General features: G+C 44.4%; 5 protein-coding genes and 1 non-coding gene across 9 annotated transcripts; 2 read left to right on the plus strand and 4 right to left on the minus strand.

The window, feature by feature from the left end:
- Nucleotides 1–2,044: 2,044 nt before the first annotated feature.
- Acyp1 (acylphosphatase 1) lies at nt 2,045–16,898 on the minus strand. 2 transcript variants are annotated; one of them, XM_051149442.1, is made up of 3 exons: nt 16,635–16,898; nt 11,191–11,282; nt 2,045–2,301 (listed from the first exon to the last, which is right to left on the minus strand). In XM_051149442.1, the coding sequence occupies exons 1-3, from the start codon at nt 16,798–16,800 to the stop codon at nt 2,086–2,088; spliced, it is 474 nt and encodes a 157-aa protein (XP_051005399.1). In that variant the 5' UTR covers nt 16,801–16,898; the 3' UTR covers nt 2,045–2,085. The 2 variants fall into 2 exon arrangements, with proteins under 2 accessions (XP_051005399.1, XP_051005401.1); XM_051149444.1 differs by lacking the exon at nt 16,635–16,898 and adding an exon at nt 11,510–11,650.
- Nucleotides 4,610–5,085, plus strand: LOC127192120 (60S ribosomal protein L27-like). Its single transcript, XM_051149452.1, has one exon. The coding sequence runs from the start codon at nt 4,610–4,612 to the stop codon at nt 5,027–5,029; it is 420 nt and encodes a 139-aa protein (XP_051005409.1). The 3' UTR covers nt 5,030–5,085.
- A 154-nt stretch (nt 16,899–17,052) lies between the features above and the next one.
- Nucleotides 17,053–26,427, plus strand: Zc2hc1c (zinc finger C2HC-type containing 1C). 3 transcript variants are annotated; one of them, XM_051149433.1, is made up of 3 exons: nt 17,053–17,177; nt 18,012–19,344; nt 25,953–26,427. In XM_051149433.1, the coding sequence occupies exons 2-3, from the start codon at nt 18,031–18,033 to the stop codon at nt 26,214–26,216; spliced, it is 1,578 nt and encodes a 525-aa protein (XP_051005390.1). In that variant the 5' UTR covers nt 17,053–17,177; nt 18,012–18,030; the 3' UTR covers nt 26,217–26,427. The 3 variants fall into 3 exon arrangements, with proteins under 3 accessions (XP_051005390.1, XP_051005376.1, XP_051005382.1); XM_051149419.1 differs by having other exon boundaries at nt 17,067–17,237; XM_051149425.1 differs by lacking the exon at nt 17,053–17,177 and adding an exon at nt 17,731–17,919.
- A 2,460-nt stretch (nt 26,428–28,887) lies between these two features.
- Nek9 (NIMA related kinase 9) lies at nt 28,888–70,601 on the minus strand. Its single transcript, XM_051149407.1, has 22 exons — nt 70,228–70,601; nt 67,316–67,493; nt 65,563–65,618; nt 64,970–65,040; nt 63,669–63,774; nt 62,495–62,626; nt 59,191–59,301; nt 57,346–57,410; nt 54,201–54,251; nt 53,037–53,229; nt 49,756–49,900; nt 48,674–48,874; nt 48,311–48,357; nt 46,459–46,614; nt 44,912–45,020; nt 43,737–43,898; nt 41,853–42,023; nt 40,420–40,479; nt 38,846–39,060; nt 35,117–35,278; nt 32,725–32,931; nt 28,888–31,305 (listed from the first exon to the last, which is right to left on the minus strand). Exons 1-22 carry the CDS (start codon nt 70,441–70,443, stop codon nt 31,183–31,185), a joined length of 2,937 nt encoding a protein of 978 aa, XP_051005364.1. The 5' UTR covers nt 70,444–70,601; the 3' UTR covers nt 28,888–31,182.
- LOC127197699 (U6 spliceosomal RNA) lies at nt 51,446–51,552 on the minus strand. The gene has a single exon (XR_007831723.1). It is a non-coding gene; the product is annotated as a U6 spliceosomal RNA (small nuclear RNA).
- A 4,807-nt stretch (nt 70,602–75,408) lies between the features above and the next one.
- Nucleotides 75,409–111,965, minus strand: Tmed10 (transmembrane p24 trafficking protein 10). The gene is made up of 5 exons (XM_051149466.1): nt 111,684–111,965; nt 92,418–92,529; nt 87,140–87,213; nt 76,788–76,914; nt 75,409–76,182 (listed from the first exon to the last, which is right to left on the minus strand). The coding sequence occupies exons 1-5, from the start codon at nt 111,906–111,908 to the stop codon at nt 76,061–76,063; spliced, it is 660 nt and encodes a 219-aa protein (XP_051005423.1). The 5' UTR covers nt 111,909–111,965; the 3' UTR covers nt 75,409–76,060.
- Between the last annotated feature and the right edge of the window lie 31,322 nt (nt 111,966–143,287).

The raw sequence follows: 143,287 nt of genomic DNA on the forward strand, positions 1-143,287 counted from the left end.
TATGTAGAGGGTTTGGTTTTGTTTACCGCAGTGTCCAGGTGGCAAGTGGATATTCAGAGAATGAATGCAGAGCGATCTTAAAATTAATGCTTTAGGGCGCCGGAAAAAGCTGAAAATCCAACCTAACACACACATACTGTTTTTAAATTATCAGTATGTCTGGCTAGCAATCAATTAAGACGCTGACACTTGTTATATTTTAAAATAGCCTTAGTTAACCTGGGGCAGGGCAGATATTAATTGTCTAACTACTTCCCAAATTGCAACTACTTCCCACGCTATCTATTTCTAATAACTTCTATTAAACTACCTCCCATCCATAATCCCAAATACTTGCTAATGTTCTTCATCTGGGCCGGATTCTCCACCCACGCCAGCCATGTGCTTCTCCTCCATCCAACCCATGGCGGCCTTCCTCTCTTCCCTTTAGGTCTCTCCTTCTTCCTCGCGTTGGTCTCTCTTCTCCTTCCCAGAATTCCTCTCTCCTTCTTGGGACCCTTAGCCACACCTCTATCTCCTCTGCCCTGCCCAGGTGGCATGATTTTTTATTAATCAAAAGGTGGGTCACAGAGACAGCAAGCAGTAGTTAGCATCAAAATCTCTCCCCGCCCCCCTCCCTCTCTCTCTCTCTCTCTCTCTCACACACACAGTCTCATTTTTTCAAGACATGATTCAACTACTGCGTTTTCCTAACTGAAGGAGAGCAGAGCTCTTCACAGCATAATGTGATTTGGGAATTTTTAGGCAATCCTCAGTTTTTGCCTTCTGTCTCAGTGTCAGTGTCATTGAAACCCCCTCCCCTGGGCCTTGAAAACTTTTTTTTTTTTTTAAAGATTTCTGTATATGTCTGCATGTACATCTGCACATTAGAAGAGAGCATCGGATCCCAGGGGCCTACAGTCAGAGGGTGTGAGCCATGTGGGTGCTGGGAATTGAATTCAGGAGCTCTGGAAGAGCAACCAGTGCTCTTAACTGCTGAGCCATCCCTCCAGGCCACTCCTCCTCCCTTTAATGGAACTTATGACAAATTTTTAAAAATAACTGTATATTTGTTTAATTACTAACCAAACCAGACTTCTGGGGCTGATGAAGCAAAATTCTGATTATCACTCAGTTTGCCAGGGCTTCATGACAAAAGACCACAGGCTGGGTGGCTTAAGTAGCAGGGATTTTGTTTTTGTTTTTTTGGTTTTTTTTTTTTTTTTTTCCAGTTCTGGGACAAGTCTGAGATTAAGGCTTCCGCCAGGACTCCATCTTGGGTGTGGCTGGCTGTCTTCACATGATATTTTATAAACACACACACACACATACACACACACACACACACACACACACACACACACACACACACACGTCAGCAGTTGGATAGGACTCATAGTAGGGTTAGGGTTTCAGCATACAAATGAAAGGAGTGCATAACTACTTTATGTGAATTTTTAACCCTTGGAAAAGGAATGTTCCAAAAGATTGAAAGCAACAGTACTTAGTATGCCACATAATCTGAACACTTAACAACCTGGCCTGGGGACATTTGTTCTTTTTTTGTTTTTTCTTTTTTGTTTTTGAGACAGGGTTTCTCTGTGTATCCTTAGCTGTCCTAGACTTGCTGTGTAGACCAGGCTGGCCTCAAACCCACAGCAATCCACCTGCCTCTGCCTCCGAGTGCTGGGATTAAAGGCGTGTGCCAGCATGTCTGGCTGGGAACATTTGTTCTTACTGCACATGGGATCTCCTGAAGAAACTGTGTAAACAATGTAAAGAAATGCTTCAAAGTCACCTCTTCCCTTTCAAACCTCTTTAAACTACTTCAAAATCTTCCTCTCACAATACTGAATAATCATGTTGCCTACAAGTTCACTAATGATTTTTTAAAAAAGCACTGTAGGCATAAGGTTCTAATGTGTTTTTATTGGTTAGACTTGTATACAATTGTACTCCATCTTACACGTAATACACAGTACCTTTCAAATACACAACCAAAATAACTTATTGACAAATTCTAATACTCAGCACAGAGTAGTTCTATATTGATTTTTTTAAAAAAAAAAAGGAGTGAGATTATTTTGAAAAAATTAATCCAGGCCATTACTTTACAATTTGGAAGTCTGAATAATCCAAGTTTAAGATGACTTTCTCGTTGTTGAAGTTTGCTCTGTCGATGTGTGACTTAGGGCTGCCTCTTCTCTGCAGCCATTCCTGCATGTGACGCACCTTGGAGATGGGGCCTTGCAGTTGTCCCTGCACTGTGCCCCGATCTGTATTCTGGACCCAGCCTACCAAACCCAGCTTTTTACCTTCAGCCTGAGGGGGAGAAAGGAGAGAAAGAGAGCTACAGTGAGATTGTACAAAACAAAATGAACCTAGGATCTGTGCGTATTCTTGGCCTAGAATCAAACCACCAAAACTAATTTGACATTGTCCAGAAAAATCAAAACAGACACCAATGAGGATGTCAGGGCTGAATTTAGCCACTTGATTCCATCTCTCTTTTTTATTCTACAAAAGTCAGCATTTGAATTCTTTAGATTTTCCATTATGTAGTAAATGTGGTTAAGTACTAAAGAGTAAGCCCAAAAAAGATGCCTTCAAACTGACTTCCTAAGGCTATTTATGGTACTGGTACAGCTGTTCATTTCTTTTTCTTTTCTCTCTCTCTCTCTCTCTCTCTCTCTCTCTCTCTCTCTCTCTCTCTCTCTCTCTCTTTTTAAGCAGTCTCATTATGTAGCCTTGGCTGGCCTAGATAGAACTATTATGTAGATCAGGCTAGCCTTGATCTTCCAGTTCTTGTCCTGCTCCTGCCTTCTGAGTGCTGGGATTACAAGTGTGCACCATCATGATTAGCCACATAACTTGAGGGGAGAGAGACCCTGAGTTTGAGTTTGTTTTTGCAGTACTGAGGATTTACCTAGGGCCCCTTATATGCTACCTAGGCAAGCACTCTAGCTCTAGGCTATACCCACAACCTTCATTTTCTCTTCTCCTAGTCAGCAATCTACTGGGTGTGTGGAGTACAAGAGGCTTGAAGTTATTTGATCCTTCTCTTTGCCTGCAGCCAGGACCACACCTAAACAAATCCAGATGAAGTGACCCATTGTATCTTTAAAGATCATTACACAGTATTTCACAATTTCCTGGGCAGCACAACCATTGTTTTTACTGTGGAGGAACCCTCTAACCCAACATGTTTACGTTGCAACCAAAGCCCACTTTCTGTCATACTTGGTGGCGAGGGGAAGCAGCTGTGCGCAGCCTCTGAGCACGGAGAGTTCATGAGGCTCTGCAGCTATCAGGTTTCCACTTGCCTTGCTTGATACATCATGGGCCTGCCTACTGAAGATGCTGGCTGCTCTAAAGACACCAGAATGGCAGCCTGGAGAAGTGAGGCCATGTCCCTGCTGCAGCTTTCTCTGGACCAAGAGTTAAGAGCATGCTGGTGGGGGCTGGAGAGATGACTCAGAGGTTAAGAGCACTGTCTGCTCTTCCAGAGGTCCTGAGTTCAATTCCTAGCAACCATATGGTGGCTCACACCCATCGATGAGATCTGGTGCCCTCTTCTGGCAGGCAGGCACACATGCAGGCAGAACATTGTATACATAGTAAATAAATCTTAAAAAAAAAAAAGAGAGAGAGAGGGAGGGAGGAATAGGATACAAGGGATGGGATAACAATTGAGATGTAATATGAATAAATTAATAAAATATATTTAGAAAAAAAAAGAAGCCATGCTGGGCCAGGTATAGTGGTGCACACCTTTAAATCCCAGCACTTGAGAGGCAGAGGCAAGCACATCTCTGTGAATTCAAGGCCAGCCTGGTCTACAAAGTGACTCCAGGACAGCCAGGGCTACACAGAGAAACCCTGTCTCCAAAAAACCAACCAACCAACCAAACAAACAAACAAAAAGCTATGCTGTGTTGTAGCCTTATAGCTCATGTCTCCTAGTATATGGTCCTGTGCTGTATCCTGTAGGTTATCCTAAACAAAATCACTAAAAATAACTTACTGACGAATTCGAATATTCACATGAAAGTCAGATCTTTTCCTTTGTTTGAGAATTTCACAGAAGGCTTCATCTCCTGTGGGCCCTCCCTCTACCCCTATCATCCCTGTGGTAGGTACCTACCTTTAACTTTTCTTTTAAAAAGATAGTTTAACTCTGTCTATAGAAAGGGAATATGGTATGGGCACGTGTGAGTGCTGGTGCTCATGGAGTCCACGTGCCCTGGGGCTACAATAGAGTTGGTTATGAGCCAATCGTTTTGGTGTTCTGGGCCTTAACTCGGGTCCTTTGGAAGAAGAGTAGCGGCTGCTGAGCCACCTGCCCAGGCCTCCAAGTTATCCTTTTTTTTCTTTTAAAAAATTTTTCTTTTCTTTCTTTTTTGGTTTTTCAAGACAAGGTTTCTATGCGTAAACCTGGTTGTCCTGGACTCACTTTGTAGACCAGGCTGGCCTTGAACTCACAGAGATCTGCCTGCCTCTGCCTCCTGAGATTAAAGGTGTGTGCCACTGAACCTGGCTTCAAGTTGTCTTTCTTACTGATGCTCCTCCTTTTTAAAATTGTGTTTACTTGGCTTGGTGCCAGCTGCTTGCTGCCGAACTAGGCAAGTTCATGAAACCTGGGAAAGTGGTGCTGGTCCTGGCTGGAAGTTTATTCCAACGCAAAGCCGTCATCGTGAAGAGCATCGATGACGGCACCTCAGACCGCCCTCACAGCCATGCCCTGGTGGCTGACGGCACCTCAGACCGCCCTGACAGCCATGCCCTGGTGGCTGGAATTGACCGCTATCCCCGAAAAGTGACAGCTGCCATGGGCAAGAAGAAAACCATCACCAAGAGGCCAAAGATCAAGTCCTTCGTGAAAGTTTGTAACTACAGTCACCTCATGGCTACCAGGTACTATGTACATAGCCCCTTGGACAAGACTGTTATTAACAAGGATGTCTTTAGAGACCCAGCCCTGAAATGCAAGGCCAGGAGGGAGGCCAAGATCAAGTTTGAGGAACAATACAAGACAGGGAAGAACAAATAGTTTTTCCAGAAGCTTCACTTTTAGGTATATTTTTGTTTCCATCATTAAAAATTTAAAGGGGGGGGGGCTGGAGAGATGGCTCAGAGGTTAAGAGCACCATCTGCTCTTCCAAAGGTCCAGAGTTCGAATCCCAGCAACCACATGGTGGCTCACGACCATCTGTAATGAGATCCAGTGCCTTCTTGTGGTGGGCAGGCTCACATGTGGGCAGAATACTGTATAAATAATAAATAAACCTTTAAAAATTTTAAAATATTGTTTACTTATTTATGGGGGGCAGGGCATGCATAAAATACAAAAGTGAGGAGTCAGAAGACTGCTTGCAGAAGTCTTTTCCTTCTTTCCACTGTGTGAATCTTGGGCACCGAGTTCAGTCTAGTCTTGGTGGCAAGCGCCTTTACCCACCGAGCCAGCCTTTAAGCCTGCCAAGTTGCCTGATCTGATCTATTGAGCTCCTACGTCAAGGCCTGCCCATAGACCCCATGGCCATCAAGCTCTTCCAATAAAACTCATTTCTGAAGGGGAATCCCCTGCCGCCACCTTTCCAAACTGATGCTCCTTTTCCTACTGGTTCTTTTCTCTTGTCTAGGAAATAATCACTGTCTTTAAAGTTGAACATGCGGGGGCTGAAACGATGGCTCAGAGGGCAAGAGCACTGGTTACTCTTCTAGAGCACCTAGATTCAATTCCCAGTACTACATGACAGCTCACAACCATTTGTAACTCCAGTTCCAGGGGATCTGACACCCTCACACAGACATACAGGTGGGCAAAACACCAGTATATAAAAAAAATTTTTTAATTACTTAATTAAAAAAAATCAAGTTGAACATACTAAGTGTTCATTACTAAGTTGTAGCAGAAATGACCATCTAGGAAAGCCAGTGATGTACTGGAGCTAGTTTTATTGCTACATAAATATATAGTTAGGATATTATGTTATTGTTGATCTATAATAGAAGGGGTTGGATTACAAAAGATTATGGGAGCTAATATGATTACATGTGCAAATGCCAGTGTAACCCGGTAAACGTGGGAAATCACTGGGGTAGGCCAAGGAAAGCATTATGCATAGCAAAATAATGTTTTGCGGAGGAACTGGATGGAGCATCCACCAAGCCAGCTATGTTCAAAGCAGACGTGTTTGCATAATGAACAAGAATACTTCCCTCAAATAATAGTCTCAGAGATGGAGGAAACTAAGGCATGAAGAAGAGCAGGGGCCACACACAGTGGGTATTGTTGAGTGCCAAAGGCGAGACATACAAGAGGAATGCTGAGGACGGGTTGTGAGGAAGACAGCACATTCAGCCAACTATGGAGAACGGCACCCTTGTTCTTGTTCAGCAAGCAGGAGGAGCTGGAGACCGCCAGATGTTCCAGTCTCCACAGGTGGTGGACAGCTCTTCGCAGGATGGTGCAGTTTTGAGCAGGAGGTTCAGTCAGTCAAATAAATCTTTAATTTGAAATGCGATTGACCTGAATTCTTGTGAACAAGACACTCCAAATTTTGACTGGTTGAAGGATGGGAATTTCCAACAGGCATTTTTGTGTGTTAAATTCTACTCCTTTTAAATGATAGCATAATACTGCTGATTCACATTCATATTTGAACACCTAAGTGCTGCGGAAACTGGTCCTCTGGGCTTAAAAGCATAGCAGCTGTGATTAATGGGCAAGCCCCTCCTCACGTTAGGGCCAGTAACAGCCCATCCTCAAGGAGGGAGGGTCACAAAGCAGCGCATAAGGGGCTCACAGCACAGCGGTGGAAACTACCCTCCAACCCTCCCTGACATTATATAAGGAGTTAAGGATGGGGGTGGGTGGGAATTGCATGGTGTTGCTGCCTGTAAGTTGCCCATGCTCCTTAGGGAATCAAAATTAAATGCAGTGGTTCACCAAGCTACCCTTGGGTGGAATCATTCATTTGGTCTGTTCTTGGTACCCTATCTGGGGCATTTATTCATGTCTCCCCGAGAAAAGTCAACCAGACAATGAAGAAAGTAAGACTCCAATAAGCTTCTTTGAAAGGAAATTCCAATACGCTAACACCATCTCATAAACTATTTCCCAGGGCTGGCAAGATCGCACAGGAAGAGCCACTTGCCACCTAGCCTGATGACCAGAGTTTGATCCCCAGGACTCATACAGTGGAAGAAGAGAGAAGTGACTCCCACATTTGTCCTCTGACCTCCACATGCATGCCATGGCACGTGTGTACACACATGCACACAATTTTTTTTCATTTTTTTTTCTCTTGAGGTAGGGTCTTCCTCTTGTAGCCCAGGCTGGTCTTGGGCTTCTTTACGAGCCCATGTCCTCCTACTTTAGCCTGTGAGCACGCCTAAAAACCAAACCACCGTGCCAAACCTAAGAACAAGTTAAGGAATATAGTGACTAGTTCTTGTTTTCAATCTCAAAAGAAAGTCCCTCAATTAGTAATCCAGAACTCAGCTATAGCTGATTAGAGAAGGAACCAGGCTGCCAGGAAAGCTCAAGCGTGCCTGCAGGCTGATGACCTGAGTATCACCGCCAAATCCATGACAGAGAACTGACCAGGAGAGAAGGTACACCAGACGGAAGCGTGGGCGCGAGCTGCGGGGCAGCTGAGGGAACAAAGCCTGCAGAGGTTGGCATTGCTCAGGCATCTGGAGGCTTCTTGTTCTCTAGGGAATGCACAGCCACCAGAATAGCAGTGGCCCTTAGAGCTGAGGAGAGGTGCCTGGCAGAGCCCCCCATGCTTTTCTTTTTCTGTCCCCAAATACTAAACAAACATACAACGCCTGCTCCGCTCTCCCCTCCCCACCCCCCCACCCCCACCCGGCAAAACAGCCCAAAGTTTAAGGGATTAAGACAGGAAAAACCTTAGAAAATATAGGCATGACTCCTCATGGCCTAAAAGTTCAAGTGATAGCACTACAAAGTCCCCCTCCCACCAAAAAATAAAAATAAAATAAAGCAAACTTAAGAGTTTAAAAGTAACTCCTTCTGCTGGGCATGGTGGCTCACGCCTGTAATCCTGGCATTGGGGAGGAATACTAGGAGTTTGAAGCCAGCCTGAGCTACAGAGTGAAACTTTCTCCAAACAAACAAAATTAAACCTTTGATGCTTGAAAGAACCCTACCAAGAAAAATAAGCTCTCCAAAGTGGAAGAAACGTTGGCATCAGACATTTGCTAGGCTAGTATCCAGGCAGGGGCTGGAGAGATGGCTCAGCAGTTAAGAGCACTGACTGCTCTTCCAGAGGACCTGGGTTCAATTCCCAGCACCCATAGAGCAGCTCACAACTGTCTGTAACTCCAAGATTGGACACCCTCACACAGACATACAGGGAGAACACCAACACACATAAAATAAAAATAAATTATGAAAGAGAGAGGGGGTGGGGGGAGGGCGGGGGGAGGGAAGATGGGCACGGTGGCGCACACCTCAGCACTCAGGAGAAAAAAGCATGTGGATCTCTTAGTTACAGGCCAGCCAGGGCTACAGAGTGAGACCTTATCTCAAACTCAAAAGAAGAAAAGGTCAGAGGCAGAGGAAGACAGATGGCCGTGAGTTCAAGGCTAGCCTGGTCTACAAAGCAAGTCCAGGACATCCAAGGCTACACAGAAAAACCCTGTCTCAAAAAAACAAAAAACAAAAACAAAAAACAAACAACAAAAAGAAAAGAAAAAGGTCAGAGAAAGACTTAGTATCTGGAATAGATAAAAAAAATGTTATACCAAGAAGAGACTTGATATCCTATGAGCATATACAGGGGGAGAAGATCCCCTTCAGTCACAGTCATAGGGGAGGGGGAAAGCGGGAGGGAGGGAGGAATGGGAAGATACAAGGGATGGGATAACAATTGAGATGTAATATGAATAAATTAATTATATATATGTATATATACATAAAGTTATATACACATATACACAAAGAAAAATAACTCAATTTAAAAATGGGCCAAGGATTGGAATAGAAAGTTCTCCAAATATGTTATATAATATCTTCTTTTACATGTCAATAAACACATAGATACTCAACATCATTACTCATTAGGAAAAGGCACAAGCAAATCCACCCTGAAAATATACAGCATATGTTTCTGCCTTGAAAGTGAAGGAAGTTCTGACTCAAGACATGTGGGAGAATCTTGAGGACATGATAACAAATACTCTATGATTCTACTTATGAGCTACAGTGCTCAAATTTATAGAGAGCCAGCAAGGCGGCTTGTGGTTTAGGGCGACTGCCACCAAGCCTGAGGACCTGAGTTTGATCCCAGGAGTCTCCATGATAGTTGTCCTCTCACCTGCACATCCATGGAAAGCGGGACCATGTTTGCTAGGGGCTGGTGGAAGGGAAAACAGGCCGGTGAGTAGAGAGCTTCAGTCTTTTGAAATAAAAGGAAAATAAGGGTTCTCTGTGTAGCCCTGGCTTGTCCTAGATTTGCTCTGTAGAGCAGGCTGTCCTCAAACTCACAGAGATCCTCTGCCTCTATGTGTTTTCAAATGGTTAAAATGGTAAGGTTTTTAGTACATATGTCCTATGTACTGAAAGAAAAAAGCAAAAAGTGTTATTCTGGATAATTTGGAATATTCAGTTATCTGTTATTGATTTGTACTTTACTTCTACTGTAATTGAAGAGCATTCCTTGTGTGATTAAGTTGTTTTAAATACATTAGTACCTGAACGAAAACAATGGACATTCCCAAGGAGATGCTATGCCACACCCATCAAGATGGCTACAATGAGCCAGATAGATAATCCTGCTGGAGGCGGAAGGGAAGTTGAGATGGCCCTTGTGCTCTGATGAGAGTAGTGATGGGGAGCAGCGGTAGAGGCTGCCTCGTCTGTTCATCCCTCAAATGCTCCTATAAGGGGACACCAGACTCCACCACCTTTCGTGTTAACGCCTGCTCAGGAATGGATGAAGGTTTTTGTTTGTTTGTTCAATTTTGTTTTGTTTTTTAAAGGTTTGTTATTATTCATATAGTATTCTGCCTGAATATGCACCTGCCCACCACAAGAAGGCACCAGATCTCATTACAGATGGTCATGAGTCACCATGTGGTTGCTGGGAATTGAAATCGGGATCTTTGGAAGAGCAGTCAGTGCTCTTAACCCCTGAGCCATCTCTCCAGCCCCTCGTTTTTTGTTTTGTTTTGTTTTGTTTTGAGATATTGTTTTCTGTGTAGTACTTGATGTCCTGGAACTTTCTCTGTAGACCAGGCTGGTCTCAAACTCACAGCGATCCACCTGCCTCTGCCTCCTGAGTGCTGGAATTAAAGGCGTGCGCCACCATGCCTAGTCTGATAAGGTATTTTAATCAGGAAAACTTAAATTAGAAAAGGTGAGCGTTCTTTCAAGAAGGAAAAGAACAAAAAATACTCAGTGAGGGGCTGGGGAAGCAGCTTGGCTGGTAGCGTTGCTGAGCATGCAAAAGTCCCTGGGTTCGAATCCTGTGGTGGAAGTTGGAGGAATAGACTTGGAGTAGCCGTGTGGATGATTACATGTCTTATACCAGTGTGATCTGCCCACCTAACATCACCTCTGGCTTGGTTTGTTTTCAAGACAGGGTTTTTTATTTTCTTTTTCTTTTTCTTTTTCTTTTTTTTTTCGAGACAGGGTTTCTCTGTGTAGCCTTGGCTGTCCTGGACTCACTGTGTAGACCAGGCTGGCCTCGAACTCACAGCGATCCACCCGCCTCTGCCTCCCGAGTGCTGGGATTAAAGGCGTACGCCACCACGCCCGGCTAAGACAGGGTTTTTCTTTGGAGCTTTGGCTGTCCTGGACTCTCTCTAGAGCAGGCTGGTCACAAATTCACAGCCATCTGCCTGTCCGTGTGCTAGGGTTACAGGCATGCACAACCACGCCCGGCTCACCTCTCTAGCTTGACGGTAGCTTTCCTATAAAAGTGGCTTGACTTGGTGACATAACAACAGGGTGCACTAAGGGTATTCTCATTCAAAAGGGTGTCTAGATGGTCCCTTACCACTCCTAAAAAAGCCAGTCAGGAGCCCCTTGCATTTGCATCATGTTTTATAGACTGCTGTGAAACAGTCTCAACTCATCGCTCATCGGCAACTAGCCCCACCTCCCCAAGTTACCAAAAAGCCAGCCAGCCTCTCCCAGCTCCCATTGGTCAGAACCAGGCCTCACGCCTATGGGCCACATACCTGAGTGTACTTGCGGAAAAACACCCCTTGAACCTTCCCAAAAATTTCGTAATCCACTGAGACCAAGGTGTCACCTTCTGCCATGCTTAAACCTGTCAGAGACCAGGAAAGCAACAGTATGAGACATCATTCTAAGAAAGGGCTGTGCCCGCACTCCATCTCTACGGAGACCTCTCTGGAACCCCAGGGTCCCGGAACTGCAAGGACTAACTGGGTGGGCTTGTGGTCGGGGGCCTTCACCTGCTCACCCCGCTACCCTCGCAGCTCTATGGCCACCAACCATCCTCTCCCCACGCAGCCCGCAATCCCCTCCACTGACACTTGGACGATCCGAGTGGCGGACACTCGGGTTTTCGGGGCTTCCTCACTAGCCGCCGATCTGACCCGGGGACCTCCAGATCAACCGCCCCCGCCGCGCTAACCGCCGCTCCCGGAAGCTTAGAGTGCGACTCCTCCAAGGCTGCCCTGCACGCCCATCACCGCGGTCTAACCAATCATAGGTGGCATCTAGGCCAAGAGCCCGCCTAGGGGCGGGGCTTTAAGGGGGGGGGGAATCAGGCGGTGGAGGGAGCCTGGGATTGACATAAGCAAAGATCAGACTTTGCATACACTGACCTAGTCTATACCCAACTTCTGTAAGAACCTCCACTTCTCATTTTCCAGCTGGTATAGAAAGGCATAGACAAAACACTTAGAATACGTCCACTCATAAATTAAGCAGGTGTGCCAAGGGCTATTGGCATAAATCAGTGACTGTAATTGCAGAATCCTGCTCTGGAGGAGCTCGAGGTGGGAGAAAGACATTAAGCATCAAAAATAAATCAATTGAATAGGATCCATACCCACCTTTCTGGCCTCCTCTCTCTCTCTCTCTCTCTCTCTCTCTCTCTCTCTCTCTCTCTCTCTCTCTCTCTCTTTCAATTTTGGGTCATGCATGTTGTTGTTGTTTGTTTGTTTTTGTTTGTAGCCCTGGCTGTCCTGGACTCTCTTTGTGTACCAGGCTGGCCTCGAACTCACAGAGATCCACCTGCCTCTGCCTCCCAAGTGCTGGGATTAAAGGGGTGTGCCACCACCACCCGGCTTGGTGAAGTTATTTTATCTGGGCTTTTGGAAGCTGCTACCCAGAATCTGTCTTACTAAGATTGTGCGTAAATATAATAAAGAAACAAATCATGCGCAAGTAATTCTTGTCTCCAGAATCTCAATTGAATCAATTAATCTAAGCAAAATAACCACATTGCATGCCTTTACTTTTGGAAAAAGAGAATCACTAAGGGTTTTGTAGGTGAAGATTGCTAAAATGAGAATTGGCTTTCGTGCATTGGAATTCAGCTACCCTTAGGATCAAGAATGTGTATGAAGCAAATTGTGTGTGATGCTCATTGTTCCTTCTTGGACTCCTTGTATATATTATTATTGTTTCATAACCCTGGGCTCCATGTGTTAGCGTGTCGGGCTGGCAGATTTGGCAGGATGAGAAAGTTTGCAGTGGTAGCTATGGAAATCCATTACACTAGTTCCCCACTTACAGAGCCATAAAGTCCTCCTGCTGGGAGGCGAAGGAGCCGGGGCGAACGGTGTCCTTGGCAATATTTGAAAACAACACTAAACACTGTATTTGACTGATGTAATTTCTCTAAAATTCATTTAAAGTAAGTTTCCCTATAGATTCCAAACCTACTGAGCATTTAAACGGATGGAACATGTGGTGGACAGAGATAAATGATGTATAATCTTTGCCCTCAAAGAGTTCTTTATCATAGATAAATGTACACGCAAAGAATTACAAGATGATGTGCAACGCGCTAATTCATTTCATAAGTGTTCTCCGAGAGGTCATCATGAACCAGCCCAGCATTATAACAGAGACAGAAAGTTATGAAGAACTTAACAGACTGATTCTGACTGGGAGGACGGAGAAAGGGTTTGTTCAGGAGACAGCACCTTTCCAAAGTTACGGAATCACAATGAGAAAGTGATGGAGCCAGGATTTAGCCTCAGGCAGCCAGTCCACAGTCCACTCCCAAGACTACTGCCTTCCATCACTCCCTAGTTGTGGGTGAGGCAGTGCCAATAGGCAAGCAGGTAAAAGGAGGGAGTTGCGATAGCCGGGGACTCTCACTGCCATCTGCACATCAGGGCGTTTGGGGAACCTTTTGGATGCACGCCCACAGTTTATCCCTAAGATATTGCTTCCCACTACACAGCTGTGGTTGAGACCTGCTGAGATTGACTCGATTTATTACAGGAAGGCAGAACTATAGATACTACACCTAATGTGGAAGATAGAAAATGACTAAGTCATATATCTCAATTGTTCAAGAAGGGACGAGGAAAAAGGAACTATAAGATCAAAAGGATTCAGTACTTAGCTCAACTTAATCATTTTACAAAGTGTACTTGGTCAAGAGTTCACATTTTACCCCACCCCCCCCACACACGTATGTATGCATGTATTTTGTGTATCTTTTTGTTTATATGTGTATGTGGACACACATGTGGAGGCCAGAGGATAACCTAGAGTGTCATTCTCCAGGTACAATCCGTGTTTTTTTCTTGAGACAGGCTCTCTCCCTGTCCTGGAACTTGCTCAGTAGGCTAGCCTGATTGGTCAGGGTCCCTAGGGAGTCACCTGTCTTTGCATTTGCAGAAGCAGGATTGTAAATCTGTGCCACCAAGCCAGACTTTTAAAAATTGGATCCTGATGCCTAATTTAGGTCCTTGTGCTTGTATGACTGAGCTTGTCCCCAACCCTAATAAATACATTTTTTTCAAAAGACACACTTTGTGCATTCGTGTTTCGTTCCTGAGCAGCAGCTGTGCTAAGCTCAGTACCAACCCAGTTTTAGTATATGTGTTGCCAAAATGCTATATACACTTTTTTCTTTGTGATCTTTGTTCCCTCCCACTACCCGACCCGTAGTGTGTGTGTGTGTGTGTGTGTGTGTGTGTGTGTGTGTGTTTTGCTTGGCAATGGAACCTAGGTCTGTATGCATTCTTTTTGGGTGTTTTGTTTTGTTTTGTTTTGTTTGAGACAGGGTGTCCCTATGTAGTCCTGGACCAGGCTGGTCTCGAACTCACAGAGATCTGCCTGCCTCTGCCTCTTGAGTGCTAGGATTAAAGGTGTGCGCCACCATGCCTGGTGGTCTGTGTGCATTCTAAGTATACATCCTACCACTGATTGATAAGTCCTGCTAATATCTCAACAAAGCTGGGAAAGAAGGTTTTAGCAGCAGCATCTGGACACCAGCAGGAAGGATGTATTGGGGGAACAGATGCTGAAGGCGAGAGGATGTACAACATGGGAAACAGCAGAGAATGGGGATAAGATCAGTGGTCTGTCACACTGACCTGGGCCTCCTGGTGGGTAGCTGGAGAGAGACTATGGCTAAGCAGGCCATAGTTTAGACATAGGTGAGACCCTACATGGTAGGTCTGATAGAAGTCATAAGGAAGAGCCTGCCTGGGGTGGAACACGAGCGGGAGAACAGCTAAACTTAGAAGGCAAGGAAGGGAAAAGGCACAAATGGCAAAAGCCTTAAACAGGTGGAAGAAGGCTGAGAAAGAAGAAACCAAGAGGACACAGGCGTAGTGAGAAGTGAGTCTTGGCCGGGTGTGGGGGCGCACGCCTTTAATCCCAGCACTCGGGAGGCAGAGGCAGGTGCATCTCTGTGAGTTTGAGGCCAGCCTGGTCTACAAAGTGAGTCCAGGACAGCCAAGGCTACACAGAGAAACCCTGTCTTGAAAAAAAAAAGTGAGTCTTAAGGGAGAGAATGCTCAATATTGTCAAATGCCTGGGATGCAGAAACAGAAGCTTGCCTTCTTGTCCTTGCTCATGGGAAGGACAGTAGTTAGCTGTATAGTTAACAAGAGGGGCCAGAACCCAGACCACAGGGGCCTGGACATGGAGGAGAGACAGGAAAAAGCGTGTGTGTGTGTGTGTGTGTGTGTGTGTGTGTGTGTGTGTATGTGTGTGTGTGTGTGTGTGTGTGTGTTGTGTAGGGCTTGTGGTCAAGAAACCGAGGGTGTCCTGAACATGATGCACGTCTTTAATTACAGCTCTTGGGAGGCAGAAGCAAGTGGCTCTCTATGAGTTTAAGGCTAACCTGGAACACAAAGCAAGTTCCTGGCCAATCATGGCTACATTGTGAGACCTTGTCTCAAAAACAAACAAAAAAGCCAACCATAACTAAAGAAAGAATGAAAATAAGAAAAAGAAAGAAATTGAGGTGTTCTCAATGAGCAATGGTTCACGATTGCTATAACTTCAGGTCCAGGGAGTCCAGTGCCATCTTCTGGCCTTCCCAGGAACTGCACACACAGGGCTTACACTCACAGAGCTGTGTCTCTCTGTGTCTGTCTGTCTCTGTCTCTGTCTCTCTCTGTGTGTGCCCCTCTCTGTCTCTCTGTTTCTGTCTCTGTCTCTCCCTCTCTCTGCCTAGGGGAATCTGAGGCCGGACGATTAAATCGGCAGGAGGCCTATCCAGTGCTAAGCTGTGAACTACAGCAAACAAAACTAAGCAGAAGAGAAGTGACTGGGATCCTAACATAGAGGAGACAGATACAGGAAAGTGAACTATCTTTCATGACGTTATGCATATTTTAAAACCAGAGAAAAAGATGGAGAGTACTATCCTGGTTGTGATGGTCCATGCCTATAATCCCAGCACTCGGGGAGGCAGATCTCTGTAAGTTTGAAGCCAGCCTGGTCTACAAAGCAAGTCCAGGACAGCCAAGGCTACACCCTGACTCGAAATGAAAGGGGGTGGGGAAAGCTGGAGAGTATTGAAACTAGTTAAAAAGGGTGCATAAGGGAGAGCCATAGTGTTGACTGAGGCAGAGGGAAGCTGAGCATTATGGGCAGGAGTCAGTGGGAAATAAATGCAACGTGGAGAAGGCAGAAGAGACAACTGAGCATGAAAGCTTGAACTGACAATCGGCCTTAGGGAGCCCGCCAAGGAATTTCTTTGTAGCACATAATAGCTGACGTCTGATATGGTGAAGTATTAACGGGACTGCTGTCTACTTTTCTTTTCCCACGTGCACGAATCTTCTGTGTAGTTACAAGAAAAACTGAGCTATCTGTTCCAACCAGCTCATCCAAATGAACTGAAGGACGAAGAAGACAAATAAACTCTCTTCTGAAGTCAAAAAGTCACAGAGGATCTTTTAATGTTGAAATCAAGTTATGTTCAGTATTGTTGATCTGGTAGTTAACTTTATTATCTTTACATTTGGCTGAGTCATTCCTGGGCCTTAAGGAGAAACGGTCACGTGAGAGTAAGACATAATGTTTAGCGTAATAGCATAATGATTACATTGGCTTTAGAAACTACCCTGGGACGGTAACACGTAGCGAAATAAAAGTAAATCTAATAGCAAGAGCCAAAGGAACGCGAGGGAAAACAGCCCGGGAGCGTGTAGCTTGTAGCTTGTAGCCCTACCTGGGGCCTGAGCGCTGCAGCCGAGCGCACTCAGAAGGCCTATCAGCAGTCCCACTCCAGCTAGCCAGGCAGACCCCGGAATTCTGGGGCCGGATGACTCCGCAGCCCATCGAGGGGCTCCACCCTTCTCCAGACAAGGGCACACCCTAAGGTTTGGGAGCATCATTCTAGGAGAAATCCAAGCTCTTCTTTGATGTAGCCCCAGAAAAGCCTCTCCAACCCCTCCCTTCTCCCCAAGGGCATCGCTGATCTGAGCAGCAAAGTTGGCTGCACCCGGCGTCAACTGACCCGACTGCACCCCCATCCCATCCCACCCCACCTCCTTCCCTCCCGCCCCGCCCCACCCCACCCCATCCCACCCCCACCTCCCTCCCTCCCTCCACCCCATTCCGGCCGCCGCAGCTTCTCACCATTTGTGGACTGCGATTGCGCACATCTGTAGCTGAAAGTTCGCAACTAGAGGCGGCGCTCTGGTCTCCAGGCAACAGGGATAACAGAGGTGGACAGAGCGCGCCTGCGCGGACGGCGGTTGGGTTTAGTCAGGTGTGGAAAACTAAGTCTTGGGGATTTTCTCTGAGCAGGAGCGGCCCATAAGCGCCTCAGGTACGCGGAAAGAAGGGGAGACACCGCGACCTCCACCTTCAGAGGGGCTGGAGAGTGAGATTTTATCTCTAGAAGCCGGGTCTCAATCAGAGTTCCCGTTTGACCCTCTGGGACAGAACATGGCTTCTGAGTCTAAAACCGGCTCGGAGTGTCAGGTGTCACCTCCCCACCCTCACCCTCCCACCTCTCTCTCCCTACCCCCACCTCCCCACTCCGCGCGCGCACACACACACTATTTCTTAACAAGCCTGGTGCGGTTTGTTCCTTGAAACGGGGTTTGACAGCCAGGCACCTGCTTCTGGCCGGGGCAGCCCCGTGCTCTTTGTAGTTTTCCAGGCGCAGGGATGGGGGTGGGGGTGGCGAAGGGCGAAGGGGTGAGCCCAAGGAGAGCTTTGTGCCAGGCCCTGTCGCTAGGTCACTGTTCTCACCCCGTAAAAAAAACGTGAGACTGGATTCAGAGCTTCAATCTAAGGCTGTTTCCACCTATTCTATAATGGAGTGCCGCAGATCAGATACGGGCGAGGAGGAAAGCCAGTGGCAGAACACCTGTGTCACGTTCATGTTTCTGTCTTCAGGGCTTAGCAATGTCTGGCACCTAGTCAGCATTCACTAAATGCTTATTGAAAGAACGTCCTGGCAGATCCAGCACCGCAGTCCCGAGAAACGTTTAAAGGGAATGTGGGTAGGGCAAAATGTACTAAACAGTTTACTCTAGCAGCCGGGAGTGAACCTCAGACAAATTCTTCACATGTATCTGGTTTAAATCTCTCCTAGGCTTTCGTCCAGGCCCTGAATGGCTAGTCTCCAGTTGGCTCCACATCTGCCTGTGGGCGTTATGTTCCCACATAATAAAACAGAAGCTCCAGGGCTCCACTCAGCCAAGCGCGACCCTTTTGAACAAAGCGACTCTTCCCAGCGGTCCTCCATGGGACATTTGAGGAACAGTTTCCAGAAGAAGCCTTGGAGGAACACAGAGCTGGAGCAGGAGGAGGACGTCTCCACTCACCCCAAAAGAGACATCTGCACAAAAGCCCGGAGGCACTCCTGTCCCCACAGTGGGAGAATCAGCCAGCAAGGCTCAGCAAACAGTCCCCGGGACGAAGGAAACGGTTTGTTTTACTTGTCAAGCCCTCAGCCACGGTATCCCAAAGCAAATGCCCAAGACTTCATTCCCTTTAGGAAGAAACGTGTTGGAGTGGATCGGGCATACCCACTGAAACCTATGGTCCACCGGAAGTCACACAGCACAGGCGAGGCAGGCACCGATGGCAACCAGAATGGCTACCCAAGACTCCCTGAGGCCAGAGAGTTTTCAGACAGCAGCCTAGGTTTGAGGAGCTGGGTGAGTTCGTCTATGCTTGCCTCTGTGCAGGTAGAAAAGGCGGTGGCAGATCTCCATAGGACCAAGTGGACACAGATCCAAAGACTAGAAGCCGCAGGCGAGAGCTTACAGAAGGAAATCCGAAGAAAGGAGACACTCCTACGGGAGAAGCTGAAGAAGACAGAGGAGGGTCTTCGAAGGATCCAGGAGGAAAAGAAACAGGCCAGGGAAAACGGAGGCAGAGAGCTACACAGAATGACAGGACCTGGGGGCAGAGTTAGAGATAGCAACAGCAGTGCCACGTACAATCCCTGTTTATCCCCAGGGTTCAGGTCTGAGGCGTTGAGACAGAACAGAGGAGAGGATCACCCTTGTGAAGAAGCTCTGGAAAACGCTAGTCCACTCCAGCTCCCCGATTCCGAAATCCAGAGGCTCAAAAGAGAAAGGCTGGTGGCAAGCAACAAGAAAATCCGAGAGCAAGACTCAGGGCTCCCCCCAGCAGACAAATTCTCTCAACAGGCAGAGGAGCTGGGCAGTGCACGGCAGGCATCAAGCTTGCCCGGATTGCCAGGCTCCTCCGGGTCTAGCTCCTCCACGGAAGAGCCAGAGCTGGGCAAGTGCAGCCACTGTGGACGCATGTTTCTCTCACTCAGGCTGCAGAGACACTCCACCGTCTGTGGCAGAAGGCAGGGGACCAAGAGGAAAGTGTTTGACTCCTCCAGGGCCCGGGCTAAGGGCACAGAACTAGAGCAGTACTTGAATTGGAAGGGGCCAGCCACAGATAAGGTAACAAAAGCCCTCCAGATTTGACGTTGTACAGGGGTGTGTGCAGTGGCCTGCTCTGTCCTTACCAGTTTGCTTTGGGAACTGGGGTCATGTAGGATGAAGGGAGCAATCACAGTTTCTGTCTGCCAGCCTCTGTGATCAGAGCTCTGCGTGGGAATCTCACCATTCTGGGAGAATTCCCACAGTCTTTCTGGGGATGTCAATGTATCCATTCAAAAACCAAGGCTCAGACCGCCCCTAAACACACATATATGTGTACACACACACACACTTTTAGTCTTTTAGTGCTGTCTTCAGAGACCTGTAGGTACTAGATCAATAGTCTACTGCTAATCAATAGCCCTTGCTCTTAACTTAGTCACTATCTTAACACCTTTATGAGGTAGGGTCAATCTATAAATCTTACTTGAGTTGACTCCAAAATCTACACTTCAAAATATATGTTTTTTTGATTATTATAAAACAAATTCATGTTTGCTGCAGAAAAAAAAAAAAAAACCATAGAAACTAAATGTAAAACCATGCATTTTATCCAGGTGTGGTGGCGCACACCTCTAATCCCAGTACTTGGGAGGCAGAGGCAGGTGGGTCGCTGTGAGTTCGAGGCCAGCCTGGTTTACAAAGCAAGTCCAGGACAGCCGAGGCTACACAGAGAAACCCTGTCTTGAAAAAACAAGGAAAAAAACCAACCAAACAAAAAAACACTTTTATTTTAAGACAAATATAAAATGCTTGTTTTCTTGATTTGTTGTGAGAATCCCTTGCTTTTTCCCATCTGTCACCAAGCTCCATTGTACCTACTCTTTCAAAATTAGTTCTGCTTTGATGCATTTTTTTAGTAAATTAAAAAAAACACACCTAAGTTTGTCCCTTTATCCCCCCCCCCCACTATCCCAGTTACAGTATTAACAGCATAGGGATAAAGTACTTTTATTTTTCTATATCTCAAAAATATCCCTTACATTTAAAAAAAAAAAAAAAACCGGGTGGTCACCATAAAGGCTTCATGAAATTTAGCTGATCCGGCTCAGGATTTTAGGGGTTAATTAGACCCACCTGGAGCCCATTGCCTCACAGCCAGCTTTCATGGGAATGCTACCTGGTTTATAAAATAAGAGTTTATGAACATTGCTAATTTTAGAATGTATTAGAAAATCTTATTAAAAGCTGGGCACAGGGGTGCACACCTTTAATCCCAGCACTTGGGAGGCAGAGGAAGGTGGATCGCTGTGAGTTGGAGGCCAGCCTTGTCTACAAAGTGAGTCCAGGATAGATAGGACTACACAGTGAAACCCTGTCTCGAAAAACAAAATGAAAAATGTAATAAGTCTGTAATTTTTGTGGGGTCATGAATTTAAAGAAAAATATTAACGAATAAGATGATCAGGGTTGGGAAAAACCCATGTTAGACAATCTCAAAGGCCCCCATGTAAATCTAACACTCTGGGAAAAATAGAACATATTTCTGTTTTCATTTCTCCCCCAAGCATGTGTGCCCTCGTGGGCCCTCTCTTTCTCCACCCCCTTCCGTCTGTCTCCTCTCTCCCCTCCTGGACACCTGGCCTGGAACTCACTGTGTAGACTACATTGGCCTCAAACTCAGATATCCAATTGCTTCTACTTTCCAAGCGCTAGGATTAGAGAGGCATGGTCACCACACGCAGCTCCCAATTCTCCCTTATCAAGACTTTACAGTCCCCTTGCTAGGGCCTTTAAAAAGGCGCGTGGATGGGGCTGGAGGGATGGCTCAGTAGTTACGAGCACTGGCTGCTCTTCTAGAGGACCTGAGTTCAATTCCCAGCACCCACATGGCAACTCACAACTGTCTGTAATCCAGTGCCAAGTGATTCTACACCCTCACACAGACATACATGCAGGCAAAAACACCGATGCATATAAAAATCAAAATAAATCATTATAGAAAAAAAAACATTGATGGGATGGCTGTTCACTATCGTTAGTGTTTTCTCTCAGTACAGTTTGAGAGCTCCTCACAAGAGTGCCTCTCCCACATTCTTCAGAGAGAATCTCTGTAAAGTCCAGCTTTTAACACCAAGTCAGCGTTTTGCTCTGACAGATAATGACAGGATGGGCAGTTACTATTCTGTCCCCTTTGGTCAACCCGGTAATTCACTGGGGATTCCCCATGGCTTGTCATAGTGATTTATTTGAGGCCGTCATGGAAAAAGAACTCTGTGCTTCTTAAGTTCCTAAACATAGGAGCACCGAGGCTGCAGAACACACCCCAGCTCTAGCACCCTAGTTTGAGGCCATGGCTACTCTGGGGACACAAGGCAGGAAGGACGTGTGGGGCTGAGCTTCACTACTTCCTGGGAGTGCCTCAAGTCTCACTGCGGAGCCCTGTGCCTCTGAGAGCTGAGCAGCTGCTGCTCCTTGCCATTCTTCCCGCGTACTCTGAGAGCAGGACTTCCTTCAAGTCATTTAATAGTCAGATAGCATCAGCAGACATAGACCGCGCCTACTGCTCTGTCAGCATATGAGGCATATGAAGCGCCCACGTTTTTGTGCTTGATGTAGGAAGGAATATTTGAGCGTGGCACAGAACGGAAACACAGCGACTGACTGTACCTCTCAAGTTCTTTCTGGCTGAATTCTCTTAAAGTTCCTGGTGTCCTCTCTAGCATCAGGTTCTTCTGTCTCCTGTCTCAGTAAGATACTCCTGGTCCAGCCTGCTTTTTCCTTCGATAGTATTCCTTGTTATTACCTATTACCTTTAATTAGTATTTATTTTGTGACCATCGGTGTGTGTGCACACATTGACATCAGAGGGCAACTTGTTAGAGTTGGTTCTCTTCTTCTGGCTTGGGATAAACTCACTGGTTTGAGGCCACCCACAGAGCCATCTTGCTGGCTCTAATTTTTTTTTCTTTTTCTTTTTTAAAAGATTTATTTATTATATATACAGTGCTCTGCCTACTTGTACCCCTGCAGGCCAGAAGAGGGCATCAGATCATATTATAGATGGCTGTGAGCCACCATGTGGTTGCTGGGAATTGAACTCAGGACCTCTGGAAGAGCACTCAGTGCTCTTAACTGCTGAGCCATCTCTCCAGCCCAGCTCTAATTTTCTTTTAAGTAGTTCATCATACACATCTTAAAAACCATGTGGTGAGCTGGGCATGGTGGTGCATGACTGTAATCCTAGCACTCGGGAGGCAGAGGCAAGGCAGATTGCTGTGAGTTGGAGGCCAGCCTGGTCTACTAAGCGAGTCCAGGATAGCCAGGGTTACACAAAGAAACCCTGCCTCGAACGAACAAACAAAAGACCATGTGGTACTAAGCGATGTTTAATGCAGTCTTACTTCATCCTTCTCGGGTCCCTACTTTGAGTCTGCAGTTGTATGAGATGTCTTCTGGCATGCATTTCCATGTTTCTAAATAATATGCTAATTTTCTTGACTTGCCAGCCTTCCATGGTCTCCAGTGCCTGCTTGTGGAGCCTCAGAGGCAGAGCTCTGTTTCAAGTCCCTCTTCCCTTTGTCTTCTCCGTTGTTAGTTTCCCTATTGACTCTAGTTGATCACAGCAGTGATGTAAAACAGTGAGATTTTACAGGACCATTATACCATTATCCATATTCATTGGTTACCAGATTCTGCTTCTGCCTACGTGTACTTGGAGTTTTAATTATTGACTTAGTTTTTATCTCCTTTGTTTTCCATGAATCTATACCTAAAAATTTCCCTAACTCATCAACTAGATGTTAGGCATTTGTTAATTTTTTTTTTTTTTTTTTTTTTTTTTTTTTTGGTAAGTGTCCGGATACAGTTTATAACAATCAGTTTGAAGTGTTTTTCTTTTCTCTCAAGTTCTGGAAACGTCTCTTACTCCTCCTGCTCTTTCTGGAGTAGTCATCCCTGGGCTTTGGAATGTCCATCTGTTTCTATTCTGTGTTGGATCCTGTCTTTTTCCTGTTTCCCTGCTTGTTTTGCTGAGGCTTCCCAAGAGATATGCATAGGTCTTATATTTTTATTCACAGAATTAAAGGAAAATATCTACACAAATGCTTCCTATTTGATGATTTGGCTGGGTATAGAAATTTCAGCAGAAATTATTTCATTAGAACTTTGTTTTTAAAATACAGCCTCTCTACTCACCACTATGTAGCTTTGGCTGGCAGAGATCAGCCTCTGCCTTCTATGCCTGGCCCTTTATTAGAAATCTCTCTCTTCTCTCTCTCTCTCTCTCTCTCTCTCTCTCTCTCTCTCTCTCTCTCTAAGATTAAATTGAATAAAAGTTATAAAGAGAGGGAAAAACATTTCATGACTCCTTACTTTATTAGAACTTTTAAAATGTTAATTTTTTTCTAACTTTTAGCATCCCGTGTTTAGTGTTGAGAAATCTAAAGTTGTTTTGATTACTACTTCATTTTATGAAACCTATTTTTTTTTTTTTCATTTCCAAAGGCTAGTAGGATTTTCTTTACTCTGAAACTGTAAGAATTTACAGTGATCAATTTGAAGTCTTGGCAAATCATTTCAGTTTCAAGGCTTGTGATCTTTAATTGTACAAATAAATGTGTTGTTTCTTTAATTACTTCTTGGGCTTTCTGGCCTTCTTGGAACACAATTGCCCACATGTTGAACTTTCTGAATGATTTTCTGCTCATTTCTACTTCCCATCTGATGGCTTTTCCCAATTCTGAGATTTTTTTTTTTTTTTTTTTTTTTTTTTTTTTGCAATACTTCTGAGTTTTGACTACCAAGCTTTTAATTTATAGTTGTTTTGTTTCTCTGGTTGTTCATCTTTCATAATATGCTCCTTTTATGGACAACATCTTCTTAAAATGATTTATTTTTATGTATATGGGTGTTTTGCTTGCATATGTGCACTGCACAAGGAGGCCAGAAGAAGGCATGGGATCCCCTGGGACTGGAGTTAGAGACTAATGTGAGCTGCCATGTGGGTGCTGGGAATCAAACCTGGGTCTTCTGCAAAAGCAGTCAGTGCTCTTAACTGCTGAGCCATTTCTATATCCAGGATATGTGTGTATATAATACACACACACACACACACACACACACACACACACACACACACACACACGGTTTTTTGAGACAGGGTTTCTCTTTGTAGCCTTGGCTGTCCTAGAATCGCTTTGTAGACCAGGCTGGCCTCGAACTTACAGCAATCCACCTGCCTCTGCCTCCTGAGTGCTGGGATTAAAGGCCTGCGCCACCACTGCCCAGCTTGATATTATATTTTTCTGTTAAAACGTTCGGTGTGTGTGTGTGTGTGTGTGTGTGTGTAGTTCCTGAAGTTTTTGTTTTTGTATTTTGAGTCCCTTTCTCTTTAGATAAGTTTTCATAAAGTATCTGATAGTCCCTGTCTGTTCATTTGGTTTTTTGGTTTTGACTTTTATTTGAGACAGGGTACCACTCTTTAGTCCCGGCTGGCTTTGAACTCACAGAGATCCTCCTGTCTCTGCCTCCCGAGTGCTGGGATTAACCTCCACATCTTGCTGTTTGTTTGTACTTAAGCCTTAGTGGATTTAGTCACTAAAGGAAATTATCAAACAGGGAGCCCTGTCTCTGTGGTCCCTCCCTAGAGGTTGCCAGAGGATGGTACTCTGGGAGCTGATCTGGAAAGGGAGTCTGACAGGCCTGTGCTTGTAGGTATCCTTACTCGGGCTTTCCCACCACCAGTGTGGAGATTAACCCTGGTCCTTATCCTGTCTGGATTTTCTGAGCTAAAATCCATCTAGGGGTTGGACAGTCATCTCAGTGGTTAAGAGTGCTTTTCCAGAGGACCTGAGTTCAGGTGGCTTACCTACCTGTAACCCCAAGAGATCTATCTCCATGCCTGCACATGCCCATGACACATACACACAGAGAGATAAAAATTGAAGTTAAAAAAAATCTTTAAAGTTAAAATATCTTTAAAGGACTGGAGACACGCCTGAGTGGTTAAGAGCACTGTCTGCTTTTCCAAAGGTTCTGAGTTCAGTTCCCAGCAACTACATGGTGGCTCACAACCATCTACACCCTCTACTGCCCTCTTCTGGTATGCAGGTGTGCATGCAGATAGAGCATTCATATACATAAAATAAATAAAATCTTTAAAAAATATCTTTAAAATCTATCTAGTTCAGCTGGGCAATGGTGGCGCATGCCTTTAATCCTGGTACTCGGAGGCAGAGGTAGGGGGATCTCTGAGTTGGAGGCCAGCCTGGTCTACAGAGTGAGTTCCTGGACAGCTAGGGCCACACAGAAAACCCAACCAACAAAACAAAACAAAACAAAAAACTGGCTGGCTCAGTTTCTTTATTGAGAAACCTCTCTCCTCATGGGGCCAGAGGGTACTGGGAGACCTGGGCACCTGGATATGCAGGGTGGGAGAGGAGCCCTAAGTTCAGCGGGTTTCCATCCCCACGGCCCCCTCCTTTCTGCCTGACCCCACCTGCTCAGGTCACCTTGCCTCTGGAGAGGATCCCTCCTTGCAGGCTCCTGGGCTGTGCTTCAGTGCATGAAAGTTAGTCATCACTCTTAGACCTTTTCTTTGTTCCTTGAGCTTAAGGAACTTTCCACAAGCTCCCATGGAGCCCCAGAAAGGGGAAAGTGGAAAGCTCAGCGTTCCTTTCACATTACAGGCGGAACCTCTCCGGAAGAGCACCTGGAGACAGAAGCATGAGTCTTTCATCCGTACCCTCCGCCATGCTCGCGAGGTCCAGCAGGTTATCGCCAGAGGTGGAGATCCCTCAGACTTGCCTCCCATCCTGCCTGCAGAAAACCCAGACTACGTCCAGTGTCCTCACTGCAGCCGACACTTTGCTCCCAAGGTGGCGGAACGACACATACCTAAGTGTAAGACCATCAAGAACCGGCCTCCACCCCCAAGGAGGCATGACAGCTGAGTAGACAGAGGCAGACCTTCTGCTTCCGGGTCAGCAGGAAACCATAGACCACGTGATGTGGTGCAGGGAGAAAACAGAACTTTTCCAGAGCTCAGGATCTGCCTACAGAGCCGAACAATCCCTGAGGAGAGCCCACTGCTGCATGGCAGGCGACCAACGCAAGCACTAGCATCTCACGGAATCGTAGCCTTGGCTGCGCGCCTGCGTAGGTTCTTGCTAAAGGATTGGTAGGCGAGGCCTCTGGGTGGTGAGGCTGCATTAAAGGCGTCTTCTCCTGAGCCTGACCGTGTCTGTGCAGGTGAAGTGCTTGTGTTTAGCGTTTTCCTGCCATGGCACGTGTCCAGGGTCTCTGTTGGCCCTTCTTGCTCCTGAAAGTTGGGGTATAAAGATGAGTGAGCCGGGGGTCAGAGGGTCATTGTCATACAGATGGCAACTCTTTAGTGAAGTTTATCCTTGGCCTCCGTGGCCCATGGTCCTGGCTGGAAGCCAACAAAAGTATATAACATCAGGGGGCCAGCGTACCCTAAGCCTTCCCTGTGGTCTGCTGTATAATGAAACATCTTCATGCACTTTCCAGGGTAGGGTGGGTAGAAAACAATTTTACTTCTCTGTGCTTGTTCTCTTTAAATGTGCTTCATATGTTAAAGGAAGAAGCTGCTGGTACATTTTCAAATAAGGCCGCCTGGCTGCCTCGAGGCCGCAGATCCTGTCTAAGCAAGTGTGGACAATGCTCAGTGTTTCATGACCCTGTGATCAGAGCATAGTCACACTTCTATTTTAAACTCTGAAAGGGATCAGGTCTCCTTAACCGTGAGAACAGTGCCTAATTCAAGTTAGACCCTCAACTAATGGGTTCTGGGGGCTTAAGAAGATGAACACGTAAGCTCCTAGAACCACTGGATATGTAACCTGACACGCCCTCTCCCCCAGGCAAGTTCACTGAGGAGCATACCAAGTTCCTTTCTCCATGTTAAAAGCACCAGATAATAAGTCACATCCCCAAAGATGTTCAAAAAATTTTTAAAGATTTATGAGTGTTTTGACTGCATGTATGTATGTGCACCATATGCACACAGGAAATCAGGAGTGTTGGATCCCCTGGGGCTGAAATTACAGATGGTTGTAGGCCACCATATGTGTGCTGGGAACCCAGGTCATCTACAAGAGCAACAAGTGTTCTTAACCTCAGAGCCATCTCTCCAGCCCCTTGCCCCACCCCCACCCCAGATGCCTTATTGTTAAGAAACATTTAAAAATGTTCTTTTAAAACTTGGGATAGGAGCAGGTCTTGACAAACTGGAAACACTGGGCAGCAACCTACACAGCACACGCTGGAAGGGGTTCAAAACCTTCCACTCCTTCAGTTGGGTAAGCAGAGCCAGGTTCCTTGCTTCCTCTGCTGGGCCTCCTAGGCCGTGGTTTGGGCTCCCGCAATGATGTTGTTATTAGGGTCACAGGTTAGAGCCCTCAAGAGAGGACAACTGTGTAGGGCTTTCTAAAGACACAAGCTGCTATTCATTCTTATGCTGCCAAAGAAAGAAAACCAGAACCCTTCTCTAGGCATTCCCTTTGACCTCAGTTTTTGTTAGTCTTCTGAATTTAGCTAGCTCTGGCTCTGGGGGAAAGGGCTGTTCCATAACCTCGAATCTTCCTGGATAGAGGCCACATAGATGCTGCTTGTAAACGTCCACATTGTTACTTTAAGAACATGTCATAAACACCATACATTTTTAAGTTCAAAAGCTATGGGAAGTTCACATGGCGAAACACGGGAGGTGCGCAGACGTGCGGAGCTACGACTTCCTAGTTCACACAGCACAGTGCCTCTTGTCAACATTTGCTTTCAGTCGGTCATTCTGCACAGCTACCCAGATGGCAAGCAGAGCGGTGATGTCGAGGTCCCTCCTCAAAGCCCACGACCTGTGAGGTTTAAGGATGAGCACATTTATGTGGCAGTTAATCACTGAGGCAAGAAATGACTTCTGGCTTTGCAGGGAACCTCACAGTCCTGACTGGAGTCCTGACCCCGCCCTCCTGCTCTCGTGCCCTCCTTTGAGGCCTGGAGATCTCATGTGAAGGACTTTCTCTAAAATCCGTATTTTTCTCTGGGCTGTTCTTCCTACGCTGAATGTTTCTGAATAGATAACAGACCAAATGAAACTTGAGCACTGGGAGCCTTTCGCTTTAAACTTTAGTGCTATGCTCAGCCAAGGAAAGTAACAGCTGCTAGGCCAAGGAGTCCAAATACAGCTCAGCATTCCTGAGGACGTTTTCTAGACAAACTGGCATGGTCACTTGGAAGTTTCCCACTCAGGACAAGGAGGTGTGCAGGCATGCACGCCAGTGTGTGCCACCAGAGATAGGTTTGTGGATGCTGCAGGCTAACTTGGGCCACCAGAAGCCCAGCAACCACGCTGGCCTGCTGTGCCGGCTTGCTGGCCCAGCGTCCTTCCTTTAATGGCTTTGTTCCCCCTCTGCACTTTCTGAATTTTTATAAACTTTTGGGGAAAAAAAGCTGTAGCAGCAAAAGTGATTTTTTTTTCTGGGAAAAAAAGAGGTTGGAAAACAGCAGAAGTTATTTCTGTGTAACATCTGTGTAACAACTATTTATTTATAGAAGATTCACAGAATCAGAGACTTCCCAAGGCCTAGAACTGTGGGTGTTTCATCTCTGGTGACTGAGGTGGTGTACAGGTTTACAGAAGCACAACATTAGCTCAGTTTAAACGTTTATTTAAAACAGAAACGCCACACCACTCCACCCTCATCCTTTAGCGTCTGGCTAACAATAAGCTGGCTCTTGAGCAAAGTGTTGGCACAGAGGATTAACACAGGCTATACTGTAACTCAAGGCAACACTACTGGAGAGCTTCAAACACTAGCACTACAGAGAAGATAAGCCAGGACCATTGACAAGAGTTAGCCATAGAAAACCATTTGAAGATATTTCTGCTGTCTTGCCTTTTACTCAACCCAGTACATGGCCGTGACTTTGGAACTGGTTTCTGTTTGCATAGCTGTGTGGTGGCGGGGGTAATCTTATTTATGGCTGTCCTAGGCACAATACTGGGAAGTGCAAATTGTCTCTAAGGCACAGAACTTAGATTCTCAGCTGGATTAATAGCAAACCTAGATTTCTCAAGGGAATATACTAGAGAAAACGACCAACATGCTCCATATAGACTTGACTCCCCAGGGCCCCTGACCCTCAACACTCACTGTCACTCCACAGTCAGCTGTAACATGCTCATGGCCCTCAGCTCCGAGCAAAGCAGTGCTCTTAATGAACACCTTAAGCCCCGCCTCTCAGGCCTGCTGAGATGGTATGCAGGATACAGGACCTTGAAAGGCCAGCCAGTCCTGAAGAAAACCAAAGTTACATCGACATGATGAACCAAAACCTCTGACAGGATTTACAGGCAACAGCCAGACCCCTGAACTCGTAATCTTACGTCGGGATTGGGCCCTTCCCATGTTCTGGGAGAAGGCTTCTGTGATTATATTAGTACTATTGTACAGTGGGACACCAATGATCCCATCAGACAGAGCTGCCCATCCTCAGAGATGGGGTCTCCTCCCAGCACCAGCCTTTACACTACCAGTTTAAGGAAATGGCAAAATTCCTCCTGCAATATTAAAATAGATAGCAAGCCTTTTTGGTTTGGTTAAGTGAGACAATATTAATTTAGCTGTGTACAGCACAGAGGATGTGGTACTTATCAAAGCAGCTGCTGTGGCCCCAAACACAAGCAGTTCATTAGACCCGGGGGAAGCAGAAGGCTCACATTTAAGGGAAACCGTCAATGCTTGCCCAGAAGGTTGGCTCTTCTAGGACATATACTGTCTGTGGAAAAGGTAGCTTGCTCCTCTCAACAAGAACCCAGCAGAAGGGAGCTTGCCGCCAATTTCCTCTCATTTGGCAGGTTCTACCTGTCAAGCTCTTGGGACCCCTAGGATTTGGTACTGGCTTTGGGCCACTCAAGTACAAAAGATACCGATTTGTTGGGTATGACATGGCTTCAAAACACACCAAAGGGGAAAAAATACTGACTAGACATAGAAAGGGAGTGCCTGGGGCTGTTTATCCCAATCGGCCCCCTAAGGGCCTTGGCACTAGAGGTACAAAGAAGCCTTCACAGGGGCCAAGACCTCAGTGCCACTGCGGCCCTCTCTGATACCAACGCAAGGCACTAAAAGGAGTGTGACCTCCCTCTTGATTCTCTTAGATACCTCCTAACTTGGAGGAGTCCCCAGAGCTGGGAAATCCCACCTTGTGCTAACCGTTGCCTCCAAGTTTGGCTATTGTGATGAGGGACCTGCCCTTTCTCAGCTCCTCACTGATGATGTTTCAAACAGCTTCGTGAAAGCAATGTACACTTTCCTCAAAAATCACTCAGCTGCACTAAGCACCTGAACTTCCTGAAAATAAGCCCTAGACTGACTCTACCAGTAAAATTTCCTGGACTCCAGGCTTCTGAGAAGGCATGATACCTTACCTCCCTCTGGAGGACCCTGGGCAGCCTATTCCATCTTTACATGTTTCCTTCCTCCATCCAGATGTGCAATGCCTGGTGCTAAAATCCCAAGGCAGCTTCCAATTCATGATGAAAATAATAAACAGAATATGAGCTGCTACCAGTGCAATTAAGGTGAGTACTGTGTCTCCTCTTCAAAGGTGGGATCAAAAGATGAGGTACAGAGCTGCTGTTGCTGTAGCAGTCACTGATGACAAAGCCAGGGCCACAGGACCCTTCCATTCTCCAAAACAGTAAAATCACGCCTAGATCCTATCTAAAAGGCAATGCCACTCTCCAAGTGCACAAGGAAAGTGCTTTAGAGCCTCCCTCTGCCCTGCGCTCCGTGTCTGCAAGTGAACAAAGCCAGGAAAGCTGCTCTCTGCACTTGATAAGTGTGTGGTGAAGTTCTTTGGGTCCCAGTTTCCTGAGGGCCATGTGGGCTCAGGAGACTAGAGGCTGGGTCGACAAGAGTCTGTTCCGAGGAGGCACCAGGATTCTGAATCCAAGTCAGGCTTCGGATCCATTTCCACTTCTTCCTTTGCTGTCTGAGTTCCTTTGGAATGCATCCCCACCTGTGCAGACAAACAGCCCCACATTAGTAACAGTGCTGCTGGCTGTGGCACTCAGGACTGTGTTTTCAACACAGTCCAGTCCAGCCTCTTGTGGAAGGCTCAGGCAGTGGCCCTGCCTTGGAAGCAATCTCCATCTTTACACTTACACAGTAGACTAACAAGTTTTGGTTTGCCCAGGCCTACAGGATTTGGGGGTGTCGTATGAAAAGTGAAATGGCTGGCGTCTTAGTGCACACCTTTAGTCCTAGCACTCAGGATGCAGAAGCAAGAGAATTTGTCTCCATGAGTTTGAAGCCACCCTGGTCTACATAGTGAGTTCCAGACAAGCTATGGCTACATAGATCCTGTCTCAAAAAACAACAATCAAGAGCCGGGCAGTGGTGGCGCACGCCTTTAATCCCAGCACTTGGGAGGCAGAGGCAGGTGGATTGCTGTGAGTTCGAGGCCAGCCTAGTCCAGGACACACAGAGAAACCCCGTCTTGGAAAAAAACAAAAAACAAAAACAAAACAAAACAAAAAAACCCAAAACAACAACAACAACAAGCAAACAAACGCACCAGTCCTGGGTAAAACAATATTGGTGCTTGCTGTAGCTGCCAATCTTATCCCAGGAATGTTTCATGAACATTCTTTCCCTTTATCTTTAATTCAAAACAACCATATAGAGCAGGTTGTATTCACATTAGGGGTAAATGGCAAAGCCAAGGAGTGATGCTTCCCTCACTCATAGCAGAGTCGAGATGGAGTGATACCAAATGCGTCTTGTGCAAATGTTTTTCCCAAACTTTTTAACCTGAACCCACCGAAATCGTAACTCTGCCTTCTAGTTTCCAGAAAAGAGCATGTGTGCGCTCAAGCCACTGAATCTGCAGATAAGAAGGTAACTCAAAGTGGATTTTTTCTCCACCACTGTGGGTTCTGGGGCAAGTGCTCTTCTCAGCTGAGCCGTTTTCCAGCCTTAAATCATTTTTAGACTCTACTTTTAAATGGTTCAGCAAGGGCTATGGATGTAGCTCAGTGATAGAGCATTTGCCTACCATGTAAGACACCGGGTTCAATCCCCACTATTGCACAAATAAATAAAATGGTTAAAATAAGAATGCAGCAGGTGTGGTGGCGCACGCCTTTATCCCCAGCACTTGGGAGGCAGAGGCAGTCTGCTCTCTGTGAGGCCAGCAGAGTGAGTTCAGGAAGCAAAGGCAGTCTGCTCTCTGTGAGGCCAGCAGAGTGAGTTCAGGACAGCCAAAGGCCTCACAGAGAAACTGTACCTCAAAAAGCCAAAACCAGCATGGCCCCCCCCAAACAAACAAACAAACCAAACCCAAAGGGCTAAGTCCACTTAATACCTCGCATCTGGTCTCTGTGAACTTTCAAAGCAGATTTAGAAATTCAATTACTCTTTTAATGAATGCCCTCACCTGCTGGCCTCCTTCCAATCTCTTGTTCAGCTTTTGTAGTTGGGTAAAAATCTGGAGGTTTTCTTGCTGTAGTTTCTGCTGTTCATCCAGACACTTTAACACCAGACCCTGCAGCCTCTCAACCTCCACCTGCAGAGTGCTGCATGCACAAGCGGGAGAGGTCAGTGCTTTCCCAGCACACGGTCCTGCAGGACTCAGCCGCGGGGGCTAGGGACAGAAAGGAGATAATGCAGGAGGATCTGCCAGGGCTCCCCAGCACAGACAACACAAGAACAGGTGCACGTCAAGGAGGAGGCCTGCTTTCCAACTGCCTTCGTACTAACTGCACAAGGGAACTCTCAGTGCTTAAGCCTCATTGCGCTGCAATAATCTAATTTGGGAGGGTTTTGCAAAAATCTTTTATTTTTTTTATGTTTTTTAAAACGCTGAAGTGAGGAAAAAGCATGAATTTGTTTTGAACAAGCCCTGATCACAGCGAGGAACATAAAATGTAGTTGGTTACACTGTAGACGAGCTTGGTGAAGAAAACTGACGACACAATTTAAGAAGGCCAAAACAGGAGGAAATGTTCACACTCAAGTTTTAAAGGTTTTGTTACCATTCTCCTGGGAAGGCTTTCAATTATTCTAGTCTGGCCTTTTCTCCTTTATATGCTTTTTAAAAATAGTAGATCAGAGCCAGGTGTGGTGGCACATATCTTTAATCCTAGCCCTTGAGAGGCAGAACCAGGTGGATCTCTGAGTTTGAGGCCAGCCTCATCTATACAGTGAGTTCAGGGCAGCCAGGGTTACACAGAGAAACCCTGCCTCAAACAACCAACCAACTAACCCACCCCCTGGCCCAATAATAAAATAAAAATATAATAAATAGCAGGTCAGCAGATAACAGCCTACATGCCAATTCTGACTTGCTTTGTAAATAACTTTATTACAAGTCACTCATCACATATTACAGGTTGAGCATCACAACATGAAAGCCCTAAATGCTCCTCAATCCAAAACTGTTCGAGCACTGACATGACACCATGAGTGCAGAATGTCACACTTAAGCCTATGAGATGACTGCAGTTCAGAATAGATACATTAAAATGTGGCACAAAATGGCCTCCAAGCTATGTTTAAAAGGGCTCTATGAAACACAAATTTATGTTTAGACTTGGGTCCTAACCCTAAGATATCTCATTATATATATATGCAAGTATTCTGAAATCCAGCAAAATGTGAGATGTAAAAGACTTCTGGGTCCCAGTCATTTGGATAAGGGATACTCAAATTTATATTTGTGATTGCTTTTGTGCCATGATGTCGGAGTTGTAGATGCAAAGTGGATCATACAGTCCACAAATCACTGCGTGGCTTCTCTAGAAGTGTGATGTCCTCTGAGTTGGAGCTGATTTGCGCTTTCGTATCTCACAGGTTGGCTGTGTATGTACTGTTCCTTTAGTGCACTACAGGCATTACTTCTTACACATAGCTCAATCCACTGTCATGGTGTCATGAAAACTGAGTTTGTGGGGTAGGAACTTGGCTATTTGTGGAGTATTTGCTTAGCATGTACAAAGCTCTGGGTTAGACCCCAGTACTGCATAACTGGATGTGTGGCATGCCTGTAATATCATCATTTGGGGGGCTGGAGCTCTGAGGCTGGGAGCAAAGGTACTGCGGCACTTCCAAAGGTCCTGAGTTCAATTCCCAGCTACCACATAGTGGCTCACAACCATCTATAATGTGATCTGACGCCCTCTTCTGGCATGTAGATATACGTACATGTAAATAGAGCACTCATATTTTTTAAATTTTTGTTTTATTTTTTGTTTTTTTTGAGACAGGGTCTGTGTAACCTTGGCTGTCCTAGACTCACTTTGTAGACCAGGCTGGCCTTGAACTCACAGAGATCCACCTGCCTCTGCCTCCGGAGTGCTGGGATTAAAGGCGTGTGCCACCACGCCTGGCTAGAGCAATCATATACATTAAATAAATAAATAAATAAATCTTAAAAAAAAAAAAATCAGCCAGTAGTGGTGGTGCACACCTTTGATCCCAGCACTCGGGAAGCAAAGGCAGGTGGATCTCTGTGAGTTCAAGGCCAGCCTCATTTGGGAGGTGGAGGCAGGAATAGCAAATAAGTTAAAGGTCATCCTCCACCCTTTGCTGGGCTACAGAAAACCATCACAACGAAAAGACTAATTTGTAAATTTTACCGTTCAGTTTTTGTACTTCTGAGGAAGAGGGGAAAATAACTTTCTGGTGCTGAAAGGAAGAGTGGCTTTTAGATTGACCAAGAGAGTGTAGCACTGGCCCAGGGAGCTGGAGGACATGGTGAAACCAGGGGACCCTAAGAACTCACAGACACTGTCTACCTAGCTGAGGTTAAGGACACAAAACTCAGTTACCCAGGCTCCTACTGGGGGCTGGTGTTGTGGAGGAACTTCAGATGCGACTTTGAGTCCTTGCAGCTCTTCATAGGGTAGGGTGTCCTTCTCAGATTCTGAAAATGCCGCACTTAGGGGAGTTGGGCTGTCAGGCATGGGGATGAACTCTGCATTTTCCAGCTCCTAGGTCCACAAGAAAGAATCATATCAGTTTGTTTGCAGCAATTTACTTTCTCCCAAGTTTCCCTGTAGCTTTTGCTTTCATTCTGTTGTGACATCAGCACCCTCTAGTGGGACAGAAGAGTGGCGGTTAACAATATGCTGTCCAACCTGCAAACTGCCATCTTTCATCAGTGATTCAAATTCAGACTCAAGTTCAAGAACAGTTGTATGTGGTTCATTCCCCAACACAATTGTACACACACTGTCTGCTGGTCAGGAGGATGGAGGTGTGCGGTTTCCTCCGCTCTCTATCTTTAGTTAACCTCTTCGTGGATCACTACCATCTCTTTTTACAAAAACTTAAAAATTCCACCACGTGTAGGGGCAACGCCTTTAATTGAAGCACTCTGGAGGCAGAGGCTGTGAGTCTGAAGCCAGCCTGGTCTACACTGTGAGTTCCAGGCCACCCCTAGGGAGGGGGGGTGGAATCCGCAAACTAAGTATCTGCTGCATGCTGCACATACTAGTGACTGAGTCAAGAAGAATAAAGCAAGAGGTGGGTTGAGAGCACCAATAAAACTCAGCAATTTCATCACCCTAAGAAATAACCACTATTACAGTGGTACCTAGTATGGTCCACATTTTTCTGTGCAATGTATTTTCTGCAAGAATAAGGTCTGGCTGATAGAAATTCCATCTTTTCATATAAAATAAGTTTACATTTATCTTTCTGTAGCTTACCTTTAATAAACTGTATTTCTATTGTAAGGCATTTCAACTGCCTGATATTTCAGTTCTGTGAACAGTGGTATATAATCAGTGAACTTGATTTTTGCACAGGCACACTGCAAAAATACCTTCAACTCCATTTAAACTTTTTAAAAGATTTATTTATTTGTTATGTATTCAGTGCTCTGCCTGCTTGTACACCTGCAGGCCCAGAAGAGGCCATCAGATCACAGATCACATTAGAGATGGCTGTGAGCCACCATGTGGTTGCTGGGAATTGAACTCTGGACCTCTGGAAAAGCAGTCAGTGCTCTTAACCGCTGAGCCATCTCTCCAGCCCATATGTTTGTCTTTTAGGAAGCTTCTACAGTAGTATGCTTCCTCAGGACTTTCTAGAAATGCCTTTCTAGTGTCTTCCCTCCTAGTAGACGGTTACCCTATAATGGGGCAATGACGCCCTCTAGATACCACAGCTAACAAATAGAAGGTTCAGTGCTATGAATGGGTGACCTTTTTTGGAGTTGTTGGCAAGTGAAGGTCCAGAGACCCCTAAACTTTACAGACTATGGCCAGTGTTCTTGGCTGCCCTCCAGAACTTGACAGTAAGACCCTATTGCTCACTCAGGAGACAGAGGGAGGAGGGTCTGGGGGTTCAAGGCCAGCCTAACCTACATAGTTCTAGGACATTGAGGACAGTGAGACCTTGTATTTAAAAACAAACAAACAAACAAACAAACCCTGTTGCTGAAGACATCACATAGTTGAGTCACAGAACATAGAAAAACCAAGCTGGTACTCCCTGGAAATCACTACTGGCAAGCATTCATATTGCTGAAAGTTACTATACACCACCAGAGAGAAAAAGTAATCACCACAGGGAATGATGGTGCATGACTTTAATCCCAGCGCTGTGAGCAAAGGCAGGCAGATCTCTGTGCGTTCAAGGCCAGCCTGGCTTACAAAGGGAGTCCAGGAGAGCCAGGGCTCTGTGTAACAGAGAAAGCCTGTGTTGAAAAACAAAAAAACAAAAACAAAAAGCAGTCACCTAGCTGTGAGCCCTTTCAAACTATAAAGACAACTGGCCTGGCAAGACATGCTCATTGATGCATAGGGGCATGAATTTCACTGGAGTAACCAACTCCTTTCTAATTAAATTCAAGGCCTACTCCACAAGCTGAATCTCCTATCTGGCACTGTTACTGGGGCCAAAAACATAGCATAGATACGTCATAGGCCCCAGGAAAAAATCTACTACTACTACTGCTTTGTTAAGTGGGCATAGTATTAAGCTGACTCCTAATGACTTACTGCTATATTCATAGATCAGCATGTCTCACAACCTTCATCAGAGAAGTTTCTTTCAGCAGTAGACAGTGATTTAACACAGAGACACACACAGCTAGTAACGGTGAGAGAATGAGACCCAAGAGTTCTCACTCTAGACAGGACATCTGTATCATACGCTTTCCTCCCAAGGCTTAGGGGTCATTGTGGAAGAAGAGGATGTAGGTGACTTTAAGAAAACATGTCCTGGACATAGCAGGACAGGTGCATATGTAAGTTCACAGCAGTTGTGACAGCATGCCTAAGACTAAATCCCAGCTGAGGCATGAAGAGAGGAGGTGGGAATGCAATCCCACTCCTAGCTAAAGACCTATGGGTAATTGCTAGCTGCTGGGAGAGGAAGAGCCAGTCTTCTTAAAGGTGTGGCTCCTAGTAGGTCAATTCTACTCCAGTGCAAGGACGTACATCAAGTCTAGAGGCCAGGCAGGGTGTGGTGGGGCAGGTAGGGTGTGGTGGGGCAGGCAGGGTGTGGTGGCGCATGCCTTTACTCCCAGCATTGAGGAGGCAGAAGCAGGCAGACAGCTGTAAATTAGTTCAAGGCTTAAAATATAAAGCAGGGACAAAGTTGGGTTCATAGGAAGAGTGGAAATGGGAAGAGTTGGGGGAGAGGGGTGAATTAAATATGATCAAAATAAATGCACAACATTTTCAAAGAACTAATGAAAAAATTATCTTTAAGATATGTTGCAAAAACCAAAAAAGACAAAAGAATTTACATTCACTTTAATGATGCAGGCATAAAGGATCTGGACCCACTGGAGGCCCATGCCTTTAATCCCAGCATTTGGGAAGCAGAGGCAGGTAGAACTTTGTGAGTTCTAGGACAGCCAGGGCTACAAACTGTCTTAAACCAAAATATAAATGTGAAAGTGTGCTACATCCTCTCTTCTTAGAAATGAAAACAGAGGCGGGTGTAGTGGCACACGACTTTAATCCCAACATACAGGAGGAAGAGGCAGAGGCAGGTGATCACTATGAATTCAAGGCTAGCCTGGTCTACGGGGTGAGCCCAGGACAGCCAACGCTACACATAGAAACCCTATCTTGAAAAACCAAAACCAACCAACCAACAAAAAAACAAAACAACAATAATAACAACAACAAACCCCCCCCAAAAAATCAAAAACAAACAAACAAAACAAAACAAAAACAAAAAGAAAGAAAGAAAAAAGAAAAAGTGAAAGCCAGGCGTGGTGGCGCATGCCTTTAATCCCAGCACTCGGGAGGCAGAGGCAGGAGAATCACTGTGAGTTCAAGGCCAGCCTGATCTACAAAAGCGAGTCCAGGACAGCCAGGACTGTTACACAGAGAACCCCTATCTTGAAAAGAGAAAACTGAAAAAAGGAAAAAAAGAAAAAGTGAAAACAGGATTAGCTTTGTGGTGCGTTCTTTCCAGGTGGAATCTGAAGTCTAGACTCCTGTCTAAATTAGTAGGGCACAAGAAACTGAGACCTTGGCAATCCTTACTAGTTCCTGCTATGGACTTATCTGAAGAATCTGTTCCAAGAGAATTACCTTCCGAAGCCAGCCAGGACAGGAGCTGCTAGCCCCACAACTGTTCCCCATGGCCTCTGTGGGACTGATTAAACCTTCCATTCCACGGTCTGCTTCCAGTGTTCCTCGGAAGCCTCCACTTTGATCTGGAGTTTCAGATTCCTGTTGACTGTCTTCCTCTTCACCGCCGCCACCACCACCACTGCCGCCGCCTCCTGGGCTGGAGCTCTGGAGCACTGGTACATTTGTGGCACAGATGGAGAGAGCTTTGCTATGTTGCTGAGATTAGCGATCTGATTATCTGATGACCCCACTCATTCATTCCCACAAAAGTTCCTAGAGCAGCTTGCGTGCTCTCTCTCTCTCTCTCTCTGTCTCTCTGCCTCTCTCTCATTATAGATGGTTGTGAGCCACCATGTGGATGCTGGGACTTGAACTCAGGACCTTTGGAAGAGCAGACAGTGCTCTTACCCCTGGAGTCATCTCTCCGGCCCCCTCCATGAGACATTTTATGGGTCCAAATTTTTATTCTATCTGTCTGTCTGTCTATATGTTTATTTAGATTTTTTTAAGGTAGGGTTTCTTTGTGTAGCCTTGACTAACCTGGACTCGCTTTGTAGACCAGGCTGGTCTTGAACTCACAGAGATCCACCTGCCTCTGTCTCCCGAGTGCTGGGATTAAAGATGTGCAGCACCAACACCTGTCTTACATTTTTTTTTTTATTGAGACAGAATCCTATGTTACCCAGGCTAGCCTTGAACTTGGCAAGTTGCTGAGGATGGCCTTGAACTTCTGATCTTACTGCTACCACATCTTCCCAGTGCTAGGATTTTAAGTATGTGCCACCATGCCAGGCTTACATAAAGGTATTATGCTATGATCACCATAATTCATGTGCATTTTCCAAATCCTAGTGTGTCTCTGGCAGGTAATTTACACTGCAGTCTCCACTAGTATTTGTTTTATATAAAAATGTGTTCAACAGTGAGCCAAGCACCTCTTAAGTTTCCACAAAATAACAAGATGTATTCTGAAACATGGGCATATACATGACTTCTCACAGGTGGAAAGGAGAAACAGTTTTACTTTCCTGGCATGGACCCAAGTCACAGAGAACCATGAAGAAAACTATAGTTGGAAAGCTATCAGAGGCTTAGGCTGATGTTCCCAAGTTGAAAGTTTATCTGACTTTTCTTTCTAAGGGCCTATTTTGAAGGTAAATTTTGCTTGGTTTTTGAAGGCAGGGTCTCACTACGTAGCTCTGGGTGACCTGGAGCTTGCTATATATACCAGTCTGACCTCAAACTCACAGAAATCCATCTGCCTCTGCCTCCCAAGTGCTATAGATTTTTAAAGACTAGACTAGCTGAATACCATGGAAGTAAGAGGCTCTTGGGATGGTAAGGAATACAAGTGTCCCATTATAATGTGGAGTGAGTCTGTTAATTGCCCCCACAACAACGCAGGTAAAGAAGATGTACAGTCATCCTGAGAACAAAGCCACAGCCTCAACACTCACAAAATACAGCCTTCTCTCTTCACCACAATTCCTCATCCCAAAGACCAAACTGGCACCTGCGGCACCACCACTTACCAGTTCCAATGGACAGGCCGCTGCTATTAGAACGGATGGTCTTAGAATTCAATACTTTCTCTGAGGAAAAAGACGTAGTAGATAAGCACTGTGTACAGACACTGGGAGGAAGAGTGAAGGAAGGGAGACAGGACAGAGAGGAAACTGTCACGGCCATCTCTGATGCTTTCCTATCTTTCTTCACTGGAAGCACCCAGAAGCTTTGCAAAGTAACAACACCTAAATCCAACCCCAGAGATCCTGAATAAATTGGTCAAGGGTGGGACAGGACTAAGATTTATAAAGGCCAAGGCTTTTATCACGTATTTCAAAGTAATCTATCTATCTATCTATCTATCTATCTATCTATCTATCTATCTATCTATCTATCTTTTTAAAAAAAGATTTAATTATGTATGCAGTGCTTTGCCTGCATGTACACATGCAGGCCAGAAGAGGCCACCAGATGACATTAGAGAAGAGCAAGGTTATGAGCCACCATGTGGTTGCTGAAATTGAACTCAGGACCTCTGGAAGAGCAGTCAGTACTCTTAATCTCTGAGCCATCTCTCTAGCCCTCTTTTTTCTTTCTTTCTTTCTTTCTTCCTCTTTTTCATTTTTTGAGACAGGGTTTCTCTGTGTAGCCCTGGCTGCCCTGGACTTACTTTGTAGACCAGGTTGGCTTCAAACTCACAGAGATCTACCTGCCTCTGCCTCCCTGAGTAATGGGATTAAAGGCGTGCGCCACCATGTCCAGCTTCAAAGTAATCTTTATGCAAACAGCATTTGGAAATTTTCTTTTCTTTCTTTTTTTAAAAAAAGATTTGTTATTTATACAGTACTCTGCCTGCATGTGTGCCTGCATGCCAGAGGAGGGCATCAGATACATTATAGACGGTTGTGAGCCACCACATGGTTGCTGGGAATTGAACTCAGGACCTTTGGAAGAACAGCCAGTGCTCTAACCTCTGAGCTATCTCTCCAGACCCTTGGAAATTTTCTTTTAAAAAAATTACTAAATGTTTCTCGAGGAAACACAAATGCAGACAACACATTATTAGTTAAATGGAAGTAATAAATTCTACGATGTGGAAGAGTTCAAAATTCCAACACTAAAAAAGACCCAAACTGATGGTGGTGGAACAGGCATGTAATCCTGTACTCAGGAAGTAGAGGTTAAGGAGCAGGAACTTAAGGTTATTCCTGGCTCCTAAGAGCTGGGTACAGGCTCGCCTGAGTTACAAGACTATGTCACAAAACAGTCCAACAGAGAAGAAATGGCTGATGACTAACTTGTTCCTGCCACTCTGCATAACATCTTTATCCAGGACAGGATTTGAAGCAGCAGCCTCTGCTTTAGGGTACTTGCGTTTCCAACAGCGTCACCATTACGGCCTTAGGAGTGAGTCAATCCTGTCTAAGCCACACCAACTCCACACATAAGAAGCCCTTACCAACAATAAGAATGGTGTGCCAGCCGCGGCAAGAAAGGTCTGGGACATGATGCAGAGATCCAAAAATAGGCCGAGGCCATGAGGTACAGATATCAGAGCCATGTGGTCTCTCTGTGGGAGTCATTGCCAGGCGGCCATTGCCACCATTACCCCAGGCAAAGATGTGATTATCTAGAAAAGAGTTAAACAACAGATTAATGGGATACTATTTTCCCAATTCTGTGGGTATCCCACTGTTACACCCTGTAACTAGAAAGATGTCCTAGTAAGATCTAAATGAGGGAAAAGCCAATTATTCCTCTGTACAGAGCCGAAAGCTTTTCCTGGTCCCACCCAGGTGAAAATGACTACTGCTCCTATGCCATTCATTCATTCATTCACTCCTCATTCATCCAAACAAGTACGGCAATCTACTTCATGGCTAGTGTTCCTCAAGGTGTCTGAGTCAAGATACAAGCCAAGTCCTTGTTCTGGTGAATTTCAATCAGGAAAATAACAACACAAGACCAATAGCTATCTCATGTTTCATACACTGGTCAGTGCTATGAAGGAAGGGGAATGGGAGTGAATAGGAAGGAGATGAGGAACAGCAGGATGGCATTTCATCATTTTAGAGAGAGTGGTCAGAGAAGTACTCTTTGACACTTGAGCAGAGATTTAGATGAACTGATGGGAGTTTTCAAGCAAGAGCAAGGTTGCACAGGTGCAGCTTTGCATAAAGGGAACAAGGAGAAACATATGAGAGGGGCAGGGGGTAGGGGAGGTCCTGGTCATATGGGGCCATGCAGACCTGACTGATGTACCAAACCACAAGAGGCTCTGGGAAGGAGGAACTCAAGAGGTCCTCCGAGGCTATGCTGAGAACCTACTGCAAAAGAGCAAAGGTGGAAGCAGAGAGCAGCTGATGTACTGATGAAGGAAAGAAGCTGTTGGTGTATTCTGAAGAGAGTCAATAGGACTTGCTGATGGGCAGGATGGAGGGTGCAGGACGGGGCTGGCAGAGGGAAGAAGTCTACAAAGGAACAGGCCAACACTAGAAATCTGACTCTTATCCAACTTGGGCTGGCGCACTCTCTTCTCAATGACAGGGCATGTAAGTAATGGTCGGGACAGGACAACAGACATGAGTCAGAGCGCATCTAAAGTGCGTGGGCTATCTTGGCACTTTAGCTTCTGCCATCCACAGTGAGGGGCTGTTGGCTAAATGTCTGAAGGTCAGAGATGACAGTACAAGCTGCAAGGCACACAGGGGAACTTAAAGGAACGAGCTCCTGGGGGAGAAGAGGTGAGCATTTCTATCACAGCATTTGGAAGACTATCTGTGCGTCTTTCCACACACCCAGCCAGTACTGATCAGTATGTGGATGGATGCTGGTAATGAACCAGATAGAAGCACTTACTAGTTCCAGAAATATCTTATCAAAAATGTTAAAATGAAAATAAAACCGGGACGGGGAGGCCTGGCGGCACTCAGAGGAAGGATAGCAAGTTACCAAGAAGAGACTCGATATTCTAAGAGCATATATAGGGGGAGGAGGTCTCCCTCAATCACAGACATAGGGGAGGGGAGAAGGGGGGAAGTGGGAGGGAGGGAAGAATGAGAGGAAACAAGGGAAGGGCTAACAATCAAGATGTAATATGAATAAATTAATAAAAAAAGGTAAAAAAAAAAAGGTTAAAAAAAAAAAAAAAAAAAAAAAAAAAAAAAAGAAAAGAAAAGAAAACCGGGTAAACGTAGAATAGTATTAACTTGCCATTATCTAGAAATCTGGCCTTTAAAAAATTACTACAGTGGACATAAAAACATATGCCAGTTAGACAGAAAGAACTCTTCTAATCAAGAATTAAAACCTGTCTGGGAGGCTTGAGAAACAGCAGACTCACCATCGGTGGCAGCGATGGTGAACTCATCGCCACAGGAGACCCGGATTACTTGCTTCCCACCAAGGGGTCCCCCCAACAAGTTGATTCCCAGGCGCTTCTTATAATTCCCAACACCCAGCTGCCCACACTTATTACAGCCAAAAGTCAGCAACCGGCCTCGTTCTGAGAGAGAAGCAAAAACAAACAGTCAATCCTAAGTAGGTGATGGAACAGAGAAGACATTGCAATGCCAACTCCAGGCACTAGAAGATATAAATATGAAGCTACCCACATGACCTTGAGGTGAGAATATCTAAGAAATATGACCAATTAGAACCTTAATTTAGGATACTTAGAGTGGGTGCCAATTAGAGACCATCGAAGCCAGATGTTATAAATATGGTGAGTTTTGTTTTGTTTTTTAAAGAATATTTATAGCTGGGTGTGGTGGCGCACACATTTAATCCAGCATTGAGGAGGCAGAAGCAGGCAGATCTCTGTGAGTTCAAGGCCAGCCTGTCTACAAAATGAGTTTAAAGACAGCCAGGACTACACAGAAAAACCCTGTCCTGAAAAACAAAATGAAGATTATTGATTGACTTTATGTATATGTGTCTCTCTATGTATATGCCGTATGGGTGGGTGCCCTTAAAGGGGTGGGTGCCCTTAAAGGTCAGAAGAAGGCACTGGATCCCCTGAAGCTGAAGTTATGCTCAGTTATGAGCAGCCCAAGGTGGGTGCTGGAAACACAACTTGGGTCCTCTGGAAGACCAGTTAACACTATTAACCACTGAGTCACCTCTCTTCTTATTAAACATTTATCTTGGATTTATAAACATAATTTTTAAACATCTGTGCTTGAATGCCTAATTTGTTACTGAGGTAACACTGAGTATTAGGGAAAAGTCAGAAGCATGCATGTATCATTAAGGAAGCTAATATTGACCCCAGGTATGGTGATGCACACCTTTAATCCCAGCACTTGGGAGGCAGAGACAGGCAGATTTCTATGAGTTTGAGGCCAGCCTGGTCTACAAAGTGAGTCCAGGACAGCTATGACTATAAGAAAAAGAAACTCTATCTCAACCACGCCCCCACCCCAACCCCTACCCCCCAAAAAAGGAAAGTTAATATTGCCCAGCACAGCACAGCACAACCTGAGCAAAGTCATGCAGTGCAGCTGAAAGCCAACTTACCATCAATAGCAGCTGTGTGAGTCTTGCCTGGGGCAATGGTACGAATTTTGTAAAAGGACAATTGTTTGGCCAAGGTAAAGGAGGTCGTGTAGGGAACTTCATGGTATGCCTGAGACAAGTAAAACACAGAGCAACAGACTCATGAAGCAAACAGTGGTGGTGGTGGTAGTGGTGGTGGTGGTGGTGGGAGGAACAGGCTGAAGATGGAAAAGCTCTTACTAACAAATTCTGCTACTAAGACTGGGTGCCACATAGCTCCCATCTTCAAAAGGGCATAAGAAACAAGCTCAGCACAGACTCAGAGAGTTTGGTGTAAGAAGCAGGATTTTTCTGATTATAAAATCTACATTCCAAATTAAATCACACAAGAATTCTTCATCTAGGAGTATAAGTGATATAAAGATTGAATAATTGACATCTGTTTTGCTTATATACTCTATCTAACAAGGGCAGGGCAAAATCTCTCCAGCTTACAAAGAAACCAGTTATTGTAATCTAATTTCACCTACAAAGTAGTGTATCACAGAAATTCACTACACATAGTCCTCTGAAGTTGTATAAAAGCACCACATAATTTCACAACAAACCTGCATCTTAGCAAACCACAGAATCACATAGTAATTTTGAAGATGCCCTTCAAACAATGCACTCTTCAGCCTTTACCCTGAGTCTGTGCTCTCCTGAGACTGGACTTTAGGTACCACATACAAATTAGCTCAACTTTTCGTTGAGTTAGGAAACTGTAGATTTACTTGATCTATCTTCCTTTGGTTCTTTCTGCATTTGAAGGCAAGGGGCAGAAAACAGACTTAATCTTTAAAAATGACGAAAACTCATGATACTAACACACCTGAAGATATAGAATAATGGTAATTACCATTGATAAATTTATGTGGGACCAGTGTTTTGGAAGCAGTAAGTCAGGAATCTACACAGACACAGGAAATGCTTCTTTTCTATGGCACAACATTCTTGTCCCTGTTTCGAGGGTGACAAGTTGAAACATAAGCTCTCTCTTTACCCTTTGCAGTCCACTTTGGTGAACTGTAACTGTAAAATCCATTGCATAGCTTGACCCGCTTCTGCACATCTACATTTGTGGGATTTTTGCCCTTGGCTTTTAAAGGGGTCTTGCTACATATCACAGGCTAACCTCAAACTAAAGCTCCTCCTGCCTCAGCTTCCTGAGTGCTAAAATTAAAGGCATGTGTCATCACCCTTAGCCTGTCTACCAATACATTTATAAAACTACCTGTCCCCCAGCAAAGAAAAATAAATATAATAAAATAGGAAAAACCCCACAAAGCCCTGTACCTCTCCTCCCTGAGGCAGCCTCTGACTATTGCTATCATGCTCACTTAGCCTGTCCCTGAACATCACATAACACAATCATATATTGTGAACTCTTTTGTGGCTGGCTGTTTTTGCTGAACATAATGTTTGTCACTTTATTCTTAAGTTAAATTCCATGGTCACTAACCTATAATAACAAGGAAATGCCAACCCAGAATTCTGGCAATGAGGTTAAAATCTCAAGGGCTACTCACTTCATGGTTGATGATTCCAGACATGCACTGATTCAGGCCCAGTTTGTTGAACTCGTTGAGTCCACAGGCCAGCACCTTGCCTGACTGGGTTAGCAGAAAGGTCCCGTCACAGCCACACTGAACTGCAACAATGAGTAAAGCCTTTGGAACATCCACCTGCAAGGAAAAAAAAAAATCCCAAGTCATACTTCATGTTAGAAATACCCTTCTGAGCTGGAGAGACAGCTCAGAGGTTAAGCTGCTCTTCCAAAGGTCCTGAGTTCCCAGCAACCACATGGCGGCTCACAACCATCTATGAGATCTGATACTCTCTTGTGGTGTGCAGACATACATGCAGGCAGAACATTGTATATATAATAAATAAATAAATCTTGTTTGTTTGTTTTTTTTCGAGACAGGATTTCTGTGTAGCCTTGACTGTCTTGGACTCACTTTGTAGACCAGACTGGCCTTGAACTCACAGCAATTCACCTGCCTCTGCCTCCCAAGTGCTGGGATTAAAGGTGTGAGCAACCACCGCCTGCCCAATAAACACATCTTTAAAAAAAGAAAGAAAGAAAGAACCTTCAAGTTCCTTCATCATGCTGCCCAGTAGCTTGGTGATCGCTCTTCCTAATGTGGAGTTTAAGTTTTACAACAGAGGGAAAGGCTGTAGGTAAATGAGCAGACGCTCCCTGTCAGTCCACTGTAGGAGTGGCTCCTACTTCTCTGGAGAAGGCTTCTGTAGATGCAGACAAACTCGGAACGGGGCAGCTCTGATCTCTAGCTGGCTTTCTGCTGAGATGGAAGGCTCCTAGAGAGTTTTACGAGAGACAACAGCTTGGAGGAAGCACACGAAGGTAGCAGCTAACACTCCCATAGCCTTCTTCTACAGCTTACAGGACAGGATTGAATAACAAAGGATGTCAGATGGGGCCATGGACATGTCTAAAATCTTGAGCCTCAGTTTCCTTTCACAAGAGGAATGGCTATGAATCTAAAGACAGTCTATGTATGTATCATTTAATCTTGGAATATAAATAAAAATTGGCCACTGTCAATGGTCTAGTACTGAGGTTAGTGGTACTTAACCTTCCAGTATCAGCTAAGCCTGGGGCCTGAGGTATGACTGTGCTTGTCCCTCCGCTGACTCAGGTCCCAGGAGCCTCTTACAGAGCTGCTCTTGGCAGTCCTGACAGTAATCAGATGTCTCCTACTGCACAACCTCTCAGCAAATACAATTTCACATGGTATTCAACTGTAGAAATGGAAGGCTGGGGATGGGCATAGTGGCACACGCCTTTAATCCCAGGCAGAGGCAGGTGGATCTTGTGAGTCCAGACCAACCAAAGCTACACAGAGAAGCCTTGTGGCTGGGGTTCGGGGGGATAAATAAATAAATGGAAGGTTGGGGTAAGAGATAATATATGGCTTCCCACCAGATAAGGTGATTTAGCTGTCTTTAACACTTTCTGTTTTATATGCTGAGTTAAAATATATGACTCCAGCCGGCCGTGGTGGTGCACGCCTTTAATCCCAGCACTTGGGAGGCAGAAGCAGGCAGATTGCTGTGAGTTCGAGGCCAGTCTGGTCTATGAAATGAGTCCAGGACAGCCAAGGCTACACAGAGAAACCCTGTCTCAAAAAACCAAAACCAAACCAACCAAACAAAAAAAGATATATGACTCCATTGTCTGTGATTTAGTCAGATGATAAGACTACATAGTACTAAATCAGGAGTCTTAGATTGACAGTCTTTTACACAGGAAAGACTTAAGAAATAAACCCTCTGCTATAAGGAGTTGGGGAAGAGAGGTTGTCCTTTTGGAGTCTGTGTTTAAGCAGGCTATAGAAGAAGTTGCTTCTCAGTTACCCTTTGTGGTGTATAGTAATCCTCTTCAGAATCCAAACCCAGCCGTCCTGAAACACACAGAAGGGCAGTCATTATACCAAGGGCATTCCTCCCCAGGAAGATGCTCAAAGACTGGCAGCCGGGCGTGGTGGCGCACACCTTTAATCCCAGCACTCGGGAGGCAGAGGCAGGCGAATCGCTGTGAGTTCGAGGCCAGCCTGGTCTACAAAGTGAGTCCAGGATGGCCAAGGCTACACAGAGAGACCCTGTCTCGAAAAACCAAAAAAAAAAAAAAAAAAAAAAAAAAAAAAAAAAAAAAGATGCTCAAAGACTGACACTGTGGTGAGCACCTGGAAGAAGTGGAGGGACACAGGCTTTACCTACCATATTCACCACAGCCCCAAGAATAGACCTCCTTGTTTCGTGTCAGAACCACCACATGATTATCCCCACAGGAGACCTGCTCCACCGGATTGCTGAGGAAGAAGTTCAGCTGCATAGGTTCTAGCACTTCAGGGCCAGAGACCTTGTCCACCCCCATGCAGCCATAATAATCTGATCCAAAGGTATAGAGCTGACCCTCATCTGCAAAAGGAAAGAAAGCCATCACAGAAAGGAATTGTTTTGTCCAATCAGAGCAGAGCTGGATGGAGGACCACCTCGGCCAATGGTCTCACATGAGATATGATCATGTCAGAAGTCAGGCGGGTAGACCATGCAAATAAGCAGAGCTGTTTGCAGTTAGGGAACCACATGTAGTATTATTGTTGTAATGAACAGTCTAAATGTAGGACTGTCATGCTAAATGATCTTCAGATTTTCCTGGAGCCTTCCCTGGGCCTGCAGAGATAGCTCAGCACCCTACCAGGCAGCTCACAACTATAAACCCAGTTTCAGGGAGATCAGAGCATTTTCCTGGCCTCCATAATAAGTATTATACTCATGTGCACAAACCCACACTCAGACACACACACACACACACACACACACACACACACACACACAAAACCAAGGAATTATAAAGTAAGTGATGATAAAATCAAAACCAAGTGTAGCTCTTGATCCTGATTTTGTGACATACCAAGCCTAGAGAGGTGGGGAGATTATTCTCTCCCCAAAGGAGGACACAGAGTCTGTCCTGTCCTGTCTCACATCTTCTCTGCTACCCACCTTCTCTCCGCGTTCATCACTCCTTCCTACCACAGCAAATTGGGGAGGTTCTTTTGCTTGTCTTAGTGCTGGAAACTGAACGCAGAGCCTTGCCTATGCTAGTCAAGTGCTCTACCACCGAGCTATTCTCCCTAGGCCTGGGAACGTTGTAATTAGTGAGTATATTTGCTTAATGTATTCACGGTTTTTGTTGGGGTTTGGTAATTTTTTGCTATAAAAATCTCAACTACAATTGCATCACATTAGCACAATGTCCCATATTAAATATCCCTAGATGAGTTTTGTTAGTCACGTACCTGTCACACAAACAGTGAAATCATCACCACATGACACTTGGTGGATAGCTTTTCCTTGCAACTTTTCCACATGCTTTGGCTGTCGGTAGGAAGCCTTGTCTCCATGTCCTAGCTGACCGTGGAGTTTAGTGCCCCCTTGCATGTTCTGTTAAAAAAGAGGTCTTGTGAAGTTTTAACTTTTCATGCTAAAAGCTAATCTTTAATATCACTACCTCTGAATAAAAACAGTAAGAAAAATAGAAATTTAAGGACAAAAGTAGGTGGGGGGGGGGCTGTTTAAAAGAAAAATAACTTTTTTTTTTTGAGACATGGTCTCACTAATATGGTGCTAACTGTCCTGACACTAACTCTCTATTAACCAAGCTGGACAATCTGCCTACCTCTGCCTCTTGAGTGCTGGAATTAAAGGTGTTCGTCACTTTGCCTTACTAGGATAAAGCATTTAATGGTTAATGTAAATGCCCACGGACAGGTAAAGAAGGTTTTGAAGGACATCCAGACTCACAGCCACCAGCTTCAGGACAAGTTCCAAATTTTGTCTTTATCTTAGTAGAAGGTCAGCTCATGTTTAATGATGAGTGATGACGGAGTTCATTATGGAGCATAATTTGATGGCTTTTGTTCCAATTTGGTTTCTGTGGCTCTGATAAATACCACGACTAAAAACAACTTGGGGAGGAAGGGGTAGTGAGAATGCTGGAATTTTCTTTAAAAACATAGAAATATTATGTTTTCATTTTAATCCCAGGTGTGGCCTCATACTCTGGTGGTGGCCTGATTTTGCCAGCTGCAGATAGTTTCTCAATTGTGTGATGGTTGGAATTCTGAGGACTTTTCAGAGGGTATATAAACGCTAGGGCCCCGAGAGGCAGAGTGGGTTGTTGGCTGGTTGTGGGTCATTGTTGTTTGTAGTTTGTTAAGTAATTATGCACAAAGAAAAACAACAACAAGAAGAAATCAGATATCCTGACAGCGAAGATCAAACTTGCCCAAGGAACTCAATACCCCTAATCGGCAGGAAGTGGTCTAAGATAACATTGCCCCCTTTCCAACGCCTGACTTTATTCAGGGATCCCTTTCCTTTCCTCTCTATCCTTTTTTCTCTCTTATCTACTGTTACAGAGTTGAAAGGGTAAAAAACAAAAAAACAAAAAAACCCAAAAAGTTGGAGTTGGAGAAGGGTGAAAGAAAGAACCCATGAAGTAGCTAAAGACAAGTTACAGAGAGAGCTTGCACTTTATAGTCCACCATCAAGGGAAACCAGGGCAGGGCTCCAGCGGAAGCAGAAGCTATCATTGCTTACTGGCTTGCTCCTAGGGCTTGATCGGCTTCCTTTCTTATAGCACCCAGGACCACCTGCTCAAGGGTGGCACCACCCACAGTGAGCCACACCCCCCAATCAATCATCAATCAATAAGATGTCCCACATCATGCCAATCTGATGAAGGCAATTCCTAAACTGAAGTTGCCTTTTCCCAGGTGACTAGCTTGTGTCAAGTTGACAAAAACTAACCAGAACATTTTCTTTTTTTTTTTTTTTTTTTTTGTTTTTCGAGACAGGGTTTCTCTGTGTAGCCTTGGCCATCATGGACTCGCTTTGTAGACCAGGCTGGCCTCGAACTCACAGCGATCCGCCTGCCTCTGCCTCCCGAGTGCTGGGATTAAAGGCGTGCGCCACCACGCCCGGCTTTTAAATATGGAACGCTTCACGAATTTGCGTGTCATCCTTGCGCAGGGGCCATGCTAATCTTCTCTGTATCGTTCCAATTTTAGTATATGTGCTGCCGAAGCGAGCACCAGAACATTTTCTAAATGAGTATAACCCTAAAGACCACATGAACTACAAGTTTTATAAATTTTGGTCAGCTTCCTTAAAACATAGAACAGCTAAGAAGAATATAGCCATATAAAAAAGAAAACAAAACAGCAGAGAGAGAGAGAGAGAGAGAGAATTTGGTTCCACAAGTAAGTGCTATACGGTAATAAGAACAGTACTCACAGCTCTCTAACAGTTTCTTAGAGATAGCGATACTTTCCATGCACTTACTCAAGTTAAACCCTTTAAGGCATTACGTTCATTACATTTCTGATAGCTACCCACAGGCTAATTCTTTAAGGGATAAGGTTTTAGGAAATAACAGCAGGTCATCACTCTGTTACAGAGGATAAATCACTTTTTTTTTTTTTTTTAACATTTCACAATTATTCATTGTCTATTCTCTTACAATGAAGATAAAGCACTGGATAAGACAAATATAGTCCATATACCTATTTTTTAAAAAGCCGAAGCCACTGAAAAATAGAGGAGCTTCCTCAGACAGGAAGCAGGGGTAGGGTAGGGCTGGGTAAGAGCAAATGCACCTGCAGAAAGTACAGCAATAATCCAAGAAACCAACCAGCACTCAGGGAGGTAGAGGCTGGCAGATCGCGGTAAGTTCGAGGCCAGCCTGGTCTACAAAGAGTGTCCAGGACAGCCAAAGCTACACAGAGCGACCCTGTCTAGAAAAACCAAAAAAAGAAAAAAGAAAAAAGAGCCAAGAGAACATGCTACCAATTATGCTAGGTGTCACTGAGAAGTCAAGGTAGATAGGGACAAAGGCAGTCATCGTATTTTTGCAGTTTATTGGTCATTTGGCCAAGACCCATGTTAGTGGCAAGGGCGGAAGCTGTCCTGCAGGCGAGTGAGGAGAGTGGGAGATCTGGAAAGGCGGAAACATGTCAGTTGTGCACACTACAACCCCAGCACTTGGGAGGCTCCAAATTTGAGACCATTCTTTGCTACAAAGTAGGACCTTGTCTCAAAAATTAAAAATGCAACAGTAAACAATAACAGCAAAAGATGAATGACAAGGCAACAAAGAGAAATTCTTAGCAATTTCCATTCATAGACAAGGGGCTTGAAGGTTTCCTGTCATGGCATGTGTTTCATTTGTTTACAAAGCTATGTCATAGGTACTAGCTGCTCTACCTCAAGGCAATAGAACACAAGGGTAAACAGAACACATTGCTGAAATCATCTAGTTGTCCATGACAGACAGCCCAGTCTTCTGAACCCAGATGCAAGGCACTCATTTTCTTTCCCTCTCTCACTCATTCATCCGTCCAAAAACCATTCATAGGTAACCACTGTGCCCTAGGGATGGAGCTACAAGAGTGAATACACAGCCCACAGCTGCTCTCATAGGAACTCATGTTCCATCACCTCACTCTGGTGGCACAAAGACAGCTAACAGAATGCCTGCACAGCCGGAAGCAATGGGGCTTGTAGCCACTCTACTTACCACCCAGGTGTATAGTTCCTTCTCAACAGTGACCACAGCAAAGTGGGTGTTCCCTGCGCACACCTGTCGGGCACTGCAGCCACTCTTGATTACATCCAGTTTCTGGGGTGTGGATTTTCCACCACCCCAAACATAGACTTCACTGGTTCGTGATGTTACCACAGCAATGGGTGCTTCAGTCACGGTGCTTGACCTGTCAACAATCCGCAAACAAAGGCACATTTAACGTAAAGATGGTTTCAAAGAAGACTGGTGATGTAGCTCAGTGCTTGCCTAGCAGGTATGAAGCCTTGAGTTTGATCCTTGGAGCCACATAACAAAAGCAGTGTGGGCTGCATGAATTCCTTCTTTAAAAAAAAAAAAAAAAAAGGTCTATGCCTTCAAAAAAACCTGCCAATTTTGACATAAAAAAGTATATTCTTTCAACCCTCATTACAGGCTTTCCCAGCCAGCTAAGGCTTCATCACAGCTTAGCCAGACCAGACTCCAGCCAGTCCCCAGCAGCTCCACTTTTCAACACTCATCATGGTAGTAACATCTGCTTTATTGTGAGGGGAAATATGGCTTTCTTCTTCCCTTCAGGAAAGACTATCTGGGGTCTAGAGAGATGGCTTAGAGACTAAGAGAACTGGTTGCCTTTCCAGAGGACCTTGGTTGATTCCCAGAACCAAGTGGCAGCTCAAACCCCACTCCCAGGGGATCTGATGCCTTTCTTCTGGCCCCTGCAGAGACCAGGCACACACATATACAGACAAAACAGCCACACACATTAAAAACCTTAACAAAACCACAAAGCCACTCAGTGGAGCCTGAAGAGTTAAGAGTGCGTGCTGTTCTCTCAGAGGGCAGTTCCCAGCAGCCTTATCAGGTGGCTCACAACTGCCTGCAAGTCCAGCTGCAGGGATCCAATGCCTTGCTCTGGTCTTTGAAGGCACCTCATACACACATTGCACATAAACATATACACAAATAAATCTTTAAAAAAAAAAAAAAAAAAAAAAAAAAAAAAACGACTGTCTGTGACTATGTGACATTTAAGCCAATGTTGGCTCCTAAATTGACACCACAGGCTGTGAGGATCAAATAATGCATATAGACTCCAGTAAGCCTCCCTACCAGGAACTGAAGACACATAATATCCCCACACAGGCTCTTGAGAATTACCTTGGTCTCTTTGTAGGTGCATTAAGCAGAGTGACTTTTTCTTCCATCTCTCTACCAAAAGAAAAATAAAGTCATGTGAGTAAAATACCAAGTGCATTGCAACCATATCCCTTTAATACATTTCATGGACTAAATTTTATAACCATATGCATGAATCCTGCAACATGACAATATTTTTAGGAAAGCAACTCAAAAAGTTGAGTCACACAGGCCTGATATCGTATGACTTGTTAAATACAAGAGTAGCAGTCTGAGGTCTTTGCTTTGTATATATAAGACACAGTCCAGACTGGAATAGGGAGCCTTGAGAGACAGAACACACATGACAGATGTTTCCATCTGATCTACCCACTGACTCAAAAACATCATCTCCAATGCTGGGCCTATCTTTCTGCCAAGCCAGCTTTTCTTTCTGATTTCTCTATTTTTGTAACTGACATTCCTTCATTCTCGCTCAATCAACTTTAGTCATCTTTGACTCTCTTCTCTCCCTTTCTTCACTATGCCATTTTTTTCCCAGTATGCCCATTTTTATAGATTTTTCTTACACAGTACCTTTAAAATTTTCTTCTCTCTCCCTTTGCGCATGCGTGTGTGTGTGTGTGTGTGTGTGTGTGTGAGAGAGAGAGAGAGAGAGAGAGAGAGAGAGAGAGAGAGAGAGAGAGACTGGCCTTGAACTTGTGATACCATTATACTCTACTACTGTACTTTCCCTGCTACTCCTCTGTCCCATCTCACTAACTAGGTTCTGTGCAGGTTGCTTCCTGACTCACAAACACATCAGTGCCTCCTGGCCAGTCTTGCTTATGAGCATCCCAATCAGTCCTTATGTCCTGAACTAACCTAGCAACAGATACAAGTTCTGCTAAGTAACTTCTTTGGGCACCTCTCTCATCATATAAACTGTCCTCTATAAACACCTAATTCTTGTGTACTCTCTTTTCTTTCTTTCTTTCTTTCTTTTTTTTAAGACAGGGTTTCTGTGTAGCTTTGGCTGTCCTGAACTCTGTAGGCCTGTCCTTGTAGATCAGGCTGGCCTTGAACTCATAGCGATCTACCTACCTCTGCCTCCCTGAGTGCTGGATTAAGGGTGTGTGCTTTTTTCTATGATATATTTAATTTTTATTTGTATGTGTGTGCGAGGGGGCACATATATGCACACGAGTACAGGTGCTAGCAGAGGCCAGAGGAGTCAGATTCCCCAGAGCTTGAGTTACAAGTGGCTGTGAGCTGCCCGAAGTGAATTTAGATCCTCTGCAAAAGCAGCAAGTACTTAACCTCTAAGCCACCTCTGCGGCCCTGCACTCCTTTGTGAATTAAGCTTGGCATTCAAGAGCCCTGACTCCTCTTCTGATTTACAGCCCATACCCTAGCCGGCCTGCGTCACTCTGCCTAAGTCTATGGATTACTACATTACCTCTCAGGCATCGATAATCTTTGAAAGCTCTTAAGAGAGCTTGGCCAAGTCTACAGCCACAAATCTAGCCAAGTAAGATTTTTGTGTTTTTAGAGTATTTTATGCAACTTTCTGTATCTACACTTTTCATTTTATTATTTTTCTATGACTACAGTATGGCATCTTATATTTTACAATCAAAGTACAAAGTATAAAATTTTTAAAAATCAATAAAAAAATTGAAAATGTTCAGTTAAGATATTAAGGTCATATTATATTGTTGAGAAATAAGCTACATAAAAAATTAAATATACAGCCGAGCGTGGTGGTACATGCCTTTAATCCCAGTACTCCAGGAGGCAGAGGCAAGTGAATCTCTGCGAGTTTGAGGCCCGGCTGGTCTACAAGGTGAGTCCAAGACAGACAAGGCTACACAGAGAAACCCTGTCTCAGAAAACAAAAAAAAGGTGAACTGACATACGAAGGTGAGAGAGGAAGTGCCGGGGCTTCTACGCATGTGAAAGGGAGGAATTGGGGAAGGATACGATCAAAATATATTGTATATATGTATGAAATTGTCCAAGAATAAACAGATGATATTTTTAAAATAACAATAAAACAAAGGGGTCTGGAGAGATGGATGAGAGTCTGAGAGCACTTGCTGCTCTTACAGGCGCCAGGCTTTGGTTCCTGTACCCATTCAGCAGCTCACACCCATCTGTAACTCTGGTCAAAGGGCATTTGTTGCCCTCTTCTGATCTCTGGGCACCAGGTATGCATGTGGTGCATATATACATACAAGCAAAACACACATAAGATAAAATAATCTGAAAAAAAAATCAAAACAACTAGAAACCAAGAAAAGTTAGTTATGGAACAAAAATTCTAATGTATATCAAACTAAGGAATGATTAGAAGGAATATAGGAAAAAACTTCAGGACATGGACTAGGCATGTCAGAACAAAAAAATAGGCAATAAGAGCAAAAATTAAAATATGGGATACATCAAATTAAAAAGCTCCTGTACAGCAAAGGAAACAGCCTACAGTGTAGAAAAAAATATTGGCAAACTTTATCTAATATATGAAGAATGCAAACTACTCATTTAAAAGAAAACAAACCTAACCTTGTTTTTAAAATGGTGATTTGAACAGACACTCCTCAAACATTAAAAAAATGGCAAGTATATAAAAATGCTCAATATCACCATGATCAGAGAAAGCACATCAAAACCAGGGAAGATTATCTGGCCCCAATTAGAAGCAGGCCCCAATCAAAAAGGCTAAAAAGTAACATACTGGCAAGGGTGTGAGAGACAGGAACTTATGCATTGCTGGTGGTAACATAAATTAGTATGCCATGGAAAGTGGTGTGGAGGTTCCTCAAAAAACTAACAATAGGCTGATGTAGCCTATAACCTCAGTGCTTGGGAAGCTGAGGCAGGAGGATGGCTTGTTTGATGCCAGTCTGGGTTACAGAGCAAGGCCTTGTCTCAAAACAAAATAGAACACCCCACTCTAAGGCCCTAACTGCAAATCTAAGGGTACTAATGCCTCAACTTTAGAATTAAAGAGTCCACAGATGTGGGGGAACAGAAAGCCCCTGGGTCCTACCAGGGGAAATCCAGAATAAAGCAGCAAGAAGGTACCCTTAAGCAACGAGAGCAGGCTGTTGGGGAAGGAGACAGCGCCCTTCCTTGTTACTCTCAACCATCTCTGAAGTGATGAAGTGATGTCTTTGTGGATTACCTCCTGCGTCTCCTGAGAAGGGGGAGATCCAGAAGTTCATCTGCAGTGGGTCTCTGCTCAGGATCCTAAAGAGTGAAAAACATTAGTTTTCTTTTAAAGTGAATGAACAATATGGAAACTATGAGGAATTTTATATTCCCTCAGAGGCTGTAGACAAGTTATCTAAAAACCAATTTTAAAAAGAAAAAAGACTTTAATTTTTTAAAATGACAATTTCCAAGAATGAGAGGCCTAGATTGCCTGTTGATCCAGCCTGTCCTCTAGACATGACAGGGAACATGCACCTATGAAGTCCCAATAATATGGCTGCTGAATAAGACCAGCTTAATGACACATCAGTTGACCTGCCAATGAAGACAGGGAAATCACGCATGTCCCAGCCCCAGATGAAGAGCAACACATAGTCAAAGGCTGCTGAACAAGGAATAATCAGTTTCCTCCACAAATGAGCTCCCACATAGGTTGTCCAGACCCAAGTGGTCAGTCCTAGACACACGTACATACATATGGAAGATCAAAAAAAGAGTGTTGGAAACTCTGGAATGGAGTAACCCATAGTTCTGAGGCAGCATGTGCATGCTGGGGACTGAACCTATGGCCTCTAGAAAAGCACCTGGTGCTCTTAATGCCCCAATAGTGCTATCTTGTTTTTGTTTTTGTTTTTTGAGACAGAGTTTCTCTGTGTAGCCCTGGCTGTCCTATACTCACTTTGTAGACCAGGATGGCCTGGAACTCACAGAGATCCACCTGTTTCTGTCTCTCTGAGTGCTGGAATTACAGGCGTGTGGCACCACACCTGGCTAGCACTATCTTTATATAACCAGGAATAATGCAGTCTTCCTTTTCTCCTAGAACATGGACTCTGTAGGTTATATACACGTGCACATATATGTGTATGAATGGTTACATGTGCATATACATGTAACAATAATAAATAAAGAAGAAGCCCAGGCACATGAATGAGGATTTGTACAATGTGCCCTCCTCATCTATTCAGTTAAGGCAGCAGCTCACAAAGCCCAACACATAGGCACTGAGTCCCCTGGGGCTTTATTCAGAGACTCTGCGGTCTGGAGTAGGGCCAAGGAATCATCATTTTCGCTATAAAACTCCCCAACTGGGTGATTCTGGTGCTCCTGGCTCTCTGCCCATACCATCAGTAACACTAGACCCGAGTACACAGTAAAGAGACTTTAATAAACTACATATCCTTTATGTAAGAGTTGAAATTATTCCTGACTATACTTTTTATAAAACCAAACTGATCCTCCTACAAGGTGTGATGATGTATACCTGTAATCGCAGCACTCAGAAGCTGAGACTGGAGGATCACAGCAAGTTCAAGGCCAAGCCTGAGCTGTGTAGTAACAAACGTTGTTTAAAAAAAGAAGAAACCACCCCCCGACCCGAAACAAAACAAAACAAACTTGACCATTAAAAATGCAACCATCTTACAATTACATATTTTTAAAACAGAAAAAAAAGGGCTGAAGAGAATACCCAGCATTAGGAGCACTGACTGCTCTTACAGAGAACCCAGGTTCAGTTCCCAGCACCCACATGGCAGCTCACAACTGTCTGTAACATCAGTTCCAGGGGATCTGACACCCTTACACAGACAAACATTCAGGCAAATCACTAATGCACATGAAATAAAAATAAATCATTTTTTAAAAGGATTAAAACTAGAATAAAGTAAGACTTTGCTAAAGCACCCAGATACCATGAATTACCAATGCTTATCCTGAGACCAGCTTGGGAAGTGGACATGGTTTGTGTGCTTCATATCTGTGTCATGCCCCAAATGCTGAGGTCATATGGAACAGGTGAATACTTGAGGCCTACCTGGTCGAGGCAGGCGTGTACCAACTGGATCAGTTCCAAAGAATACTGACTGGAGTCGACCTCCATGGCCCGGATCCCCTGTACAATCTTCACACACAGGTTGAGTGGGTTCTAGAAGGAAAGAAAGAGTACATTACTCATCGTTATATAAAGGCAGCGTTAGTGCAGCCTGAGGGAGGGATGGCTCAGTAGTTAGGAGCACCAGGTACTCTTCTAGAGGACCCAGAGTTAATCCCCAGCACCCACATGGTGGTTCACAACTATGTGTCACTCCTATTCCAGAGGATCCAACATGCTGTTCTGCCCTCTGCAGACACCACACACTCATGTGGTACACAGACATACATGGGAGGCAGAGGCAGGTGGATTGCTGTGAGTTCGAGGCCAGCCTGGTCTGCAAAGAGAGTCCAGGACAGCCAGGGCTACACAGAGAAACCCTGTCTTGAAAAAACCAAAAAAACCCCAACCCCTCTAGCCCCCAAAACAAGAAAGCAAGAAAGCAAAAAGATAGCATTATCTCTACCAAGCAGGGGCCCAGAGGTGTCTGTGACTATTCAGAGAAGTGGCAGCAGTTCTGCATTACTGATTTCATCTTAGAACTATCAGTACGCGTTAGAAAGCAGGGTGGTGAATTTGCTGCTATGAGATGGAAGGAAGGGAATTCAAAGACAGAGATCAAAACTAGGACTGTGTAGCCAAAAGGATGTTCCTTGGAATACACTATAATCTTACCTTTCAGCTGAATCTCAAGAGAAAAATAAAACAGAGCCAGGTGTAAAAGCATAGGCGAGAAGATCAAGGTCATCCCTGGGTAGACAGTGAGTGAGGCCAGCATGCTCTCCATGAGACCCTGCCCACCCCACCAGCCCCTCTCTCTCTCAGGAAAAAAAAAAAAAGTTTCCTGTAATTCCTTTGCAGCTAATTTGCCTCCAGAAAAAAAAAAAAACAAAAAAAAAAACCAAAAAACCAAAACAAAACAAACAAAAACAAACAAACAAACAAAAATCACAAAGTATCTTAATATGATAAAGTAGTTAACAGCAGTGTAACAGGAAGCACCACCACCATCTTACTGCAAACTAGACAGCATTTTACACGCACCTCTTTATCTTTATAAGTATAATGCAAGGGAGTTATGAGCATAGTTAATTTGTATACAAGAAAAGGGGTGCTCATTAACATAAAATAACTTGCTCAAAGTCACTGAGAGTAAAAAACAGGCATCAGCCGGGCGTGGTGGCACTCGGGAGGCAGAGGCAGGCGGATCTCTGTGAGTTCAAGGCCAGCCTGGTCTACAACGTGAGTCCAGGACAGCCAAGGCTACATAGAGAAACCCTGTCTTGAAAAAACAAAAAAAGAAAAACAAACAACAACAAAAACAGGCATCAGCTGGGTGATAGCTCACCCCTTTAGTTCTAACACCTGAGAGGCAGAGGCAGAGGCAGAGGCAGAGGCAGGAGGATCTCTGAGTTTGAGGTCAGCCTGGTCTACAAAGTTAGTTCCTGGACAACCAAGGCTATACAGTGAAACCCTGTCTCAAAAACAGAGAAACAAACAAACAAACCTCACCAAAAAACAAAACAAAACCCACCCACCAACCAACCAACCCCCAAAATGGAGGCATCACACATCCAAAGCCTGTGTATTCAACAAGGTGTTTTTCTTCCACTCTACTATGTAGGAGAATTAGATGGTGTACCAAGTAGGAGACAAGGGTCTCCTAACAGACCAGTGAGTCTGCATTACCCAAAATTTACTTTTTCCATACACACTATCAGAAAATCTTCAGAGATGAACCAGGGTCACAGAAATGATCTGTGTACATTCTCACACGTGGTTATGCTGAGTGGATGGGAATCCACTTCAGCTACTCTGAAGCGTGGCCCACAGACTACAGCCAACGGCGGCACCTGGGAGCTTCTTAGAAACAGAGCACGGACTATGCCACCCAACCTGCTCAAACAGAACCTGCAGTTTAGCAAGATGCCCAAGTGATTCTGAATGCAAATTAAAGCTTGAGAAACAATTTTTTTTTGTTTTGTTTTACATTAAGCTTTAAAGAAGAAAAAAGAAACCTATTTTTAAAAATTTGCTGTCCATAGAAACAAAGACGATCGTTACTTAGGGAGTGTGTGATGTTTCAAATACTCTGATAGGTACTATACATAATACGCCTCAGCTTAAGAAACCGCTGATGTAGCTACAGCATAAGAAATGAAACAGCTTTCCCAAACTGCAGCATCACATAGGTGACTCTAGAGCAGTGGCTCTCAACCTTCCTAATGTCGCGTGTGACCCTTTAATACAGTTCGTCATGTTGTAGTGACCCCCAACCATGAAGTCACTCTCATTGCTACTGCATCACTGTAACTTTGTCGCTGTTATGAACCATAATGTAACTATCTGACATGCAGGAGGTCTGGCCTGACTCCTGTGAGAGGGTCTGTCTTGGCTCACAGGTTGAGAATTGCTGCTCTAGAGACTTAAAATTATAGTCAACAAATTCAAGTACAGTACTTCAACTGCTTCCTTATTTTTATTTATTTTTTGTTTGTTTGTTTAGGTTTTTCAAGATAGAGTTTCTCTGTATAACAGTCCTGACTGTCCTGGACTTACTTTGTAGACCAGGCTGGCCTCAAACTCACAGCGATCCGCCTGCCTCTGCCTCCCAAGTGCTAAGATTAAAGGCGTGCGCCACCACGTCTTTGTGCTTGTATGTCTGTGGATGTCAGACCTTGGAGTTACAGACAGTTGTGAGCCGCCATGTGGGTGCTGGGTATTGAACCAGGGTCCTCTGGAACAGCAGTCTGTGCTCTTAACCACTGAACCATCTCTCCCGGCCCTGGTCTATAGGATTTTAATAACATCCTATAGGGCTGGAGAGATGGCTCAGTGGTTAGGAGCACTGTCTGCTCTTCCAGAGGTCCTGAGTTCAATTCCCAGCAACCAAATGGTGGCTCACAACCATCTATAATGAGATCTGGTGCCTTCCTCTGGCCTGCAAGTGTACATGCAGGCAGAACACTGTATATGTAATAAATAACATCTTAAAAAAAAAAACTATAACCCAGGGCCTAACTCAGATGTATGTATGTTTGTTTGTTTATTTTTACTACAGGTGATTTCTGCTCAGGCAATCAGAAGTTCCAGGAGGCAGCCTGGTCTACAAAGTGAGTCAAGGACAGCCAAAGCTACACATAGAAATTCTGTCTAAAAACAAAAAAAGTTCCAGAATAAATGAAGTTGATTCACTTCAACATGTACCACATTACAAACACAACACTGGGACAACACACCAACTTACTGTAGCATCAAATGTTCTCTTTAGAGTAAGCAGTTCAAAAATGACACAGCCAACTGCCCAGATATCAGACTTGAAATTGTACTTTACTCCTTGGCAGAGTTCTGGAGACATGTAATATGGAGTGCCCACAAGCTAAACAACAAAAACAACAAAAAAATACACGATTAACTTCTTTTCTCTGGTACCTATATAGTCGTTTCAACAGCTAAATTAGGGTTCAAGGTATCAGTGATAACACTTACAGAACATTCAGCAGCAGGTTGCAAAAAGGTTTTGAGATGATGCTCACTCAAGAAGAAAGAGAGTGGTGCTTAGGACTCAGCTCAGTGGGCAGGGGCCAGGCCAGCACAGCAGGAGGAACAGTATTCACCCAACATCTCCTGGGCCACTTTCCTTTTTTTTTTTTTTTTTTAATTTTTTATTTTATTTTTGAGACAGGGTTTCTCTGTGTAGCCTTGGCTATCCTAGACTCACTTTGTAGACCAGGCTGGCCTTGAACTCACAGTGATCTGCTTGCCTCTGCCTCCCTAGTGCTTCCTGGGCCACTTTCTAAAGGACAACTTTTGGTAAAACACTACGGATTCTAAATTGCATGCAGGCATGTCTTGATAGTATCAGAAAACATCAGGACCAAGTTAAGTCTATGAACTTACATTCCCAAGTTCTTTAGGGGCAGAGCACTGTGAAACCACAAGAGAAACACTTGGGTTTTAATGCTGAAGGTTAGGTTACTATCCTAAAGGCCAGATTAGGTCTGCTTTTTAACTAATGATCTGTTTAAAATCAGGTAGGCTGGCTGAGCTCTTATGGCAGGCACGTGCTGCCAAGCCTCACAACCTGAGTTTGGTCCCCAGGATCCACATGATAGGAGTAAAATAGCTCCCACAAGTTTTCCTATAACCTCCATATGCATGCATGCATGTACACTCATACAAAAGAAAATAAATCCAACAATAAACATATTAAAGGGGCTGTGGTTAAGAGTACTTATAGCTCTTGCAGGGCACCCAAGTGTCATTCCCACATCCACATTAGGTGGCTCACAGCTGCCTATAATCCGATATCCTCTTCTGGTCTCTGTGGGCACTTGCATTCATGTGCTGCATATAAACTCATACATGCACACATATAAACATAAATGCTAAAATAATAATAATCAAAAGGCTATACTCACTGTTTCAGCCATGGAGTACTCAGAATTAAGTTTCTTTGCTAGGCCATAGTCTCCAAGTTTTATCAGATTTGCCTTGGTCAGAAAAATATTTAATGTCTTTATATCTCTGAAAAAGAAGATGTAATAATATACTAAGTCCCTATAACAATGACCTAACTTCCCACCTCCCTTTTCCTGGGATCTGTACAGAATAAAAACAAGTGTTGGCATCACTTAGTTTCTGTCACAGGTTGTAAATGTCCCACCCAGTGCTCACTACCAGCTTAGTGCTGGAGAAGGGCTCAGAAAGGCAAGGCAGAGAACGACCTTCACTCTCTAGGGCAGCAAAGGCGTGCCACCCAGATCAGTGATGTCACTGGGTAGAGTCAGGTGACAAAACAGTGCTCCAGACAGCCTTTTCCCTATGAGGTTCACTGCCTTGCAGCTACTAGTTAGCCTTGAATTATATACCTTAACACATGTTAAGTATCAAAGGTGTCAAAGATTTAAGCAATCCATGAAGGTATGAGAGACTGCATGGCTCAGAGACAACATAGAAGGCTGTTTTAATTATCTAAATAAAGCTGCTGGCTACTTTTCTAAAGATGAACTGATAGTATATTAAACTATTTCTGTCTGGCTCACACTCTGGCTTCTTTTATTATAAAATGTTGAGTAAACAAGAACAGTATACTTCTTTACTTTTAAAAAGAAAGTAACAACCATGCAATGCAGATGTTCAGTAGCTTTAAAGAAATATAGTCTAGCCAAATGGGCAAAGTACTAAAAGAAACTCTAATATATTATAATCCGTCACCAGCAATGGTCACTTGCTTAGCAAGAGTATAAGGTGGAAATGCTCTTAGCATGGTTTTCTTCTATTATAAGAAACCTTTTCTCCTCAAACTTTTTATCAACTAAAGAATTGGCAAAATCATAGAAAATGAATAGGTTTTACTTTAAGTAAAAATAAAATTACAGTATTAACAACAACTGCCAACTACTCTTCCTCAGAGAAAACATTTACTGTGAATTCCCTTAACAGCACTTTCTAGGGTTATTGATAAATCAATGAATTCAACTTTAATGTACACCTAAAAGAAATAACTAAGTACTGAGTTACTTAGCTACTCAGGAGATTCTTCCTAAATCACAAACCTGGTTTAACCTTAGAGATCAGAGATAACATCCTCTTTACTCACTCCTTCCCCCTAATTACCAATGAAAAAACCTTGACATGAATATGGTAATGGGAGGTCCTTAGGCTAGAAATTGGGTTGGCAGTGAAGACTCCAATCTTCAAGTTTCTTTCTAGTCATTACCTGTGAAGGATCCCAGCTTTGTGGATACAGCTCACTGCTGAAACAATCTGGAAAAGGTACCACACCACCATCTGCAGATCCAACATGTTATACTGGGATTAGAAACAACAACTCTATTTAAACACACACACACACACACACACACCAAAGAAGCTGCAACCAGAGGTTACAACTCAACATGACTTGACAGCCCTTGCTTGTAGGTTGAGTTGACAAAGAAAAGTAGTAAGGGTAAAAAGAAAATGCAGGTCATCTAAGATAGCTCCACGATCATGACATACAGTATGGTAAAGCAGACTTGTGGAAAGAACCCCAGGAAGAATGCAAAGGTACAGAAAACTGGGCATACCAGTATGCAGTAATAGAACCAGGAAAGAAAGCCCAGAGTGAATCATGGTGTGGAGGTAAAACGGTTAGGAAGCAGCTATAGACAGCTTCCTGGCTAGAGGTTTCCTTCCTCATGAATATCATTCAGAGCCTGGAAGGAGTCTGAACAAAAGGAAAAAACACTCTTCATTGTTGGAAGAGTAAACACAGAACCAGAATGCAAGAATTAAACATAATTCTAGCTTCCTTCTACACATATGAATTACCTCTTCCTCGAACAACTTGTCCTTCTGACGAAGGATTTTGTCATACAAGTTCCCTCCTGCAATTAAGCAAAAAAAAAAAAAAAAAAACCAGGTTGAGTTGTTCAATAAGAAAAAAACGGGGATCCTGTATTAACAGGAGTTTTAACAGGTGACATCAGAAAATCAAGGGTTCTGCTTCCTTCCCAAAGAAAATTATTTCTTCCCTCTTGGGTTTTTCACAGAGGTACTAAATTCCTTCCATTTCCTTGTCAGAAATATTTGTCAAACATCTCCTCCCCCAGTACAAGAGGTGCAATTAAAAAAAAAAAAAAAAGCAAACTGTCAGCTTTAAAAAACAGAGATGAAGACCACTCATGCGCCTCTAGGGAAACAGCTTCAAAGTCAGAGTGCTTTCTTTTCCAGGCCCCTTTTAAGGAATCTGTAATGTTTTCGTAGCAATTCTGTCAGTGTGGCTACTAAAACCTGTGGGTTACACCTGTGATGCACGGGTTTTAAAGCTACAGCATTGATAAACAACTTTTTCTTTGTACTGAAAAGGTTTCCTAAAATCTAGGTCTAGTCCTAGACTGCTTTAAGTCATTATTACTTTTACTCATTTCTTCCTGTGGAATAAGTATAAATTTCATCTTACTTCCTACTCACAGATCCAATATATGATTACATTTTTACAATTCTCCTCCCCTGCAATTCAGTAATGTAGAGTGAAAAAATAAAAGTACTATTTGTTCTAGTTCCTCTTAACAAAAAAGGAAGTGAATTATGTAAGGCTTGTGCTATTTCAAAAATTACTTGTGTATTTAGGGTTGTTCAGAACCAGACATAATGGCACAGTGCAGATGAATATGGGAGTGCCTCCTTCATGGCAGCTCAGAAAAGGGGGGACTCTTATGTTAATGATACTGATACCTAAGAAGGCCTGCTATCAGACTTGCCCAGACTAAGAATTCACTTAGTAAATCCTTAGCATCAACAAACTCATTTATGATGAGGAAACTAAGGTACCAGGGTGTTTTTTTTTGCCCAAGGTTAGAGCGCAATGAGACTCAGGATGTAAGGTCAGTTAGAATTTTGTTTTTAAAGGAGGCATAGCTGCCGTCTGTAAGAAAACGTGTCCAAGCAACCAGAGGCCACTATCACTCTCATTCACTCATGATCTTTAGACCATTTGTTAGTAGACTAGCAGTAGCTGAAGTTAATGTAAGTAAATATTCCACATACGATTTCATTAAACAGTACACTGTTTAGACTGTATTATGTCTAAAACGATGAGCTAATGTCATTCCATGAGGAAACAGTATACAAAAACACAACTGAAAAGATAATTCAAAGAGGCAGGCATGGTGGTTTACACTTGAGTCTCAGCATGAGGGAGGCAGAAGCAGGAGGACTATCAGTCTAAGACCTCTTTGGGTTAGATACTGACTTCTCCACCAGCCTGAGATACATCGAGACTCACAAAATCAACAATAATAACAAAAAACCAGAAAGAACCTATCCCCACAACAAAACTCAGTAATAAGTTGAAGATGGCTGGAACTATGCCTACAAGAGAGAACGTGATGATGGAGGGACACTCCCTACCCATACTCTGAACATCATCTTACAACTCTCCAAGACCTCACCCACTTCTCTCAAACCCCAGAAATCCATTTAAAGTCTTGTCATTGTAAGTGTCGTCTTATCCTCTTCCCCCTCACAGTAACATGGTCACGTGTGTGTCTCTCAGCGGCAGGCCCACTGCATCCCACCTTACCATTACAGTATTCCAGCTCAATCAGCAGGGTGGTATGGTCCATGAAGTGATTGTAGTACGCAATGATGTTGTCATGCTGCAGCAGCGCCAGGATGACGATCTCATTCAAGGCATCACGACGTTCCTTCTCGGAGAGCCGGGTCAAATCAACTTCCTTCCACACCACCAGTGAGTCATCCTACAACACAGTAGCAGGAGCATTGTGTTTCCTCCTTGACTGGCAGTGCACGGCTCCATACCCCACCTGTGAGTCTAGAACGAAAACCTCCCAGGGGGCCAAAGAATGACTCTTTACTTTTTCCTTTTAACAGACTGTAAAGGTTCTAGTTATAATTTACTGAAGAATGAGGGGAACCAAAGCCTGGAGGGATGGTTCAGCGTTTCAGAGAGTGTACTGCTTTTGCAGAGGACCAGAGTTTAATTACCAGTGCCCACCGCGGGCAGCACACAGATGCCTATAACTTTAGCTCTGGGAGGACCTGGGTGGGATCCCATGCCCCTGGCCTCCACTCACTTGCATATACCCACATATGGACAGTGAATTAAAAATAAAAACTAAGGGCTGGAGAGATGGCTTAGTGGTTAAGAGCACTGTCTGCTCTTCCAAAGGACCTGGGTTCAATTTCCAGCGCCCACATGGCAGCTTACAACTGTCTGTAACTCCAAGATCTGACACCCTCACACCAAATGCACATAAATTAAAATTAAATAAGAATATTTAAAAAAAATAAAAACTGAAAATAAAAACTAAGTCTTCTGGGAAAAAAAAAGTTATTTTGAAGGCTGGTAAGGTGGCTCGGTGGATAAAGGCGCTTACTGTCAAACCTGATAACTTGAATTCGAGCCCCAGAACCTGCACAGTGGAGGAACTGACTCCCACAAGTTGTCCTCTGACCTCCACACACATGCACAAAATAAATGCAGGAAAAGAGAAATAACACAAAACAAAACAACAACAAACTTCAAACATTTCTTTGTTGCTACCCTGAATTTGCACAGTATCAGTTCCAGGAAGAAGGTCTGGTGAGAACAGACCTCAGGGATTCTTTGGAGGAATGCTCTTGGTCCCTAGGTCTGTGGCAGAGCTAGAGTCTGGGGAGGAAGGGGGCGTGCACAGCAGCATTACAGCTGATGATGAATAGAAAACAGCAAGCCTGCCTGATTTCGTAAGCTTAACCTTCATGATTTCCATGTACTCTTTCTGGACAAGACCATCCTTTAAAAAAAAAAAAAAATTAAATCATCATAACCTGCAGTCACTTCCATACAGAGTGACCTAACCTTTACTCCATTTTGGGATGGTGCTAGTTTTTCAGATACAGCTCCCTAGCCTACCAGCACCTACATTAACTTTCCTTTAGAATACCTCAGCAAGGCCTTCCCAACTTGCTTTTGGAAAACTCTGAACCTTTTCCCATACATGTAAATGTAAGTCATCCTCTTATTCCAGTTCTGTACACTGAGAGTCCTCTGTCCTGTTTTTCACCTTTACGAGCCATACCTGAAACCCTGTTCCTAACATGGCTGTCTGGTCTTCTCACTGAACTCTAACCTAGATGGAAAGGGCTGCATCTAAGATGCTTTGTCAATTCAGATCTAGTGAATACTGGGTGACAGAAAATGCAATAAGGTTCTGAGACGTGTGATTAAAAGCTAACTCAAAGCTAGTAATCGAGTTCAATGCGATTAAAAGGCAGAGATACAAAACTGGAGCGTTTGGCTAACCCTTGAGTAAGCCATTTAAATATACTGACTTAGATGCTGGAGAATAAGTTATGCTCATCTTTGAGCACATGTAAGAACACAGACCACTACAGATGACATTAATCCTCGCCCTGCTCATTAATGGTGTACTGGAAGGAAAAAGAACACACAAAGGTATTTTCTTGCAATCACCTTTCAGTCTTAGATATACGCTGGGGGCTGGAGGTGTGGCTCAGTGGTAGAATGCCTTCCTAGTATTGGCAAAGCCTGTTTCATCCCCAGCACAAAAAAAAAAAAAAAAAAAAAAAAAAAAAAAAAATGCTGGCTGGGAGCAGACACTAGAATTGCAGGTGGATGAATCACCTTCTGCAACCTCAGCAAGGTCTTATTAAATATTTACCCTACAGCTAGAGCTTTGAAGCTGTAGTGGCTTAACGCAATTTACACTTAAGTTTTGAGGAGACAATCATTACTACAGGGTTTTAAATCAGTATCCATTCTTGATTTGGGAGTCAGTGATCCAACCGTCTCTCCACAGGGTGTGAACCTATGCAAGAAGGTAGGGAAAATGACCTAGCTTTCCTGGGTTCTCAAAGAAAGGGGTCCTTGTGCCCTCCTCCAATAGTTAAGAACAAACTGCACCAGTAAAGTATTTGTCTTATACAGTCAATGAAGGAAAAGCAAGAAAGAAAAAAAAGAAACGATAATCTTCCTTGTGATCATCAAAAAAAAAAAAAAAAAAAAAAAAAAATCCTCCGACTGATCATTTATGGAAAAAAATAATAGAATAGCAGAGTTGGTGCAGTGTGGATCTTTGGAAGCATACACCAACTTCCCATCCCGACCTTGAACAGGGATTTGAAAGGAAGAAAGCTTTTTACAGACCGTTCGAAATGTACAAAGCACCTTCGTTTGGATCTCAAAGTAACCTTTAAAGAAGTAAATGGGGGAGTGGGTAGCTACCGCTACGTCCAATTACAAATGGGAAAACAAAATTCAAAAGATGGCTCAGTGACTCGCTCAGCTCGCCCAGTGACAGGGTGATCAAACCAACTAACTTCCCAGAGCAGGTAACTGAAGGCGCGGTGGGGCCCCTGAGACATAAACCCAGTGGGTGCCCGAACGCAGAGACCTCGGGGCGAGCCCGGCGGGAAAGCAAGGCCGGGAAGCGGGGAGGCCCGGCCGTGGCCGGAGCCGAGGGCCGCTACCTCGGTGCGGCGGTACAGCGTGGCCTCCCCGAAGGCGCCGCGGCCCAGGACGCGGATGGGGATGTAGTGCAGCTCCTCCTGCTCCGCCGCGCCGCCGCCTCGCGGCCCTGAGCTAGCGCTGGGCCCCGGGCCGGAGTCCCCGCCACCCCCGGACTCGCTTCCGAAGTCCGAGTTGATGGAGTCGCAGTGTCGCTCGTACTCGCCCAACACCGACATGGCGGAAGCCACAACTCCGCGGGACCCGCCTGTGTGTGTCCACGGCGGGCAGCGCCGGCCGCGTAGCGCCTCACTCGCCTCACACGCCCGCCAGCGGCTTAGGTGGCCCCGCGGCCCAGTGAACTTCCATGGTGGCTCCTGCCCCCTGACCCGGAAGCAGTTCTCAGTGTTTCCGGCTCGCTGAAGTTTTCCTCCGCCTTCCCGTGCCCACTTGTTGCTGACCCGTCCCGCACACCTTGGGCAACACTGGACTTGGCACCTGTGAGAGCCGTGAAAGCCTAAGAACGACCACACAGTGCCCCCTGGGCCTGCACCCTGCTTCCCTGCATCCCCTCTCAGCTCTCCAAACTGCGTCAGACTTCGGAGGTGGTCCAGTCTCATCTTGGTGTCATGTTGGTCCCAAGAGCTGTGATTGTGGTAGCTGTCACTTGACTTACTGGACAGGGTTCTTCTTTGAAGAGATATAGTCTAGATACTGTAGCAAGCTCAAACACTTGACTTCTGACATCGCCGTCAGCAGGTCTAGATCTTTCTCCTGACCACCATAGGTCCCCTCTTCACAACTTGTAAAATATCTTAACCCTGGCTAATGCTATTCTTTTGTACTCATCTTCCAAATCCAACATTATTGGGGGACGTTTTTTTGTGTAGATCTTTGGCTGTCTGATCTAATGAAGCATCCCTGAAACACTAGGTGCCAGACATTCGCCATATGTGAGAACAAATAATAGATGCTCCCTACTCTCGTCACCAAGGGAACTGCAAGACAGTCAATAGTTTCGTTATTCTGTTACCTTCAGCAATTTTGTAACTACTATGAAACTTTAACATTTAAGCCTATAAAGCTGCAGGACTTTTACCTACACCACAAGGTTGCCTGAGTAGGCACTATGCTAAAGGTTTTATTTATACTAATGATACTGTGGCCCTCAATCCTCTCAGTACCATGAAACAAGGTTTCTGTGTATAATGAGAGGGATTGTTAGACGTGATACAGCCAGTTCGGAGGAGCATGAAAGTCAAACCCAGCAATATGGCTCCAGAACAAGGCAAGGGCAGATGTGAGGAAGCTAAGAGGTCATGGGGCTGGAGCCCACTGTGCATGTCAGGTAGAAGCAAAAAGTACACTTTATATGTCTGACAGTTTGGTTCTTCCTGTGGACGGTGAAAATTATTGGAGATTTAACGGATTATATGATTAGGGCTCTATGTCCTAGTGTTGCTTTTTAAAAAATACATCACTGTATGTTATATATATATATATATGTATATATATATATATATACACATATACACAATGGGAGGTGGGGTGCACACATGGCAAACGTGATGGTCAGAGGACAACTTTGTGGAGTATTTTTTTCCTTACACCTACACATGGATTCTAGGGATTGAATTCAGGTTGCCAGATTTGCATGGCAAAGGCCTTTACCCACCCACAGAGCCTTCTTACAGGCTCTCCACGCAACGGTCTGAGGAAATCTGCTTATGCCTTCTTCCTCTAGTACAGTGACTACAACAGTCTTTTGCCTAAGTGCCCAGCTCAGTTATTATTTTGGTCACCTTAGGCTAAGACCTCATTTCCATTTTACAAATAACTCAGAAAGCAGAGTGGAGAACAAGACTGTCAGAAAGGCCATCAGTTAGCCTTCTAAGAGGTGCTGGGGCAGTATCGCCGAGGGAAGGGTTCAGATTTCAGAAATCTGTCGGAGGGATATTTAGGACTTGGTGACCAGTTGGGACACATTAAGACACTCCGGAACTCGGTAGGGCTTAATGGACTAGATCGGCACACACAGGAGGCAGAAAGAACTGGTGGTGGTGTGAGGGCTGAGTTCATAGTCTACACTTCATCAATGTTCCATTTGAAAGATGGTAACATTTCACACTGCCTCTAGATAGCAGACTATAGAATCTATCTGGATCCAGTACTTATTTATGCGTCAATCTCTGGAATGATGAGTCTGTTTTTATAATGGTCATGCTAAACCTACCTTTCCTCACATTCAGTCTAAATTAACACAGGCATCCCAATCTATTACCATTGCTGTTTTGCGGATGCCTAACACATTCTTATGTTGATTGCTGTTGTTGATATCTCCATTTGTCAGATATATAAGCTCTGGGGGCTGGAGAGATGGCTCAGTGGTTAAGAGCACTGACTGCTCTTCCAGAGGACCTGGGTTCAAGTCCCAGCACCCACATGGCAGCTCATAACTTTGTGTAACTCCCAAGATCTGACACCCTCACACTGACATACATTCAGTCAAAACACCAATGAACATAAAAAGCTATTTTAAAAAAATAATGTAAACTCTGAGGGCTTGGGCTGTGCTTTTTAATTGCTATATATCAACAATATCCAGAAACATGCTAAAGGCAAAAAAAAAAAAAAAAAAAGTTGACTGAATATTCATGGAGTTCAAGCCTTCCATATAACAGGAAATAACCAGGCAGTAACACTTTTCTGTGGCCTACACAGAGATTCTGTCTTAAAACAACAAACAAACAAAATCTGAGAAGGACAGTTCAGGAACAGAAATAAGGGGAAACTCTGGAGAAACCATTCCAGTGGTAGCTTCAAGAGAAGCTGCTACAGAGCAGCTTACAGCTGACATGTTCTCTTTGAGGACATACAAATAATGATTAGTGACATAAGAAACACATGTGTGTAAGGGTTTACTAGTTCACATATAAGCCATATCCATCTGGAGTAAAGACATCATTTTTTTCTATAATTCATCAGGTTTCACTTACTGTAATTTAAGAAGTGACAGAGCAACCATTGCTAACCCAAAGAGGCACTGAAGAGTAACAGAAAAGCACACCTCGAATGGTTTCTGCTAGCCTTTATTTGTGACAGTTCACACAGAAATCTCCAACAGGCAAGCCTGTATAAACCCCACATGCCTTTTGCCATTAACAGAAGATGGCTCTGATGGGGATTCACGATAGTGGTATATGTGGTGGTTTGTAAGAAGGCTTAGTGAAACTATTACTAGATTCTTTTTAATATGCTGAAAATGGAGGGAGGGAAGCAGATGACATACCTGCTTATAAAGCTGTCAAAGGCAGATGCTCGTCAATTAACTTTTAAACTGAAAATACAATGTCCAACTTGGTTGTTCTTGGCATGGCTCAAAACGAAAGGACTGAAAGAATTTCAGTTCCACAAAGCTTAAGTTTAGAGTTGTACTTGGAAACAAAAATATGGACAAATACTTAATCTATTTTCTACTTTCTTTGACATTTTTCAGAAAACCATTACTAACAGAGTAGTTGTCATTACTCCTTAAAGGGCGGGAAGAAGGCACAAGTCAGAAATAGGAGTCTCTCTCAGGTTAATGGTACAGACTAGTTTTGCATTTAAAAAACTACAGATGGATTTTGACCCAAAAGTTTGCCTATTCTTTTCCTGTTTGAACTGTTCATCTATCACTTGATATGAATGTTACAGATTTCTGAACATCTGCTGTTGCTATGGTGAGGACGCAACTGTTAAGTTCTTAGAAGCGAGGCCTGTCACTTCTCAACAGCAGATGACACTGTTGTACCAGAGAACACTTTATGCCATGCAAGACAATCACAGGACAAAGGAGGGTTTTGAGTTTACACGAACTGGAACCTTAACAGAACAGCCTTTAACAACATAAATCATCCCCCTTCACCTTCGTGCTTCATTCAGGTCAACTTAACAGTGTTCTCTGATCATTTCACTACCCCACTCCTTTCCTGCAAGCTTCATGGAGCTAGCTCCTGTAATTCTCAGAAGTGCAATTAAGACAAGACCTGTGACAGGTCAACAGGGTTAAAAGATTACAGAAAGGATAAATAAACTCTTACCTACTTTCCCTGGAGAACTGGAAAGATATCAGATGCTAAGTGGGTATTTTTCCTGTTTATAAACATTTGTACCTACTTTCCCCCTAGTGCGGTGGATTAGGCCCAGAGCCTTCCATGTTAGGGAAGCACTCCACCACTGAGGTACTCCCAGCTCCACACGTCTTCTGTACATTAGAGTTGCCTTGAGGTACTTAATACTGTCACCAAGTGAACCTTAGCTTTCCTTTTACAACACGTATCTTCAAGTATTTACTTTCTATGGCTTTCTTAGATGTCTAGTTAAACCCCATATGTCCAACTTTCAGAGATAACACGTAAGGGCAGGAGTTAAATCTGTGACTGGCCATGCATGAAGGGTGGTAAAATTTACTTTTTTCCCTGGTAGAAGTTCTATGACAAATTCAAGCAAGCTGATAAAACACAAACTCAAAGCAAACAAATGACCTAAGTAGAAAATGGGCAAAAACCATGAACAGACATTTCACTGACAAGGACATACAGATGGCAAATGACAAGCACATGAAAGGATGGTCAACGCTAATTGCCATTAGGAAAAAGCAAATTAAAACCATAATGAGCTATTACAGGCACCTATGCAAGGGGCTGAGTTAGAACAACAGTGATAAACATTAAGGAGACTGTGGAAATGCCACATGCTCCAGCCACTCTAGACAAGAGCAGGGAAGTGTCTTTCAAACTACATGAGCTCCCAACACACAGCACAGCACTTATCCCAGAGTGATGACAACTTACATTCACAGAAGAACTTTACTAATTAAGGGCCAAACAAGCACAATGCAGCAGCATCCATGGCCCCTGGGTAGTATTAGCAACAAAAAGACACAACTATCAGTGTATGCAACAACTTTGAGGGGCATTTCATGGGCATTATGCTGAGTGGAAAGTCAACCTCCAAAGGTCACACTCTTGGTGATCCATTTACATAACAGAGTTACAAAGTTGCAGAAATGGTAAACAGATTAGGGAGTCAGAAGCTGAGGGAAGGAAGGGAGTGGCTAGGACAGAGCAATATGAAGACCACGCGATGGAACTACTCTACCTTGACCGATTACCAGGATCTACAAGGGATAAACTTGGACAGAACTACACATACACCAGGAGTTCAAGCAGTTGAGCACAAATGCTTTAATTGTCTAAAAATGAGATTTTCTTTTAAGAGATTATCTACAGTTCAAAGCTCACTTGTTTATGTGTCCCATTCATGACCCTTTCAGGAAACATAAAGTTATGAAGGATATCACCAGAAGCTGTGTAAACATTTCAACTAAGGGTCAAGAGAAAGTTGAAGGTGTTTTCACAAGGAAACTGAGGAGGACAACTGATATGAAACAAGCTGACCACGGCCATAGAAATATGGGGAGAAGAACTACAGTGAAAGTTCAAGGTGATGAGCAAGTGGGAGAAAAGAGCAAACAGCTCAAACAGATGACGGGAGGAAACCCAGGACGAATGCTGGCTTTGGCATTATCTAGGTAACCCCTGTTTTTTGTTTTGTTTTGCTTTGTCCATAGGCGACTTTAATAATCTTGTTGCAAAACCAGTCCAAATCCTACTACATTAAAAAGAAGTCCTCATTAATTTGTTGGGTGTAGGTGGTGCCCCATGTTCTCCCACACCAAAAGAAATCAGTTCTGGCAAGAAAGTTCCACTGTGCCTTGATGGTACTGTTGGTAGCACGGCCTTGGGCTAGGCCAGGCACGCCCCAGCGATGTTCTGCTGGCTGAGATATCAGGAGACAGAAGACTGAGAGTCGTTACTCTATCAGCTTCTTGGCCTTGAAGAAGCGACGCAGGTAGAAGACCTGCCAGGTGGCTAGTCCAATGAGGCAGAACATGGAGAAGATGCTGAAGTACAGGACTCGGGTGTTTGTGGACTCTAAAGAAACAAACAAAACAAAAGCATTGTAAGTGGAATGAAGCAAGTTGTTTCATTCAGTTGGCTAAACAATGGCCAGGGAGAAAAGACAATTAATTAACCTCATTCTGTCCCTAGGGGTTTAGAGTTCAAACAATTTAAGAAAGAAAGCAAAAAGGTGGGTGTTGTCCTATAGCAGTGATCTCAGCACTTGAGTCTAAGACCCGAGAATCTTGAGGTTCAGGCCAGCCTGGGCTACATAGCAAGAGCCTGTTAAGAAGAAGTTGCTGGAGATGTACCTCAGAGGTACACTACTTTTTAACATGCACAGGCTCTTAGTTCTATCTCCAGTACTGTTTTATTTTCTTGTTTTTAGCCCCATTGAAAACATTAAAAATTACAAGTTGGTATCACTTTGTTACAAGCCAACCAAGAATATGGTCAAAAAAGAAAGAAAAGAAAAGAAAAAAGAATATGGTCATTACATATCACAGAAGAAATATTCTTCTGAAAATCTAGCCAGCTGACTTACTTTTCAGTAACAATTCCACTTTCCCAAACTGAGATAGGTGTCCTCTAGGATTCTGTGTTCAGGATCTGTCTCCTTGATAGCCACCCCAACTCACCGTTGGTGTCCCGCATCTCCTCTTCCCGCTTCTTCATGTAGGCGAAATCATTCACAATTGATTCTGAAAGGTCCTCAAGACGCCGTAACTCCACCTCCAATGGTTTGAGTTTCTCGACTTTTGCAATCTGGAAAAGGTCAGAATTAGGACCCCACTCCCTGAACAAGCTGCTCAAGTACAGAACACCAACCACAAAACCAAAATAAGACATCAAAGTGGGAGGTTTGCAGGGCAGGAAAGAGGCCAAGAGAAGTGGGGAGGCTCCAAACGCATTTATGCCCATGTATGAAACTGTCGACATTTTTAGAAGTTTACCACATTCAATTTTTCTTCTGTCAATCATCCTAAGATATTTCAAAATTCGGCTTTATACCTTTCTCTACCAACTATATTTTCCCCCTTAGATCTTTAATTTTGACTAAGATTTCCTTTTTCCCCCCTTTCTTTCTTTCCATTCTTTCTTTTTCTTTTCTTTTCTTTTTTTTTTTTGAGACAGGGTTTCTCTGTGTACCTTTGGCTGTCCTGGATTCACTTTGTAGACCAGGCTGGCCTTGAACTCACAGTGATCTGCCTGCCTCTGCCTCCTGAGTGCTGGGATTAGAGGCGTGCGCCACCATGCCTGGCCGATTAAGATTTCTTTACAATAGGTACAGTAGTGGTACATGTAAAGTCAGCATTCAGGATGCAGAGGCAGAAGATGTCCAGGACAAGGTCAGCCTAGAAAAGACAGTCTGTCTTTGAAACAAGGCCAGGGAGACTCTGTAAGTGGCTCAGTAAGATCACTTGCTATGGAAGTGAGAGTACCTGAGCTCATCGCCAGCACCCACGGCTTTAAAAGCTGGCCTTGGTGATGTACTCTTGAAACTTCAACTTTGCATCATGGGGTGAGGGCATGCAGAGGAGAGAGCTCAAAGGCCTGCTAGCCTAGCTGAAATAAATAGTGAGTTTAAAGCTCAGCGACAGATCCTGTCTTTAAAAAAAAAAAAGCCAGAGAGCAATGAGGAAGGTGCCCAATGTCTTCCTCACGTGCACCACTTACACATCACACACAACAACCCACTTCTCTCTAGATATAGCACAAGGAAGGCTGCTGCAAAGCAAAATACTCTTTCTCCAGCTTCCCGACTGTAATAAAGCACTTTACAGCGCTCTGTCATTCACTGGTAGGCAACAGTCATCCATCTTAGGTCAATGTACACAGAAGAAAGCACGCCTTCCTACAGCATCACGAGTAACTAAAAACAAACAAACAAACAAACAACAAGAAAACTAAAGAATCCTGTTGACATATGTAAGTTATACAACACTGGGCTTGATTACAGTTCAGAACCAAAAGAAATCCTACACAAGCTCAAAAAAACCATCCGAAGATTTTTCTCTTTCCTTCTTAAAATGATACAGTCAAGTATCAAAATCAATCTCCAAGGACTCCTTGTATGGTGAGGAATGAAAAATGGAAGACTAATAAGTAGAGACACATAGCCCATAAGCAAAAATTTAGTTTTAATGTTTGTTTCTATTCAGCTTATTATTTCCTTTATTTTTTATTTTTCATAAAAAAAAAAAAAAAAAAAAAAAAAAAAAAAAGCCAGGCACAGTAGCACACTCCTATAATCTGTATGCCCCAGAAGTGGAGGCAGGAGGTTTAGGTAATCCTAGCCTAGCTACACAATGAGTCTGAGGCCAGCCTGGTCTTACATGAGACTCTGTCACAAACATGTAAATATTTGTACGTGTGTTCAAGTAGCTGAGATCAAGGAACTCAGCATGCCTGGCTCGTGATTTATTTCCAAGCAGAACGACATCGACTTACCTCCCATCCCTCGCCATCCCCTTCCCATCCCGGAGACAGTGTTTCTCTGCGTAATAGAGCACTGGCTGTCCTAGACTTACTTTGTAGACCAAGCCGGCCTCGAACTCAGAGATCCACCTGCCTCTGCCTGGGATTAAAGGTGTGGGCCACCAATGCCCAGCTCAAAACAAACATTATTAAGTATAAAAATATAACCATTCAAAACTTTAAAAGAAAGCAGCTGTTAGGCAAGGGCAGAGAAGCTCAGTTTCCATGTGAAGTGCTGCTGCGTTAATGGTGACAGGCACCCGAGTCTTCACTGGATGCCTAGCCTCTTCACACTGGAAAAGTCTGGCTGCTTCATAAAGTGCCTGGAGGCTACGAAAGATTTCACCAGAAATTAGATGTTCTCTGCTAAAAATCTTCCATTACTCTGAAACAGAGGATAAGACCCAAAGTCTGCTTCGACGGCTCTTCAGATTCCCTTCAGCGCCCACACCCCTTTCAGAGGCAGCTATCCTTAAAAACTTAGCATGAGCTTTTTCAGACCCTACTACAAGATATACAGTGTTTACACGTCTGTAGCTCTTCTAGCCGAGGGTCCAGGACTGCCATTAACCTATAATACTTATCTGCTATTTGACTTCACACAAAGTTTCAGAGCACAAAACTCCCCAAGGAAAGCTGGGTGTAGTGGCACGTGTCTTTAATTTCAGCACGCAGGAAGCAGCAGTGGGCAGCTCTCTTTGAGTTCAAGGCCACCCTGGTCTGTATAGTGATTTCTACTTCCCCCTGCTCTGTGCTTCCCCATCCAAAGCTTCCTGAATGAGACAGAGAAAGGCAACGGTATGAAACTTCTTAGACATCAATTATTTAAGGGTCCCCAAATAGAAACCTGCAAAACGGAACTGGAAGTGAAACTGTGGTTGTGCCCTGCCAGCTAGATGACAAAAGCCAAAGGCCTAAAACTCAAAAAGCACCGCTATACACTGTGGGCTATGTAAATTATGGCTGCTCCCAGTTTCTGCAGCACTTGCTTCTCAACTGCATAAGCAATGCATGAATGCTCTCCCCTAAACAGTGTTCATTACTCTGAAACACAGAGTAAGAATCCAAAGTCTGACAGCTCTTTAGATCCCAAGTCCCCACGTCCCTTTCAGAGCAGCTATCGTAATAAAGTTAACATTGTCTTCTAGACCACGATGGGGGACATACAGTGGCTACGCTTTTATGTGTATGCAAGTATACTGCCAAACACGGAATAAAGTATATTTACAGTGGTCCATGCTATGCAATGTTCTATGTCTCACTTTTTCAACCTAGAAAGATCTTTTAAAAAAGCATCACACTTTGGATGGATCGATTTCCTTCTTTTTAATGGCCACATGGTGCTCCACACTGCTTACTCAGTCGTTCAGATCTGCAGCCCTTCTCTACTCGACTGGCCTAGAACTCCTTATGACTGTCCTTAACTAGACAGTTCAATTATGATTTCCTAATTTGATTTTATTTCCTCAGTGAAATCTATATGAACCCCTATCCTTCTGTCAGAAAATTATTTTCAGGCTATTATTAGTGTGATGACTTCATTAAAATTTTTTTAAAAAAAGATCTATTTATTTACGATTTATACGGTATTCTACTTGTATATATGCCCATACACCAGAAGAAGGTGCCAGATCTCATCATAGGCGGTTGTGAGCCACCATGTGGTTGCTGGGAATTGAACTCAGGACCCTTGGAAGAGCAGCCAGTGTTCCTAACCTCTGAGCCATCTCTCCAGCCCAGACTTCATTAAAATTTTTAAAAAGCATGATTTTTGCTGAATAACAACTTTGCTCTTGATATTAATGTAAAATTTAAAAAAATATAAGTATATATGTGCATGAACAAATATATAAATAAAACTTGCTGAGTCAGTTAAAAATAACAGATTAACAAATAAATTAAAATATAATTCAGAAACCTTATAAGAAACCCCAGGAAGAACCATTTGTTGAGATGGGCCATGCAGGAATGGAAGAAATAGGGGCAGAATATGTACAAAGTACAATGGCATACATGTATAAACCTGCCTTACAAAATTCGTTACCTTGTATACAACTTACAAAACAAAACAATAGGGATGGCAAGGTACAGGTTATGTTCAAGAAGCACACTACACATAAGTAACCAGATATCCAAAGCTGAACTACAAGGTGTGTATTTATACACATACCAACATGTGCACCCTTGGAGGTGTGACTAGATAACAGCAAAGATGCTCGAGAGTGAGCTGAGAGCTAGCTAGGGACCCCTCCTTGGAAGACTGAGGCAGGAGACCTTCTTGGGCTAGAGCGTGAGATCAAGGCCAGCCCAGGCAACTTAGTGAGACCCTACCTCAAAATGTCAAAGTAAAGAGAGGGCTAAGGACATAGCTCGGGGGTAGAGCACTTGTCTAACATGCACTAGGTCCCAAGTTTAGTCCTCAGTACCAGAAAAAGCTAGGGAAAGAGAGGGAGGAAGAGGGAAGGAAGAAGGCAAAGGGAGAAAGGCTTAAGCTAGACTGGGGATGAAAAAAGCAACATGATTAATTAGCCCTATTCACACATGTTCAGAATGGGTGATTTTACATTTTACGCTATCTTTCAATTACAGAAAGTACTGGCCTCCCATGTCGTCTTCAGCAAAGGCACTGTGTCTCAGAGACATTAAGTAACTTCAAGGTCTCACAGCATGGTGGAACCAAGACAGTTCCAGCAGAGTCCATACCCACTCTGTAGGTTCTAGGAATGTGGTGAAATACGTCAGATGGCTACACTAGAACACTCCTGCTCAAACGTGAAATAATAGCAGCTGTACAACCTGCAATGCCAGTACTCGGGACGCCAAGGCCAGAGGCTTGCTGGAGGTAAAGGCAGAGGCTCAGAGGCTCCAGGGCAGCTTGCCTACCACACAGTAAATTTGAAGTGAGCCTAGACTACATGAAATGACTACTAAAACCACACAAACAAATAAATGGATTAAGCATCTTCCCCCCAAATTATACCAGGCCAGGAGTCCACTTAAGTTTTCAGACTAGTAAAGCTTGAGAATTTTTCCCACTGAGAAGTTTTCCTTTTGTTATTATTCTCATGTTTGTGGGCAAAAGAGTAAGACTTTAAAAGAAATTCTCCAGAAGACTTGCCCAGGACTAAGCATCAATGACTTTATACACTAGTCAGTACAAATCTAAAAAGAGAAATCTCAAGGCTGGGATATAGCTGGACTGGTGGAATGCTTGGCTTGCATGCATGATGCCCTGGTACTGCAAATAGTAAAATCAGTACTTGTTTAAAAGAAAATGAAAACCTACCAGCACTCCTAACTGCTGTCCTGCTCATCTCAATGCCTGACTTAATGCTCCAAGATTCTGGAAGAGCACCAGGTTATATGTTTCATGCAGACAGACTCATATTCTACTTTTTCTTCTAAGGCTGGAAAGAAAGTATTATGCCCACAGCTTGATAAAGGCAGGCCATGACAATGTATAACACAAATATTCCACTAGGGGGTGCCACTCTCCTGATATGTTGCATGTAGCCATTAAATAATCATAGACTATTAGAGGAACAAGGTACTCATTTTATGAGTCCCTCATTTTACACAGGAGGAAACTAAGCATTCCACAGTCACTCAGCCTTATAAGTGGCAGACAGAGTTTCAGTGGCAGGCCAGACTAGACTAAAATGATCTCTTGAATCTTTACCAGGCTCAGGCATTTATAAACCATCAAAACTGCAAAGCTTGGGTATAAAATAAAACCCAACATCAGAAGCATACAATCTCGTTCTGCCCTATCCTACTTACTGGCAAGTGTTAACCATGAAAACTCCTTCAGCCACTACTGTCCATGACCAAGCCCAAGTCCTAACGCCAAAAGCTATGACTGACACAATCAACACTGCCATGGTGCCGTCATGCATCACTGTTCTGACTTGTATCTCAGGCCTGAACTCAAGAGATCACCTAACAAGAAATGTGGCCCCCTTAGCAAGCACTCGGTGTGCGAAGAGCCCTCTTCATCTTTCTTCCATAGAGCCCACTGCCCAAAGAACACCCTCCATCCCCCAGTATCTACCACTCTAATGTGACTGGCTAGTCCATATTGCTTAGAAAAAAACTAAAGATCATGCGGCCTTTCCCTGTCTATGCACCTTCAGAGCATCAATAAATTAAGCTCTTCCTAAACGGCCCTATATCTGGCACTATGATGATGACTTGAACCAAAGAGTTAGCAGACTTATCTGTGGTGATGGTGCTGAGAAAACACCTTCAATCAAAAACATTAACCTTCAATCGAAACTAAATAGAACACATAAACTCAGCCACTTCAAGATCCATGAAAAAAGTGTCTTGCTACAGCCAAACTCAGTCAAAGTAATTTGCTGCCTTCATGCCCCTCCTCAAAAAACAAAATCATTTCCCCTAAGCACCAAAGGCACAGCAGTTAGGTGCAAGGGGCATGCAGTCCAACACAAGGTCACGGTTCAGAACAAGAGCCAAGGACCAGTCTCCTGGCACAGGGAGGCGCACGAGTCACGAGCCCATTCACAGCAGTTCAGAAGGCCAAGAGGCTGTCAAACCTCAGTTCAGAGAACAGTGCCAACCTCAGGCACGAAAACTTGAGAGCTTTTATTTCTGTCGTGAGCATTTGGTAGTGTCCAGGATGGCTAGAAGGAAGGAGGGGAAACCCTGAAGCTGATCAGCCACGGTTCTTTATAGACTTGCTCATGTCCTGTCCTTTAACTTAGACTGTGCAACTGTATATGAAAACACAGTTCTTCCTTCCTTACAGCGTTCAGAAAACCAGAACACCTGGGAAGTCTTCAGCTGTGGCCCCCAGCTGTGTTTTAGGACAGCTACTGATAGAGTCTAACTTAAACATGATTTCCTCATGTTGAAAATTCAGACATCCACAGTAAGAAAGGTCATGTACAGCTCAGGCGTTATGGGATAAACTGCCTCCGCCCTGCGTCCCGTTACACAGTCAGGGGGTCTATCCCTGCAAACAGCTACTCCAGTTCATAGAGAACAAATTGTTTAAAACAAGTTAGAAAACAAAAAGGCTAGCTTCACATACTGACTCTAAGAGACATTGCTGTCTAAGGGACAGAGGCAAAGTAGTAGCACAAGTCCTCAAATGCAGAGGACAAAACCCTTGATTTCTGTGCACAAACACGCTTGTTCTTTACATTACAGCAAGCATTCTGTCTCTCAAATACATTAATACTATATAGCAATTTCACTAATTAGGTCCTTCATAACATTTCAAATAGGGGGCTGGAGAGATGTCTCAAAGGTTAAAGGCACTGACTGTTCCTCCAGAGGTCCTGAGTTCAATTCCCAGCAACCACATGGTGACTCACAACCATCTATAATGTGATCTGATGTCCTCTTCTGGCCTGCAGGTGTACATAATAAGTAAATAAATTTTAGAAAGAAAGAAAGTAAGTTTGCCGGGCGTGGTGGTGCACGGAGGCAGAGGCAGGTGTATAACTATGAGTTCGAGGCCAGCCTGGTCTACAGTGAGTCTACAACAGCCACGGCTACACAGAGAGACCCTGTCTCGAAAAACAAAAAAATGAAACAAACAAACAAACATTTCAAATAGGTTAACCTGCTCCTTGGTCCCACTATTAAGACATTAATTAAGCTGGGTGTGGGCTGGCAGTTCTAGTATGTAAGAGGCTGAGATGAAAGGATTGATGGTTTCAACTCAGCCTGGGAAGCCACATAGTGAGTTCCAGGCCCGCTTGGGCTGCATGAGGAGATTCTGTCTCAAACAATAAGGAATTACTGAATTTTACAGGACAATAGATTTCAGAAGTGAGTCCACATTCTTAAGATGTTGGACAGGAAGAAAACTAAGTATGCTGCCTTCTTGATACCAAATAGCCCAAATCCTTTTGAGATAAAGGTCTCCAGTATCTCTAGGGCTTAAAATTAAATATCTCAAAACCTCTAAATATGCTCAGTGCTCTCTAGCATACCTAGGGAGCAAAATGTTTCTGTTATTCTAATCTCATCATGGAAGTTATTAGCCAAGGACAAGTCACAGCTATTTCTAAGCAAGGTCCAAGGAGTCTAGTAGGGACTGATTTTGGCCTGTCATAGCTACTCTGCCTTTGCCTCAATCTGCCCTGCTGTTAGGAGCTGGGAGGGAGGAAGTCATTAAAGAAAGTGTTGGGGAAGAGCTTGTGGTTAGGAAGCAGAACCTTGGAGCTGTGTTGTAATCATGTGCGTAAAAAGCTAAGAACACGCCAGACATCCGAAGCAGGAAACAGGCAAAGGAAGCGATGTAGTTCCTTTCTGCTAGGGATTCCCCTCTTATGTTAAGGAGAAGGTCAAAAAAGATAAAACTCCAGCCGGGTGCGGCAGCACACACCTGTAATCCCAGCCTCTGGGAGGCAGAGGCAGGCGGATCTCTGAGTTGGACGCCAGTCTGGCCTACAGAGTGAGTGCAGGACAGCCAAGGCTACAGAGAGACCCTGTCTTGAAAAGAAAACAAAGCAAAACAAGACATGAAGTGAAAAGACATGTTTGGGAAGGTCTAGGGCGATCAAAGTGAAGAGAGTAGGGGGAATGTGGTCAAAATACATTGTGTACATATATGATTTCTCAAAGAATAAAAAGAGCCACATTTTTCTTAGTATTTATATTTTACAATAACAGTTTGACATACATTATTTTGTTTCAGTATAATTAGGGTTCTCAAGAATCTTAACAACTTCAGATCTCACCTTTGCCAGGTGCTGGTGGTGCGCACCCTTAACCCCGGCACTTGGGAACAGATTGACAAGTAGAGTTTTGTGAGTTCAAGGCCAGCATGGTCTACAGAGTGAGTTCCAGGGCAGACAGGGCTCCACAGAGAAACCCTGTCTTAAGAAACTCAAAAAAGGCCGGGCGTGATGACACATGCCTTTAATACCAGCACTAAGGAGGAAGAGGCAGGTGGATCACTGTGAGTTAGAGGTCAGCTGGTCTACAAAGCAAGTCCAGGACAGCCAGGGCTACAGGGAAACCCTGTCTCAGAAAGACCAAAAAAAAAAAAAAAAAAAAAAAAGGGGGGGGGGGATGCTGGAGAGATGGCTCAGTGGTTAAGAGCACTCACTGCTCTTCCACAGGACCTAGGTTCAATTCCCAGCACCCACATGGCAGCTCACACCTGTCTGTAACTCCAGTACCAAGGGATCTGACACACTCATGCTAATGCACATTAAAAAAAAAAAGGATTTTACATTTAAACTCATCAAATAAAAAAGTTCTCTTGCTTTATTTCTTTTAATTAAACAAGCCTGGGGATACAAGCAATTTAGTCTCTACTGGGACCTATCTTCTCTTCATCACTGTATCACTTGCTCACTCTAGCTACTTTTTCCAAGTAACTCTGGCTTCACTCAGTTGAACATGTGAACAAGAAAAAAGAAGAAAATCTGTGGACTTATCATTATGCTTCCACTTCCTGATACACAAATGGCCGATCACTTCTGTCTGCTTCCGTTTTAGCACATTTTCCTTCCCAAAGTCTTGACAGAGCAATGTCTGCTCATCATTCCTAAATTTCTAAATCACTTTAAGCAACTTTTCTTCATTTATTTAGATAAACAAAAATTCCCATTTCTGTTATTTTATAATACTTCCTAGCAGAATAAAATTTCTTTCTCTGAGTTTGAGACAGTCTTGCAATACAGCCCAGGTCGATCTAGAACTTGTGAGGTAGGCAAGGCTGTCCTCACACGTGTGCTGCTCGTACCTCTACCTCTCAAATCTGGGATCACAGGTGTACACCGAGAACCGCCTTCAAATCTCTACTCATTAGTCTGGTCCCTTCTCTCTTGCAGTTTTTTGTACTGTTTTGCCTTCTTCCTAAGTCTGAAATTAGTTTACCTGGAAGTTAGTTTTGGCTACTATTTCTCAAAAACAGCACAGCTGTTCAAGAATAAACAGCAATGAATCTAACCCCTAAGATATATACCTGCCTGTTGGCTGGGGGGGGGGGGGGGGGGGGGGGGGGGGGGGGGGCGCTGTCTTAGGAATTAAAGAAAAAAAAATCCTTCTTTTGACTGAATTCTAGTTTTAAAAAATTGTGTGAGTCAGGTGCTGTAGTATATGCCTGTTGGGGAGGCAGAGGCAGGGAGATCTCTGTGAGTTTGAGGCCAGCCTGGTCTACAAAGTGGGTCCAGGTTAGGCAAGAGAAACCCTGTCTCAAAAAAAAAAAAAAAAAGAGGCAGGAAAGAAAAGAAAGAAAGAAAAATTGTGTATGTATGTCTTCTGTTAATGGCATGAGTGAATTTTTTACCACAGTAACACATATCTGTACAGATAACTGGTTCAGCCTACTGGCTATAAACACAGCCAGAATTATTGTTCAAGTCTATTAATACAAGCTTTTCTATCACTGGGACCATAGCTGGTTGTCACATGACTGCTGAGAAAACCACAACCTTCTGGCACAGTGCAGCCCATTGGCCTGATTAGGTCACATAAACCTCACAGCCCCGCATGCTACTCCGTCTGTGCCTGTCAGAGCAGCACATACCTCTTCATAATTTTTCGCCTCCACTCCATGCTTCATATCTAGAATCACGAGTTGGTCAGGTATCCGCCCTGTTCCTGAGAAAGAAATCAAAAGATTCATTGTGCAGAACACTTGAAATTCCGGGAAATCACCCACTCCCCCACTCCCCCTCCCTCTCTCTAACTCTATCTGCTCAATAGAAGGAAGCAGTCCTAACTCCTCCCCATCATTCTGCAGCAGCAAGGCCCTGGCTAAAATCACCAACACTGCAGACAAAGCCTCCGTCTGTGCCGGGTGCGGGAAAGCAAGCAGAACATGCTGCTGGCAAGCATCTCTGAGCAGGACACAAGAGACCGAATGGCACAGAGGGCAGATTTGGAAAAAGAAACCCACAGCCTTGCTGGACTAAGAGATCCTCAAATCACGACAAATCTGAGTGGCAAGCAGATCAACAAGAACTGAACAACATTCCTTCCTTCCTTCCTTCCTTTCCTTTTTGTAGACAAGGTTTCTCTGTGTAGCCTTGGCTGTCCTGGACTCACTTTGTAGATCAGGCTGGCCTCGAACTTACAGAGATCTGCCTGCCTCTGTCTCCCAAGTGCTGGGATTAAAGGCGTGCGCCACCACTGCTCTACCAAAGGTCCCTTATGACTACTGGGCATACTAAGTTTACATTACTTGAAACAAACCTCAGCACTGAAAATGTAGGTCTTAGCTAATATTCTTCTTTGATTCAACATTTTGACCAAGGTAAGGCCTATCTTAATAGGTGAATAAAAAGTTGTAGGGATAGTCCCATTGAGCATCTGAGAGAAAAGAGCAAAAAAAAAAAAAAAAAAAAAGCAAAAACAGAAGCCAAATTTAGTCTGAGTGTAACTCTCAGGGATGATTCTTAGAAGGACATGTCAATCTGGGGTAAAAGGTCCAAGCAATACAGTAATTATAGTAGAAAAGCCATTTGATTTAACTCATTTGAATTAAGATGCTAAGCAGGAGAAAAAGAAAGACTCAAAAATCCCCAGAAAACTGTTCACAATTTCCTGGGTTTTTCTATTTATAGAACTATAAACTGCCTGTATGAAATTAGAAGTCTTAGGCTAATTGAGTGTCGTTTAAGTGCTGGGCTTTCTTGATGTCGCTAGCCACAGAGAATGTTACTGTGCCCTTTACTGCCTCAGAGGTACTAGAGAGTTTCTGAAACTGACTGAAGTCAACTCAAGCAGTACTGATGGAGCTAGAACTGCACCAGTGAACTTGCCGAAGGTATAATCTCTGCCTTCAAATGATCCAATGCCAGTGTAGGACAGACAGAAAGACAGACAGACAGACAGACAGACAGACAGACACGCACGCACGCACGCACGCACGCACGCACGCACGCACGCACCCCAGTTGTGGTTAAAATGTGAAACATTGTAAAAGTTTAAAACCAATCCCTCCCTAACTCAGATGAATCCCAGCTGTGGAACAAAGGTAACTGGAGAGGCGAGCTCTTGGCTGACACTGAGAAGCTGCTAGCAAGCATCTGAGGGCAAGACTGAGCCAAATATACTAGACAAAAGACAAAGTGCAGGTTCAGATAGAAAATAAGCATAGCTTTATTTTTTTTAAAAAATATTTGTATTAAGTGTCTGTGTCTGTGTATGTTACATGTGGAAGCCAGAAGAAGGCGTCAGATCCTCTGGAACTAGAATTACAAGTGGTTCTGAGCGGCTAGAAACACAGCTCAGTTCCTCTGAGAGACTAGCAAACACTGTTAACCAATAAACCATCTCTCTAGCCTCCACTACTCCTTGGGTTTTTCTGAGACAGATTTTTTTCTCTGTGTAGCCTTGTCTGTCCTGGACTCTTTGTAGTGAGATCGCCTGCCTCTGCCTCCTTGAGTGCTGGGATTACTGGCATGTGCCACCATGCCTGGCTCCTCCCTCCCTTTTAACACATAGTCTCATGTAGTTCAGCCTAGCCTAGAACTCACTTACGTAGATACTAAATCTGACTGTGACCTCCTGATTCTCCAAACTTCACTTCCCAAGTGCTCTGACTATAGGCATGAGCCAAACATACACCGATGAGTATGTTTTTTTTTTAAGATTTTATTTATTATTATGTATATAGTGTTCTGTCTGCATGAACATTTGCAAGCCAGAAGAGGGCATCAGGTCTTAGTATACATGGTTGTGAGCCACCGTGTGGTTGCTGGGAATTGAACTCAGGACCTCTGGAAGAGCAGGAGGCGCTCTTAACCACTGAGCCATCTCTCCAGCCCATGAGTATGTTTAAAAGACAATAAAGAACAGCTTTAGAATGACTAGAAAAATCAACTGGCAAGCAAAAGACAGTATAGGAGAGATGCTGTCAAACATGAAGAAATAGTTCAATTACCAGAACCAGGGAAAATCCAGTCATGGTAGTACATATCTGTACTTCCCATGGGGCTAAAGGCCAGATCAAAAGAACCCTTAGGAGCTCTCAGCTCACTAGCCTGGTGTACTTAGCAACAAACAAGGTGGAAACAAGGAAGGACTGAGACCTGCCGGGGGAGCAGGGCGAGTGGCGCACGCCTGTAATCCCAGCACTCAGGAGGCAGAGGCCGGTGTATCTTTGCGCTTTCCAGGCCTGCCTGGTCTACAGAGCAAGTCCAGGCCAAGGCTACACAGAGAAACCTTGTCTCCAAAAATAAAACAAACAACAACAAAGGCTTGTAGTAGCTTGTCCTCTGATTATTCACGTGCTGTAGCATGCAGATCCCTGCACTTACAAATACTCAAGGGCGCACGCGCACACACGCACGCACGCATGCACGCACACAAAGGCACACAGACACATACAGAACCACATACCCACGCAAACAAACACAAAACAAAACAAAACCCTCCAGAACTCAAAACCTTACAAGTCAAAACAAACTAAGACAACCATAGGTACTTTCTGAATATAATGTATAGTCAGGGCAGCCAGAGCAGCCTCTGCCCAAATCCCATGTGTACTCCTATGCACAGACGTGACACAAATCTTTGCTTTCTTCCTCATGTAGAGGGACAAGAGACCGCAGGAACGGTGATGGGTCAGTAGTTAAGAGTACTCATTGCTCTTGCGCAGGACCTGAGCTTAGTTCCCAGCACCCACATGGTATTTCACAACCATCCTTAACTTCAAGTTCCTGAGGATCCTATGACCTCTTCTGACCTCCTCAGGCAACAGGCATGCATGTGGTGCACGTACACACGTTAAAAAAGTTCTAAAAATAAACAAACAAGTAAAGACCCAAGAGCGTGCTGTCCTGGTTAGTGTTTTGTCAACTTGACACATCTACAGTCATCTGGGAAAAGAACCCTCAGCTGAGAAGTGCCTTCACCCATGCCCGTAGGTAGGTCTTGGGGCATTTTCTCAGTCAACAATGATGTGGGGAAGCACACTGCGGGTGGTGCCACCCCTGGACAAGCAGTCCTGGGTGTTATATAAAGGTTGGCTGAACAAGCCATGGAGAGCAAGGCAGAAAGCGTCATTCCTCCATGGCTCCTGCGTCAGTTCCTGCTCTGGCTTCCCTTTATGATGGACTTTAAGCTGTAAATGAAAGAAACCCTTTCCTCCTCAAGGTCATTTTGGTTGGTATTTTATCACAGCAGTGGAAAACAGTTAGGTTATAACTCAGTGGTAAAGAACTTGCCATTTGGGCTGGAGAGATGGAGAGGTTAAGAGCACCAGCTGCTCTTCCTAAGGTCCTGAGTTCAATTCCCAGCAACCACATGGTGGCTCACAACCATCTATAATGAGATCTGGTGCCCTCTTCTGACCTGCAGGTGTGCATGCAGGCAGAACACTGTATACATACATAAATAAATCTTAGAAAGAAAGAAAGAACGAATGAAGTTGTCATTCATGCCCAAAGCTCTGGGTTCCACCGCCTTACACTGAAGGTCGGGGTGCAGGAATGGTGGCACACACTTATGCCAGCACTCAGGAGGCTAAGGCAGAAGAATCCCTAGGAGTTCAAGACCCGCCAGGCCATACAGTGAAACAGACCTAAATAACTCTTAGTTTTGCTTGGTCTGAGTGATCAGATCCTCTCTTTCTTGGTCTAGGAATACAGTTCTGTGATAGAGTACCACCCAGAAAATGCAAGGCCCTGCATTTAATCTCCACTGTGGCAAAAACAACAACAAAAAAACAAAAAACAACAACAACAAAAACTGCCTACCTCAAGCCGGGCGTGGTGGCGCATGCCTTTAATCCCAGCACTCGGGAGGCAGAGGCAGGCGGATCACTGTGAGTTCGAGGCCAGCCTGGTCTACAAAGTGAGTCCAGGATGGCCAAGACTACACAGAGAAACCCTGTCTCGAAAAAAACCAAAAAAAAAAAAAAAAAAAAAAAAAAAAAAAAAAAAAGAAAGAAAGAAAAAGAAAAAGAAAAAACAAAACAAAACAAAACAAAAAAAAACTGCCTACCTCTTCTCTCCTATTTCTGTTTTGTTTTTAATTTTTTAAAATATAGTTTAAAAGATGCTCTCATGCTGCAGCTCAGGATAACCTCAAACTCAGAGTAATCCTGTGGCCTCAGTTTCATGAGTGCTGAGATTGTGGGTGCAAGTCACTATTCCTGATTCCTGAGTATTCTCTGTCTACTGAAGTCTTCCCTCTCTGTGTGTCATACATAGTATATAGCATTAGCTATTTCCCAAGCCCAAATAAAATCACAAAACCATGGGCCTCTGGCTGATCTGAGTATACACTATATAATTCTTGTGCAGAACAGTTATTCTATATCTTTGGCTGATATGATGGTCTTAAAGCATCTTTAAAACTTGTCAAACAAACAAACAAGCAAACAAAACCTCACTAGTAATATCTCTCTCTGCATTTGCCTAGCAAATGGATAATCTATGTTTTCGTTTTCCCAGATTTTATTATAGCAGATTTAGGTTCACAGCAAAACTAAGTGGAAAGATTTCTCCAGTTTAAGGATCCTACCATTACACAGCCTCCACCATGCCCAGTATCTGCTATGGGAATGATCTGTGGATGATGACCCCACACTGATACATTATCAGCCATAGCACTGAGATGTGGAATAAATGTACCATGATACTTACACATCATTATAGTACCAGACAGGAGGGTCCATGGCCCTAGAAACCACCCAGACAGTCTTTTAAAAGATCCATAAAGGCTACAAGGCACCAGGTCTCTGCTTGAGAACAAACAGGAACCAAATGAAGCGAGCAGTCAAAGTCTGCTGCAGCAGGTAGCTCTGCGGAGCTGGAGGAGAGGATCCATGCAGGGAAACCATTGTGACTACTTACCCTTGCTCTCAAAACACACTTCAAACATGTCGTAGTCTTCCGTGGTAAAGGCAAACTTCCCTTTAGTTGCATCCTCCTTGGCATACAGAATATGGTTAGCAGAATCTGTGATCTAAAGAAGAAATAAAGAACAGTTATTGGATAATCAACTCTGAGGAAGGGCAATTACAGAAATGGGGAAACAGAGATACAAGATTAAAAGACCGCAGATAGTGAGGGGTTGGGGGTGTTGTTGACCTGAAAAGGACTTATACAAAGCCCTGGGCTTGATCTCCAGCACCTTATAAAAACTGAGTGTGGCAATGCACACCTATAATCCCAATACTGTCCAAGTGGATGAAAGAGGATCACAAGTTCAAGGCCATCCTCAACTACACAAAGAACTCAAGACCAATCTAGTCAATATGAGACCTTGTCTCAAAAAACAAACCAAACTAAAAAGGCGGTGAGTGGCTGGAGAGATGGCTGGACTGCTCGTTCACTGTCCAGCACTCATGTCCAGTGGCTAACAACCACTGTAACTCCACCTCCAGGGATCTGCTGCCTCCAGCCTTCTAGGACACCTGCACTCATGTGCGCATACCTACCCCACCCACCCACACATATACACGTAACTAAAATTTACGTAACTTTTTAAAAAAGACAAGGACTGGATTAAAAAATAAAACACCCCATTTATTAAAAAAATGAAACAGTAAAAATTTATTCATTCAAATACCCTACAGGCTAAAATCTGTTTTTTTTTTTCCTTTTTAAAGATTATTTTATATATAGTGTTCTGCCTGCATATATGTACATGCACCTCATGTGTGCCTGATGCCAGGTATTAGGTCTCAGGCCTTCCACAGGTAGAAATGAGCTCAAGCTGGTGGTTAAATAAAGGCCAGAATTCCTCCAGAACTTGTGAAATGGATTTTCTGGCCCCCAAAGGGAAAACCCCTTATAATTTATATGATTTGTCCACCTCACACACTCTCAGGTAGCCTTGGCCATGTCCAGCCTGTTTTTCTTTCTCTCTGGTCTGGACTCATCCAGACACCTCTGGATACCTTTTCTCTCTAGCCCACCTTTCCCCTTACGGAGCAGTCATGGTGGCAGTTTCTTTACTGTGCCCCTCAGATACACCAGGAGGTCAGAAGAGGGCCACGCATCCCCTAGAGCGGGAGCTGCCATGTAGGTCCTCTGCAAGAGCAGTCAGTGCTTTCTCTCTAAAGCTCCTAACATCTGTTTTAAAATATTTTAAATATTCATCTGTTTATTTTGTGTGTGTCTGTCTGTCTGGGCACAGCGGAGGTCATGAGACTTAGCCTCTCCTTCCTTCCCCACGTGGGTCCCAGAGGCCTATCTTGGATTTTCAGGCTAAGCAACTTCACTGGTGCTAAGATCTGTCGATGCTATACTACCAATACAGCCAGCGTCCTAAATTACATCATAGAATATAAATTTATTATTCCCTAAAGAAGAGCATGCCACACACGTGTGTACACACACACACACACACACACACACACACACACACCAAAAAAGAAAAGAAAGGTACATAACACACTTTTATTATATAAAGCAAATCTTGACAGGGCAAGGTTGGAAGAGTGAGAATAGACTTAGGACACTTGACTATACAAAAGGAAAAGCCATGTATGCACATGATCTGTTTCTGCAAACATGTTAATTGCGTCATGGTGGCTGGAGAGAAGGCTCAGAGCTTGAGAGCACATACTGTCCTTACAGAGGACGTAAGTTAGGTTTCCAGTATGCAGTCAGATGGCCCTCAACCACCTGGAGCTCCCTCCAGCTTCAAAATCTTATGCCTCGTCCCTCCTCAAGCACTGAGCTTGAACACGAACACACACACACACACACACACACACACACACACACACACACACACACACTGAATCTAAAACGGAAGATAAATCGAACTTTCTCCACAAAAAGTGGCTTCCTTAAACTTGATATGCTAATGTTGTTTGTTAAGATGGAATTCTTAGCTAGTCCTAGTGGCACATGGCTGTAATTCCAGCACTTGGGAGGCAGAGGCAGGAGGATCGTTGTGAATTCAAGGCCAGCCTGATCTACAAAGTGAGTCCAAGATAGCTAAGGCTACACAGAGAAGCCCTGTCTCCAAAAAAAAAAAAAAAAAAAAAAAAAAAAAAGGAATTCTTAGCTAGTCCCAGTGGCACACGGCTGTAATCCCAGCACTTAGAGAGGCAGAGGCAGAGGCAGAGGCAGAGGCAGGTAGATCTCTGTGAATTCAAGGCAAGCTCGGTCTACAAAGTGAGTCCAAGATAGCCAAGGCTACACAGAGAAGCCTTGTCTGAAAAAAAAACATTAATTAAAGATTGGAATTCTTTCATAGCTGAAAAGTTTTAATATAAAAATCTCCCTACCTAGCCCTGGAATTCACTATGTAAACCAGGCTGGCCTTGAATTCCAAGAGATCCGCCAGTCTGAGTGCTGAAATTAAAAGCACGTGCCAACATGCCCAGTCCAGAGGTGAAAAACCAAAAAGAAAAAAAGAAATAAAAGGAAAACTGAGTAGCGCACATTTAGACTTTTTTGTTGTTTTAAGCCAGGGGTCAGGTAGCCTAGGATGTCCCTGAATTTGACATGTAAACGATGACCTTCAATTCTTCATCCTCGTGCCTCTTCAACTCAGTAAGTATTGAGATTACAGGTGTTTAATATACACAGCCTATTTAAACATTTATGCAAATGACCATTCATGCCATTTTTAAAAAAATTTATAAATGTAGGGCTGGCGAGATGGCTCAGAGGTTAAGAGCACTGTCTGTTCTTCCAAAGTTCTTGAGTTCAATTCTCAGCAACCACATGGTGGTTCACAACCACCTACAATGAGATCTGGTGCCCGCTTCTTGCAAGCAAAACACTATATAAATAATAAATAAATTTTTAAAAAAATGTATAAATATATTTAGCATGTTGCAAAACTTAAACATTTTTAACCATTTCCCAAAGAAAATTGTGATTCAACACTTTATTTATTTGATAGAGTCTCCCTATATAACACTGGCGATACAGACCAGGCATGTCTTGAACTCACAGAGATCCACTTGCTTCTGCTTCCAAAGTACTGGAATTAAAGGTGCATGCCACAACATTGATCAAACACAGTCTTTGTATTTGTTAAGTGGATAAATTAAAACACCTCCATAATTTAAAAAAAAAAAAATTAGCCATGCCTTTGTGAGAGTAGCCTGGTCTATACGGGGGGAGATGAGGAGGGAGGCAGTCCAGGGCAACCAAGGCTACACAGAGAGACCCTGTAGAAAAAACGAAAACCAAAACTTATTTGGTGCTGGGAATTGAACCCAGGTACTCTGGAAGGGCAGCAAGTGCTGTTAACTGCCGAGACAACTCTGCAGCCCCAAACACCTTATTTCTTAAGCAACTGACGTCTTACCGTAAGGAAAAGCACAGCAAATCCAGACTCAAAGTACAAAGTCCACCTAGCCAGCCACCACCACTGCTGACTACTGAAGACCGCAAAGTCTTCTCATGCCTTCCCTACAGTGGCCTTGACAGCTCCTAGGGACGTGCAGGTCCTCTGCTCCAACATGGAGCTGCTAAAGCTCCACAAAGGACTCCAAGACAGCACAGAAGCGATGAGCACACCACACACGCCTTCTTTGTTACCATCCAGTCCCTTTTGTGTGCAATGATTATACATAAAATATTGATATTTTTTTTGTTCCACCATACATGGAGGCAAAAGACCTTTTTCTGTTTTGTAGTTGTTTTAAGACAGTCATCTTGGCCATCCTGGTCCAGGCTGGTCTCAATTCACAGGTCTGTACTACCATGTACTAAGTAGAAGCATTTTGTTTGTTTGTTTTTCTCGTTTTTTGCCACAGGATAGCCCTGGCTGTCCTGGAACTCTCTCTGTAGACCAGGCTGGCCTCACTGCGACCCACCTGCCTCTGCCTCCTGAGTTCTGGGATTAAAGACGTGTACCACCACACCCAGCAGAAGCATATTTTAAGAGTAGTTAATTCTGAAATGGTAGGACTTCCTCCTTGCATGCACATCTACTTAATTATTTTGATAAGGGGTGGGGCCATACCACACATGTGAAGTCAGGGAGGGCAATTTATGAAGGTTGGTTGTCTACTGTGGGGATTCTGGGAATTGAACTCAAAACAGCCTTTTAAAGAACTGGCCCTTCTTCTTTCTTTTCTTTTCTTTCTTTCTTCTTTTTCTTTTTGAGACAGGGTTTCTCTGGGTAGTCTTTGCTGTCTGGACTCGTTTTTTAGACCAGGCTAGCCTCAAAGTCACAGAGATCCCCCTGCCTCTGCCTCCTGGAATACTGGGATTACAGGCATGCACCAACATGCCCGGCTCCCTTCTATTTTTTTAATTTTCTACAAAGGCGTATGTTACTTAGCATCAAAAATAATAAAGCTGTTTTATTTTTGAAAAATTACAACTAAAGAAAGCTAACTTATTAGACAAATGTGAAAGGATATCTTAATAAAACTCCCAAATCCTCTATAACACCAGTTACTATTAGCTCAGTGCTTCTGCCATTCACATCATCCAGTAATATGTGAAACATTTAAGATTCTGAGATCTGTGGTTACTGGGTGAGGGGAAGGATAAGAAACAAGAAAAATTCACTATATATTTATTCATTTATTTATTTTGCATGTCCTTGATGATTAATGATGGTGGACATCTTCTTGTCTTAGGTATGAGTGATGAAATATGCTAATTAACTAGGTATATCAAAGTACCAACATTGTATATACAACTTCTAGTTTACCAATTATACCAAAGTGCAGCTGAAAACAAAATACAGGAAGAAGGCAGATGGACTGCAATGCGAAGAGCCACTGCTACAGATGCACAAGATTATAGTGAGCCAGAGTACTTTGGGAGAATAAACTGAAACTTAAAGGATAAACACTGACGAAGGAAGAAGAGAGGTAAGAGAGTCAGGGCAGCTGACAGTCCTCTCAAGTGCCGCGTAGGGCTGCTCCTGTGCAGTCACGTCTCAGATATCAGCAGACAGCCACATGGGTAACGATCTTGGCAAAGGAGCATCTGGCCCTGAAGATTCGGTAAAGTCTCTGTTCTTGGGATATTTTTCCTGAATTATCGGCTAAGGAAAAAAAAATGCAAGCAAGCAAACTACTTGATAACCCTCACTATATACATATTATAACGCACAAAGGCCTGGAAGTAGTTAAATCCCAAGCTAACGCAGCTAGTGTGGTACCAGACTTCCCTTCTTCAGAATCTGCTCACCCACTAAGCACCCCCTTTCCTACTGCCAGCCTCCCAAAAGCACACCAACGACTCTTAAGGAACATTAAAAAAGGCAGACTGAAGAGACGGCTCAGTGGTTTAGAACACTTGTTGCTTCTGTAGAGGGCCTGGGTTTGACTCCCAGCACCCACATGGTGGCTCACAACCAGCTATAACTCTATGTCCAGAGGATATGACACCCTTTTCTGACTTCCTTGGGCACCAGGCACACATGTGATACAGCATACATACATGCAGACAAAATAGTCACACATATAAAATCAATTTGAATAAAAAAGGCTGGCTATAGGAACAAAGCCACTGCAAAAACAACAATTTGGATTAGTCTCCTATGAATGATGTCTCATACAACACAGAACTTTCCTAAAGTGAATTTGGGTAAAAGAGATTTCATTATTGCTGATGCCACTGGTTTAATGCTAAGGGGAGAAGAACTGAAGGCTGCTAAGATGTGTTCAATTGTAAGAGAGCCAGTAGAGGACAGTGGGAATAAGCTTGCAGCGGTGACCAATCAGATTTCATCTTCTTCATGCTCAAACAAGGAGGGAGCCCAGGTCACACCCCCCCCCAAGTCAAACACCTCAATTTGACATTGTTTACAAGATCTGGCACAAACGCCACCTATTTCCTAGAAGAGAGAGTATGATCCCCTTACTTTCTCCTAGAATATTAAAAATGTCCTTCGACAACTTTTTAAAAATTTAATAAAAGGAGCCTTTCAAGGTTGTAAAAAGGACTTAAATGCAGGTCATAAAACTTACTAAAACACGGTAGCAATACTGCATGGAGTGATTTGGTACATAAATTAAAGCCTCAGTCATGTTTCTCTGAAGGACTCCACAGTTCATGCCTCGAAATGGTCCTCAGAGGACTGAATGCTGTTCACATTGCTCCTCCACACCGTTCTGAGAAACTTACAAGCATGGAAGGACCAGTTGCTCCGTCTGCTCCATGGCATCTGAGAACCATTAGAGGTTCGGTCTTGTCTAGGGCAAAGACTCAACTGCATTACTAGATGAATAAAGGACCCGCCTTTTTTCCTTAAGTGTTGTTTTAAAAAAGATTTGTTTATATGTATGAGTGTTTTGCCCGTGTGCCTTGCCTAATGCATGTGTGCTTAGAGGTCCGAAGACGGTTGCATTCTACCCTCTGAAACCGGAGTTACAGATGGGTTGTGAGGTACTGTGAGGCTAAGACTGAACCCAGGTCCTCTGCAAGAGAAACAAAGGCTTTTAACCGCTGAGCCATCTCCTCAGCCCCAACCTGTAGAGGTTCCAGCTTACAGAAAGCACTAGAGGAACCAGACTTGTTAAACACAAAGGCCTTTTTCTTAGCAGGAGGGAACGACAGCTGTTCACCTGGAGGCTAGAGGTGGACTCTGTCTAACAACCTGGTGGTCTTTCACTATGGAGTCAGCCTGAACCCCCCAAATCCTAAGCAAGCCTCTCAGTCAACAGAACTCACCTTTACACTTATTACTATGCCCTTGTCCTCAATGCTGTGGATCAGTCAACAGAACTCATTTTTATAGTTAAGGTACAGGTGCTTGGCCAGGCGGTGGTGGCGCACGCCTTTAATCCCAGCACTTGGGAGGCAGAGACAGGTGGATCTCCGTGAGTTTGAGCCCAGCCTGGATTGCAGAGCGAGTTCCAGGACAGCCAGAGCTCAGAGAAACCCTGTCTCGAAGAAAAAAACAAAACAAACAAACAAACAAAAAACCGAAGCTATGCCTAAAGTGTTGTTGTGCTCATGTGGAAACTTTCCCCAAAGTTTTACTATGTTTAAATATGTTAAAACAAAACACACAAAAAAAAACCCCTGTTTTGTCAGACTCCAGAAGTATTTGACACAGCACTGGCTAAGTCATGCTGACCCAAGTTTCATATTTACCTCATGGGGATTATTTCCCTGCCAGCTGTGACACTTGCCAGGACCCAGACACCAACTCCAACCAACCCAGTGCCATTTATCAGCATAAGTATCACCTTCTAGAAACAATGTGTGATAATGTTTAGTGTTCCTTTGCACATCACAGTTCCATCCTCATCACCTTACGCTGACCCAACCACGCAAGGGTATTTACTTGGATGCTTGGAAATAGAAGCGGCTTCATCATTTCAGCCCATTGACTTCGTGGGCTCTGAGTAATTGCTGAGTTTGATCCAGTTTCCTATTCCTTAATTTTAGCTACCTGCTGGTTTATATAATGAGGTTGGGGTTATGAGATTTTTTTTTTCCTTTCCAAGACTTAATAGCATTGCTGTTAAATAACTGCACTTATTTGTACTTGATATAAAACTTGCTGGTTTTTAGGGAAATATTAGACCTGTTAGAATGCCTAGCACTTTGTATGAGTTAGTCCAACCTGCAAGTTTGTTTGCTTGGACTGTGGCACAGGGTAGCATTGGACGGCCTGGAATTTGTGGTAACCCTCCCGCCTCAGTCCCCTGCCACAGTCCAAGCAAATGATGTTTTTGTTTTGTTGTTTCGGTTTTTCAAGACAAGGTTTCACTGTGAAGCCCCAACTGTCCTGGAACTTACTCTGTAGACCAGATTGGCCTTGAACTCAGAAATCTGCCTGCCTCGGCCTCCCAAGGGCTAGGATTGAAGGTGCACACACAAAGCCAGGTGCAAATGATGTTTTTAACGTTCCTTTAATTACAAAATGTTGATTACATATCACCTGTTTTCCAATAATTAGGATGTTTCTTTTCTTCTTAAATTCTACAGAATTACTTAGGCAACATGCTAAACAGCTGTTGATTTTGCCTCTTAGAATACTAAATCCTCAGGGTTTGCTGCTGTTGTTTTGAAGGTAGGGTCTAACTAATGTGGCCTCAGCTGGGCTGGAACTCAACTGACATCAAACTTGGGTGATCTCACGAGTAGATCCTACTCCTGTAGCCTGCCTCCTCAGTGTTGGGATCACTTGTAGTAATTCATAGAATGCTTTGGTTAAACAAAGGTAATATTAAACTCTAAAATTGGTTTGTAAATGACATCATGGAATAGGAAGTAATAATTTCATTTCTAGATAACAATTTCTAATGAAAAGCAACCCAAAATTCGCAACTTGAAAAGAGAGGAAAAGGTGTTGATTACATAAGCAGAGTAATTGCTGTCAACACTATGTGAGCACTCACACTGAAACAGTCTACTAAGTAAAAAAATGGGTCACTGGGGAAACAGATTCATCTAGAATTCTCTCTCCTTGGATTTTTCTAAGCAGTGGCTAGGAGCAGGTTCTTGAGCTGGTCCAGAAACATGCCTGCTGACCACCTCCATTACCAAACATTCAAGATAACACCCTGCCCAACATAGAAGAACTCTAAGTAGCTCAGGTCAATAAAGCTCTTAGGGATAAGCCAGAATAGTGCTCACCTGGAGGAAGGAACAAGTACGTGTTAAGAGCCTGAAGTCTGTATGGTACATTTGCCCTTAAGTCTGCTTGAAATTGAGATTAAAAGACTGGAAGAGAGGCAAACTGAGTTATGTATGATTTGTTTAGTGAGGAAAGCCCACAAATTTATCTCATGAACAATTTATTAGGAAGGTCCCTGTCATTTTCAACCACAGCCTGCTAAAGACACAAATAGAGTTCACATGGATGCTCTTAGTGACCTGACCTTCTGTACTGATGACCAACTTCACACAGTACTACACCAGGACCTAGAGGAATCTGAATGTCCCTAGCCCTGGCTCCCTGCCTGCTTGGTCCCCTTACCACCATGGCTCTTTCCCATCCTAGCCCACTTGTGCTCACACAACACCAGCCTTGCTCTAGAATTCCAAGGATGGCACTATGTGGCCACCTGTTGTTACAACTGTTGTTAGGTGAGGGCATCGGGAAAAAACTTATTAATTAATAATACTATCTATTCTAAAAGACAATCCAATAAACAAACAAAAAACAAAACCCTTATGGGGATCCTGGATTCTAGGACCAATCAGAAAATATACATGATCATGGTATCTTACAGTGTCAAAATGTGAGGAAGCCCTCAAAGACAAAACATCAGGGATGGGAGTATGTGAAAGGGACAAGCCCAAGGAAGCTGCTCTGAATAGCTCAAGCTGAAAACAATTTCATCAGCAAAATAAAGTAGAAATGGATCATAATCTGAAGTATGTAGTATCTATGAACTCATGCATGGTGAAACAAATAACTGATGGAGAAGAGACAAATCTCCTGAGACTAATGCCACACCCTCAAGGAAGCGACTCTAACTCCCCACCCCCTGTGTGGCTGGCTGCACTAAATGACTTCATCCCAGCACAGTAGAAAAAGAATAGCTACAGTGGAGCAGCCCGCCAAACACTAACTCAGCCAGATGACCTGTGACGAGTCCTGCTGATATGTGATAAGAATGACATTTGACCTCAGCAGTTTTCCCCCACCAAACCCAGTTTTATCACGAGAAAATCACCACACAAATCCCATTAAAGAGTCATCGTAGGGGCTGAAGAGGTGGCTCAACAGTTAGGAGCACTGGCTGCTCTTCCAGAGGACCAGGGTTTGGTTCCCAGGGCCCACGCAGCAGCTAACACTGACTCTAAGTGCAGCTGCAGGGGATCAGGTACCCTGCGCACTGGCTCCTATACACTCTTGCCTTCTTCAGGTTAGGCTGAGCCTAAGGACAAGCACCATGCTTGTGGGCCCGGCCTAGACCTAGTACAGAATAAAAATACTCTCAACAATGACACCTACTTTCTTTCTTTGAGAGACAATACAGGATGTTGGCTAAAAATGAAAGGTTCTAGGCTGGAGAGATGTTCAGTAGTTCAGAGAACTGGCTGCTCTTGCACAGCACCATGGCTCACTTCCCAGACCCACATGATGGCTCACAATCATCACTGACTCAGGGGTCCAAGGTTCTTGAGAACCAGACATGAATGTGGTACACAGATATACATGCAAGCAAACCACCCATACATGTAAAATAAAGTAATTTTTTAAAAAGTCAGGCTTTGGTAGCATACATCTGTAATCCCAGCACTCAGGAGGCAGAAGCAAGCAGATCTCTCTGAGTTCAAGGACAGCCTGGTCTACAAAGTTAGTCCAGGACATCCAGGGCTACAGAGAAAAACTCTGTCTCAAACAAACAACAACAAAAGATGGGAGGTTCTAAGCTGGGCATGGTAGCTCATGCCTGCAATCTCAGCACTTGGGAAACAGGGACAGAGGATCAGGAAGGAGTTCAAAGCCATGCTAAGCTACACAGAGTTCATGGCCAGCTGGGCTATGTGAGACCTGGTCTCAAAAAAGCAAAATAAACAACAAAGAGAAGAAAAATGATGAAAGCTTCTGACTGTCTGGCCTATGCTCAAATCATAGCTGCATCACTTACTGGCTGTAAAGCCTTAGACATGCTCCTTAACCTCTGTGCTTTATTCACAAAGTAAGGGCACAGTGTGCTTACTTCCTATGATCACTGAGGAGGCAAGGCCTGGAACAGCACCTGTCACACTAACACTCAGTGAGGTGTTACTGTTAGAAGGACTAGGAGTACTATCACAACTGTCTGCTAGTCCTCACTCAGAACTCCCCAACCACCACGTTACCTCATGCTCCCCCTGAACTTATTTAGGAGGTGGCAGAGTAGTATACTATGTTAGCCAAACCCAAGGACGATTGGGGCACAAGTGGTCACTGAAGGGGAATAAAAACAACTAGGCCTATCCTGAGGAAAACAGCAGGATATTAGAAACCATAAGGCACAAAAGCCTAGCAAAGCGAGTACGCCACCCTTTCAGACGACAGAGGGAGAGTACACGAGATGGGAGTTTTCTGCCAACTTGACAGGAACTAGAGTATTTTTGGAGAGGCAATCTAAGACAGGGTTTCCCTGGGCAGCCTCGGCTGTTCTGGACTGGATTTGTAGACCAGGCTGGCCTTGAACTCACAGAGATCCACCTGCCTCTGCTTCCTAAGTGCTGGGATTACAGGTGTGTGCCACTGTACCCAGCTAGAACTAGTCTTAAAAGAGGGTGATTCATTTGAGAAAGTGCTCCCAACAGATTGGCCTGTGGGCAAGGCTGAGGGGGCATTTTCTTGATTAATGATTGATGTGGGAGGGTCCAGCTCCACTGGGGGGCAGCTGCACCCCTGGGCAGGTGGGCTTGGGTAATATAAGAAAACAAACTGAGCATGCCCGTAAGCCCCACTGCACCATGATCTGTTTCTGCCCTGGATTCCTGGGCTTTAAGTAAGGCCAGGTTACTTTTGGTCATGGTGTTTTATCACAGCAATAGAAACCCTAACCAACACAGTGAGGGACCCAGGGTTAACTCTAGCATTTCTGGAATGTGGTTCTTAATCTGATAAGGAATAAACTACAGGAATAATACAACAGGAAGCTAGGGCTGCTGGCTCGTGCCTGTAAATCTAGCAGTCCTGAGGCAGGGGAGGATCAACTTTGAGAACAGCCTCAGACTACATCGAGGACCAAGGCAGCCAGGGCTTCCAGTAAGACCCTGTCTCAAACAAAGTAACTAAACCAAACAAAAACCCCAATAGTTCTAGTCTGGAGAAAGAATGACGAACACTTTCAAAAGGCTATAGCTGGCAAGATGGTTCTGCAACTAAGAGTGCTTGAGAACAAGCCTGATTACCTAAATTCAATCCCCGGAAGCCACACAGTAGAGAGAACTAAACACGCACGCACGCACGCACGCATGCACGCAAGCGCAGAGCCAGGGTAGTAATCCATACTATGATTCTAGCATTTGGGAAATAGAGGATTAACAGAAGAGTTATCTTCCAAGCTTACATACCAAGTTTAAGACTAGCCTAGGTTTTGTGAGACCATCTTAAGATGTGGGGTGGGAGGGAGAGTCAGGCTACCTGAGGGCAGGGACTAGGTAAAGTGAATATTCTAGAAGTTCTGAGTTCAACTTTCCGAACAAAGAAACATGAAAGCACAATTGCCACTGTATCTAAAAGCGAAGAACACAGACAGAATTTACTGATCTTTCTTTCCCTTCAAAGATTTGCTTTTATTTTTAATTATGTATGTTTGTGTGGAGGTGCAGGTCACTTCAGAGATGGAATTCTGGGTGATTGTAAGCCACACAGTGGGTGCAAGGAACCAAATTCAAGTCCTCTGAAAGAGCAGTACATGTTAATTCACACCCACTTAGCCATCTCTTGAGCCCCACCTGACTTTTCAGTCAAAAGCAAATACACAATCTGTCAACTCTGTTTCTAAAGTCAGAAGATCACAGAGCAGACTGAGGACTTATACAGCAAGCAACATCCAGCGCTAAATCCTTTCACATTTCCCACCCAATCCAGTGCCGACCAGCACAGCACGCCCACTGCTGCTTAGGCTAATAGCAAGGAGATTTCTGTACAACTGTTGAGAATCAGCCATGGAACTCTCCAGGCACTGGTGGGCTGGCAGGCTGATGCGCTCTCCCTGTCCCTCTCAGCTTGCTACACTACTAACCGACACAGGCGCTAGTCGAGCTTCATTGGAGGGGGTGGGCAGCAGGGAAGACAGAGGAAGAGGAAGGGAAGGAGTGAGAAGGAAAGCCCAGCTGCTGCCCTGACAACACTGCTGCGGGGGTGAAGCCAGATCAAATGTTTTTTTTCATACTGTTCCAGAGTTATTTACGGTAAAAACCTCCAGCATGACCCTTTTAGGCACAGACAAAGCTTTGTTCTCTTTTAACAACTAGTCCCTTGATTTCCCACACATTATGTTGAACAACGAAAATGGGGTGCAGGATAAAGCAGATGACATCAACCTCCCTCAAGTCTGAGGCCTGTTTGGGAGCCCAAATTCTGGTCTGTGGCCAGCTGGATGATTTCACAGAGGGCCCTACTGTCTGGGCAGCACATGAATCTGGGGGCAGTGGCTTAGCATCATCCACCAGTCAGCACCTGACAAATCAAAGCCACTGCACCCCTCCAGGCTACCTTTATAATTTATTCTACTTCCTGAAAACTGGACTCTGTCTTCAGAAATTATCGCTAATTTCAAATCTATGCAGTCCCCTTTTCTAGATCAGCTCAGAAGATGCAAAGATGTAGACAACTGGCCACCGAGTAAGAGTTCAATGATGAAATATTATCCCTCAACTTTTATGAAGAAAGGAATACAAGGTCAAAGCTTAAGTAAAAGCTAGAAGATTTCTATGTAATACAAAAAGAAACTAGACTGTAATGTGATCAAATGTTAATGTACCAATCAGCCCTCGGTAGTTACTGGTCTGGTTTTAATCCACTGATAACAGTAACATTAAATATCAATTTAAAAGGGCCATATTTTCACTAAAGAAAAAGGTGAGACAAGTAAGGATTCACATAGTGGTTACTGATAAGAATGGCTTCTTCTGAGAACTAAGCAACATGTGCTCTATTGTTTTTCCTCTACAACACAGAAACATTCTCAGCACAGACACCAGAAAAACAAAAACATAAACAAAAACAACCCTGGAAACTGTATGATGTATAAGATCTCTTCCTGTTGTCCAGCATAGGTGTTCCCGTCTGCAGTACCTACACGGAGGACCATCAGTTCCTACAACAGGCTCTTACTAGGACCTGAAGTAGCAGTGTGACATCTGTGTTAACTGTGGATGGTGAGGGAGCACTCCCAGCCTCAAATGTGGGTAGCAAAGTCTTTACAATCTATTACTAAGGATGGTTTAGGCTCATTCTATGCAATGAGTGAGGAAATCTTCAACACAAAATGTGTCTGAAACGCAAGTCTTTGCATGAGAATCCCACAGACCTCATGGCTATCTATCCAAAGGGTTGACCTGGCCACATGTATTTCCCTCAGCAATCAATTCTTCCCCTGTTTGACTTTTCAGAATACTTTTCACTACCCGACACCAAGTTTTTTTCATATTAAGGAAATATTTTTAAATAAATAGAAGAATCACAAGCAGAATGCCCAGAGCCCCTTTTATTAAAACATTCCATATTGTTGGAGAGCAGAGACCCATGTTTTTAATTCCAGCAGTTGGGAGGCAGAGGTAGGCAGATCTCTATGAGTTTGAGGCCAGACTGGTCTACAGTGAGTTACAGGAAGGCCAAGGCTACACAGAGAAACCCTGTCTCAAAAATAAATAAAGAAGTAAACAAAACAAAACAAAACATTCCATATCATCTGGGGGTGGTGGCACATACCTTTAACCTCACCACTTGGGAAGAGGGGGCAAGCGGATGTGAGTTGGAGGCCAGCTTGGTCTACCAAGTGAGTTTTGGGCTACAGAGAAACCCTGTCTGGAGAAAACAAAACAAAACAAATCAAAACAAACAAACAAAAAAGCCCAAAACAAAGCCAGGTGATGGTGGCGCATGCCTTTAATCCCAGAACTTGGGAGGCAGAGGCAGTGGATCCCTGTGAGTGCGAGTTCCAGGACAACTAGAGCCGTTACACAGAGAAACCCTGTCTCAAAAAATCAAACAACAACAACAAAAAAACCATTCCATATCTGGTCACTTCAATCTCACGCGGTCAGAGAACAATTAAGTTTTCACTCAGTGGGTCAAAGTACAACAGGTTCCCTAGATACAGAATCACTCAGCTCAGCCCCTGGGACTCCTCGAGCTACACCATCTCCCCTACCTGAGGGCCTAGAGATGGAGTGAGTTAGACCACACACCCTGTACGGAGTGCACTTGCTAACATTCTAATCCAATGCTCTGAGTAGAGGTCTGGATTCTCTTCATTCACTATTCTACAGGGATGCTGGTGCTCCCCTGCAATCCCAGAACTTGGAAGGTGGAAATACCCCAAAGCCAAGAACGGGCCAACTTAACAACCCATAGGCTGACCAAAGAAAGACCTGACCTATGGCCTGACAGGTAAGCAGGGCTATGTGTTGGGAGGTACTCTTCTAAAGCTGAACTAGAGCACTTTAGGACCCCTTGAGGCAGGGTCTGAGCCAATAGGGACAACTAAGTGAACAGCTACTATAGTTGCAAGCTGCTGAGGGGCTTATAAGGAAATAGAAAATACGTATATTGCATAGAAGTAAATGTTTAAAATTCCACTCTGAGAACTGTTCATTAAAAAGTATGAAGTCAGCTGGGTGTAGTGGCACACACCTTTAATCCCAGAACTTGGGAGGCAGAGCCAGGCAGATCGCTATGAGTTCAAGGCCAGCCTGGTCTACAAAGCCAGTCTAGGACAGTCAAGGCTACACAGAGAAACCCTGTCTCGGAAGAAAAAAAAAGAAGTATAAAATTAGGGCTGGAGAGATGGTTCAGGTTAAGAGCACTGGTTGCTCTTCCAGAGGTCCTGAGTTCAATTCCTAGCATCCACATGGCAGCTCACAACTGTCTTGAGTTTGAGGCCAGCCTGGTCCACATATCAAGTTCCAGAACAGACAAGACTATGCAGAGAAACCTTGTCTGAAAAAAGAAAAAAACAAAGACAAAAACTAGGGCTGGAGAGATGGCTCAGTGGTTAAGAGCACTGATTGCTCTTCCAGAGAGGATCTGAGTTCAATTCCCAGCAACCACATATTAGCTCACAATAATCTATAATGTGATCTGATGCCCTCCTTTGGCGTGCAGCTGTACATCCAGACACAACCCTGTATTCATATTAAATAAACCTTTAAACACACACACAACATAAACTAAACCAAAACCAGAAAAAATTCTCTGCTTCTGACTTGAAAACCTCCTGCCTTCCTCTTGTCTAACCCAGCCCACATAGTACACCACAGACTACTAAATCCAGTGTGCTCTTTCTAGCCATTAGTATATAGTAATGTATCACTACAACACTGGGGTTCTAAAATCCATCTTCGCAGATGAGGAGACATGGAAAGTGCCGTCATGCTCCCTGAGCCCACATGACCTACCCAGCAGCATCCATGAGGTGAGCAGACTTCTTTCTCAGGATGAGGTCAAAGCCAGTGTCTGGACTGTGAGGTAAGTGCTCTCTCTCTACCAAGGAGCTACACCCAGGCCCCATACAGCACTAGCCATCAGGTACCCACACCAAAAAGATAAAACTGGATCTGATTATGTATTTATTCCTTACTCCTTCTACAAGAAAAAGGGGTGGAGGGAGCCGCCAGGTGTGGGGGGGCAGGGAAGCGAGGTCCGCTACAGGAGCAGGATTTGTTCTTAAATGTGAAGCCAGCTCTCTGGCTCCAACAAACGTTATTTTTTTAATGTTTTGTTGCAATTTATTGTGTATGCACACGTTATGCACATGTGTAAGCTACACAACTTTGGGAGCTGATTCTTTCCACCTACCACGTGGGCTACAGGGGTTGGACTCAGGCTTAGTGACAAGGGTCTTTATCTATTGAAGCATCTCACAAGTCCATGAGTGCTGAGATCTTAATATGTTCTAGGTATTACATTAAGGAATCATGGGATCTTAATGTGCTTTGTTTTGAGAAAGGGGTCTGAACATAGTAACCACATAGGTCTCAAACTCATGTGCTTAAGTGACCTCACCTCAGCCCTGTTTTCACTATGTAGCTCAGCCTGGTTCCAAATTCCCAGACTCAACTACCCCACCAACCTCACTCTCTTTAGGATTACAGACACACACAACCACACACAGGCCGTAAGCACTGTAGTCACCCTCCTAGTTTCCAAGAGATTCAGGCTGACGTCGACTGGCCGGAAACACTACTATTGGTAATTTCAGACAACGGTGACAATTCAGAGTAAGACTAAACAAGTGTGGATTCTGAGTAACTGCAGACGCTAAGCACTGCATGAAAATGGAGGTTCTCTCTCTGACAATGAAAACAGCACTGCCAAAGCAACTTGGGCCGGTGATAAAACTCAGGACTTTGACATCAAAATTTGTACTTTTTATTTCATTTGAAAAACTAGATGGGACAAAAGAGCCCACAGGTTTGCAAGGCAAGTGACTTCAAGAGCTGAGTACTGCCGGGAATTCTGGCACACAGCTGTAATCCCTGCACTTGCGAGACTGAGGCAGGACGACAGAGGGATCCAGGCCAACCTGGGCCTCCAGGAAGGCCTAAGACCAAAAAAGAGGGGGGCACTGGTCACTCCAAATTCACCTTCTCCACCACTGCCAGTTACACTCCATTTTTCCTTGCTGCTTCCCAGTTTCCTTGTCTCCTTAAATATCTGGCTCCACTCGTCCCTATGTGTTACTTACTTGGCATTTGGGTTTAGGATTCCAGTAGTCCAATTAAGCTGGTTAGGAGCATGGACACAGCAGACAAAGGGACAGCACCTGATCTGGTGTTTGGCGAGATACTAGTGAGGAGAAGCACCAACTCTGGCGGGTGATGCCCCTTCAATTGCCCCAGCCTCAGTTCACACTCTAAGGTTGTACATGGTTCCTGGCTCCACCCAACACTTGACACCCAATCCCGGCCCTTAGGAAAGGACTAATAGCTTAATCAGGGAGAGAAAGGATAGGCAGGAACAGCTACCTTGAGTCCTCTTTAGGAAGGCCCCATTTAGAAGACAAATGGCAAACATATGAAGCTTCAAGACAGCTCTCATGAGGAGTACTACAGAGCCTGTCGGGAAATGTAAGCTACAGACAGGCAACAGGGAGCCTCTGAAGGGCTTTCAAACCCAGGACTCAAAGAGAGACAGCGATGCTAAAGAGCAAGGCCTCTTTGGCTGCTCAAATTCTTTTGACTCTGGGTACCACTTCTCGTCCACTCTCAAGAACCAGCATTAGCAAACCCCAAACGCCATACACTGCGTCTTTAAAATGTACCATCAGCACTTTCTTGCATAGACAGTGCAATAGAGTATAGTAAAAGATGAGACACAAGACAATAACCCTGAACATAGTTTTTCTCTCCCAAATAAAGTTAGGTACGTTATCACTAGTGTGGTCCAAAGCCTTAAACATAAACAACATATCTGGAGCTTGTTAAACGTAAAGTGTTTCAGGCAGGGGAGATGGCTCAGAGGGTCAGCTCACTTGTTGCTCCTTCAGAAGACCTGAGTTGGGTTCCCAGCGCCTCTACGGAAGCTGACAACTATCTTGAACTGTGATGCCCTCTTCTGACCTCCACAGGACCTAGGCACCCACATAGTATATACATACATACATACATGCAGGCAAAACACTCACATGTATACAATACAATAAAAAACCCTAAGTAAGCTGCTTCTATTTATTTAGCTTAAGAATGTGAAGTTTTCATTGTTAAAAAGAAATTACCAGTGCTTACTGTGAATAAATACAATTATTGGGACACCATCAACTCAAAAATCTAGCCAAGGAAAACTCCACTCAAAACTGAGACCAAATGGCATTATGAAAAGTAGCTGTCACCATCTAAGGGTCTAGCTGACCCTGGTGTAGCTAGGAGATGGGACTATGACCCTCTTGTGACCATTAATAAATCCCACGAATTACAAATTTAAAGCAAAAAGGAAGACCGTAGCACTTTCCTGTCAGTACACTTGGCTGGCCAACTCCATCTGGAACCCTTGGTTCACTCAACTTGAGCTTCGGTTTCTGTGTTTGGATAACATGGCCAACAGTTCCCATCTGTTCCACAGGGTAGGATTTGAACTCAACTCACAAGCTTAAGAGGCACAGCAGAAGCTTACTAACAAATTTTATTAGCCACAGTCAACCTTGTTGTCTCCATTATTGTTAGGTGTCGGGGGGGGGGGTCTTATCTCAATCCCCACTGATGCTCTAAAAATCTCTCAGGAAAAATCACGTTATTAAGCTCAAGATCCCTGAGACCTCAAAGACACAGGACGCTGACGACAGCCCAAAGTCGAAATGGTCCTAGCTCTCTGGACCTGCGGTCCGCTAAAGCCTCACCCCGACTTTGGCGCGCAGCCCCGCCCCGCGAACCCCAACGCGCGGGGGGGGGGGAAGGGGCGGTCCCCACCGCACGTCCATAGAGATGGGGGCGGGGAGGCCTGGCAATCTCCCCCCCGCCAGCCCCCGCCCGCCGGCCTCCCCCCTACCTCGGCCTCCCCCGGGACTACGCCTGCCATCTTGCCGCCCGCCCCCGCGCCGCCCCGGGCCGCACCTTGAGGTTGGTGCGCAGGCCGCCAGCGCCCCCAGACTGGTCGGTGATCTCGTAGGCGCCCGTCACTAGCAGGTCCTTGTGGATCTCCTCGCGGAGACACTTGCGAGAGTTCACGGGCAGGTGGAAGGAGATGGCGAGGACTGAGCTGGGGCCGAGCAGGAACAGAAAGAGCAATGCCGACGGGAAAGGGCCAGGCCACGATAGTGGGCCAGACAAACCAGACATGGTGTCGGAGCCTCGTTCACCACCCGGGGCCTCTAGCGCGCCGGAACCGGGAGGACCCACGTGACTTGCCTCTGACCTAGCGATGCCGTCGGCGCCATTTTGGAGATTGGCTAATAGAAAAAGAATGTAAAGCAGATAAGTTTTAAAATGAAGAAAAGACAGGATAGTATAGCATAAACACGGGATTAAGGGGCTAGAGATGAGTTCCCAGAGCTTTTTCGTACCAAGTTTTATTTATTGTTGAGGTGAAAGGGTGCTGAGCGACCCAAAGTAAGTATGGGCAGCTCCGGAAGTAATTTTCTTTCAAATCCCCGGAAGTGGTTCGTGCGAGTTTTTAAAGTCGGTGACACCATAGCAACCAGGCTCCAATAAGAAACAGCCACAAGGCCTTTCTCTGGGCCCGCCCCTCGGCTGCTTGACAGGGCTAAGTCACAACTCTTACTCTAATAGCAGTTGGGACAGTGGAGCACTGAAGAGGAGAAGCACAAGGAAATTTTGATTTGGCTGTTAGTGAGTGTGGACCCCTAACTCACAGAAAAATGTGTAGATGTCAACAGGTGAATGAATTAGCAGGTAGCTAGTTAATGCCTTTGAACTGAGGATTTGGCCTGAAGTAAGTTTGGTGTTCACAGTGTACTTCTTATTTATTTAAGAAACATTAATAGTCTTCTGAGATAAGCTATACTCAAACCAACATTTAATTTCTTTAGTCCAGTCAAAGATGAGCATAAAATATTATTTACATTTTCAAGGGAGGAAACTGCGTGTTTTCTTTTTCTTTTTTCTTTTTGGCGGGGTGGGGGGGTGGGGGGGAGGAGGATAATTCGAGACAGGATTTCTCTGTGTAGCCCTGGTTGCCCCGGACTCAATTTGTAGACCAGGCTGGCCTCGAACTCACAGTGATCCTCCTGCCCCAGCCTTATAAGTGCCCGACCTGTCAGTTTGTTTTCAAAGCCTGTTCTGTACATCCAATAGTTTCTTTGGTGGTAGTGGTGATAGTAGTATTGGTTTGGTTTGATTTGGTTTTTCGAGACAGGATTTCTTTTCTTTTCTCTCTCTCTCTCTCTCTCTCTCTCTCTCTCTCTCTCTCTCTCTCTCTCTCTCTCTCTCTTTACCCCCAAGTGCTAGAATTAAATGTGTGTGCCACTACCACCTGAGGCTGGGTTTCTGTCTACTCAGTAGGCTTAGCACCAGGCAGTAGTGGTGCCTGGATTTAATCCAGCACTCAGGAGGAAGAGGCAGGCGCATGTCTGTGAGTTCAAGGCCAGCCTGGTCTACAGATGGAGTTTCAAGACAACCAGGGCAATGCGGTGAAACCCTGTCTCAAAAACCCCAACAAACAAACAAACAAACAAACAAACAGGCAAAATCCATCCCCATAAGATAGATAAATCAGTAGACTTAACAGTGTTATGTTAAATCAGGGATAAAGCAATCAAACTAAGTGTTCCTTAGGAAAATAATTACTATATAACATTTGTCAATTTGAAACATATTTAATGCCTGGCGTAGTGGCACACACACACCTATAATTGCAGCACTTGGGAGACAGAGACAAGGCTATCTCCTTGAGTTGGAGGCCTGCCTAGTCTAATAGTGAGGTCCAGGACAGGCAGAGCTACGTATAAGACTCTGACTTGGAAACAAAACAAAACAAAAATTAGTATCTTTATGTTACAACCAAGTGTTTAGAATAATGACAGTATACCAAGAGCCATGCTCAGTTCAGCATTCCTGTGATCCCAGAGTTTGGGAGGCTGAGAGAGAAGGATGGCAACATGGACTATATAGTGAGTTCCAAGCGAGCCTGGGATACATGTCTCAAAAAGCAGATACTACAGCACCAAAGAATAAACAGTAGCCTATGTGTATAACCATTATCTACTTTAATTAATGCATCTTGAACATTAGCAAACATATCCAGAAGTTAAACTCTCTGCCCTTCATAATTTTCCTTTTGTTTTTATAACTCTTTCTGTCTACCTAGTTCTTTCCCTGGAACAGAAGTTTGAAAACAAAACAAGCACAAACATCATTGAGTTGTTAAACATTTTAAGATCTGGCAAATGATGTATAGTATTTTATGAGATGTCCACTTAGGAACATTCCAGTTTGATTTATCCCTGATCTAAGCTAAGATTGGCAGTCTGCTAAGCACACCCTAATTATGTGCACAGGCGCTTTCCCTGCCAGTGCAGGGGAATCAGCAAAGTTACTCTAATTCATTGTTCACTCAAGTTCTAGGGGTCTTTTGACCATCAGCAAGAGATTTGCAAACTGTACATTAACAGTGCATATGTTTTCATCTTCTACACAGTAGACTATTTTTAAATATCTTGTTTTTGGTTTTTGTTGTTGTTCTGTTTTGTTTTTTTCTTTTAAGACATGCTCTTTTGACCCAGGCTGGCCTGCAACTTGTAATGATTCTCCTGTCTCTGCCTCCTAAGTACAAGCATGCACTACCAGATACAGCCTGTTTCACATATCTTAATGATTGATCTCATCTATGTTTTCAAAAACCCTGTGAAATATTTTAGGCAAACATTTTTATTTTTCAGATAAGAAAACCGAGGGTCTAAAATGCTAAGAAACTTGGGTAGTGTTAAAAAGGTGTTGGTGCCACTTAGCTTGCAGAAATGCGAGGCTTTATTTAGGGGAACTGTGGAGCCTGACGTACAGCACCCAGTGCTATAATGGAACTGGGTAGCAGGGGAGAGAGCCTCATCTCAACTCCTAATATAAGGAAAAGCAGGAAATTATGGGGAAAGGGGGATTAGTCACAAAGTTGAAATCTAGCAGGAAATATTTGTAATAAGGGGAATTTCTGTTCAGCCTGACACTTAGCATCACTCTTGTTCTAAGTGAGCAAGTCCCCAGGCATAAAGTTCCAGAAGGGCCTAACTGAAAAATAGTTCAGAATAGCTTGAATGTAGGACTTGTCAATACCCAGAATCCCAGGCGCCAGTGAGAGAGCCAAAGTTAGAGTGGTACCAGCTGCCGAGCTTGAAAACCTGAGTCAGATTCCTGGTACCCATGTGGTATAAGGAGAAAACTAACCCTCAGAAAGTTGTTCTCTCAAGGAGAGATGGCTCAGAGGTTAAGAACACTGGCTGTTCTTCCTAAGATCCTGAGTTTAATTCCCAGCAACCACATGGTGGCTCACAGCCATCTATAATGAGATCTTGTGCCCTCTTCTGGCATGCAGGTGTACAGTGCAGATAGGGCACTCATGTACATAAAATAAATGAATAAAATCTAAAATAAAAAGCTGCTCTTTAACTTCCACCCTTCCACACTGAGATGAGTGGATGTAAAGTAGCACAGTCTCATAGACAGCACAGCCATAACGTAAACGTGACAAGGGCCAGGAGAGGAGCTGGGCACCTTCAATCCCAGCACTCAGGAGGCAGAGGTAGGCAAGTCTCTGTGAGTTCAAGGGTAGCCTGGTCTGCATGTTGAATTCCAGGACCGGCAGGTTGTCATATGAAGACTCTGTGTCAGGAAAAGAAAAAGTGACAAAGGTCAGAGCCCTTTTCAGAAGACACTATAATATTTTACAAATGAAGAAACTGAGACTGAAAAGTTGAGTTACTTCCTGTATCTCACACAGCTTTTGAATCCTTTCTGGTCTGTACTCTCACTTATTCCCTTTCTGTCCCTGTCTTTTATCATTTATCTCCCCTCTTAGCTCTTACCAGTGATATAGCCTCCATTTGAGTTATTGTATTTACTTGTCTGCCTCCCTCATACAGTCTTTTTTTCTAAGGGCAAGAATTTTTGTCTAGTTTGTTCATTGCACCCCCCCCCCGTTTAAATTATTTTTTATTTTTTTGTTTTTCGAGACAGAGTTTCTCTGTGTAACCTTGGCTGTCCTGGACTTGCTCTGTAGACCAGGCTGACCTCAAATTCAGGGAGACCCACTTGCCTCTGCCTTCCAAGTGCTGGCATTAAAGACGTGCGCCACCACACCTGGCCACTGCTTTCTCTTCTTAACCCAAAATAATGCTCACCACTCAGGTATGGCAAATGCTAACTCCCTGAAGGCAAGACTGGTTCTTAGCTCCTGGTAGAAGGTCTAACAGCAAATTCCTTCCTTTGTTCTTTAGCCATTTTCACACAAGTTTTTTGAATACACGATGTATCTAAACTGTAATCCTGATTTCAGTTTCAATAACATTATGCAAATCTTTTTGCTTTTGTTTCTTTGGGACAGGGTCTCCATATATAGCCCAAATGGTGAACTCCCAATTCTCCTGTTTCAGTCTCCTGAGTGCCAGATTTGCAGGCATGTTCTACCACACCTGGCTGTATGTGTTCATAGAAGGACACAGACCAACAACAATAACAAAAGCTTGTCTCTGTGCTATGGCAGGAGGAGGGCAGGAAACAGAGCTCTAGGGAATGAACTTTTAAACTCTGTGCCTGAATAGAAGACAGTACCATGTTATCTTGCATGGGAGCCAGGCATCATTTGGAACTGGTGATGGAATAGAGAGTGTGCCACAGCAACAGTGAATATTTCTTCCTGACCTGTCATGGCTATTCTCCTGAAACTTGCCCAGCCAGATGCTCCTAGAATTCCCGAGTCACACAAGCCTTTGGGGGTTAAGAAACTTCTAGTCTGTCCCTAAGCCACATGGTTTCTTTTATACAAGAAGGATCATGCTTTAAACACACCACAGACAGTGGCCTCAGAAGCCCGTATTAAAACTTGGCATTTGAACCAGGCACAGTTGCCCACACCTGCAATCCCTGCTCAGGCGGATCTCTGTGAGTTCGAGGCCAGCCTGGTCTACAAAGCAAGCCCAGGACAGCCAAGGCTACACAGAGAAACCCTATCTTGAAAAACTAAAACAACCAATCTACAAGGATCCTTGGCTCCTACATCCCTTCCCGTTCATGTCCAAAGTCCTACACACAATGTGTATTTTCATAGCTAACACAGCTAGTTTCTGTGGAGATACAAAAGACTCCCTTGGAAAGCAATTTGGCAATATTTGCCATGTGTCGTATTCTCTGACATAGAGGCTGATTCCAAGGATGCCATCAACGGGTCCTCTAAATGCTGGAGCCCTCGGGATCTGGCCCTGGAACATTTGTGCTGCTCTCCCAGTGATGTCATCCAATCTCATGACTCTAAATGCATCCACAGACTGCTAGCTTCCAGACATGGATCTCTGGCTCTGACCTCTGCCTTAAGCTGCAGAGGCTAGATCCAGTGCCTGGCCCAAGAACTCTACTCAGATGAGCAACTCTTGATTTCCCCTCTCTCCTCTGCCTCTCAAATCTGCTTCCTTCTCACCCTCTCCTCCAAACAGCACCACCTTCTACCCAGTGCCTGAAACTATCCCTGCTTCCTTCTCCACTCTCTCCATACACAGGCAGTTCATCAGCAAATCCTATCAGGTCTGTGTCCTAAATAGATAGTAATCAGTTTCTCCACTCTAAGCCAGAGGCTACAAACCACTACTCAGACAGCAGATCCAATCAGGCATGGGGCCTTCTGTTTCTGTATTGCCTAAGAGCTAAGATTATGGGTCCTTTCTTTTTTTACATTTTTTTTTTTTTTTTTTTACATTTTTTGAGGGTTGTTTAAAAAGGAGGAGGAAGAACAGAATGTGGGGCAGAGGACTTTTGTGACCCACGAAAGCTGAATATTTACTATCTGATCTTTATGAAAAGCATTTTTCTCTTCTCACCTACACAACAAGCTCCTTACTGTTTTCTCCTTTCGTTCTTGTTGAACTATCACCTATTTGTTACTATGCACAGGTGATTTTTCTTTCTTTCTTTGTTTTGTTTTGGGTTTTGTTTGTTTATTTGGTTGGTTGGTTGGTTTTTCAAGACAGGGTTTCTCCGTATAGCCTTCGCTGTCCTGGACTCACTTTGTAGACCAGGCTGGCCTTGAACTCACAGCGATCCACCTGCCTCTGCCTCCTGAGTGCTGGGATTAAAGGCGTGCACCACCACCACCCGGCACAAGGTGATTTTTCAATGTTTTTATTATTATGATTATTTTTGTTACATGTCTTCTGCCTACCTGCATGTGTGTCAGTGCACCATGTGTGTCAGTGCACCACGTGTGTGCCTGGTGCCCTTGGGGAACAGAAGAGGGCCTCAGATCCCCTGGAATTGGAGTTACAGACAGGTGTCAGCCACTTTGTGGGGTCTGGGATTCAAACCAGAGCCTTATGCAAGAGCAGCTAGTGTTCTTAACTGTTGAACAGGCTCTAGCCCCCTAAGTCATTCAAAAAAATGTAAATTAGGTCAATTGCAGTAAAACCTAAGCAGTTTACTACAGCTACAAGGTGACTGCAAACTCTAATTTTGTCCTTTCCGGTGGTGACCTCCCCCACATCCCACTTGGTCACCTTTTTAAAGTCACCCAGCTTTGCAAACAGCTTACACTGTAGTATGCAGCTCTCCCTGGAGCTTTCCTCCTCAGGTCTTGTCTTGTAGACTCTGGGCTCTGCAATCTGCCTCTCATCATTTGGGTCCCAGCTCCTACATCACCCCCATCAAGAGCTCACCCTAACCTTTAACCCCATCCTCAGTTCACTTCTCGCATGCTTTTTTTGTTTCATTACCTGCACAGCAGCTATCACTACCTTGTATATTTCTCTTCATGTGTGCTTACTCCCACCTCACTGTAGTCTAAACTCCAGAAGAGCTATGACTTTGTTGAGGGCCTGATAAATTTCTGAGGCCAGAAATAGTCTCCTGTATATAGTATATAGTAAGTGTCCAACAGATACTTGTCTTATGATTGAATGAAACACTACAGCATAATACAGAGTGCGCAGCACGTGATGGACAGAAAGGAGTTGCTCAATAAATGCCAGTTCCTCTATCTAGCAGTATTTTAATTACCATTTTTTCATATAGAGAAGCTGAGGTCCAAAGCTGTTAAGTGACTTGTCTAAGACCGTACAGTGAGTCAGTGTTAGAGCTGAAAAAGGAAATGACCAGTGTTCAGATAGTATTGTCACTACGCTTGACAAAATTCTGTATTTAGTACTTAGTTCCCACTCCACTGGGAAATTTTATATTCATAGATAGTCTTTCTCTACCCAAACTAACATTCATAATACAACATTTATGGCTCACATGTAAATTTGTCTTCCAGAACATTCACAGTGATATTAATAGTTACTATTGAAACTTATAACATCTCCCCTCAATTAATTTTGCTTGAAAAAAATTATATTCCTCTTTAGTTGTCCATGGTAATAAATTTATTATTCATGGTGCTAGGTATTAGAGCCAGTTCCTCACATTTGCTAGGTAAACCTTCTACTGAAGAACTACATCCCTAGTTCTGTGGTGCTAAATATAAACAGGAGACATGGATTTCCCTCACCAGCTATCCATGGCAATCAGTGCCCTGCCTGGTGTTGTCTGAACAACCCTGCAGTGCAAGCTGCAGCCTGTGAATTCTCATGGCCAAGAACAAAGTCCGTTTTGGTGGGTGCGTATCAAAACAGGGGTTTTCTCTCTCTGTGTAGCCCCGACTGTCCTGGAACCTACTCTCTAGACCAGGCTGGCCTCGAACTCAGAGATCTGTCTGCCTCTGCCTCCCCAGATCTAGGACTGAAATTGTGTGCCATCACTGTTCCACTAGGATCAAAGTTTTAGTGATATCTGTGAACTGAGGTTATAAGACATCTAGATTTAACTACAAAAACAACAAAAAAACAGGTGGATATGGTAATCACCCTGATTTATACATGGTATGTGTGTGTGAAAACATCATGCCGTCCTTCATGAGTAAATTTATTGCATGTCAATTTGTTTTTTCTTTTTTTAAGATTTATTTATTATGCATACAGTGTTTCTCCTGCATATGTTCCTGCAGGCCAGAAGAGGGCACCAGATCACATTATAGGTGGTTGTGAACCACTATGTGGGTGCTGGGGATTGGAACTTTGGAAGAGCAGCCAGTGCTCTTAACTGCTTAGCTGTCTCTCCAGCCCCACATGTCAGTTTTTTAACTCAAAAGAATTTTAGAAGTTGGGCGGTGGTGGCACACGCCTTTGATCCCCGCACTCAGGAGGCAGAGGCAGGTGCTGTGACTTTGAGGCCAGCCTGGTCTACAAAGCCAGTCCAGGACAGCTAGAGCTACACAGAGAAACCTTGTCTCAAAAAACTACAATAATAATAATAAAATAAAAAAATTTAGAGATGATTGAAGCAAAAGATGCAAAATGTGCCTCAAAAACACACTTCAGAGAAGCAATCCTGTGAGCTGAAAGGACAAGTCTAGGAGGGCTTTCCCTCTGCCTCAGAAGCTCCTTTTGCTTATGGACATGTTCCTAGAACTGGTAGAGATCGGGAGTCCTGGAAACCAGGGAGGCAACAGTCCTGTGGCAGGCATGAGGTAAAAAGTTCACTGGGCCAAAATGAACAGAGTAACCGAGGAATAGGAGGAGAAGGAGGAGGAAGAGGAGGAGGAGGAGGGAGACTTGTTAAGACAGAATTGTAGGGAACAAGGAAGTAGGGTGAATGATGGAAGATGAGAACTACAGGGCCCCTCTTCACCTTATGTGCAGAGCCACTCAAGCCATAGAGAAGGAGTAATAAAAATACCGAGAAAGAGGAATGGGAAAATGGCTTAGAGCTTTGGGAAGCAGCGTTAGAGTTGCCTCAGGTCTCCAAAGGAGGATGAAGACAGGGTCAAAGGGCATCTACCTTCAACATCAGCTACACTCTCCACCTGGACACAGCCATGCCTGAAGCGTGCATGTATGTAGATCCTCAGATGACCTAAGATGACACTAAAGGCCCTAGAAGCTCCGTGGTGTGGAATAGAAAACTTCGCTGCTTAACAGACCTTCATTCCTGGCTCTGAGGAAGCTGTGATTTCCTCCAATGCATTTTCCTTCCCAGGCCATTGGGTAGTCAGCATCTGGTGTTTACTGTAACTAATGATATAGTTGGTATTTAACCTTTAAATTACACTTGTGTACGTGCACACGTGCACACACATGCATGGCTGTGTACGTGCCGTGGTGTGTGTGTGTGTGTATGTGTGTGTGTGTGTGTGTGTGTGTGTGTGTGTGTGTGTGTGTGTGTGTAGGTCAGAGGACAACTTGCAGGAGCCAGTGCTCTCTCTACCAGTGAGGACTAAACTCAGGTCATCGGTAAGTGTGTTTACTGGATGAGCCACCCTGACGGCCCAGCTTTTTGTATTTTACAGAGAGTGTTACTGTGTTGCCATGTATGAACTTAAATTTATGTCAGTCCTCCCGCTGTAGCCTCTCGAGTACTGGGGTTACTGAGATGGACTACCTCATCTGGCCTCAAATGACCCTGAAGCCCTCCAAAGCCCATTCTTCTCCAGTGGCAGCTCAGTCCTGTGAGAGACATGAACCACACACGCTTCAGAAACCTTGATGGTGCCTGCTCCTCTGCTGTCCCTTTACTATCTATTAGACAGGCATTTGTAGACCACAACCACCCACCCCACCCCTTCTCAGTTTATTTATTTATTTATTATTTGTTTTTTTGAGACAGGGTCTCTCTGTGTAGCCTTGGCTGTCCTAGACTCACTTTGTAGACCAGGCTGGCCTCAAACTCACAAAGATCCACCTACCTCTGCCTCCCTAAGTGATGGAATTACTGGCGTGGGCCACCACACGGGGCTCCTGGCATCTTTTAAACACTCCTGGTATCTAAGACCTAGCTCAGAAGAACAAATACAGAATACATCAGTGTAAACCTGGAATAACATGTTTTCATTGTGCCCTAAGTTCGTTGTACATTGGAATCATCTGAAAACCTATTTTAAGAACCTGTGAGCTGAGTGTGGTGGTGCACTACCTTAATCTAGCACGTGGGGGGCAGAAGCAAGAAGATTGCCAGTTTGAAGCTAGCCTGAGCTACAAAATAAGACCTTGTCTCAGAAACCCAAGCCAGGGCCAGTGAGATGGCTCAGTGGATAAAGGTGCCCACTGCCAAGGCTGACAACCTGAGTTTGATCCCTAGCACTCGATCTACATGGTAGAAGGAGAAAATCAGTTCTTCTTGTCTTTTGATACTTTACACACACACACACACACACACACACACACACACACACACACACACACACCATCAAAATAATACTAATAATTAAAGCAACAAAAACAACAAAAAAAGGCTGGGCCCATTAGTATAGGCCTATAAGTGCAGCTTCTCATAGAGTCTGAAACAGGAAGCTCAAAGAAGCAAAGGGGTCTGCCAGAGGGGTACACATCTATAATTCCAGGACTTAGGGAGCTGTAGGAGGACTTCTATATTTGAACCTTGCCTGGACTATAACTGTGACCCTGTTTCAATAAAGAAAAAAAAAATGCTCAAGGCTTGCCCAGGCTATAGTTAAGTTTGGCCTGAGCAATTTAGTGAGACTCTTTCTCAAAAAGTAAAAAAGAGAGGTGGAGACACATCTCAGCTATAGCGTATGTGCACAGCACCCGACAGGCTCTGAGCTCAGTCTCCAGTATAGTAAGGCAGGTAGGTAGATAGAGGGATAGATGACAGACAGATGGAGGCTGATGCCTGGCTCCCACTCCCTAACTTTTGGATGCTACTGGTGTGGGGTACAACCTGAGCGTAAGGATGAAAGAAAAAAAAAAAAATCGCCACAATCCAATTTGTATCCAGGAGTTAAAACCAATCCAACTGGCTCTTGCTCATTTCTATTTCAGTCCCTAAAATCTCCACGCGTTTCTCAATATTTCCCTGTTTGGCTTACATCCTGTTTCTCCTGCTGAAACCTGCCACCCTTTCACCTAGAATGCAGCACAAAATTTGTCCTCTGGTAAGGAGCGTCTCTGCAGTTTAGCTGGCGGACAAGGCTGATTTCCCGCTCTTGCAGGTCACTTGCTCTCAGCTTAAATGCCTCGAAGAGGGAGGAGCGGGAAGCAGAGCTTCAGGGCAGGAGGAAGAGCTCTCCGAGGCCCCATGGAAAAGCTTTTCCTTCTAGCTTGCAGTAAGTCACTGTGGCACGTGGACGAAGGAAGTATTAATAACCTTTGTGAAGACATACTTTATGAAGCTGCAGAAACCACAGCCAGTGCTGTCTGTTCTACAGATGGCCAACTTCTGCATTTTGAATGACAGCTTTTGGAGCCAGCACAGTTCTCATCCCTAAAGCAGAAGCCTCCAGCTAGAGGGAAAGAATCATTCAAGTCTCTAGGCCAGAGGTCAAAAGCTACCGCCCCCATATTGGACAGGGGGCAGTCATTGGGGGTGACCTCTTTTGGAGCGAAACTAAAGTAACCGTATGGTATCACCCAAAGCAAGGCTGAGTGGTATGGACTGGCCGTGGCTTGCTCTCCCACTCCACCAGAAACTTTGGACTGTTATCTGTGTGTTCTAGGTGGTGTTGACTTCCTCCTGTGTAAGTTGTGAAAACAGAGACAGGGCCAAGCTTTTCTTTGACATCTAACAAATCTGTTTCTAAATCAGGAGTGCTGGCTTATACCTGTAGTCTAAGCTTTCAGGAGGCAGAGGCAGGAATTCAAAGGAGCCTGGGCTATACAGAAAGCCTAAGGCCCACCTGAGCTTCAGTATGAAATCTTGTCTCAAAAAACAAAACAAAAACAAACAAACAAACAAACAAACAAACACCAAAAAGATTCAAAGCAAAACAAATTCTTGCCTCCCAAGCCGAGAGAAGTAACAGGCCCACACAGGCACCACTACCACACTTCTTCGCCGACAGCTGTGCTCCACGATCCTCCTTTGGGGCCTGGAGCCCAGTCTGCCTGCAGGCAGTGCCATCCCATTGCTCAGAGTATAATCTCAGTGACTACCAGGAAACTTGTGTGCCTAGGATGCAAGCCTCTGTACTATTTCCCTAGGACAGTCACATCAAATAACTGCAAACCGTACAGCTTAAAACATCAGAAATACATCCTCTCAGAGTTGGCAGGCATGCTCTCCCTCTGAGGGCCGATGGGAGACTCCAAGAGGAGCATCTTCTGTCTCCTAATGCCCCCAAGCAGTTCTTGGCTCATTGCTTCATCGTTCTGATCTCTGCTTCTGTCTTCACGTAGGCCTCTCTCCTCTCCGTGCCTGTCCTTCGTGTATGGAGGACATGTGTCACTGGGTTTAGAACCCACCAAACAGTCCTGAATGGTCTCAAGATTCCACACTGATCACGTCTCCAAAGAGCTTTATTTCCCAGAAGGCCACCTTCACAGAGGCTAACAACCAGGACTTCCTCATGTTTTTAAGGGGACACAGTAACCTCCCACATCCTCCAAGTGGAGAAGAGTGGAGGGAAGTACAGAACTTTACCTGTCCTTAAGGGTCAAGTGCAGGAGCTATCACCTCCTGTCACAGCACTCACCTCCTCCACCGGGCCTTCTGTCACCTCCTCCACTGGGCCTCTGTTTACTCCTGCCCTGCCATGTTTTTCCTCCCTCCTGCGTCAGATTACCTAAGGAGGACTAGCAAGATGCGTTAGCAGGCAGAAGTACCTACACTCAGGCTGGAGACTTGAATTCAACCCCAGGTAGCAGGGAAGAACTGACCCCTAAGAATTGTTCTCTGACCTCCAGACAGGCACTAATGCAGACACACACACACACACACACACACACACCCCTAAGAAATCCATAACAAAATCAATCCATTTACTTAAGGCGTTAACTAAGAAATACTAATTTCTGCCAGTTGTGGTGGTACACGCCTTTAATCCCAACATTCAGGAGGCAGAGGCAGATTGATGTGAGTTCAAGGCCAGCCTGGTCTACAAAGTGAGTCCAGGATAGCCAAGGCTACACAGAGAAACCCTGTCTTAAAAAAAAAAAAGTATTAATTTCTGTCAGCCCCCACTGTCACTGCTATCAATAAATCAGGTTCCCTGGGACAATGCTTAGAAGCATGCAATTTAAATAGTATCCCTGAGAGGTTGTTTTTGTTTGTTTGTTTTTTGTTTTGTTTTCTTTTTTGAGACAGGGTCTTTCTGTGTAGCCTTGGCTATCCTGGACTCACTTTGTAGACCAGGCTGGCTTTGAACTCAGAAATCCACCTGCCTCTGCTTCCCAAGTGCTAGGACTAAAGGTGTGCACCACCACCATACAGGGAGATTTTAAACACACACACACGCACACACACACACACACACACACACATACACACATACACACGGACAGATTTTTATATGTCAGTGTTTTGCCTGTGGGTGTATATATGTGTGCCTGATGCCCACAGAAGTCAGAAGAGGGCATTAGATACCCAGGAACTGGAGTTACGGTTATAAGCCACCATGTGAGTGCTGGAAGCTGAATCTTGGTCTTGAGTAATAAGTACTGTTAACTGCTGAGTCATCTTTCTGGGAGATTCTAAGGCATTTGAGGTGCCACCTGACCCTATGCCACCTGTGAGCTCCAGGTCTGTATTTTCTGCATCTCTAGATCTTTAACCTTTCATTAAGCTGATTTAAGTGTGGAGACCATGAATTCTAGGGCACTGGAACTCTGCTATGGTCCAAATCCACCCTGTGCCATGCACTAGCTATGTGACTTTAGATTGGCTTTCCCCAACTCACGGTGTCCACTTCCTCATGTAGACAGAATTGAGTGGAGTACCTTCTTCCTAAGACTGTGGTGAGAAATAGATGAAATAAAGCATTAAAATAGCTTAGAAGCCAGGTGTGGTGGTGCATACCTTTAATCCCAGCACTCGGGATGCAGAGGCAGGCGGATCACTGTGAGTTCGAGGCCAGCCTGGTCTACAAAGCAAGTCTAGGACAGCCAAGGCTATACAGAGAAACCCTGTCCCAGAAGAAAAATTAAAAATAAAATAAAATAAAATGGCTTAGAAGAGGGTCTGGCCCATAGTATAATCCCAAAACCTTTAAGTTGCTGTGAAAGAGGAGAGGGTGGAAGTAGCGTATTTTCTTACTGTATACTAGACTCTTCCCTCTCAGGAACTTACTCCAATCTGCCATCAGTGATGGCTACTGTTGATCTTTTTTCCCTTCCACACACCATGCCAAGTTCTGTACTGCTGGCCCTCCATACACATAGGTTCCATATCTGTAGACTCAACCATAGCTGGCAAGTAAATACATAAATATAAGAAAAATTGCATCCATCCTGGACATAAACAGATCTTTCCCCTTGCTGCCCTCTAAACAATACAGTATAACAAGTATTTATAAAACATTTACATTTTATCAGGTAATATAACTAATCTAGAGATGATCTAAATTTTATAGGAAGATGCATATATGTTCTGTGAAAATACTCTACCATTTTAGGTAATGGGATGCTCAATTTTGGTAGCTGATAGGATCTTAGTAATGATGCCTACAGATCTCATTTCATGCTTACAGCAATGGTGTAAGGCATGTGCTATAATCCTTTACCTAATGGATTAACAAACTCAGGGTCGGGGTTGGCGAGATGGCTCAGCAGTTAAAAGCACTGGCTGCTCTTCCAAAGGATGCAGGTTCAAATCCCAGCACCCACATGGCGGTTCACAACTGTCTGTGATTCCAGTTCCAGTGGATTTAACACCTATACACAGACATACATAGAGGCAGCATACCAATGTAAATAAAATTTAAAAAAGATAAAAGAGTCATACTGCCAGCCTGGTGGTGGCGGTTCTTGCCTTTTAAAAAAAAACAAACAAACTCAGGGTCAGTGTGATGGCTTCTCTTGGTTGTCAACTTGATACACCTGGAAAGAGGAAACCTCAGGTGAAGAACTTCCTCCATCAGACTGGCCTGTGGGTATAGGAAAGGTAGCTGACGCCAGTAAGAAGTGGTCCTCTGTGGTTTGCTTCAGGCTCCAACCTTGAGTCGTGTCTTGGATTCTCTTCAGGGTGGACTGCAAACGGAAGATGAAATAAACCCTTTCCCTCGCCAAGTTTGCTTCTGGTCATGGTGTTTATCACACCAACAGAAAACAAACGGGAGCTAAGACAGATGCCTTGAACACCCTGCTCCAAGTCTACAGTGGACCAGAAAGTGAGAGCGTCTGTTTGGGTCCCACTTCCACCAGTACTCTGTTCTTCTCTCCCACCCCAAAGGCTTTCTCTGCCCCCTTCTTCAGGCCCAGTCAGCTTTGAATCCCTGAACCTCACGCCACCACAGTTTCCTTACAACAGTTCATCTCCTCTTTTCCTCCCATGCCATGCTTTCCCATCACCCTCTCTTCCTCTCCCTCCAGGAAGAAGTCCTCTTACAGGTATTGAACCTGACCACACTTCTCCATTTTCCTGTGGCACTCCTTCAAGTCCTCCTCCAGATTCAGTCTCCACCCCCAGCATCTCTGCCCGGAGGCTCCTTACAGCAGCATCCGAGCTGGCCTCACATACCCCCCAGGCCCACTCGTGTCAAGGAGGGCTCGCCTCTTCATGTCCCTCCTCTACAGCTCCTGGTGGGAAGAACCCGCAGGGCTAGCGGCCGACCTCAGCCAAAATCCCCATCTTCCCTTCCTCCCAGTAAGGATAAAAGTTCTCACAGAGGCCCTCACTGTAGCTCACTGCTTACTTTTTTTTTTTTTTTTTTTTTTTCCCTCACTGGCTTTGGACACAGGGTTTACCACCGGGCACACAGGCTTTATCTCTGTGCAAACACTTCCTTTTTCTCCAATACTGGTTCTCACCCAATCAGTAATCAGGGTAAACTTCCTTTGACAATTTACTGAACAAACATTTACTGTGTAACTGCTCTAGGTAGGGTCCTTGCCAGTCCTATAAGGGAGACCAAACCCAGTCTATGCCCTGCTAGAGAAGACGTGGAGTAATGGATGGGTATATGATGCTAAGGGTAGTCGGCTTGCCTTCCTCCCGGTCCATTTCAGCTCCCCGCTCACTATCTTACAGCGGCCTGTGTTCCTCGCCATTTCAGATGCTGACTTCCCTTAGCTGTTCATGGGAATAATGCTGTGTACATTTGTTGAGAATTAACAAAGATAAGGTGTATGAAGGGTGGGGCAGGACACTAGCTCCAGGAGCCAAGAACTGGTGTCACCTTTTAGATATAAACTGAAAGGTTTCCACCTGCGGGAGGTGGTCAGCCCACCAGGCAGATGACAAGACTGTGCTAAGGAGCAATGTGTTTGTCCGTGTTTGGAGTAAGGTGGAAACCACAAGCGAGGTAATGAAACACAACCCTAGTTAGCTGGCCTGAGTGGGCGGTGGCGTGATTAGCTGTGATGTATCGGGATAAGACTGTTTTCTAGGTAATGGCTAATTCTGTAGGCAGTCTTTCAAGGAGAGATCACTGCAGGCCTGGAGTGGCTGGGAAACGGCTCGCTGGTGAGGAGTCAGCATGCAAAATCACAGCAGCCCAGGCAAAGGGAGAGAGCACTGACACTTGAGGACACAAAAGTGGAAACAGTGTCCTCACTCTACCCCTCTGTCACAATGAGCACCCAAAGCCACCAGACTCTAAGTGGCCTTCTTTGGTTCTTTCTTTATTCTCCAGCCTGGCTTTGCAGGAAACATGGGAAGGAAGGGGGCAGGGGTGGCTGGAAAGTCTGGATTGCCAAGCCTGGCGGCACAGGCCTGTCATCACAGCTTCTTTGCCTGCTGAAGCAGGAAGAACACAAGTTCAAGGCCTGCCTGGGCTACAGAGTGAGCCCAAGTTCAGCTTGTCCTCGTCCTTGTCAGTGAGACCTTGTCCCCAAATAAAAAGTAGAAGAAGGGGCCCACTAATGCCCACCCCTCCTTGGGAATTTATATAAAGTTCATGGTTGTGGGAGGAGGGGGAGTTGGGGGTGAACATTTTCGTCAGTGTAGCTGCTGGGAGGGTACCCACACTTCTATAAGCATTTACTGTGTAGCTGCCTTAGTGAAGGTTCTGGCTAGGCTGTAAACAACCCTAGGTAAGGCTGTGCCCATGATTCTGTAAACAGCATAATGAAACTCACTGGATTACCAAAAGCAAACAAACAAACTAACACTCAAAACAACAGAAACAAAAAAGATACGAAATCTGGGCACGGTGGTGCACACCTTTAATCCCAGCACTCAGGGAGGCAGAGGCAGGCAGATCTCTGTGAGTTCGAGGCCAGCCTGGTCTACAAAAGTGAGTCCAGGACAGCCAAGACTACACAGAGAAACCTTGGGGGGGGGGGAGAGAAAAAGAGAGGGGGGGGGGAGAGAGAGATATTAAATGGAAAGGGGAAGAAATCTTGTTGATATTTTTTGTTTTACTTTTTTTCGAGACAGGGTTTCTCTGTGTAGCCTTGGCTGTCCTGGACTCTCTTTGTAGACCAGGCTGGCCTCAAACTCATAGTGATCCTCCTGCCTCTGCTTCCCTAAGAGCTGAGATTAAAGGTGTGCACTACCACTGCCCGGCTTGGAAGAATCTTATCAGGAATAAGAGAGGTTGTGTGTGTGAATATGATCAAAATATATACATAATAAAGATGTAAGTAAACCCATTGTTACATATAATCTGTAATAAAACTAATAAAAAATAAGAACTTTTTTAAGGTTAAAGAAGATGGCTGCGGATATTGTTTAGCAGTAGACTTAAGTTGCTTGGCATGCAAAATGCTAGGGTTCAATTCCTGGTACCATGGGGAGAAAAGAGGAAGCCATGGGTGAGGCACAAGGAGACACTAAGTGATGGACAAGGAGAGACAGGAACTGGAGAGCTGCTCTCTTGACCTCTCATGGGAAAGGAGGTGATGCTAAGCATTCCTCTGTTGGAGGAACAGTCTAGAGAACACCAGAAAGGCACAAGGTGTGGCCATGAGCATGCGCTTTGGTGTGGCAGAGCTTGATTCTCATCCGGCTGTCAGTGTAGGCTAGCTATGTGACCTTAGTGAATTTACACCCCCCTCCCACCTCCCCACCCTCCACCAAGACAAGGTTTCTCTGTGTAAATAGCAAGTCCTGGACTTGCTTTGTGGATCAGGCTAGCTAGGCCAGGCTGGCCTCAAGCTCACAGTAATCTGCTTGTATGTTACCATTTCCTGCCTTACTTTGTTTCTTAAAAATGTTTATTATTAAAGTTTTTGTACAATGTATTTTTTTAAAAAGATTATTTATTTATTATTATGTATGCAGTGTTCTGCCTGCGTGTACACCTGCAGGCAAGAAGAGGGCACTAGATCTCATTACAGATGGTTGTGAGCCACTATGTGGTTGCTGAGAATTGAACTCAGGACCTCTAGAAGAGCAGGCAGTGCTCTTAATGCTGAGCCATCTCTCCAGCCCTGTACAATGTATTTTGATCACGTTTTTCTCCTTACCTTCCTTCCTACTCACCCAAATTTATGGTTTTTTTTCTCTTTCTCTTGTCTCAGAAAAAAAGAAAAGAAAAGAAAAGAAAAAGAATGAACAAAAACCAATAAGACAAAATGCCAAAACAAAACAAAAAGCACATACACAAAAAAACATGGAGTCTGTTTTGTGCTGGCCAACCACTCCTGGTCATGAGGCCTGCCCTGGAGTGTGGTTGACATACTCAGTGAGTCTCCATTAGAAAAAAGCTGGTTTCCCCTTACTCAGCAGGTATCCATTCTAAATAGCATCTGGGTTAGGGAGCTTGGTGTCCACTTCCCTTTGTCAGTGTTGGGACTCTGGTTTAATCTGTGCAGGCTTTGGGTATGCTGCCAGCTTCTGTGAATTCATAGGTGTTGCAGTCCTGTTGTATCTGGAGGATGCTTTTTCCTTACAGTCATCCACCACTTCTGACTTTTGCCACCTCCTTTTCCAAATAGATCCCTGAGCCTTGGGAAGACGGTTTGATGAAAACACTCCATTTAGGACAGTGGCTGCTTCAAAGTCTCCCACTCTCTGCTCGCTGTCCAGTTCTAGGCCTCTGTGTTCATTTCCATCTGCTACAAAAAGAAGCTTCTCTGATGAGCACTGAGCAATGCTCTGCCCTATGGCTATAGCAATATGTCATTAGCAACCCTTTTATTGCTATGTTCCTTTAGCAGAATAATAGAATTAGATTTTCCCCTAGTTCTTGGCCTCTTTAGCAGGGTCGGGTATGGGTTCCATCTTATGGGACCTTAAATTTAATCAGAAGGTGGTCAGTTACTTCTATAACACTTGCACTTTTATATTTTTTGACCCTTAGTTTCCTACTGTCCAAATGATTAATTTCTTAGAATTTGTGTGGACCATCAATTGTCCAACACAACATAGGCAGTATTAAGTTTTCTTCCTCCCTCCAGAACTTCTAGGAATACCCTAGAGATACAGAATTGACTATATTTAGTGTTTAGCTCCTTCCCTGCCAACTCATGGTTAAATTAGAATGACGCTATCTATGCCACAGTCCTTAAAATTCTAAGTTTCTCTGTTAATGCAAGTGGACTAGGTGAGTGGACAGCGTATCAGTTCCCTGCCACAGCTTTTGGGAGGCTGTACTCAGTGACCCTGGAGACAAAACCCTGTTAGACCATTAGGCAGAGGGGTGAGGGGGAGCCCCAAATCATCCTTCCCTGCCCAGAGTGCTCAGGTCTGGGTTCCCTCCTCCCTTTTCCCTTGGTGACGATGAGTCTGGGGATGGGATGGAGAGACAAGTGACCAGCAGAGAAGAGAGAAGGGCTGGTCTGACCTTACAGAGGTGACAGTTCAGAGACATACCCAGTTTAACTGTCTTGGGAAAGGACACTTACAGTAAGATGTCCAGGACTCTGGATAGATTACTAGACATTGCCCACTCTGAGTGTCCGTCATCAACGAGGCTTCTATTGATGAGGCTATGCTGGTCTGTGGGTCCTTGGCACTTTTGTTAGCAGGGTCCAGGGTAACTGCATTGTGTAGCCATGGATGGTGACCAGTGATTCTGAGGAAGGTGACATAGGTCTCCATATTTCTCTGAGTGGAGCTCCTCTGTGCTCAGAGTCTAGGAGATTTGACTATGTCTCTGCAAGAGCACGTGCTAGAAACGTAATCCCCTAGCGAGGCAGTGTTGGGAACCTTTATAGTTTATTTTACTTTTTTTTATTCTATGTGCATTGCTGTTTTGCCTGCATGTTTGTCCGGGTGAGAGTGGTGAATTCTGGAGTTACAGACAGTGGTGAGCTGCCATGTGGGTGCTGGGAACTGAACTCCAGTCCTTTTGGAAGAGCAGGCAGACTCTTAACCGCCGAGCCACCTCTCCAGCCCCAAGAAGTGAATCTTGAAACTATTTTTATTATATTTATTGTTGTATGTGAGCATGTGCCCATGAGCCACCTCTCCAGCCCCAAGAAACTATTTTTATTATATTTATGGTGTATGTGAGCACGTGCTCATGTGCATATGTGTGCATTTGTGTGTGTGTGTATGTAATGCCACACACTCTTGCTTCCATCCTGACCTGTTTAAACCACAGCCTGAGCGATGTTCTTATGTAGAAACTGCATCCCATCCCCTTCTCGTCCTGCTTCATCATTTCCAGTGAGTCACATTCCAATCTCAACTCTTCATCCTGGGCAACAAGGTGAGGGCTCTGGCCGTTCCTTTACCATTCCCCTCACTTGCACTCTTCCTACCACACGGCTCCTCACACTGAGCTACTTTTGCCCTAGGATGTTTCTTCTTTTTCAAATACAAGTTTAGCATAATGTGCAGCGACTTCCAGACAACACTTCACTCCACAGGTGGGAAAGAGGCTGCGTCAGAGAATCCGTTTCAGTGGGAATGGAATCAAGGGCCAATATCATCTCAGTGTAAAGAATAGCATGCGTTAGTTCCACCTGAAGCCTGAAAGGCCTTCTTGGTGGTCTTTGCTTTTAGCTCCTAGGGTCTCTTCTGCTCCAGTTTGCTTCTGTTTAATAGTCTTGTTCATCTTCACCCTGCCTCTCTGGCTTGCTCACTGGGTTATGTCAGGAGCATCTTTCTACCTTCCTGGCCCCACATGGCACTCTGGTCCTGATCTTTGCCCTCTGGCTAGGGATGAGTGAGGGGGAGAGGACGTGCCTGAGCCCAGCTTAGGACTTCCAGAGTCTCTGCACCTTCTCCCTGGGTTCCCTTCCATATACCTCTTCCCCTGGACCAGAGAGGCAGCCTTGTCAGAGAAACTTTCTCTCCCTTAATGGATCCACCCAACACTCATGACCTACATCTTCTCTGGCTTTCCTTTGTCATCACTGAAAATGCTCCTATCCAAGAGAGAAAAGTCCATGAGAACAGGAAACTGCCTCAGTGCCTGGCACAGAAGGGCTCTCTATAACTACTGGGTAGACAAATGAGCAAATAAGCACACAGAATAAGTTCTGTAGAAGAGTGTGTGTTTTCACGTCCACAGACACATGCGTACACTTGTATATGGAGCAATCAGAGGTCTGGAGTAGGAAAGGACAATAGAACTAGGGAAGAAGTTATCAAAGGAGACGTGAAAAGAACTATTATTGAACAGTATCTTGGTACCAGGTGCTATTCCATGGCTTTTAGCACATTTGATCCTTACAACAAGCCACTGGACACTGTGAAGAAAATTCCAAGGATCTAAGCCATCATAGAACTGGGATCTTTGGGCATTGGATCTGGCTTTATTGTACCCATTATATAGATAAAGAAACTGAGTCTTAGAGAGAAGAAATGGCTTGCCTGAAGGTAAGCTATTAATATGAAGCCGAGGTTTTTTTTTTTTTTTTCCAGAGAAAGCAAGGTGGGAAGTGAGAGCACAAACTCTGAGTTTGAAGCCAGCCTGGTCTATTGAGTGAAAAGAAAAAAAGAAAGCCCTGGTGAATGTGGCCCTCAGAAAACAATGGCCAGATGGCAGCTGGAGCTAGTAACACTGGCAGAGAGAGAAGAGAAGGTGAAGAAAGAAGTTTTCCACATCAGATCAATCTTGAATCAAGACTGTCTTTTCATTTTATTTCTAAACTGTTGGAATTTGTGTAACTTTTCAAAAATAAAATATATCAATGAAGATAGCATCCTAACTTAAAATCTCAAATTGCATTAACTATGGGTAGGACTTCCTGAATCATCAAGATGTCCTGAGGACACTAGTTACCTTTTCTGAACTTGTGTAACCCAGAGGAGCCTGGCCTCAGTGGGGAACCACACTCGGTAGCACCCTTAGGTTTCAGAAGAGTCGGTTGGTTGCCCAGCTGCTGTATGCCTGCAATTCCAGCATTTGGGAGGTGGAGACAGGAGAGCCAAGAGTTCAAGGCCAGCCTTGGCTACCCGAGCAAATAGGCAGTAGATGCATCAGCTCTGGCCTCCTATCTTAAACTTTCAAATGATATCAAGCCACCATAGTGTGGACCCTTACAAGAAAGAGTTAGGGACTCTCTTTACCTATAAAAGGCAGGCCATCTCCTAGCCAGCTTACAGGAGACTGTTCTACATGAGCTTAAATTAATTCTTAGTCAGGGCAGAGCCATTAAATAGCATGTAAGGACAACCCAGAGTGCCTGCATTGTAGAGAGCCACCATTCACACCCAACCCCATCTGTAAGTCCTTCCTAAAATGTATTTTCCCAGGAGAAAGTCTGAGTGGCTCATGTTGGGCCATGTGCCTCTCTCATAGGATCTGGGATTGACTGGTCTCTGAGAATCTGCAAATTAATTGGCAAAAGAGAGACAGGTTTCAAAAGGGCAGATGCTGACCACATTGAAGGAAATGTATGTTCTAATAGCTACTGGTCATTTCTTTTTTGTTGTGGCTTTTTTTTTTTTTTTTTTGGGTGGAGGATTTTGGTTTGTTTGTTTTTTAAAGACAGGGTTTCTCTGTGTAGCTCTGGCTGTCCTGGAACATCCTCTGTAGATCAGACTAGCACACACATGAGATTAAGCCACCCACATATGAAGGTCTGAAGGCAACCTGAGGGGAGCCATTTTTCTTCTTCTATCATAAGGGGCCTGGGGATTGAACTCTGGTCCTTGGGGTTGGTGACAGGCACCTTTCCTGCTGGGTTGTCTCCCTGATCCATTTTTCATTTTACTATGTGATTTCCATGTCCTTTAGGATCATTAATTTGGCTGAGGTAGTCAAAGAGAAACAAAGCAAAGGCTGTGGGAGTGAGAGCACCGGTAAATCCCAGCACTCAGGAGGCAGAGGCTGGAGAATTACCAGAGTCTGAATCCGGTTTGGAGTCTATAGTTATAATGAGTTCCAGGGCAGCCTGAGCAACAGCCATGTGAGGTTCTGACTCAAGGACATGAGAGAGAGGGGGAGAAGCGGTGACAGCTACTGAGGAATAAAACCAGGCTGAGCAGATGGCATATGCTAGGAAGCAACTACCAAAGAAGGCTCAAGGGCTCCAAACACACTTTGAAAACTTGACTGGGCATTTGAACAGCTGTTAACAAGCTGAACCCCCGAAACTCTTAAGCCTTCACTAGAATACTTTCTGGGTGTTGCCCGCAAACGTTATGTTAGTTATGTCAGAAATGCTACCTTGTTCTCACGGTATTGCCCCGCTGTTCTCCAGTACTGGGGTGTAAGCAATCTTGCTGTCTCGGCCGCCCTGAGTAGTAAAGAACTACAGACTCATGCTATCGTACCTGGCCTGGACTTCACAATTTTAAGCTACTTGCCCGCCCTCCGCCTGGGTGGAGTTTATTCTGTAGCTAGCTGGACATCGGCCTGTAGACTGGACCATGGAGTCACTGGCCTATTAGACATTTTTTTTCCCTAAATGCTCTTTAGTCCACTTTTCCATCTTATCTCTTGCTGTTGCAATTAAGTATTATCAAGGCATAGCTTCTGAGTGCTTGCAATTTGTACTCATTATATCAAAGTCTATAATCTGCAGGATCTCTTTTGAGGTCTTTAGGACAAGAGCAAGGACAGAGAGCTTCGATGGCTCTGAGCCCTTGATTTATTTTGTTAGTGTGTCTGGGGTTTGTGGCTCTTAAGTGGGGCTCCCGGGAGATGACACGTCAGTTTTTCCTTTGAGGACACTAATCCCAGGTCACACCCTTCCTCTCACTGCAGTTAAGTCTCCATAGCAAACACACCTATGTCTGGTATTTCTGACCTGATATCTATGTGCTGAAGACATGCTGTTCTAGGAGCCAGGCTCATTTTGCAATTTCTCCTCCTCCTCCTCCTCCACCCCTTGGTCCTGCTGATGAGTGCCTCGGAGTCTTGGCACGTGACAAGCCATAGGTTCTTGGTGTTCTCTCTAGGATGTCACAACACTGTTGACTTTTCAGTAATAGCTAGTAGGAGTTCACAAGGATGGTGGGGCTCCAGGCATGGAGATCTGGAGTAGATGTAGACAGATCATATGATCTCAACTTGGTCCTTCCCATGCCTACAGTGAGGGGCTCAGGACTCATAACGAGGAAAGGGTTTCTAACTTTCAGCCATTTGAAAACCAAACTCATGATTTTTGCCAAATCTGTGTGCTACCCAGTGGTTATTTATTTCATATTTTCATGAATTAATCACTGCACTTTGCCATAGCAGTTCCTACTCCTCTAGCCTTGTTATAAACAAGAAATACGCATGAAGTCACCAATTCGTGGAATCAGATCTGACCTGATACCCACTAATTCCCATTACACACTATAAGAAACCCATGCTTACTGACACTGTGTACTGTGTAAGATCCTGTCTGGAGCCACTAGATACACGCATCACACCTTGAGAACATTAGCCTAAGAAAACCTAGGAGTTAAGAGGAAGGCGAAGGCTCAGTGGAAAGACGGTCTTGTTTCCACACAAGCCTGATAACCTGATCTCCAGAACCCTCCAAGAGGGCTGGATGTTGCTGTACTTCCGGCACTGCTCCCATGAGATGGGAGGTGGAAACATGGGAGCTCTTGTGCCAACTGGGCTGGGGCACACGGTCCAGCAACACAAACAAGAGACCCTGCCCAGCAAGGTGGAGGCAAACCGCACATCTCATAATTGTTTTTTATCTCTATACTCACTCACACTGTAGCACATGCACTCTCCCTCTAGCTCCTCTCCCCTCCCCCTGCCCCACCACTCTCACAGGCACACAATGCTCAAGGGGCAGATGATTCCAGACCCATCAATTCATATCGGTGTGGTGCCAGTTGTAAGAGTACTTTTTCAGTGTATGTTTACCAAAAAAAGCTACTCTTATGTCCCTTTGCTGCAGAAGTCATGGGTCATGGCTGGAACCAGACTTCCCAGTTCAGCAAAACTGAGACTGAAGGGCAGTGACTTTTTTTTTTGTTGTTGTTGTTACAGGCTCACTTCATCGCCCTGGCTGGCCTAGAACTCACCGTGTAAGCCAGGCTGGCCTTGAACCTACAGAGATCCACTTGCCTTTGCCTTCCAAGTGCCAGGACTAAAGGTGAGCTCAACCACACTGCTGGACAGTGTGGTTCTTTTTATAGAACAGAAATTGTTGCTAGAGAAATGGCTCGGCAGTTAAGAGCACTTGTTACTCTTACAGAGAACCCAAGTTCAGTTCCCAGCATGCACATGGGGGCTCACGAGCACCCCTAACTCCAGTTCTAGGGAGTTAGGTGCCCTCTGCTGAACTCCAAGGGCACCAGGCAAACATGGAACACACACACACACACACACACACACACACACACACACACACACACACACACACACACAGGCAAAGCACCCGTACGTCTATATCTAAAAATGACTGAAGCACACAACTTCCTTTCTTTTCTTTTTAATTTTTCAAGACAGGGTCCCTGGACTCGCTTTGTTGATCAGGCTGGCCTTGAACTCATCAAGATCTGCCCACCCCTGCTTCCCTGTGTGCTGGGATTACAGGCACATGCCATCTCCGGCACCCTGTTTGAAGTTCACAATTTTCTAATCATGAGAATGGTTAGAAACTGAGTTCTCTCTTGGACTGAGTACCAGTGTACCCTAGAACTGACTTTCTGGGGCAACTGCAAGTCCTCCATAACCAGGGGACTGACTACTAATGAGATTGCTGAGTTTAAGAATTGACCCGCAGGGCATGGGCACCTGGCTCAGAGGGTAAAGTGCTTTTTGGGTGAGTGTAAAGACCTGTTTCTGATCCTGCGCATCTGTATACAAATCTGGGCAGCCATGGTGGCTACTGTAATCCCAGCACTCAGGAGGCAGAGACAGGTGAACCCTGGAGCAAGCTGGCTAGCTAGGGGAGCTGGAATTGATGAGCTCTGAGTTCCACAAGAGACCCTGCCTCAATCAATAAAATGGAGAACAATTAAGGAAGACACCAATGTCTACTTTGGGCCTCCACATACATTTCCATACATGTGCATGGGCACCTATGCATACATACCACACACACACACACACACACACACACACACACACCACCACCACCACCACCATCACCACTACCACCCCCACCATAGAATTCACCAACAAGCCCTAAAACCAGAAGCAGGTGCCACCCCCACTACACCCCCACTACACACGTGGATCTGGAAACAGTATACTGTGACACTGCTGCTGTGGATCCCCACATCCTGTGACACTGTCAGTATTCCATAGCCAAAGCAGCCATAAAGGGAGCTCCTGACTTGTTCTCTTTCTGCCTTATACATCTTCTCACATGGCAATACATTTGCTAGAACTTTTTCATCCAGACCCTAACTGTAAGGGGGTCTGAGAAACATGGTTTATAGAAACATAAGAAGGCTCAGGAAAAAAAAAAAAAAGAATGGATTTGAGGAGTCAGTCAGTTAGACCCAGCACACTGCCTGTCTTTGGCAGCACAGCTTTTATGAAGGAAGACACTCTGTGTGTGTGTGTCTGTGTGTGTGTCTGTGTGTGTGTGTGTGTGTGTGTGTGTGTGTGAGTTCACATGTGCCATGATGCATGTGTGGAGATCAAAGAGCAACAGGAGTCTGCACTCTACTTCAGTCGTGTGAGTCCCAGGGATCAATGTGCATCTTCAGGCTCGTTGGCAGGCCCTTTACCTGCTGAGCAATCTTGTCAGCCCAGTGATGTTCTTTTCTGCCAGGAAACAATTGTTGTTTTGTGAGTTAGAAGACTGTGTGTGTGTGTGTGTGTGTGTGTGTGTGTGTGTGTGTGAGAGAGAGAGAGAGAGAGAGAGAGAGAGAGAGAGAGAGAGAGAGAGAGAGAGAGAGAGATTTATATAATCTGAAATTGCATGCTTGAAAACATAAAGTCTATAAAAGTGACCTTGACAGTACAACTTAACCTGCCATTCCTATACACTGGGAGTATGTCAGTGGAAGTATGCCTACTGAGGAAGGTCTATGGAAGCCTTGGTTTTGGTTTTGGTTGTTTGACAGGGTCTTGCTGTACATCCCAGGTTGGCCTTTAGCTCAAGGCAGTCCTGATGCCTCAACTTCTCAAGTGCTGGGATTACAGGGGTACACCACGGTGCCTGGTTAGTCATGCCTCATTACAACCTGTCCAGTGTTGACCTCAGCAGCAGTTTCTGCCTCTATGAGCCTTATGTACCCTTTTATTATGGGGTACTATAGCCAGGACCCCCTTTGGTAGTCGCTCAGCATTTGATACATTAGGTTGACCTGCTCTGAATACAAGCTTGGTTTCTGGGGTTAGTTTTTCATCACAGTAACAAACACTAGATTGCACATTCTCTGACAGTTCTAGGTAGGATTTTTTAAAACTCTGTTTTTGGATGGGGAGTGAAAGATAGGTCTAGGCTTGGGCTCTGGGACCTGGCACATGCTAGGCAAGCTTTCTACCACTGAGTTACAACCCTAGCTCTACTAACTGTTTTTCACTTTTGAAACTTCACCAGTCCCCACTGAGGGCTGGCTCTCAGTCAGGAGCACAACCATCTTAGCGGTTCTTCCTAGTCACCTGAGGCTCTGGCTAAAGCCTGGCGTCTGGTTGTCAGGAGCAGGGCAGGGCCTAAGATTCTGCATCCCAAGGAGCACATCATTCCTGTCTGCAAGCCTGCACTCTGAGTAGCCAGAGACCAGGGACGGTACTGCTTTCACCCTCACTTCACTGTGCCAAAAGATTTGCATGAATCCGGTCAGAATTGGAGGTGCAAATAATGGCCTCAGGACAGTGTTCCCATGCTGTTGCTAAGCCAGCTGACTCTTTCAAAACCAATAACCTTGGCCTTGTTAGCAGCTGAGCTAACTGCAGCAAAAGAATAAATGACAACATTTGGCTTATTTGCATTTTAAAACTGTTTCCTCCCTTTGCTCACACTCTAGTGGGGGTGCTAATGAACCGTGAAATGTCTAGAACACCGAGAGTGAGAAGAAAAGCAGAGCTGACCCTTGCCTGATGATTACCCAGTTTCAAAACTCAAAGGCTGTTGAATACAAGGTAGTGGGGTTATGCACACTTATCACACACACACACACACACACACACACACACACACACACACACACACACCATTAATGAGTTAATGATAATGTGTTCCTCTCTTAATTTTGACAGCATGGTGTTATGAAAATGCTAACATTAGCAGAACAAAGAGGAAAGGAATATGAGAATTCTCTGTGATCTATCCAACTTTTCTATACATAAAATTTCTAAAGAACTTTACTGCTAGGCATGCCAGCATTGGGGGTGGGGGTGGGGGAAGGGCTGAGGTCAGGGGATGGTGAATTTCAGACGAAGCTGAGCTACATGGGAGGAACCATCTCAGGAAAAACAAAACAAAACAACAAAACCAACTTATTTAAAACACCAAGAGCTAGTCTGTATGAATTTCCTTGCTTTGCACAATGTCATTTATAAATATAAAGCAAGTTTCTGTAATTTATAAAAACAACCTCTATTACTTAAGAAAAGATTGGAGATAAATATTCATGGAGAAAATGATATAATCAACCCCAGTAGCCAGTTCAAGATGCTAGTCCCCGTACTACACGCCATAAGGTTAAATGCCATTGGTACCTATGCTGCAGAAGTGCTTGGTCCTACATCATGACTTCTAAGATGTCCTGGCTGCTGTTAGATGCTGATTTTGTTTCTTTGTTTTTTATTTTTTGAGACAGGGTCTCTCTGTGTTAGCCTTGGCTGTCCTGGATCACTCTGTTGACCAGAGTGGCCTTGAACTCAAGGAGATCTGCCAGCTTTTTCCTAGGATTAAAGGTGTGTACCACCACTATTTGGTCTATCTTCCTTTCTTGAGTATATCAGAAATTCCTCTCATTCTTCTGTCTTAGTCTGTTTTCTGTTGCTATAATTAAAGACTGTAGACTAATTTACAAAACAAAGGGTTATTCAGGTCACAGTGCTGGGGATGCAAGATGGAGCCAGGTTGGGTCTGGGTCTGGTGATGGCTTGAGTAAGAATGGCCCCCCGCAGGCTCATATATTTGAATGCTTGGTTACCAGGGAGAGGCACTGTTTGAAAAGATTAGAAGGATTAGGAGCTGTGGCCATGTTGGAGGAAGTGAGTTTTCAAAAGCCCATGCTAGTCCTAGCTTCCCCCCACTCTGCCTGTGGTTCAGCAAGTAAGGTCTCAGATACTGCTCCAGAGCCTGTCTGTGTACTGCCACGCTCCCTGCCATGATGATAATGGACTAAGCCTCCGAAACTATAAGCAAGCTCCTAATTAAATGAAACTGTAAGCAAGCTCCCAATTAAATGCTTTCTCCTGTAAGAGCTGCTGTGGTCATGGTGTCTTTTCATGGCAACAGAACAGTGAGTGAGGCAGCCTTATTGTTGTAGGGGATTCTGCAGTTCTAAAAGATGGAGCTGGGTAGCAGGTGCTGAGATGGTACATCCCATCATAGGTCTCCCTTCCTCTTATAAAGCTATAATCCCACTGGAAATGAGTGTTATGACTAACAAAAAGAAAATAATATGATGAGATAGTAAGATGCCAGGCAACAGATATTATGTTGTAGAGGAAGTTTATTAAATGAGCATGGGGGAGAAGGGAAGGGGAGAGGGGTACCCCAGAGAGAAACAGAGACAGTAAGAGTGAGAAAAAGAGAGGAAGAGGAAGAGGAGAGGGGGGGCCACGTGGACAGTTTGTTCTTTTATAAGGCCCTGGGCAAGGCCACGCCCCCATGGCAGGTAAGCCATGACATCATAGGTAGGCAGACTAAAGCAGAATCCTAACAATGAGAATTGAATTCTAACACTAATTTTAGTGGGGATAGCATAAGAAATAATCCTAAGAATTGACAGGTGAGGGTGCTGGGAGAGAACTCAGCGGATGAGAGCACTTGTCACACAAACCTGATCACCTGAGGTTGGAACCTACAGAAAAAGCTGGATGCACTGGGATCTGTCTGTGATCCCATCACTTGAGAGTCCAGATGGGAAAGCAGACACTCTAGTGTGTACAAGGCCTTGGTAAAACCAAGAGAGACTCTGCCTTAAAAACAGGATGGAAAGAGAGAACCTCTTACCAAAAAGTTGTCCTCAGGTCTTCACACACATGCACATGCATATGCGTGTGTGTACACACACACACACACACACACCCCAAGAATCAGTTTTTAAAAGAATTAACAGGGGTTCATGAAATTAAAAGGCTTGTGCTCATCACAGTGCACAGATGTACATAGCACTGCATCCAGCTTTTTCTGTAGGTTCCAAGCTACAGAATGGGGCAAAAATCTTTGCCAACTATATATCAGGTAGGAGATTAGTATCTAGGCTATAGAAAGAACTCCAAAATTAAACACTGAAAAAACAAGTCACCCAGTCCAAAAATGAGCTAATGAACCAAATTCTTAAAAGGAGTAATACAAATTGCCAAGAACTACTCCAAAAATAGTGTTCAACATTCCAAGCCATCAGGGAACTACTTTGAGATTCCATTTTACTCCAGGAAAAAAAAAAAAAAAAAAAAGCTTAGCAAGAAAAAAAAATTCTGTAGAAGATGAGGAGAAAGAGGAACTCTTATTCACAGCTGGTGGGAATATAAATTTGTATAGTCATATGGAAACCAGGTCCTGAAAACAAACAAACAAGCAAACAAAAAACTCTATCATATGACCAACCTGCATTTTTTTGAGCATGTATCTAAAGCACTCTAAGCCAGCACACCATGGAGACTCATGTACACCCATGTTCACTGATGCACTATTCACAGCAGCAGGAAACGGAGCCAGGGTATCCACCATCAATAGATGAGTGGAGAATCAGAAGGGCATATATACACACAATGGGTTTTTTTGTTACCATAAAGAAAAATGAGGATTAAGGAGGTGGCTCAGTCTGTAAAATGCTTGCCTGGCAAATAACAAGACCTGAGTTTCATCTCCAGAAGCCATGTTGGTTGTTACTGTTGTTGTTTTACAGGGGGTCTGAAGTGATGGATGGGAGATTAAGAGCACTCATTGCTCTTGCAGAGGTTTGCTTCCCAGCACACAAATAATTCATAACTCTAGTTCCAGGGGCTTCCGACACCCTCTGAGCATAGCAGGCATGCATGAGGTACATATACACACATGCAGGCAAAACACTCACATGCATAAGTATAAAAAAAAAATCAAATTTGAAAAAGCCAGCTGTGGTGAAACACATATCTTCTCAATTTGGGGGAGGCTGAGACAGAAGGATCCCTGGGGGTTTCTGGCAGCTAGCCCATCTGAATTGCAAGTTCC

Source organism: Acomys russatus, chromosome 1 (genome assembly GCF_903995435.1).
Source record: "Acomys russatus chromosome 1, mAcoRus1.1, whole genome shotgun sequence".
Classification (NCBI taxonomy): Eukaryota; Metazoa; Chordata; class Mammalia; order Rodentia; family Muridae; genus Acomys; species Acomys russatus.

Bases quoted from the DNA above. Each gene is read 5' to 3' on its own strand.
- Zc2hc1c (XM_051149433.1), top strand. From the start codon at position 18,031: ATGGCTAGTCTCCAGTTGGCTCCACATCTGCCTGTGGGCGTTATGTTC. The intron at 19,345-25,952 runs GTAACAAAAGCC...TTCACATTACAG, and splicing joins AGGGGCCAGCCACAGATAAG to GCGGAACCTCTCCGGAAGAG.
- Acyp1 (XM_051149442.1), bottom strand. From the start codon at position 16,800: ATGATGCTCCCAAACCTTAGGGTGTGCCCTTGTCTGGAGAAGGGTGGA. The intron at 11,283-16,634 runs GTAGGGCTACAA...GGTCTCTGACAG, and splicing joins CTGCAGCGCTCAGGCCCCAG to GTTTAAGCATGGCAGAAGGT. The intron at 2,302-11,190 runs GTATGTGGCCCA...TCTCCCCCTCAG, and splicing joins TTTTCCGCAAGTACACTCAG to GCTGAAGGTAAAAAGCTGGG.
- Nek9 (XM_051149407.1), bottom strand. From the start codon at position 70,443: ATGTCGGTGTTGGGCGAGTACGAGCGACACTGCGACTCCATCAACTCG. The intron at 46,615-48,310 runs GTAACTGAGAAG...TTTTCCTTGCAG, and splicing joins ATTACTATACACCACAAAGG to GTGGATGTTCCAAAGGCTTT. The intron at 35,279-38,845 runs GTAATTCTCTTG...TTGTGGACCTAG, and splicing joins GTCCTGGCTGGCTTCGGAAG to GAGCTGGAAAATGCAGAGTT.
- LOC127192120 (XM_051149452.1), top strand. From the start codon at position 4,610: ATGAAACCTGGGAAAGTGGTGCTGGTCCTGGCTGGAAGTTTATTCCAA.
- Tmed10 (XM_051149466.1), bottom strand. From the start codon at position 111,908: ATGTCTGGTTTGTCTGGCCCACTATCGTGGCCTGGCCCTTTCCCGTCG. The intron at 76,915-87,139 runs GTATGTGCTGCT...GACCTTTTCCAG, and splicing joins AGGCGAAAAATTATGAAGAG to ATTGCAAAAGTCGAGAAACT. The intron at 76,183-76,787 runs GTGAGTTGGGGT...TTGTTTCTTTAG, and splicing joins GGAGATGCGGGACACCAACG to AGTCCACAAACACCCGAGTC.